We start from the raw sequence: 130,386 nt of genomic DNA, 5'->3' as shown, positions 1-130,386 counted from the left end.
CATCGTCAAGCCACGAACTGCATCATTCGGGATAACTTGCCGTACCGCCGCACCTACTATTCGAGCTGCCGGAAGTGGTTGCTTGTTATACCCAGCACCTCCACCAAATACAAAGGTGTGTTTGCGTAGCAGCACCATTTCTAGGTTGTAGCGGTAGGCTTAAACAGGCCGGTACTATGGCGAAACGGGGAAGCAAGCAATTCTCGCCGTCTTCTCTTTCACAAGCACTATGCCCACTGCCTACTGCCTTCAGTTCATAACAAGTACGGTGTCAGTGCGCCTTGTCCAAATGAACACATCCCACTCGATGACTGCGGACACTCGCTGTCAAAACGCTGGCGTGAGCAAACGCGGCACCAGCAGCGAGCGAAGTGACCTTCGTACTGTCTGTTGCTTAAGCGCTAACACATAGCACGCACAAAACTACGAGCCGTCGACGCACTAGACTCTGACCCCAACGCAGATCGCCCTCAAGATACGGCCGCGCGACCGCGCGCAGCCGTCGCATACGCAATTGCAGCCGGAGTGGAACGCCGCCCCCCCCCGTCCCCTTCCCTTTGCCCGGTGCCTTGCACGCTACAGAACACGGCGCGCTTCCTCTCCGCTCTCCTCCCTTTCGCGCGGGCGAGATTGAGCCACGATCGTCAGCTTCCCTCGCACGCTTTCACTCGCACATACAGCGTAGGACGCGCTGCAGTGTTTCAACAGCGTTAAGGAGCTGGTGTCGCAGAAAAGCCGGTGTCGTCGGCGTCAGCGGCGTTGGCCGTGAGCGATAAATCCCAGGAGGCACTTCATAAATAAAAAAACATCTTGCACGATGGGCTGGTGGGAATCAAACCTGGGTCTCCAGTGTGAGACGGAGACGCTACCACTCAGCCACGATTTTTTTTATTGCCAGTTCTCGACAAGTAACAACACAAATTCCTTAAATGATATACACAACAACCAAAGAAGAAAACAAATGGAATGAATACAGAAACCGATCAAAGAACAGTAATATTTACATTCGTTGCCATCCGCTTCTGTGGCACGACGTTGTCGGATTAAAATTCCTTTAGTGCTGTCAGGGGTATAACCCTCGACAGCCACTCAGGAATAGGCTGTTGCAACTTCTGCGCTTCCACATACCGCTGCATGCATTCACAAAAGTACACACGCGCCGGTCGGGCATCCGGGTCACAATGGTAACCCGCCATTCTTGCGCACCATAAACAGTGGAGGACCGTAAGCATGGTCACGTCGTACGGGAAACTTTCGTCGTCATGTACTGGCAGAAATCTGATTCCGTGGGGATCTATAGATAGCTCCTTTTTTAGAGTCCTTTGCAACACGTCCCAGAAAAAGACCCCTTCCGAACAGTGGATGAAGACATGATCTATGCTTTCCGTTTTTTTACATATAAGGCAGTGGGGTCCCCTTGGCACGTAGAACCTACGTTGTTCAAGAAAGATTTGAACGGGTAGAGTACAGGTATGTAAGTTAAAGAAGAAATATATAGTGGCTGGCTGAACTGGCATCTTCACCCTTTTCAATACGTCTAGTCCTGGGCCTCCACTGTACGGGGCTATGTACATAGGTACCAGCAAAACACTGTCACACAAATCACGATATAACTTTTTCCGTTTTACACTCCACAAATATGCACTTGAAAAACGAACACGCAAAAAGGAAACACTCTGAAATATTTGCCTAAAGAAACCACGAACTGGTCCTGGCATTATTTCGGTGCCTACAACGAATTCGGGAAGTGATCTTGACAGCCTCATTTGGATAACGGTGCGTAGAAATGGGTCGTTTGTATCTCGAAAAAAGAACCTGTTTACTAGTTGACGCAAGAAGAGGTGCGCCAACCCCAGACCACCATCCTTTACGCACCGGAAGAGATTATCTCGGCTACATCGCTCCCAGCTCGATGACCACACGAATACTGCGAACACGCGGTGCAGTTTCTGCACATTAATCCGAGAGCACTGTAGGACCTGCATTACATACCATATCTTTGTCACGAGAAACATGTTGCACGCTGTTGCTTTCGCGAATATTGACAGGTGACCGGCGCTCCATCGGTCGGCTTTTTCTTTTAGTTCTTTTGTCCGCTCCTTCCAGTACTCGCTACTGTCCTTGTAGGCATCAAGGGGTGCGCCAAGGTACTTAATTGGCGTCGTGACACAGGTTACGTTCGAAAAGTGGTCTGGTGTGGACGCCCATGCTCCATGCCAAAACCGCAAACATTTCTGCCAGTTCACGAAGCTATTAGTGGCGTTACCAAACTTTCGGACGATACTCACAGCGTTCAATATACTTTGCGTATCTTTGCAACATACAGCCACGTCGTCAACATATGCCAATAGTTTTTCATCTCTGCTGCTTGGAGGAAAAATCCCTCAATGTATTAATTTTCTATGATGGCCTGACATAGCGTTTCTATGTACACACAAAAAAGGAGTGGGCTGAGTGGACAACCCTGGCGAACGAAGCGCTTCACGTTAATGGGGGCCGCCAACGTCTGCTTAAATATAAGTCTAGTATAGCAGCTCCGGTACGCCATGGTCACCCCCTCAGTGATTATGTGGCCGAAATTAACGTGTTCGAGGATGGTGAGTCATATCTGGTGAGAAACGCAATCAAACGCTTTCTCCAGATCTAGCTGAAGGATCGCTACTGCATCACACATGGCGTCACAACACCCCAGCACACACTTCATCTTATGAATGTTAGTAAAAATCGTTCTTCCGCGAATGCGACACGTTTGGTGTGGGCCGACTACTTGCTTAATAACTGACTGCACCCGCCATGCCAGCACCTTCATCAATATTTTGTAGTCACAATTAGTAAGCGCTATGGGTCCGTAGGAGGAAAGTTGTTTGAGCTTTTCGGTCTCTTGTGTTTTCGGAATTAGCACTGTATGGGACTGGCTAAAGGATGGTGGAAATATTTTCAGTTCGTATGCTTCATTGAAAACTGCGGTTAAGATAGGAGCTAGGAGGCCTTTAAACGATTTGTACCAAGTGGCACAAAGACCGTCCGGACCTGGTGACTTGCCAGGGTTCAGGTCTTCGATGGCCTTCATCACCCCATGTTCTCTAATTGGCCGTTCTAACGTTTCTTTAGCTTCACCCGAGAGCTGTGGCATTCGCTGCATAAATAAATTCTTGATAACGTGCATATTGACAGGCTTGAATGCCAAAAGCTTTTGGTAATGTTCAAAGAAAGCATGCCCTATATTATCGTTATCGGTTAGTACCAACCCTTCATATTCAATGGCCTCAATCTGCTTACGACTGGAGTGATTTTTTTCCAGACCCAGTGCTCTTCTCGTTGGTGTTTCCCCGCATGTTAGTCTTTGCGAACGCGCCTCGATAGCGCTCTTCGTCAAACACTTCGAGCTTTTTCTTAGCAGCGCACATATCGTCTTGATAAGCGCCCGGTTGCATGCATTCAAGCGCCGCCAATTTTTCCAGCACTGTTTTTAAATCCTGTTCTCTGGCCTTCTCTTCCTATCGCAGTACGACACTTCTTTCAATTGCCTTCATTTTTATTGTTTGCTTCAACAACTCCCATTCTTCGCCAAATTTCATAAAACTGTCTTTTCCAAAAGAATTAATAGCAGTCACTACCTTTCCGTTAAAAGTTTCATCCCGTAGCAGCTCAATATTCATTTTCCATAGTTCCCAGACGAATTTCTTTCGTTCTCTTTTGCGGCGCACCCTGAATTTTACCAGGCAGTGGTCAGAAAAGGATACGGCAGTAACTACATAGCACTGGCATTTTTCTAATAAATCATATGATAGATAAATACGGTCCAATCGTGCGCGACTTGTGCCCTGGAAATGAGTGTACCTCACGTCTCGGTCAGCCCGTAAACAATCAGCGATATCTTCTAATTCGAATTCATGTATAGTCTGCGCCAGGATATCGCTGCTTTTGTCATAAACTACGCGTTGCGTAGACCTATCCTTGGCGTTCAATACGCAGTTAAAATCCCCTACACAGGCTATCATTTTGTACACACGGAAATGATGCTTTAAACTCAAAAAGAAATTTGCCCTCTCTTGCACAGTATTAGGCTCATAAATGCTAAACACGCGCCATGGGACATTGCAATAGCTGAAGTCACAAAAAACAAGTCGGCCAGAAGTGCACGAGAAGTAACCCTCTATGACAAGACCAGGGAGCTTCCTCACAAACAACACACACCCCGCCGAAGTCCCTAAGGCGTGGCTCACTACCGTATAGTAGTTATACGTGAACCTTTGCACCATGCTCCCGGTCTCCTCCTCGCCGTCTACCTTGGTTTCTTGCACTGCTAAAACGTCGAAGTCGTGGTCCACTAGCAGTCTATACACCTGACTGTTTCCTTTTGGCAGCCAGACCTCGAACGTTTATCGTGCCGAGGCTAAGCGGCGGGTTGGTAGCCATTATTAATGAAAACCGGAGGGGAGAAGGCACGGAGCATGGTGCTCACCTTAACGTCTAGTTGGCCGCTAGACGCCTCCGTGGTCATCCGGTGGCCGTCACCCGAGATCGTCTTTGGTCGGCTTCGGGGTAAGCCTACGGTCAGCCTCCAGGTTCGGCTTAGGCTTGAGGGTGGAGCGCCTTCCGGGTAGCGTCTTAGCGGGCGGTGCCTCGGAGTCACCGCCGGCCTTTCCGTCGACTTTCTCCTCCTGCTGCAGGGACCTCTTGACTGGTGCCGAGACGCATTCGACGCGGGAGCCAGTTGGGGTCGCGTTGACTTCCTCTGCCTGAGTAGCATCCGTAGCTGGATGGCGGCTCATTTTCTTGCGCAGGGCCGTCCTCACGCTCTCTAGTGTAGCCGCTGGCTCCTTGGGGGGAGGTACTACATTGTTCCGCCCTCCTTCGGTCAGCGTGGTCGTCCCGCTCGTTTCGGCCGCCACGTTGCTGTTTCCAGCTCCCTTGGCCGCTTCCTCCGCCTCGGTCACGTCCATCATATGTTCTGAGCTTGACGGCTCGCTCTGCGCCGAGCCCGCGGCTACTGCGTAAGAACGTACACAGTCCGCGTCGTTGTGTCCGAAAAGCCTGCACCGGGAAAAACGGGGAACCTTACATTCTCGTCGAACGTGGCCAGAGCCCCGGCAGCGCAAGCACTGCATGGGGCGACCTGGGGCTACCACCAGCGCAAGCTCGCCGCAGACGCGGATCTGGTGGGGCAGGTCGTCAACTTTCATCCCAGTCTTGAGCTGCAGCAGCACTGCTCGGGTGGTAGAGCCCTTTTCGGAAACGCCATCCACTCGCCAGCGCTCCCGGGTCACTTCAGTGACTTTGCTTTGCAAAGGAGGCCAGCGCGGTCTTCACGTCTTCGTCATCTACCCCATGCAGAAGTCAGTGGATACGAAGCTTCCCCTGTTGTTCCTTGGGGTCGATCACCGGGCAACAACGCCCCTTCACCTGCAGCTCCTTCAGTGCCGCCAGCTTTTGGGCAGCCTCTGCTGTCTTCATCGTCACCGCCCATACATGGTTGATTTGGTATGCTCCAAGGGCGACGATGCCAGAGAGCATACTATCAGCCTGAAGCGCGTCTCGAAAATCCTCTACAAGAAACGGGCGAACACGAGCGTCGCCGTGCAAAAAAACTGCGTTTAAAACAATACGTCCTGTAGGTAGCCGAGGCAAAATTATCTGGTAATCCTTATCTTCTTCCGTTGAAAGCCTGTCGCCGCGGCTAACAGCCGCATATGCCGCTACATTGGAGCCCATGATTCCGCGATCCGTTGAGCTCGGGAGCCGGAAGCAGAAAATGACTCAGCCACGAGTTCGATCGTTCAAAGCGGGACAAAATCGCCTCTAATGAATGCGGTGTTGCCTTAGAAACGTGCCGTAGAAAGTTATACTGCGGTGTGTATCGGTAATTATGACCATGTAAATTACAGAAGTCGCAGTTTCACGAGTAGCGAAGTACATTTCCGCTGCATTTCTTCTGCGCTCTTCGCACACGCAGAGCCATCTTGCGGCAAACACAGAAGACCCCCTCCTCGCAATGTGCGGCGCTGCCCCGACACGTGGCGCGCCACTCGCCCCATGATCGCGTCCGCCTTCATGGCGCGTCGCGGCCCGGCTGTTTGGCTCGCGTAGATCGTTTGAGTAGGCGGTGCGAACGGAGTGCGATAACGCTATCGCGTTCCACACTTGAAGGCGAAGCTTAAGCGTCCTCCAACTTTTGCTCTTGGACTTAATACGTAACATTACGGTGACGGTGACAGCGGAAATGCGCCTGAATTGTCGATACAATTCCTATCGCGATAAAAAAGAACGACAAAGTTCGCCTTCGCGCATTTCGTTCGCCGCCAGCGTTTCCACGGAAACATTGCAGTTACATAAGCTGCAGTTGCCGGGAAGCTTGAGAAGCAGTCAGGAATCTTTGAGCACTATCGCGTTCCACTCTTAAAGGCGAAGCTTAAGCCTCCTCCGAGATTTTTTTATTTGAAGGTCCGCTGAGAGCGCGCTTCATCTAGTATGAAATAACAGAGCTTTTGTTTTGTGTGAGTTTAAAAAAAATGTTTGCTTCCCTCCGAGCTTCAAGATTTTCTGTTTCGCAGTAATAACAGTAATGAAAGAACCAAAACTACAGTCGTTAAAGAGGACGCTTGCGTCGTCCGCGTATGATATATATTTGGGTCTTTTACAGGTGCTAGCAGCAGCAACAGCAGAAGCAGCGGCGTCGGCAGCAGCATCACTGGGAGGAGGAATAAACGTTTACTTTTGAAACAATATACCGGGGTAAGTCCGGGTTCTACTCTAGGCGGGAGGTCTCCTCATTCCAGGAACCCTCTGGCCTTCGCTGCCTCCTTGGCCATGGCCAAGGAATTGTTGGGAAATCCAACGCTTTCTTTCAAAATTGACGCGCACTCAAGTATGCTGTTTTGTTTACGTATCCCCTGCTTGGGCAGCTGGGATTGTCCTTTGGGCCCCGCCACCACACGCTTCAGAGGACGATGCTCGGGCGCCCCCAATGAGAAGTTATATACTGGTTCAATCCGCCCGTCCGCACCGCCCGCGTTCTCCTGCGTGCAGACCGGGGCGGACGCCCATAAACAGCCATGAAGAGCTGCTGCCCATTTGCAACGCTGATTTTCATTTCGCATTCTTTCTTTATCTATCACGCGCAGCCATGAGTGGCGATGCCAGCGATAACAGCGACGCGGCAGCGTCGGACTCCGAGGCACGTTCGAAACAATTACGAAGTTAGAAAATAAAATAAGATGTGTCGTTAGGAAATGCGGCCCACGAACACATGCCGTTCGGGCAGAAAGTTTTATGTTACGCGCAGCGGCTTCTGAAAAAGTATGGTGCTCTATTTTCGGAAAAGAAATGTAGCTATTCCTAAAGTGGTACGTATGCAATATTTGCAGTATGGCAGTAATGCGCGCTCTCTCAACCGCTGTAGCATGCTATGTGCGCTCCAGCGTTGTTAGCTGTTTCTCATTGGGCTGAAGATAAGCGTTTTCATGTTTTAATTATGTATGGAGTCCTTAATGCAGCAAGTTTCTTGTTTCTTAGCATTTATAACAGTGTCTCCTTGACCTTAGATCAGAAAAATAAGCATTACACGAAGGAACGTAGCATCTCCATTCTAAAGCTTTGAAGGCTCCAGTATTGCTTACGCGAAGGAACGTAGTGTCTACATTCAATAGCTTTGACGCCTCCAGTATTGCTTACCTTTTGCCTGTCATTCAACGTACTGCAGAAATCTCTACTAGTATTTCCTCAAAATACACTCTACAGTCAAAGGACATCATGCATATTCAAGGGCAAATTTCCAATTATCACAAGACGATTACAAGGCTTTCAAAACAGTAGGTAAACACCCCGAACACAGTCCAAGTACTTATTTAACTGAGATGCCAATATCTTGCAGCCGTTTAATCAGGGACGCACTGGCTGACACATTCTAGATCTGGATGTTGGTGCGTGCCCAGTTATTGTTGTAGCCATTTTATTTTGGCACGGAACGAACCGCGTAATGTTGCTACCTTAATTCACCCTCCTTCGCAGAAGTACAAGAAGAAGCTTCATATTCACTACTTCTAAAACAATCCACTGTGAGCAAATTAATTGCTGGTGTGCCTGTGTAGTAATTTTCTCATTTTCTGGATAATTCCAACTCGTCGTGTGTGTGTTATTTTGCTTGTGTAAATTTATTGCCACCACGCCATTAATTTCTGACTATTCTTCATTACTAATTGCAATTCACAGTTTCTTCCCATTTTCATGAGTCTGGCACTTTTCTCACAATCTTGCTGCAATAAATTGTTGTCTGCTATTTCCATGTTTTTGGCTGTGCAGGAATTCATTTATAGTAAAGGGACATGGCACATTTATTTACGATACTCATTTTGGTGTGAATTACTAGAAGTACAATATCACCAACGAGAAAGTTCTACTTGCTCAACAGTCGGCATGATTGTATAGGAGGTATACACTGAGCTCGACCCGCGAGGCGGCGACAGTGTCGCTGGGGAAGCCGCGCCATGTTGACGGTCGGGGAGCATTAAAAAAAAATGACAGTGGTCTTACTCACGTGAACATCTGATCCCTATCTTTTGGCCCTCCGTTCCCCTTGTTTTCTTACCCAGTCGCTGATATATAAGCAGGACGTTTCAGTGTCTCGTGCGCAGTGCTGTTCTACGTCTACGAACAGGTCTATGTACAATGTTTACGTATCCGGACAGACTACGCTCCGGCGTGGCCGTGCGTCAACTGAGCTTCGGTGTCGCGGTGAACTGTGCTATGTTCGGATGCAGCAGTCACACAAGAAAGAAACTCGGTGATAGAAATATGTTGTCCAGATTAGGTTCCTCTCGACACGTGGTTATTTCTCTTCTTAACTGCAACCTTACGTAAAAGAGCACAGCAGCTATGTGCAAGCACGCCTCTGCCAGGCCTGCCTTGCAGGCGCAGTGCGCCGCCAGCACTTCGCCGTTTTATTTTGCGAGAAGCCATGGTGGTGAGTGGCTTTTCATCGAATGATTGTGATTGACAAACCTGGGAGGACAAAAAAAAAAGACTGATTTGGCAAGATCAGAATAATGACGTAACATAATAATTACGAAGGCTGTGTAAAATTAGTGTGTAGTTCTCGGGGGGGGGGGGGGGTGTCTTCTTTTTTTCTCATTGAAGCAAGTTTAACGCTATCCTTTGACGACGGAAGTGGACAATGCGGAGTAAATTCCGTAATGAAGGCGATCATGTTACGTGAGCACTTTGACGCGTGGCTGCTGCACCCAGCCGCTCACCAGATCATTGTTGCTTTCCATCGACTTGAAGGCTTTCGATTGCTCGCGGGTCGCGGAGCTCGTTGCATTCGCAGTGTAATCCTTGATGTCTGCGACGTCCACGCGAGGCAGTAGTCCGACATCGCGTCGAAGCTGATGATCTTTGAGTTCGAGCTGGTCGACACAGTCGCACGAGCGCACTTCGTTTTCATAACGCGATTTTTCTGGTTCACTCAACCCACGCACGTACGTGCTTAGGCCCATCGTTGACCTAAGACGTACTACTCGATAGCCGAGTCAGAAAGGCACATTGAAAAGGTCGTTTGGCGGTTCGTGCGTATCGGTGGGCCACTTGGCGACGCAGGCCTGCTCGCGTAGGCAGCGCGAACTTGCGACCGCAGTTATGGCGGCCTCCGCGGGTGCCGCTAGCGCTCCTAGCGGATGACGTCATGTGCATACCCCCTATTGTTGCGCTAAGTTATAGCTTGAAACATCGCAAATATGAACTTAAATGAAACTAACATGGCGTGAAACGCCTTTTTTCACTCGTCTTCGCAACATATGAACAGCGGCACAAGCACATCCATGAAATTACTCGATTTTTGCAACATTATTGGTAACAAAAGAAAGAAACAAAACAAATTATGGCCTCCGAGACTCGGCGGCGTGCGGCGGCAATCTTGGAGGCTGGTGCGTTTCGCCAATTCCGCTAGGTGCGCGAAGAGCCAAAGTGTAAGCAACTCCATGAGTGACTACTTAAGAGGAAAAAGCGAAATCAGGAAAGAAACAATTTATGATAACTCAAAGGGAAGCTCATTACTTTTCCAAGCGAGATCGGGATGCCTTAGAACACGCACCTATAAAGCGAGGTATAAGGACGAAGATGCGGTAAAGCTAGGAAAACGATGGAGCATGTTTTATTAGAATGTGAAGACATCTGCCCAGTGGTCGATTTAGGCACCACTGGCCTCCTTGAAGCCCTTGGGTTCAGCGAGAGCAGTGGAAAACTAAACATGTCCGCAATAGAGATTAGTAAGAGGCGATTGGAAGATTGGTGGAAGAAAAGTAGGGAAACGACAAAAAACGGAGACGCATAAAAGCAAAGTTCGCAATAGGGGATAAGAAAATTTGTTTGTGGGAGTCCATCAGTCAGTCAGTCAAGAACTTTATTGAGGTCCTGAGGGGGTTTAAGCCGTTGGAGATCGCACGCGGGGAGCTCCTTGGGCCGAAACGGTAGGCGACGCCCAAGTCGGGACGGGAACGTGGTGACGCTCCGCCAGTTCTTGGGCCCTCTGGACGGCCTTGAGTTGGAGTGTGAGGTCCGGGCTTTTGAGGGCTCCTTCCCATTCGGGCTCACTGGAGAGAGGGCCCTCTGGTAACGCGGTACATTGCCAAAGCATGTGCGAGAGTGAGCAATAGAGTTCTGGGCACTCTGGGCAATTTGCCGGGATTTCTGAATTGTAGTGGCTTAATAGGCCTCGTGACGGATACGAGTCCATAGGGTTTTTTTTTCTTCTTTAACCTAGGTATATACATTAGGCAGTATAATAGCAAGAGCTTGGTGGCGTAACCGACCGCCCCGTTCCGAAGGGGACGCTAATAACATAAATCCATCCATCCATAAGTCAAGATTCAAGAGCTCGGTGGCACAACCCAACGCTCCGTTCCAAAGGGAACGCTCATAACATTCATCCCTGTATCCAAGTGAAATGAAGCTGTGCAGGGTGATGCGGGCTGGACAAGTTTTGTAGTGAGGGAAGCACCCAGTAAAATTGATAATGAAGAATCACTGAGGAATATGGAAGAAAGTAAATGGGCTGGTAGAGTGTTGAGGTATTTATACAAAAAAAAAAACACTGATTCACAGTGTAGTAAAAGGACTAGGAAGCTTACCAGCAAGTATGCGGCCTGTAGGGTGAGCAACACAGCCACAAAGAGCGTCAAGCGGAAAGTCAGAGAGGCTGAAATAATCTCATGGGTGGAGGCAATGGAAAAGAAAGCTGCCATGAGTAACTACTTGAGAGGAAAAAATGAAATTGGGAAAGAAAGAATGTATGATAAGTCAAAGGGAAGCTCATTACATTTCAAAGCGAAATCAGGATGATTCAGTACACGCACCTATAAAGCGAGATATAAGAAGGAAAAGAAGCATGTGCTTGCTGCGGTAAAGTTGGGAAACTACGCAGCATGTTTTGTTAGAATGTGAAGACGTCTGCCCGGCGGCCGATTTAGGCACCACTGGCCTCCTGGAAACCCTTGGGTTCAGCAAGAGCAGTGAAAAAGTAAACATGTGCGCAATAGGGATTAGTAAGAGGCAGTTGGAAGATTGGTGGAAGAAAAGTGGGGAAACGACAAAAAACGGAGACGTATAAAAGCAAAGTTCGCAATAGGGGATCAGAAAATTTGGTTGTGGGAATTCGTAGTCTTTTTTTGTCTTATTTAACCTAGGTAGGACATTAAGCAGTATAATAGCACGAGCTTGGTGGCGCAACCCACCACCCCGTTCCAAAGAGGACGCTCATAACATCCATCCATCCAAGTCAGTGGAAAAACTTTCACAGTAGCGCAAAAGCAAAGGTGCGCGCTATGCCGGCAACAGTGGGTAGCGGCGGCCATTACCCTTCCAGACCGCCTACGCGCCGCCAACGTGCGTTGAGTAAGACGCCGATTTCCCCTGTGAATTTCGCGTTCCGTTCGGCGAAAGTGGAACATTTTTGTGTTTCTTCAAGTGGACATCACAAGAAACCATAGAGTTTCTAAGTAAATACCCTAGAGGGAAATGTGGCGCTAGTGTCTACGGGGGTTCTCATGAGCGTTGCCTCAACCTACATGGGAATGATGGGAAGTACAGGCTTGCCTTCCGTCTTTAGACTAGTGGGGTTTGCTTGTGGCGCAGTAAGCAAAGCTATACTCAAGTATTATCGCGTAAAATCTAATTTTATTTCTGCAGTATGTTATGTAATGTACAACACGCTACATAAACTTTGTATGACTTTGAGATGGAAGCATGGTTTACTATGGTTTGTCAGCAGGACACTCCAGGGTATGCATACTTGTGCGATTCTGTTCCCAATCTAACGCCTAAGAATAATTATTTATTCATTTTTGCAACAGCAAAACAACCGTGCATGTACTTATATAAAAATACTCATTAAGTATTTCTGGAAATAAAAATGTTATATTGTGACAAAGCGTTGCGCGCTTGAGCGGAATGCGACAAGTGTCGTCTGCTACGACGCCTGCTCGCTGCAAACGCGAGACTTTTCTCGCAGACGACAGGCACTTGCGAACTCTCTCACTCTTTCGAAAGGCTGCGTCGGCTGTCGCGATTGCTGAATGTCTTCAAGTACTTTTAAGCAAATCTGATGCAGTGCTAGCTAGGACGCTAGTGGCCTCCTACGAGTATTTCGTCATCATATCTTACATTGACGTACCGCTTCCGAAGCGTTATGGCGTAGCTTTGCACTTACCCATTTTGCGACACTAACTACAGCCAGGAAGCAGCAACCTTTCCTACCACAAGTAAGGTTGTGTTCTCAAAGTCCTAAAACACGCATTTCAATGAGCACATAAACGACCAATGCATAATGAAGCTCTCAATAAAATTTGATTGTTAAGCCATTAGAAGAACAACTGTATATGTCTTGTATCAGTAGTGCCTTCTTTGTCGTATTCTGAAGTTTCATAAAGCACGTAACGCTACAGTGCCAACCTAACACACTTAACAAACCAATGTCCAAACGCTGAAAACATGTTCTTTCAACGTTTACGATGACGTCGCTTTCTCGTCAGGGCTTCGACACCACACCGCGACACAGGCATCGTCCCAGTCACTGGCCCAGCGCGCTATCGCCACTCCGAGCAACATAACAAAGGCAGAGAGCTTTGCGTTGCACTGTCCCATTGCAGGTTATAGCAATTGCACTTGGAGCGAAACAAAAACTGCCAAAAACATACTTGTAGACTAGTTCGCCAGTCAATAGAATGCCAATACGAAGCCGGTACTTCCCATCATTCCCATGGTGGTTGAACGATCGCAGCGCCAGATTTGCCTCTAGGTATAATAATATGAAACTCTATGCAAGAAACACCGGGATATCGATGGCAATGGGGATACTGTGTGAAAGGCGACGGAACTGCATAAAATGTGCGACGATGGTTTCAACGCTCGGGAACTCTCCGCGTCGCTTGGTGGACGTAGTCCTGTGTCATGTTCTGTGTGCGGAGCTGCAAACATACTTGCATGCGCTCGATAAATTCGCTTGAAACATCGTTTTTGCCAACTGGACCTTGACAGCCGATGGAATGTGTAGCTGGTGTTTAGGTTGCCTTCATACTGCTCCTTCGCGTCCTTCAAAGTACACTAGCAAGCAAATATATGTTTACATTGCTTACTGTTTGATCTGTATAATCGGAGCGAAGTGCCCGCGGTAAATTTTATGTGGATTTCTAAAGCTGCGCGTCACGCATGGGGGATAAAAAAAATTGGAGGACGCTTAAGCTTCGCCTTCAAGAGTGGAACGCGACAGCGTTATCGCACCCCGTTCGCACCGCGCGCTCATTCGCTCGGCATGATCTTGAGTCACACAAAGACATAGTTTTCATATACAACTCTTCTAAGTCTACAGCACAACTTTGGGGCATCCTCGCACCGATCCCCGCATGACCCCAATGCGCTCAAACGAGACGAAGGGGAGAAGCGGGCGAGTGGCGCGCCACCTGTCGAAGCAGCGCCGTACATTGCGAGGAGGGGGTCTTCTGTGTTTGCCGCAAGATGGCTCTGCGTGTGCGCCAAGCGCAGAAGAAATGTAGCCGAAACGTACTTCGCTACTCGTTTAACTGCGACTTCTGTAATTTACAAGCTCATAATTACTGATATACACCGCAGTATAACTTTCTACGTCACGTTTCTAAAGCGAAAATGCATTCACTAGAGGCGTGTTTGTCCAGCCTTGAACCATTGAACTCAAGGCTGAGCGATAGCGACTGCGTCTCACACTCCGGAGACCATGGTTCGATTCCCCTCCAGCCCATCTTGCATGTTTTTTTTTCGTTTGTGAATTGCCTTTCCGGATTTTTCGCTCACGGCCAGCGCCGCCAACGCTGACGACACTGACTTTTCTGCGACACGAGCTCCTTAACGCTCTCGCGTTAAAACGCGAGTAGCCGCAGCATGTCGACAATTTCGCATGTTGCGACTAGTGACGTATTTGTGAATGCGTGTTGTAACATTGTCATTGATTTGTCAAATAAGCTCTGTGAACGTAATGCTCCTCTTTGTAATATTAATAGCTCTTCATTCACGTGAGACGCAAGCTTGTTTTCCTATACGGGTAGAAAAATTCTGCTTTTTGTAAAGTATTTTTGTACCTTTCATAAGTCGAACTTGTAGTGCACTTCCAGAAATTTTGCTGTGTTCTGGAATTTTGTCGTGTTTGTTGTTGACGTTACCCGTACTTGACATTTTGCGGTTCTTCTCAATGCCCGCCTGTATTTTTCCATTGTACTCTTTTTATTGCAAACCCTTTAACCAAACCAGATCATTAACATGAAAAAGTATATTTCAGAAAGAAGTCACTGAGTCGCTTTGTGTTGTCAGCAAAATTAGCATCTAAATCAAAGCATTAAATCACAAAGTAGGACAGTAACATACAGCACTGAAAAGAGTATTTATTACAACACCAGTTTGCACACAATAGCAGGCATTCGACTGTAAAAACAACAATGTAGCCCGACGGCAGCCTTTATTTTAACATTACTACAGAGTTCATTGTTGGCAAACAAGGGAAATCTCAGCCTAGAGTCAATGGTTCGACAAGGGGACACGGAGGTCTTTGTCAGGTGCTCCTTGGCGCGCACGCAGAGCCATCTTGCGGAAAACACAGAAGAGCCCCTCCTCGCAATGCATGGCGCTGCCCTGACAGGTGGCGCGCCACTCGCCTTCTCCCCTTCGTCTCGTTTGAGCGCATTGGGGCCGTGTGGGGACCGATGCGAGGATGATCCAATACCCTTGCGTTTAATAAGTTTTCTCGCTCTCTCCCCTTCCAACTTCCAGCGTGCGTCACTCGAACACTCGTGTTTAGGCGACGCGGCTCCTCTTTCCGCTCAACGCGCGATACCTAGGTGCAGCGTCCGATGCGGGACGCCTCTGACGTGATCGCTGCGCCGTAGCGCGTCTGATGGGAAAGCGTCCCCTGCGATGTGTGCCGTGCTGCTGGCGAGGAGTAATGCGTCTGCGTGGTGCTCCTGGAACATATAAATAGAAAAATATTGTGCTGTGGACTTAGAAGTGTTGTATATGAAAACTATGTCTTTCTGTGACTCAAGAGTATGCCGAGCGAATGAGTGGGTGGTGCGAACGGGGTGCGATAACGCTATCGCGTTCCACTCTTGAAGGCGAAGCTTAAGCGTCCTTCAATTGTTATTGCCTCATTATCGCTGCCATTGCGCGCGTGCTATACTGCGTGTGAGCCGTTTTGCCGGCTGCGATGCACCGTGGTGACTGCGACGTTCGAGCTCTGTTCATGCTGTTATGAAGTGTGTTCTATACTGAGTGTGAGCCGTTTTGTCGGCTGGGATGCGCCGAGGTAGCCGCGACGCTCGAGCTGTGTTCTTGCTGTTATGAAATGTGTTGGCAAGCTACAAATCGTGATGTATCGATATGTCGCATAGAACTGTGCACGGGCCTCAATTCTGAGCCAGCGCCCGGCCCGGGCATTACACTAACACAGGCGGCCCGGCCCGGCCCGACGCTAAAGAAGCCTGAGTTCGCCCGGCCCGGCCCGGCTCGGCCTTAGGCCGGGTTAAGGCCTGGCTTGGGCCCGGCTCGACCTGCAATAATGTGACGCCGACACAAAAAGAAACAATATCAGGAAAATCACTTTATTTAAATGACCTTATAATGTTGAACTCTTGCAGTCCATATGACAAAATCGTGAATATATACAGATGCAGCACGCGCACACAATTGTTATTCTAAGTTACTGTGCAAAAACAACAAGTTGTCCATTGATGAAGGGTTAAGGAAAGCGCTTCCGGGTGCGCGTCTTCGGAGCTTTGTGAAGCCTCGTCCTGAGAATGCCACAAAACACCCGATCGTCCCCTTTTTTGGGTGCCGACAGCGGCGAGTTGAATAAGTTCACCCGTTTCTAAGGTGCTGCTGAAAGAAAACAGTGACGTTTCTAGCATGGGCAGTGACGACGTGTGCTTCCTGTCGACTTCGGTCAACGACCAGTCTTCAAGCAATACCACTGCCCATTGGAACAGCCCCCTATACGCCGCAGCTTCGCTAATTTGTATGTGTGGCAAAGGCCATCCCGCTTGCGCCGCACACCGACTGATCTTCGCTTCTCAAACACTTCTCTTCTCAGCCTTTTTATTGGGAGGCGCCTGCAAGCGGCGGCTTTTCCACAGCGTCGGTACTTGGTAGAACCGAAACCGCATTACGAGCCTCAGCTAGCTTTCGTTTGCCTTTTGTTAGCGTTTGTACTTTTCTCCCATGCCTGTAGATTCCATTTTTAATCAATAATTAAATTGCACTTCCTGCTGTACCTACCTGCGAGACGACAAGCATACTTTCGCATAAGGTACGCAGTCGAGATCGGGGAGCCCGACCGTTCCGTCCGAGACATAGAAAGCCTGGCCCGGGCCCGGCCCAAGCCCGAGTGACAGAATCTCCAAATGGCCCGAGCCCGGCCCGCGAGCCGGGTCGGGTCCGGCCTTTCGGGCCGGCCCGAGCCCGTGGACAGCTCTAGTGTCGCAGCGTTACTGGGTGTAGGAGTGCTCCTTCTACGCGACGTGCGTATGCTCAGAAGTGAACTGTGCAGAAGCGTTGTCGATCGAGTTTTCATATGTAGTACCCTTATTGACAAGCCCTATCACACGGGTCTTTTCTGCTTCGTGCATGTATCGTTTGTTTCAGAAGCAGTTACTGCACTTTTGAAGGTGGTTCTATTTTGGGGGTGTTTAGGGAACATCATAATAGTTACGTGCGTCAAGACATACAACGCTGTCCTGAAATATGGACTTCCCTGACAGCACTAATATCATGAATGAAAATTTCGGCCAGGCTTGCTTTTTATTATGTGGACATTCGTGTGAATAGAAGAACGAAGTAAATTGCCTTATATTTTGTGATGCAGGCGGCTTACATACTCAAGAATCTTAACTGCTTATTTTCGGCTGGTGAGTGAGCACAGAGTCTGTTCGCGAAGACACCAGTGAAATGGTAGATGAATATGTTATAGGTAAGAACTGGATACTTCATTCTTACTAAGTACAAATTTTACGTTTCCTGACAAAAAGCAATATGAATGTAAAAATGAACTCGTAGGTCGAGTAGTAACAAGTAAGTTTAACAGGTATGGTGATATATGATATTCTGCTAGCAGCCATCAGAACTGTGTGAAAGAAATTTCGCCCAGAGTTCTTCCTCACTGGCTAGCCATGGTCACGTTACTAATGCAGGCAGAATTGGGTAAGCGGAAGTTTGCCGTTACTTTGTTTATCCACCCTATTTGATTATCTGGTTCGTGTAGCCTGTTTTGGCACCAGCCTTCAGTTTAAAGCGAACAATAGCACAGGTACCAGCATTATATGCATGATAAGTGCTTTATTTTCTTTCCTCGTGTTCATTCTGCCAACAGCCATTAGAAAATAATGTGCAATAAACTGACTTGACGCTGCAAAGTATGCCCATTAAATGTTTTTCCGGTGCACTTTCATCTATTTGCAAGCTTGCTGCTACCTATCATTCGTGGGTGTGGGATGTTGGACGCTATAAGTGCCTATCTGACTGATCTTTATTTTGCATACGCCACGGTTCCACTGATTAACTGAACCGTTTTCAGCTGCTCTGCCAGACTATGGAAAGGGGGACCTCGCCTCTTGTCATTTTTAAGCATGTTCATGGCCACAGTGCATTGCCCCTGAGAAGTCAGCTGCTATAACAAAATAAAACGTGCCTATTGGCTACCATGAGTATATCCTGAAGATAAATTTTCATAATAATGTCAGCATTAGTTATGTGACTGAAGCCAGCCAAAGAGGACGAACTGCTGGCAAAATTTTCAAGTGACTCTGCCGGCAGAGTGTCTGCTCCCTATATTATATTATCCGTACTGTTTTGGTCATTGTGCTGCATTTTTCTTTTATCATACGAATTTGCTACCCAGCCAGATAAGATGGTGTCAAGCTATCAATGTTAGGCCCATACACATGGTCATTTCTTTATTTTGTCATATTCTGGAAATGACACTAGCTTAGATTAGCAACATCAGCTTAACCTATGCACGGAGTTGAGTTACTGATTGTGAGAAAAAAATCATTACATAACTAATAGAAATGAAACTGGTACGAAAAAAAATATTTGTCTTTATGTCTTGTATAAGTTGTGCTGTTCATTTGATGCACACAGTGACGCGTAAACACAAATGTACGTTTATTTTGCATTTACGTGCATGTGTGTGAATAAAGCAGCACCACTTCTAATATCAAGGCATGTTGCACCAACTATACTCCATGAAAGATCCTGTATACGGTATTCAGCTGATCTTACTTAAATTTTATCGCATGGTGCAGTTACAACATTTCATACGTTTATGTAAATCAATTTACGGACTGTATGCGTTGCATTTGAGAATGCATATTTTAGACCAATGACCGTACCTGAGACAGCAGCTTTTTATTTAGCTTTACCATCGCTTATTCAAGGGATCTTGTTGATTATGCCATCCAAACAACTAATAAAATTTTGTGTTTAGTATACCAGCAGTGAAATGCTCAATGTTGGAATGTGCAGCTGTTCGCCAGCGTCTCGTGCCCTTAAGAGAATATTGAGCGCTTGTTGACAAACGCGTGCTTTCAGGTCACTGCGGCAAGGGGCCTGACAATCCGTGATAACGTAAAGCGACCGTCCTAGCTTGTTGCCGTGAGCGATGGCAAGCGCGATGGCAACCTTTTCAGCCTTCGTGATGCTCTGACATGCAGTGGAAGGCGGCACTGGCTAGCTCCCTGGAGCGGGCCCAGCGGCGCTGTAGACTGCGGCGTGCTTCCCGCAGGTGAAGTAGGTGGCCGTCTTCGTTGGCGGTCTGGGTGGTACGGGGGATGTTTTAGAGCGCAGCTCTTTGGCGTCCGTTCCTGGGTTTCGCGTCGTCGTCGGCGTCGTCGTCGGCCTCGTAACCAGCTCCGCCCCCCTTTCATCCCCCCAGCGCTAGCAGCGACCGACTGATACCGCTGGATGCCGCTGACGCCGCTAGAGAGTCAAGATAACGTGACTGCATAGAACACCGTCGCCGCCATGCAGAAAGAGTATCAGTCAAAGGCATCAATCAGTCGCTGCTATCTCTTCCCTCCTCCCTTTATCGTGTTGTACGCTTGCTGCGCGCGCTTCTGCCCCCATCGTTTGCAGCTGGGTGTACACGCCGCCCCCCTCCGCTTCCGCTTACTGCTGGTTGCTCTCGACGGCGGCGATGAGCCTCCGCTTCGGCGGCGCGAACTGCAGGGTCTTCTCGGCGGCGGCGATGAGCTTCTGCTTCAGCCTCGCTTACTGCTGGTTGCTCTCGACGGCGGCAATGAGCCTCCGCTTCGGCGGCGCGAACGGCAGGGTCTTCTCGGCGGCGGCGCTTAGCCTCTGCTTCCCCCACGGCTGTGACAACCTCGCGAGGCACTTGTATAGATCTCGTCTTTGAGAATCAAGCATTGGTGTACCAAGTCGAACATATATCAGTCTATTTCTCCGACCACAAAGCTTCCTTCATGACTGTCAAGAACTGTTAGTGGAGTCTTTGTTAAAGGAATACGTGTGAAAAATAAAAAAAAAATTCTGTGATAGCGCATACATGTGTTGCTCGATTTCTTTGCCTCAATCTATCCAAAAGGTGAAACAGCTTATTTGCTGCGCTCAAATTTCGCATTAGGAAGTAACGTAATCGTCGGTAATTTTTTTGTATGCTGATATTGGGCGCGGCGAAACTGTTCGCACCAGTCCGTAAGGTTCGCCTCAGCGTCAAGGGTTTTCTCGCTATCGAGGCCAAATTAATCCCGATCCGTAACTTTTGCTTGCCCGATGGGACGCTACAGGGCAACCTCAGTGAGTTAGTTATGTGCGCAGGATATAGTGCTCACTACTCAAAGCTTCCTTCCATAGATTACTTGCCTTAATCCAAAGCCTTGGATGAAGTTAAGGACCGGGCAGGTATTACGGAAGATAATGTTTCCGATAGGGGTGGTTGTGGTGGGTTGGCGAATCGCTCGAGCCAGTAAGTGTCGACAGCAGCGGCAATTTACTTGCCTTTGTGTACGGCATTCCGGTAGCCACAGCTTGTGTCTTGGGCGCTGAAGTCCACGAGAAGGATCAGATCCTTGCTCTTGACGAGGGTGCAGGCACCTCGGATGAGGGTACGAAAGTCTGTGTGGCGTTGCCGGAAGGGGGAGGGGGGACTGTAGGCGTTCAGTGTTTGCTAGTCTTTTTTTCGCTGCTGGAGCACGAGCTTTACAATGAATCCTCGATATCAGTGTTCGGCATGACGTCATGGGCAGTGACAGTCGGCGCCTTATTGACGAGAACGGTCACTTTGCCCTCAGTCGGGCTGTCATATACGCCTCGTAACTTGGCAGACCCGGCGAGACACCTGGTTCCTGTAGGGCGATGACGTCTGGCGCTTGAAGCTGGGTGTTTATACATTGTTGAAAGAGGCTCCGCTTACGACGGTAGCCTGGGCAGTACCATTGCCAAATTTCTAAGCATTTTTGTTTGGATGCGGTGGTGCTGCCCATGTAAGTTCCGAGAGGTGGGATTAGGGTGAATTGGGTGGCCTTGAGAACTCCGGGGCCGGTAGCTGCCCAAGCGGGGATGATCGGGGTGAGCTGAATGAGGGGGGGTTGTGGGGGGGGGCGTTCGTTTTTTCCGGTGGGAGCCGCCTATTCCGTGCAGCGAGCGTCGAGGTGTGTTTCGACATCCGCGAGAGGTTCGCCCAGTTGTGAGAGTTGGGTAGAGAAGTTCTGCGTAAGTTGGTAATGTTGGTTCTGTCGTTCTTGTGTGAGTTGTTTCGTGAGTTCTCCCAACATGTCGTGTAGTGTGGAATATGTAATGGATGGTTCCTGGGGAAGCGCAGGAGGATTCACGAAGGGAGGCGCCTCGTGTGGGGGATGCAGTTGGCTGATAACGATGCGTAGCTCAGCCATTTCACGGACGTGTTTGGCTTTAAGTTGTGCGAGTTCCTTCTTACGCTGCTGGATTTCATGGGGCAGCGCTTCACATTGAGATGTGGGCGGGGGTCTGAGCGTGGGGCAATGGGGCTAGCTGGAACAGTTGGCCGGCTTACCTTGGCGGCCCTGTCGGACGGCGGGTCCAGCAGAGTCCTGCTGTTGCAGGCCGGTGCATCGGTGCTGGGTAGAGTTGCGCTCGGGTCTGGCGCGGAAGCTGCGTTGCTCTGGGTGGGAGGGTTGAAAGTGGTCCAGGCCGGCTGGTGGAATCGGCGGAAAGGACCGTGACCGGGAGCGGGAACGTCTCTTTGAAAAGTAGTCCTCGGTGCTGAACCACCGGCGGCGCGTGCTCGAAGCCTGGCGTTGAGGGTTGTTGCTACGGACAGAGGTTGGCGTGGAGGATTGAGACGTTGATGGCGCTCCTTGGCGCCTGATAAGTGTCCCTCCTTGCAGAACTTGCACTGAGGAGTGCAGGGATGATTCTCAGGGGGACCGAAGGCGCCACACACCTGTCACTTTAGACGGTACGGTTTGCACGCTACTTACCCCGTAGTAGAGAACGTAGTGGAAAATAAGGAGGCCTTGGAAAGTTTTAACGGCCGTCTTCGAGGTCCCAAGCGTGCAGGCGTTAGGATAGTAGCACCCTGTGTCCTCCGCGAAGGTAAGCTTTGAGTTCATCCGGAGAATTTCCAGGGTCAAGACCATATATAACCCCCGTAGAATGTTCTCAGGGGCCGCCACATACGTGAGGAAGGTGTGATTGCTCCCGCCGAGGGCGAGCGCAGGCATCCGGCGGAGCTCAGCTGTTTCGATGTGCGGAGTGCTTGCGATAATAATGTTCGACCCTGTACGAATCTGCATAATAATGTCGTTGGCGGTGCACTTTTGATGGTAGTTGCAGGCTGCCACTACAGGCCGGAACGCGTGTTTACAAATGGTAGTAGGTACAGCGGGGCGTGGCACTTGCGGAGACGCTGCACGTGTGCGCGCATGCGCGAGTACGAGCGGCTGGGAGAGAGAAAATGTGGGGATTTTTGCTCCTCGAATATATGACTCTGCCTAGGCACCTCGGAGCAGTCTCTTAGCGCGTGTCGTATGCGTTTGTCCCTAGGCGTGCCGGCAGAAGTCGCGGGACGCGGTAGTGCTGAACTTAGCGTCGCAAGTTGGTGGCCGGACGTAATTATATTTATTGAATCGTGTTTCTTTACTAATTGAAACAACGTGTCATTATTTCGCTTTATTGGCGGCGCCTCCAGGATACCAAAGCGGCAATGGAGACACCAAAGCTAGAACCCGGTCTGGTCCGTGGGTTGGGGCTCGCCGAGGCCTGCGCATGCCAGGGGTGCATAAGATCGGCTGTCCGCTGTCGCGGACAACCAATTTTTTATGCGTAGATCCCTTGGCATGCTTCAGCTTCCGCGGCCCCAACCCATGGGCCGCCCTGCTTCCAGCTTTGATCCCCCCACTACCCCTTGGGTTCCTTGGAGATCCTGCAGCGCCTGCTTCATTGTAACTTCAGGTGCTGTCCTGAGGCCTCTGTTTGCCGGTTTCATGTGCCTTCCTGGAGCAGTGCTTTTAAAAATGCAATCTGTCCTCGCGACGAAAAAAGCGACCTGCGACTTATACAACACCAGTCAGAACCTTACCCCTTCAGACACAGCGATCACCAAATGGCTCGTCCGTGCCCACTGCCTCACCACGCGGGCAGCCAGCGGCGGACCGTAAACAAACTCGACCACACTCCGCAATGCCGGCATGTCTAGGGTGCAAACGCATACAACACGCGCTAAGAAACCTCCTCCATAGTGCCTAGACAGAGTCACATATTCAAGGAGCAAAGGCCCGCAGATTTTCACTCTCGAACCCGCTCTTACTCGCGGCTGCGCAGAAACCTCGAGCACTGCGAGAAATGTCACACTTGCTGTACCTACTAGCAATTGTCAAAATGCGTCCGGGACACTTGGTGCTTTGTGAGTGTCATGATGACTACGCCGTTTTGGGGCCCAGAATGATCTTGAAGTCGTTCCGAGGTAGCGGCTAGAGCCAGCGACGCGGCCGGCGCTTCTTTCGGGGGGCAAAGTCGTAGCGTTCGCTGCGGACGCGCCGCGCGCTATCGACGCGGCAGGAGGCGAGTTGTTTACCGCCGCGTGGCCGGCGGAGCCTGGCGGGGACGCAATTCCGGCCGGCTCGGTAGCCTGGCCGTCCAGTTCTCGTGCTCAGTCCTGGCACATTTAAGGCAATAGCGTTAAGAACCCCGTGTGGCAGAAAATCCGGCGCCGTAGTCAGATGGGCGGTGTCAGCTTTGCGAGTCCCGCCTGGACCGTCATTATGACGAAAATTATTCCGAACCATGCAAACCCAACCACGCAGACCCTCCGTGTAGCGCAAGGAAGTTAGTACACTAACTGAATTTCTCAAGCTAAAATACGTCATAACAATCGTAAAGTACGACTTACAAACAGCCTACAGACATGATAGCGTTAGACTGTAATTGTAATATACGAGAAAACATAATTCTGTTATGCGGAAACTCAAAGACAAACCCCTTTTCCAGCGTTTCTGCCATGCATAGACCAGCCATGGCGTCCGAGATTTGCGCGCGCCCGGTTCCTTGCAACGGTTCCAGATGGCGCTCGGCTACGCTGCATCGCAGCCCACGCAAGAGCGCGCGTTTCTACCAGAAAGCTCGCCTTTGTGCATGACGTTCGCCGCCCGCGTTTCCCGGTAAACATGAAGGTTACATAAGCTGCAGTTGCCGGAAAGCGTGAGAAGCAGTCAGGCATCTTTGAATGCTATCCCGTTCCACGCTTAAAGACGAAGCTTAAGCGCCCTCCGAATTAATTTTTGTTTTTGCTTGTGGATGTATACTTCTGAGTTTACATCCAGTACAGTTCTCTGCCAGTCGTAGAAATTTCACCTCTCCTTACAAGCCAGAGCAACTGTCCTTCTTCGACGCGCGAGCGTTGCCGATAGATCAAGCTGAAAACGAAGAAGACGAAGAATGCTGTCGCGCTCCGTTTGCACACGTCCTTTCTTCGCTGTCCAGGGTCCGCAGCCGACAACTCGAGTCTTCTAGTTAGCACAGTGAACTTTAACGGCCAACAACACATCATGGCTGATAGGTCAAGGAAGAGCAGCGCGTCCTCGAAATCCTCGAAATCCTCCAAGTCATCCGCGTCAGCGAAGTCTAGCTCGGGTAAATCCAAGGACAGCGGCGAGGATGTGAAGCAAAAGTCCCGCAAGGTTTCACTCAGCGAAATACTCGCCACCAGGACCAGTGCGGTGAGTAGTAATCATGTTCGAATACGTCGTTCCTTCCGCGGCATAGCGCAGCAGTTCGTACGTCATGCTTAATGGCCTAAAAAGCCAGGTTTGTTCTAAATCTGAGACTGTTATAGGGGCTCTTAACTGGCTTTTTTATATGTCGCACAGTCCCCATCATCGGCCGTAGCACGAGAATCGGCTCCAGACGAGAATCGAACCGAAAAATAGGTTCCTACCGGTCATCATCATCATCGCCAATATACTGTAACTTTTTTAATGCGCTTTTACAGTGAAGCTGTATGTGGCTATAGGTTCTGGAAAAAATTGCGTGCGTCTATCGAGCCGTGTAGATCGAGAGTTTCTCCTCGTACGTGGGCCGATCCCGCAGATACTGGAATACCGGGCCTACCCGCGGTGGAGTTGAAGCAGGCTTGAAGCACTCCGCCAACTTGCAAAAAGTAATATTTTAGGTCGAAATACAACTCGTATCAGTTATTCCCGTGGCGGCGGTCCCGTAAGCGGGCTGCACGCCAGGACTGCGAGGCGGAAATAAATGCGAACCGTCCATGTGGCCCCAATCCCGCAAACTTGGAATGTTTCACCGGAGCAACGGCCAGGTTTCAGAAGGAGTTTGCGGGGAACCAATGTTGTGTGGTCTGTGTTGTGTGTGACAGCTTGTGGTTTTCGAGTGACCTCACAACCATTACTGCACTGCGGGACGTCGATCAACCCACGACCACCTTGGCTATAGTTAAGCAGTGTGTGCCCTCGGACTGCGGCGAGGTGCGTGTATGTCCTACGTGCCGGGATTCGTTAGTAAAAGGTGTCGTGCCGCGTTTTGCCACAAGACATAGGTATGTATACCCCTTCCCCCGGGGCTTCATCTTCCGAGGCTCAACATCGTAGACGAGCGACTATAGTGGAACCTCGTCTTCCATTTATAAGCATACGGCGTTCGACGCACGGCAATAGAAAGTTCGCCATTTCGGGGCCAACATGCACAGCTTCGCTGGTCATCCACGTTCAGAGTGGAATGGCACTGAATTTTTTCTTCTCTAGATCGATGGGGCACTTTTCGGTCTGCCGAAAAAGCTTTCTAATTGCTGTGAGCGCAATCTGCAGATGCGTGTTCTACTGATAAAAGTGTGAACGCCGGCAATTCTTGCTGTGAATGAACAAGAAGCTTACGCCTGAAATCGGCGTCTGTGCTATCGCGCCATAGATTACACGAAGCCAGATATGCTGAACCATGATTCTACAGTGTCTGCGGGACAAACTTGCCTGCGGTCGGGAGGTCGCGTTCAGTGCACTTTTCTTTTGGCGTCCAAAGGTCTACGCCCTGTGGTCTGTGGTGGCACTATGGCGCTGGGTGTATTAATGCGACCGACATCCTTAGCCTGCTCCTCCCACTAGAGATTGTAAATAAAGGCGTCCCTATCAATACGGTTTGTCGCTACATTGCTTAAGATAAATTGACGCTCAATGGCTATGGTGTTAGGCTGCTGAGCACGAGGTCGCGGGATCGAATCCCGGCCACGGCGGCCGCATTTCGATGGGGGCGAAATGCGAAAACACCAGTGTACTTAGATCTAGGTGCACGTTAAAGAACCCCAGGTGGCTGAAATTTCCGGAGTCCCCCACTACGGCGTGCCTCATACTCAGAAAGTGGTTTTGGTACGTAAAACCCCATAATTTGATCTTTAATCCGGGCAGCAGCGCCAAGGTGTACCTACTAAGCAGAAGTTCCTAAACTAGCATAACTTTTGATATAACTATGCCCAAAATGCGGCACAGAATACTTTTGACATTTCAGTTAAATATTGGTCCAGTTGTATAACGAGAGGCGTCTCTGCTTTCATTTATTCGTGAATACGGTGAGCTAAAGCGTCCTTTCATTTCTCGTGCTTCGCAGATTTCAACGCCGACACAGAGGTCTGAGTTACCTACCGTATCCAGGCTTTCAAAACGACCGTCAAAGAGAATCTTCAGCATAGATAAGGTAAGGCTCATTCACGTCCCAACAGGCTAACTGTAGCCAAGGTTTAAATGTATGCCGAGGCGCATTAGGAGCATGCAGCGAGTTGCATATTGTTGACTATTGCACGGAGCAAGTCACACTATTTTTTTGCATTACGCTTGTTTGCACTATTATTCAGCATTTAATAGCCAACTTCGCGCAGGCCAGACCAACCCCCGGAAGGCGAGTGCTAGCTTCGGTTTCAAGAAACGTGCGCTTTCCAAGCGGTTTCCGGACATCTTAACATTTTGTATATCTCTTTTTGTGTATCTTAAATCGGGCGATGCGCGCGAAGTGGTTGTCTTTGTGCGTCCGTCCATCTTACCTCCACTCACCCTTGCCACTCGCCCAGCGATATTACAAATCGAATCGCGCTTGGTGATCTGATTCGGTTGTCGCCCCAAGTATGAAGATGGGAAAGATAAGACACAGAAGCTCGAACTGGCGTGCGACGAACGGAAGACGCAGGGAGTCAGGTCAACCAAGCATTAGACGAAGATGGCTAAATCGCATGTGCTGCGTGGCTCTGTGGTGTTCTAACACCGGGAATTCGAGTTCTGCAAAGTTTTTCAGGTTTCCTGATAACAGATGGTGAGCACTAGTATTTCAATTTATTTTCTGAGCAGGTATTCATTTTGAATGTGTGAACCAGTTCTGTTCAAGCTTGAGCGGACTGACATAGAAACAGTGTCGCTTGAGCCTTTCGTCATGACGGCAGCCCATCTGCTGTCGGTGAGACACTTGTACTGGAGGGCTTGAGTGCGCGTTTGTTGAGCTATGCACTTTGCGCGCTCTTTACTTTGTCGACACATACAGCCGAGGCTAAAGAAAATTAAGACACAGCCGTGATGTTTTATCAAATTTCAAGAGCAATGACGGCAAAAGGATGCACGCACATCATTTTTTGTTGCGTTTTGATGCACCACTACTAAGATATGGTACTGAAGGAGATTTAAGCTCTCTAGTTTATCTCAGCTTCCATGTGTGCAAGTTACTGCGCATCTGTATTATAGACAAGGCGCAATGTTATTTGCATTGCCGGCATCTGTATTTAATAACTCCAGTAATAGAATTATAGACTATTTCATGCTAATTAAGAACGAACTGCTAATCCCTAGTGCAATGAAGAGTGCTATTAGGTTTCTTTTAATACATGGTTGGTTTTTGCGTTGCTTTTGTGTCAAAATAGTGACCTAGGGCGCGATCGGATATATTTTGTACGATACGCGTTCTGTTCAGTTGCTGCAACGTCACATAGTTGTAGTATGCAAAATTTGTGACAGCGGGGCGGAGAGAGCAGCCAGTCAGGAAGCGGTGACCTCCCCGGTAGTTTATTTCCATCGTGTGTCGTCTTCCAAATGAATGAAATCGTTATCTACAAAAATGTATTTTTTCTTCTCAAGCCCAAGTACGTTTTCAAATAGTAGTACGTGTGACTACTGCAATTTATAACTATTAGTTTCTTTGCGTCGTCCCTAGATGGTGTCGCGCACAGCGGGAAGAAAAAAGAAAAAGAAAACGACGGGAAGAGTGGCGCACTTTTCAAGAGGCATAGACAATCCAGTGGCTCGCTGGCACCGATGAAGGGGTCGATTTCTCTGTAAAATCAACGAATTATTTGTTTCCAGAAACAAAAACGACGCCGGAATTCACTTTCTGCCATTTCTTCAAACGCGTTTCGCACCGCCACCCGCTCTCCTCCTTCCTCTAGAAACGCCAGCGCAACAGCCTAAGTTCCCAATGGAAGCGCCATTTTCTCAAATTAAACTATGGATGGGATTCAAACGTGCCATTCCGCAGCCGAAAAAGCCGCCTGCTGGATCCAATCCAATCCACCTGACGCGCCATGCCAAGCCGTATGATCGCTCCAAACTTCCCAGCTCCCGTCGGGTTCGGCGCCTAGCAGACGAAATGCTCGGTGGGAGGATGATTGACAGGAGCGTGTCGTCATTTTGACGTCACCAAAAACGTGGCCGCGCCCCGCGGCTGGCGACGTCAGCGCGGAGTAGGCCAATCGCGCGCGCCGGTAACCGAACGAACGCGCCGAACAACCATCTCCGATTTCACCCTAAGTACTCGCCGTGCTTCTATGTATATATGAATATGACCCAAACTATGACGACAGGCAGATTATATGCGTTTCAAAGCGTTATAGAAATATGCTCCCTCATTCGGCATGTAGTTCAAATTATGAGAGCAGTTACAGGCTACTTCCTGATCATGCGGATGCATGTAGCCAGTTTAAAATTCTGTGGGTCCTTATTTCTCACACTATGAATGAAATACATGTATTGCACTCTAACTTCTTTTTGGGAGCCACAAAACCTGACGCCGTCATAACACACTTGATAGTCAAGTTTCGTGTGACCAGCCCGTGATGGTTAATTTTCGCATTGGTATGGATCTTCTGGAATCTATGTTCGTTCATTATGTAGAAATTTCAGTTGTGAATGACAATTGCTTCTGCAGATTGACACTTTCGCACTGCATTAAGGTCAGTCTTTTTGCAGTACGGAATGTGTCGATAAAACAAAAACGTTCAACGTTTACTTGCGTTGAGTTTTGGCTGACTGAGACATCGGCCAGCTTTAGTTGATCCACTCCGCAAACACGAACAAATTAACGATTGATGGTGCCAGAAAGTTATCTTCTTTATACAACCTTCCCCCACCCCCAAATCGGTGGACTAGTTGAACTGTATACTTGAACTGAACCACAAGTTAGGAATTTCAAAGCGACTACATTTACGAAACGACGAAATGTACCCGCGAATATTGGTAGTTAGCGACGGTTTCCTATATAAATATTTTTCATTGTAGTTGCTTCCCACTGCTGTGTGCCAGCGCTGTGCCAGTGCGTTGAAAAATTAATAGAAGCTTCAAAGGTAAAGGCGGCTGAAGAAATCGCTGTGTAAACCCGGCACACTTCAGCGGGTTCTTATTCGTGATTTGCCCAATGTCGCCGCATCCATGGCGAGCGGACTTACAAGACAGCACGAACGCACACCGCTTGAACGCGAAGTGGGAAAGCAGGGCTTCGCGGTGAACCTCCTCCACCCCGGGGGCGCGCCCTCTCTCTCTACATTCAGACCTCATCAGTGACGTCATGAAGAAATTGTTTTGTTTGTGAATTATTTCCAGTTGAATATCCAGCAACCACCAGTGCTGGAAGCGGCGCTGCCGCCGCATATCGGCATGGGACCGAGTGTCCCAAGGGAAGTGTAGGGAGTTTCCGCACCCTGGCCGAACTTCGAATGAGAAACGTGTAGAGCAGTCTGGGAAACATTTATAGCAGCAGTTTCCTACTTCCGTAATAATTTTTCTGCGTCATGAAGAAAGCGAGAAATAAGAAAAAAATTCACCGACGAATACGATAGCCCCTAATACGAAATTTGGGCGGAGTTGAATATGTGTTTTCATTTCGCAATATAATGGCGGGGGCGGACAATATGTCTCGTGCGGCACGTTTGAAACGGAGCGAACTGCGAAAGCGAGTGCCTCGCTAATCGGGAGATCGCAAGAGGCAGCGCAGACAGGCCTCCGCTCACACAGCGCTTTGATGAACAGACGCCGCGCGCTACTCTGGCACCATCTCGTAGCCACTATCGCCGCAGAGCGTAGTACCTCTTGCACAGTACTACGCTTTCTCACGCTTTCACCATACCCTCCCTCTCTGCTTTCCGCCTCATGGTTCCGCATCACTCTCGATCCTCCGGCACTTTCCTCCTTGCGCTCTCTTTGCTATCGCCGTCTTTCATTCTCGCTCCACTCCACGTTTGCTCTTTCATCTTTCGCTGTGCTCGTTCGCACGGTTTCAAGGGAAAACGCTGACGCTTGCAGCAGGAATGGGTGCCTAAGAGCTGCACTCTAAAGAAAGCACGTGACACGACCTCTTGCGCACCGCGACTGCAGTGCTCTCAAGCGTGCCGCGTATGAAGGAACGGCGCCCTTAGCCCGGTCTACTGCTTGGTCTGCTTATCGTCATCTGCTTAAGCGCATCACTGGCTTAAATCACGATACCGAATCGCTGCCCTGTCCTGCACAATACCAAATCACAATAACAAATCGCTGTACAGCACACCTGGATAATTGCGCCGTTCTTTCATGATCGACCGCATGTTTGAGAGCACTGCAATCGCTGAGAGCAAGCGAACATGTCACGTGATTTCCTTCAAATATCGCGACTTTCTTCACGACGCGGAATAAATTATTACATGACTAGGAAGTTTGCAACTGCTGAATTAGTTACGCTCTCCAACTTTCTCACTGGAAGTTTTGCCCTGACGCTATTATTCGCGATGTTGATTAAGTAATCTTGAATAAATATGCAATGAAGCAAAATACAAAAATAACACTGCGAGCAGGCCTAATTGTAATTGATTCATCGTGAAATTTTGAACTAAACAAACGGGGACAAAAAAGATTGTGCTTTTCCTTCTGTATGTTTCTTTGTCCATGTCTACTTAGCGCAAAATTTCCCAATGATACAAAAAACTAATGCGCCCTGCTCCGTACAATGGTCAACAACATCAATTTGGTGGCGTCCTGGGTAGAGTACTCAGGCATATGTTTAAACCTTTGCTTAACTTACCTGGGACACTGTATATTGACGGCAACGGAATCGTCACGCTATAAAATATTCAGCTGTAGATCCCTGCTCAAGTGCTGCTTTTTTTTCTGCGAGTTGAATTCGACAACCTGACAGCAACGTCAGGGCATATTGATTTTGTAGAGGCTAGCACTGGCGCGATGTGGTCTACAGGTGACGGCCCATGGCCTGCTGATGAATTGATGTGATTCCAGACACTAACGTCTCCTGCCCTTTCTCGTAAATAGCAAAGCTATTTAGTTCGGCGCAGTGCTCTGTACGTCTTAAAGATCTGTGCAGATTTGGGACAAATACATGACCTTGCAGAAAAGTCTACTACGCCGATAACACGATAATGATATAGTATGCATCCAAAAAAATTGTAAAAACTACTTTGTGATTATGAGGTACGCCGTAATGAAGGGCTCCGGAAATTTCGACCACGTGGGGTTCTTTAACATGCACCTAAATCTAAGTACACCGGTGTTTTCGCATTTCGCCCCCATTGAAATGCGGCCGCCGTGGCCGGGATTCGATCCCGTGACCTCATGCTCAGCAGTCCAACACCATAGCCACTGAGCTACCACGGCGGGTAGTATGCATAGAAACGTGAAATGGACATACAAGTGCCGATCCGCAAGCATTGCAACAGCGTGTTATACAGGGTGTTCAAAATTAGTTTTATGGTTTTTAAAAATTATGCACTGGAAGGCAAGCGAAAACCACCTGTGCAAATAAGTTATGTTGCCTGGGGGACACAAAGTGAGATGGTAATTATCGCTGTCAGTAGCCGAATTAACTAAAGTGTAATATTTAACTTTTTGGTGACTGCAGTAAGTGGGTATGTTTGTATTGAAAAGTTAGAGGCAGTCGTGCTTCTACGTTGCTTCACTTGGAAAAATTCTTCTAGCGTGACTGTGCTCCGAGATAACTGACTCCAAATTTTATTCTCGTTCGCATGATTACGCATGCAAGAGAGGATCGGCGCAAAGCTGCTCCCTGATGTGACGCGGCTGTTGTGTGCGGCGTTTAGTCTGACGACGGGCCGGAGGCATTGGAAAATTTGATAACTGTCCCCCTTCCCCTGTCGGACGGCGAAATAAAAAAAAAACGAAGAACGCGGAGCCGATGTCGTAACACACGACCGCGCAGCCTGCAACGATGGCGGCAGCTGCCACGCCGAGGTGACGGCGCGAGCGGAGAAGCCGCAGGGCAGTGCGCGTGCGTGACTAGACGAGCGGGCACGGTCCTTGCCTGGGCTGCGCAAACAAAGTGACTGCTGATTTCCTAGTACTGCAAGTTTTATTGAAATCAAGAGCAACAACTGCGCGGCACACGGCGCTGTCATATCTTGACTTCGCGAGCCGGGAGGGAAAGGGAAACAGTTATCATCTTTGCCTATGCCTCCGCGCTGTTGTCAGATTAAACGCCGCACGCAACAGCCACGCCAAATGAGGGAGGACCTTTGCGCCAGTCCTCACACTCTTGCATGCGTAACAATGCTAACGACAATTAAATTTTGGACTCAGATATCTCGGAGGAAAGACATGCTAGAATAATTCTTCCAAGTGAGACTGTGTAGAAACACGACTGCCTCTAACTTTTGAATACGCACACACACACTTACTGCAGTCAATAAAAAAGTAATTATACAATTTTAGTTAATTCGGCTGCCGACAGCGATAATTATCGTCTCACTTTGTGTCCCCCTGGCCAGATAACTTATTTGCGCAGGTGGTGTTCGCGTGTCACCCAGTGCCTAATTTCAAGAAAACCATAAAGCTTACTTTTAACACCCGGTGTATGAACGCATAGCCAATTGTTGCACTTCTACAGAGAAAAGCGACTCACCCGCTGTGGTGGCTGATTAGTCACGGCCCTCTCTTGCTGAACACAAGGTTACGAGTACAATTCCCGGCAGCTGCAGCCACTTTCTGCCATAGGCGGAGTGGAGAAACACTCATGTGATGTACTTTGCGTATAATGCGGCCCTCACGGTCGTCAAAATCCACCCGGACTCCTTCCATAGACGGCGCTTGCGAAAGCTTATTAAGAGAGAGCTTTGCCTCGGTAGTACCTTTACAAATACTGGAGAGCAGAGAAACTGTGTTACTCGAAACCCTCGGCAATTAATTTTATTAGCTTCGTTGCACTTAGAGGGAAAAAGCAAAATGTGCAGGCTGCAGATTTTTTATTAGAATAATTCATTGTTTATTAAAATAAAAGTTAGAAATCTCAAAAGTAACAAACGATATAGAAGCACTAACTCATCAACTGTATAACTCGGCATCAAAACATATCACAATTCTGAAGATTGCACTTACCACTATATAAATCGGGAAAAATATGGGGTGCCCCAGAAGCCTTTCCCAGATTACAAACATGCAGAAGGCAGAACGTACAACACACAGACACATATTTTTTACTTTCAAGCCCAGTTAACATAAAGTTAACACACACACACACACACACACACACACACACACACACACACACACACGCACACGCACACACACACACACACACACACACGCACACACACACACACACAATTAATAAATTTCGACGTGTGCACCTTTCGTTGTCCGAAGGATATGCAGGCGATATTCCAATTCCACTCACGTGTTTGTCAACACAGGATGCCGTGCACTGATGTCTTCGGATTCTGCAACTCACGTGAGGCTCTGAGGACTGACTTCGTGGAACTTCTAACGAAGGCCTCTCTCACTGTTTAAATTGTCTGTGCACTAGGTCCAGGCCTGATCTCTCGACGAGGAAGATCAGGCCTGGAGATCACAGAAGTTCCGAGCTGTTGCCTTGAACTTCACGTACCACATATTGATGCTTTGAACGTCTGGTTGGTGTCTTTGGTATGCCGTCTGGAATTTTCCATGGACTTTTTTTTTGTGACTGTGTATCGTGATACCAGAGGATACATTGGGCTTTCTCCTGGTTTGAGTACATGTTGTTTGAAAATAGCGTCCGATTCCGCTGTTACATCACTGAGCCCTGTAGCAAACAAAGTAACAGTGAGGTATACATGTACACAGAAAAACTTCAATATGCCACATGCAATTCAAGACGTGTGTCTGTGTGTCATATGTTCTGCCTTCTGCATGTTTGTAATCAGGGAAATACTTCTGGGGCACCCTGTTGTATTACACGCCACTCTGAAACATACCTCTTATTTCTGAGTAGCGCTTTGCGAAAACCTCGTAAGCATTCTAGCAATGTTACGTAAGCTATAAATTATAAACTGCATTTGTCTACTTCAGATGCTCCAAGAGACGTAGTTTACAGAACTGCAATATCTGTTTCTTGATGCAGAGCTAACGAGTTGCTAACTTTCGGCTTCAGTTCTACAAAACGCTGATTCTCGGCGATTTCTGTAAAAGCTATAGCGTAATAATCAAAAGTTCCTTTACTCGCAGTCCGCGGAATTCATGTTTCCTTCCTAAATGCACCAGATTTCATTTGAAGCAGTACAGCGGTTGAGCATTTCTACGTTTCGCATGTATTGGAATAGTAAAATCTGAGTTGGGGCACAAAGCTTCAAAATCTTTAATCCAAGCAAAATCTTTTGCAAGGACTGTTCTTTATTTTTAATATTAGTGACAGAGGGCACCCACGTTCCGTTGCTGGAAAATACAAGATTACATCAGTAACGAATGCTGCGCCAGAAAGCTTCGAGTTTACCTTACTACTTCGAACATGGTCACACCTAGGTGTGACCGTGTTCTCGACAGTTCTAGAGCCGTCGCCTGTTGCTGCAGGAAATGACACGTCATTAATGGTTTCGTCTGGTCAACAAATGCGTTCGCTATTAACTTTTTTACAGCGTAAGCTGTCATGGGTTCATTGCAATAACCATATCGGTTGGCGATGTTGACCGCAGCCACCACCGGTGTCCGTCGCAGCTGACGCTGCGAATTACGAAAGAATGCCCAGTTCCAGCCGTTATCAAAGCCGGGCCCGCTGCGCGGCAGTCAGCTACTCCATCACTGAGCCACACCAACGCTTGCTAGCTTGCAGCGGAAACATGTCCTATAAACGCATCTAGCGCGCGAGGAGACATGCAATGTGACATACGCGCCGCGTTGCGTCGATACGTGCAAACTTTGCAATGTTGTTGCATATTATACCAGATTACACGCCATGTAGCAGTTGCATAGGCTTTGGTACAAGGTAGATAGAGAAGGTTTGAGAAAGAAAAATTATGGAGATGAACAAAAAATTACCTTAATGAAAAACGTGTATGGCACACCTGATTAAATCAAGCAGGCTAGCTACTGTTTGTCACCGCCCCGTTTAAAAGCGGATGCCAATAAATCATCTTCTTTATTATCATCATCATTTTCATTAGCATCGTATCGTGCCGCCTGTCACGCGATGTGAGATGCTCGCCGCGTAGCGTCGATACGTGCACACTTTGTATTGCAGTTGCATATTATTACGCCAGGTGACACGCCATGCAACAGTTGCATAGGTAGCGGTACAAGGTAGATAGAGAATATTTGAGGAAGAAAAAAAAGGTTAAAATTATGTGTACAAATTGAAAATGCTAGAATGAAAAGCATGCATAACATACCTGATTAAATCAAGCAGGCTTGGTGACTCACCATGCCGTTTCAAAGGGAGTGCAAATAAATCAGTGCCACCATCATTAGCATTGTGACGTGCCATTTGTCACGCGATACGACATGCGCGCGGCGTAACGTCGATACGTGGAAACGTTGTATTGCAGTAACGTTGTATCGCACCAGGTGTACCGACATGTAGCAGTTGTATGTAGCAGTTGCATGCTGTATGTAGCTGGACGTGGTTAACTCAAGCAGGCTAGGTAAACTATTTGTCCCCGCCCCGTTTCAAATGTGATGACAATAAATCATAATCAACAACAACAGCATCGTATCGTGCCACGGGTCAAGGGATGTGACATGTGCTCCACGTAGTCTGGGTGCCTGTGTTTACTCTTTGGTACGCGTTATGGCACCTCCTCGCAAGGTACGAACAGCCGCTGAAGAAGCGAATCGCGTAGCACGCGCGCGGCTGCAACCAGGCAAAGTCGGGCGCAGCAGACCGCTGTACAGGGAGCAGCACAAGCAGCAGCTCGCCGTCGACGGCGTGCGGACTGTTCAGATTGTTCTCGTGAAAACGACGCGGAGAGTCTTCGCCCCGAGGACCTTCTAGTGCATGCAGCCTAATATGGAGCTCCTATGAAGCCGCTCCTGCAGCTTAAGATGTGACTGTGCAGCGTGTGTCGCGCAGGCCTGTGACTTTTTTTTTATTAAGCGCAGTACCCTATTTACGTTCGTTACCGAATGTATTGCCTTGACGGATAAGTGCAGCTGCACCGATGTTACTTGAATAGCTGCTATAGCTTTCTTGAAATGTCTCCGAACTATAAAGCTCGCTAAGCACGTTTGAGTAGAGGCACCCATCTAGTGATCTTACATGGCCCTACCGCCGTAAAAAATGCAAACGTGACCGTTATATCATCAGTTCGTTTTGTGAGGGAGGGGAGCGGTATTCTGTGTCCACTTAACAGACTTTCCCATTTCATCTAGCTGAAGTTCTCATTGTCTGGGCTGGGGTACGCGTGCGAGGAGGAGACCGGTGTCCCCAGCCAATCAGAACTTCAGCAGCAGACGAAATGGACATGTTCACTAGGTGGACACCTACAGAATAACCCCCCACCCCCCCCCCCCCCCCCCCCCCCCGTTGCCTACACTGTCGAGAATCAACGCATCCCTTTACACTATGAACCTACTCGGATTTTTCTCGCAGATCGACCAACCTACCACCCCGAAGCCAGCGATAACCGTGACTAAATGCATGGTCATCATCCTGCTCGCTGTCCTCGCGCTGTTGCTGGTGCTTGTCGGCGTGTTCCTGGTGGCCTATCTCTATAGGACCGAGAGTACGCAAAGGAAGGTGGCGATTTGCGCCACCGCCGACTGCGCTGCCTTTGGCCGGGAACTGAGCTTAGCCATCAACAAGGCGGTAGACCCATGTCACGACTTCCACGCCTACGTGTGCGGCAGCTGGGACGACCCCGCTCGTCGGGACTCGACCGAAGCTCGGATGAGGGCTGCAGCCTTAGATGTGGCGCTCGACGAGGTCACAGACGACTCGTCGCAAGTCGGAAAGGCGGCGCAGTTCTTCTATAGCTGTAACAGGGCCGCCGCGGATGTAAAAGAAAACCTGAGACAGTTCGCGGAGTTCCGACGCTCCCTCGGCATGACCTGGCCCGATGGTCGTATACCAAAGGGGCAGCATCCGCTCGACTTAATGATCAACTTGGCGCTGAACTGGCAGATGAACTTCCTCTTCGACATGAATGTTATCGTCGTTCGAGAATCCGCTACGTTGCTTGTCACGCGCGGTCTCCTGGGCGCCGTTTGGGAGCAGGACATGCGCAATCCCAGGACACTTCCCAAATATGAGATTTACTTGAACGATTACTACGAAATACTCGGCGTCAATAGCTCACAAGCTAGAATCGAAACGGCCGATTTAATTCAGATTGAAAAGGAGATTGTGGACGCCAAGCTTCAGTTCCTCTACGACGCCCCTCAACAAGACTGGTTCAATGTAAGCGCCCTCAATGACAAAACACCCGCGGTACGAGCAGGCCTCTGGCTAAATCTTCTGAAAAAGCACGACAAGCAGTTCAGCTGGACCGGTGACGACACAGTGATCGTCGAGGACGTAAGGATCCTCGAGAGCACAAACAAGTTACTGCAGAACTTCACCCACGAAAAGCTGATCATCGGGCTGTCGTGGATATTTATTCAGACCCATCTGTGGGCTGTTAATGGCGTCCCATCCATTAGATTCCGTGGCACGTACTCCGAGCTGAAGACAATGCAGGAACACGGCTGCATGACGTACGTCGAATCCCTGCTGGGTCTATACAGCACATCGAAGATGATGGCCGAGCGCTACGGCGACGTCGCAAGTCGGCTCCATGTCAACAGCTTTATGCACAGAATGAACGAAAACGTCAAGCGGCTCGTGAAAAACCTGACATGGATGGACGAAGAGAGTAAGCGAGCGGCCTTTCTAAAGCTTGACAGAATGGCCCGCGTCTTAATGCCGGCTGACAGCTTCTTCAACAAAGAGGAACGCGCCTCGCTGTACAGCGTATTTCCGGACATGAGCGGCAAGACTTTCATGACGAACCTATTGGCTGCTTCTGAAGTGTATCGCCGACTCCGCAACCACAAACATTTCGTGGATGTGTACAGTGTTCGCATGTTTCCCCGGTTCGGCCGTGAGTTGTACTTGTACATGCCGAACGTGATGACAATGGCGATCGGCGACCTCAATCCGCCGCTGTTTTACCGCAACACAACGCTGGCCATCCAATACGGCGCACTGGGCTCCCTCATCGGTCGCCAGATGGCCAAGCCGTTAGACGACATCGGCATCACGGTGGACGCCGCTGGCGTGCGCGGCCAGTGGCTGAAGCCCGCTGCGGCCGCAGTGCACGCCGGTAAGGCCAACTGCGACGTCCGTCCGACCACGGACGGTACCCGGTGGCGGCCGCTACGCGTGTTTCCCGCCGTGGTCGGCCTGGAGATTGCGTACGCTAGCTTCATCGCGGCGTTAGAGGTCGACTTCCGCGTGCTGGACGACCTCCGGGTCACTCACCTTGAAGAGTTCGAGGACAATAAGGTGTTTTTCCTCGCGTTCTGCTATTCGCAGTGCTCCAAGCGGCCGCAGACCATGGGCGACGCGTGCAACGTTCCTGTCAAGAACTCGCCGAAATTTGCGGAAGCTTTTCGCTGCCCCTCGAATTCACCAATGAATCCGCCTAAGAAGTGCACATTTTTTTTTGAAGAGTGACCAACTTTAGCACATTATTTCGCTGTCGTCATTGCGTGCGCTGGTGGTTCATCGCTTCTTTTGTGAGACAGTGGCCCATAAACGACTACCGTAAGCGCAGTTGTGAATCATCGCAGGCATTACTAAACGCGCACCTTATGTCAAAAAATCTGTCAACATGTCTTTCTCGAGGCAGCACATAGGCGCCGACTACGGGGGAGAGGGCTCCGGGGCTTGAGCCCCCTCCGAAGTTTTCCAGAGAGGAGGGACGGAGGCACGGCCCTACCTGGCAATGCCGAAGCTTACGCCCTCCCCCCTCTCCATAGGTGTCATTACCGGAGTTCTGTTACCCACATCAGCTGAGGTTTGTTTTGAGTTGGCTGTACCATTTCGCTTAAAATGTTATTGTAGCTAAAAGATTAGAACATCATTGTTGGTGCAGACGCGCACGGCTTTTTAAATCATACTTAGTGCATTAGATACACGAGCGGCGGCTACCTCATCCGTAGTTTCTCAGTGTAATTTTTTTTTTATATTTCTACTTGTTTGTCCGTTGCACAGACACACAGGACAAAGTTTATTATATCTTTTGAAAAGGAGGATTGTTGGTGCAGACGCGCACGGCTTTTTAATTCATACTTAGTGCATTAGATACACGAGCGGCGGCTACCTCATCCGTAGTTTCTCAGTGTAAATTTTTTTTATATTTCTACTTGTTTGTCCGTTGCACAGACACACAGGACCAAGTTTATTATATCTTTTGAAAAGGAGGTAAGCAAGAAATATTTCTAGATATGGATAGCCTATGCCTTGGGAATGAATATGTTGCTGCATCTTCACCTCACTTCAAATTGCCTTGCACCCGCCATGGTTGCGCAGTGGCTATGGTGTTGGGCTGCTGAGCACCAGGTCGCGGGATCGAATCCCGGCCACGGCGGCCGCATTTCCATGTGGGCAAAATGAGAGGACACCCGCGTACTTAGATTTAGGTGCACGTTAAAGAACCCCAGGTGGTCAAAATTTCCGGAGTCCTCCACTACGGCGTGCCTCATAATCAGAAAGTGGTTTTGGCACGTAAAACCCCAATTATTATTATTATTATTATTATTATTATTACTATGATTTCTTGTGAATACTCATATAAGGCCGACACTGCAGTGAACAGTTCTTCGATGTCACACGAAGTTCCTTCATATGCAACTGTTATGAAAGGTTATATATATATATATATATATATATATATATATATATATATATATATATATATATATATATATATATATATATATATATATACACCTGTGGTGTGTACGGATAAATTCTTCAGGCTACCTTTCAAACGTAAAGAACTTGAGCAATGCTACGAGGTAAACAGAGCAAGTATTTAAATGCAGCAGTTTAACCCGTTGACCGATCTTCACTTGCAGACCCTGATGAAGACCCGTCCACCAGTCGAAACCACCGGTATGTGTGTCTGTGTGTGTGTATATATATATATATATATATATATATATATATATATATATATATATATATATATATATATATATATATGTTCAAGCACGCACACACAGCTGGTCGGGCCCCAGCCTCCACCGGAAAAATGAAAACTTTCCGCTTATGAGGCAGCATCTTCTGTCAGCTTATTCGTTTTTCTTGTAAAAGCTAAAGGATGCTTGCTTTGAAAGGAACGTTCGTATCGCACCGTATTGGTATCGTCGGGGCCCTATAACGTTGAACTATTCCAATCTGTTTTTATTCCAATCTCTTGGCGTCAAATTTACATAACCACTAACGCAAGCATCGGGCGGTGACGCAGAGCGTTGTTTAAATCGACCGATCAAACGCTCTCCTCGTTTATAGGAAGTAACTTTTGTTTGCTTTCAAAATGGATAGCATTGCCTATCTTCAAAAGTTCTTATCTAATTCGCTGACAGGAGGCAAGGAGCAGGCAGCAGCGGAGAAGTTTTCGGAGTGGCCGAGCTAGCGCACGTAAATTACATAACCGGATGAGGAGGGTGGTGCCAATGTGTGCGATTGGCCGGCTTTCCCTTGCTTAGCTTGCTGTAACTGGCCGAAAATCGCGTCTGAGTGCAACAGAAGGTTAAATATGTCGCTGAAATAATTCCTCAGTGAAGAAGAGCTGGAAGAGCGATGTAGAAAATGGGCCGAAAGTGCCCGACAACGTGGCGTGCAAAAATGTTTATTATACACAAATAAATTCGTGCTACCCGGCACCTCCAAGTAACCAGTGTCCGAGTGATCGGTAGGCAGACATCACCTATTCACTATGAAAAAATAACACCAGCTGTTAGAAAGCGCTCGTCCTTGCGTATCCTTGTTTGTCCCCGTTTGTTTAGCGCAAAGTTCCACGATTGATCATCCATTCCATCTGGAATGAGGCATTCTCCGGCTGTTTTGAAAAAAAAAAACGTTCAGTTTTGTTCGGCATATTAATGTATCGATCGTGATTGCGTACACGTCATTTTGACGTGGTGAGTTCTCGCAGTTTTTTGACGTCGCGTAACATACAAGCACAGTGGGTGCAGCCGGCAATATTTTGACCAATATTGGAGGGATATTGGCAAAAAAAGGTGTAGAATCGTAAATAATTAATTTTCTTTGTTCGGTCTAATCATGCATAATCGGTGTGTACACGTCATATCAGATGGGCAGATCTTGCGGTTCTGTGACATCGCGTGACAGACAGGCGAAGTGGGGTCGGCCCGAAAAACGTTTCACAAATTCTGAAGGGCTGATGAAATACAAACATTTTGGAATAACTTTAAGTTATCGCGCCCTTGGTATTACATCGTTGTTTATTTCACCGAAAAGCCGGGACAGCCGAATATACCATACAGCACAGCGCTTTGTGTTCAACAGTTGGCCGCTCCACTTCTGCGGCGAAACACAACACTTTAAGCCAAGAAAATATCTTTCAGATGACAAGCACTGCGGCAATCGCCGTACGCGATGCTTTCGCGTCCACTCCGCTACCGCACATCCCTTTTTCCACACCTCCGCAGCGACCTGATGACATCAACGCTTGCGCCAACCATTCGGTGCGACACCGTTCCCTCGACCGTTCCGAGGAGTTTTCCAATGATATCGGATGGCAAACAGTTGCTGCCAGGCGCTCCGGAGCCAAATCGGCGCCCGTAGAAGCGAGTTGGTGCCATTCCCACCGGCGCTAACGACAACGTGGCCGCCAAGGATAGTCAAGACCGTGTGTTGCGTACTCCAGGGTAGCGTACCGTACTGCTGCCGAGAAGTAGCGACGCCTGCCTATCGAAGCTCGACCGACATTACTTATTGGGTAGCGTGGCGTTGTCGGCGAGCTGCAGGCATCCGGTAGATCATGGCGACCAAGCAGGGGCGAGACGATTTGCTAGTGCGAAACTTGCACTGTTTATTCAAGGGTAGTTGAAAGAAAATAAGGAAAGCATGAAGTATGAAGTATCAACTAAGAAGTCGATAGCCAGACTGCGTCACAGGAAGTGGTCCAACTGTGTCTATTATGAGCCTGCGAAATGGCTCCGTGATAATGGGAACAAGTTTCATTGGCGCTTTAGCCTTATCTCCGGGCTTGCCTATGCGTTGACATGTGTCGCAGCTTCTTACAAATGCTTCTATTTCTCGAAAGCAGCCGGGCCAGTAAAATTCCTGCAATAAGACGTCCTTTGTTTTACGAATGCCCAGATGCCCTGTCCAAAAGCCCCCGTAAACCAGGTGCAGGAGCTGCTCACGATAGGTATGCGGCACCACGAGTTGGTCGAATTTCACTCCCTTTCGACTGGTGTACTTTCTATAGAGGACGCCTGCTCTCTTTAGGAACTTCACGTTCTGTTTGGCTACACCTTCTTTAGCGTCAGGCCTTAGGTTACGCAGGGTGGAATCTTTTTCCTGCTCAGCAATCAATGTGGCAGGGCTTACATTCAATAACCTTTGCCTGCATTCTGCCTCGCGAGACATTTCAGGCTCTGCTGCTTTCCTGACTTCTTCATTAGCTGGTGTACCTTCCGCATCATCCCCTATAGGGCTGTCCTGTTCGGTACTGGTGGACGAATCCTCCTTCAAACCTGTTTCCTCTACTACTGGACCCTCATACACTACCTTGGCCGCGAGCTCCCGTGCCTTGGAACGAGTTAAAGCTTGCACTATCCCTTCACTAAACCCGATTCCCCTGCGTCGTAGCAAATCCTCAGATTTGTTAGAAAACAAATATGGATACTGAGGCGGGAGATGTGCCGAGACGGCAGCTTCAGTGTCTAGTACTCCAAAAGGTCCTTCGATACGAATCTTGGCCACAGGGAGACAAACACTGGAGGTTTCCACGGCTTGCCTTATCCAAGCACATTCTCCCGTGAACTGGCCTTCCTCAACGTACGACGGGTGCACTACATCCATTGTGGCTGCTGAGTCGCGAAGCACCCTACACGGCTTGCCGTTTACCACGAGGTCTCGAATGTACAGTTCTAGCAATTTCAGGTTTTCCTCGTTACTAGTTAGTGACATCAACACTAACTTGGGATTTTTGCATCCCACGGAGATATGCCCCGTTTGCTGGCAGTTGTAGCAAACTATTGGTTTCTTGGCCTCGAAAGCCCTTTTCTTTTGCCTTTCTGCCCTCTGTTCGGGTGACTCCTCCCTTCCCTTGCTGTTCTCGTCACTACTTTTCACTGAATCTGACCTTTCCTTTGCTTTATACTGACTCGACTTCGACCAACGCTCTGGCTTGTCGGCTCTGTATTTAGTCACCTCCTTCTTAGGAGCTTCGTGCACGGCGGGTTACGTGCTCCTCAGCGAGATCGGCCGCTCTCGAAACAGTGTCTACGCCTGGCCTATCCTGAACCCAATGCTTGATGTTTACTGGCAGCCGGCGGTAGAACTGTTCTAAGGCAACGCACTGCATTGTCTTTTCGGCATTACCGAGTGCACCCTCTTCTCTGAGCCATTCCTTCAGGTTTACCTCCAAAGTGTATGCAAAATCTGAATATGACTCACTTTTGGTCTTCTCGACTTCCCTGAACTTTCGCCTGAATGCTTCAGCTGATAATCTATACTTTTTAAGCAGATTTGCTTTGACTTCATCGAAGTCCTCTGCTTCTTATTCTTTCCCCATGCGGGCGATAATATCTGCTACCTTACGTGGCAGTAACATAAGCAAGCGTTGCGGCCACGTGTTTCTCGCGAATTTTGCCTTCTCACACGTGCGCTCAAACTGTACCAGAAAAAGACCTATGTCCCCTCCTACTGCGTAGGGTGCCATCAAGTCTGCCATTCTGCGCTCGCTTTCACGTGCCTCTGTGCTAGGTGTTTCGCTATTTTGTGCTTTCAAGAGCTCAATCTCTAGGCGCTTCATTTCGAGGTCGCGCTCTTCTTTTGCCTCACGTGCAGCCCGCTCGCGCTCCTCTTTTTCCTCTAGGCGCTTACGCTCTTCTTTTTCCTCTCTCTCTCGAGGCGCTTGCGCTCTTCTTTTTCTTTAATGCTCTCAAGGCATCCCGTCAGTTTCTCGTCGTCTGCCCCGGTCGCTTCGATCGCCTCAATGATCTCCGGCTTTCTCTTTGATTCGGCAATTTGGAGGCCCAACTGTTTGGCCAAGCTCAACAATTCCGGCTTCTTTAGTGCCTTCAAGTTCATGGCTGCCCTTAGTGCTGCTAAACCTTCACTCTATACAACCTTGACGTACTCAAACTTCCGTCAACGGTTTAAAGAAAAATCACTGCTATGTACTTTCCAAAAAATACGTAAAAAGCCAAGTGATATCTCAGTGAAGAAAAGCCGTGCACTCACCATATGCAGTCATGACCCGGACACCTTCTTTCCGAACGTTGTTGCCAGGACGAAGAGGCTACGATCTCGTAGTTGTCGTCCAAGTTGGGGTCTCCAGGATTCCGTATCCCAATTGCTGCCAGCCAGTTTGTTGCGTACTCCAGGGTAGCGTACTGTACTGCTGCCGAGAAGTAGCGACGCCTGCCTATCGAAGCTCGACCGACATTACTTATTGGGTAGCGTGGCGTTGTCGGCGAGCTGCAGGCATCCGGTAAATCGTCTCGCCTCTGCTTGGTCGCCATGATCTACCGGATGCCTGCAGCTCGCCGACAACGCCACGCTACCCAATAAGTAATGTCGGTCGAGCTTCGATAGGCAGGCGTCGCTACTTCTCGGCAGCAGTACGGTACGCTAGCCTGGAGTGCGCAACACGTGGCAGCGCTAAAGCGAAGATTATTCGGAGCGGAAGGATGCCTCCGCTGCCCAAAGAAGACGCGAAGATCATCGTCAGGCCGAGGGGAGGTCTGAACATCACCAAGGTGGGCCCGACAGCTGTGGCCGAGGATATATGGAACGCGGTCGATTTCGACCCGGCAAAGCGGGATTCGGACACGATGTGCCCGAATTTCCAACAAAATATCATGGTCGTCAGCACCTGCAGCCGAGAGAACGCGACCCGCTACGTCAGGGTCGAGTGCATCGCCGTCGGTGGTTAGCAGCACGAGGTGAACGCATACGAAGCGACGCCCCCATCCAAGCGCGAAGGCATATTTTCGAGCCCCTCAGAGTGAACAAAAAAACCTAATTCAAAACGAGGGATACCTGTACCTCCAAGGTATAGCAGGTTTAAGCCAATCTACAGTAACTGAAGCGGGGCATAAAACCCAAAGTGCAGTTTGAGAAAAGGTCAATAAAAAAAAACCGACGTAAGCCGACATAGAAGGAATACATATTAAGACTAGGGATAGGCTTACACGCACCGCTTTTTCCTGCCACTCGGGAGCTGCATGGTGGCTCTTCTCCTTTGTACTTCCTGCTGTCTGGTGCATCTGCCTGCTCTCTATCCGTCGGTCTCTGGACCTGACGCTAGCGCCGGTTCGCCAATGCGCAGCCCTTTTCCCTCCAGGGTGGGCGCGTGCACCCCTCCAACCTCTTCCGTTTTTATTCGACATTCCCATCCTTTCTTTCTCGTGGGTATCACTCTCTCCTTTCGTTCTCTTCTCTTTCTTCCTTTCTTTTCCTTTTGTCCCTCAATTTCTCTATTCACTTCGTTCATGTTGCCTTCCGTCATTGCTGTTATCTCCACTCCTATAATCATCCTAATGCTCTCTTCCCCCTTTTCACACGTCACACATGGCTCACGACACACCTATTAAATTTCTGCAGGCAAATCTGGCGCATTCCCGCCAACCAACATTGTTGTCGTCGGATTTTATTATGCAGCACCAAACTGACTTCATTATTATTTCCGAACCGTATACACGAGGCAACTCTCTGCCGCACCTCCCTCACCCGCACATCCTTTCGCCTCACCAGTTGAGCCGCGCTTGGCTCTTTTAGCACCCAAACATAAATACGATCTATTCCTAGTACATGCCCATTCTCTCTCTGCCATTACCTCCTGTGTCGGCCCTTCTGTCTCTTTTGTCTCATTCTTGCAGTTTACGCTCCCCCACACGAACCACTGGAACCCCTTTTTGATGCCTTACAGTCTCCCTTGTCTCATATCACTCAGCCATTTGTGGTGATGGCTGGAGTCTTTAATGCCAAGCACTTACTGTGGGGTCCAGTGGATCGTGACATCCATGGCGCGCAGCTCGCACAATTTGCCAACGCAAACAATTTAAATGCTTTAAGTGATCCACGCTCGCCGCCTGTTTTCCAATCCCACCTTGCCGAAAGTTGGATCGATGTCTCTTTTGCATCGGTTCCTCTCGCCTCATGCGGCTAGAGCTGGTCGGTAGACGAGTCCGAAACGCTCTCCGACCATAAATACGTTCTGTTTTCGTTTTTTATACATACTAAACCTCGGCAAAAACGCTTAACCACATCGGCTACGTATGATCTCCTGCAGTCACTCACCACTTGCCCTTGGTTCTCAATGATTCAACAGACGACTCTGTTATCACCCGACGCAGTTGATTTGGTTTTAGCAAAATTTTATGCCCTCTTTTGCCAGCTTTACCGTCTCCATTCTCGCTGGATTAAACCGCGCCCTAGGCCGACTAATTCTTGGTGGACTGCCCAGCTCATTGTCGAACGCAAACGCATTCGTGCTCTCCGTCGGCGCTTCCAACGCACTACTGATCCTCTCCTTCGGCAGACGTTTAAGGATCAATATTATGATGCCCATGCCAGTTATAAAATGCATATCGATCGTGCCAAATATGCTGCTTCTAAATCTATCTGCTCAGATTTCCCTTAACACAATATTTTCGGCCTTCCTTTCCACTCTCTTTTGATAAACTCTGTCGCACCAATCAGATCCCCTACCTGCTTTTACCTGATGGTTGTTCTACGTGCAGTGTGTTGGATTCTGCCCGCTTTCTCCTTACCGTACACGTTTCTCATGAGTCCCCCTCAACAGATGATGGTGAGCACATCCGCTTGCGTACTGTTACCAACACGCTTTACTCCTCCAGGACTACCGACTTCCCTTTCACCACTGGCGAGATAGAACATGCCCCCAATTCGAGCAACACCAACGCTACCCCAGGCCTTGATGTGCTTACTCTTCCAATGCTCAAAACACCTTCTTTCCCACCACCCGACCTTTTTCCTCTCTATTTTTAATCAATGTTTATATTTATCTTACTTCCCTGCTCATTGGCGTAAGGGACGTGTTATTGCGAAACCCAACCGCCTTTCTGACTCTCCCTCATCCTACCGGCCTACTGTTGTGCACTCATTATTTGGCAAAATTCTCGAACGTCTCCTAAATTCCCGACTCTACTTCTTTCTTCATTCCAATAACTTACTTCATCAGCATCAATTTGGTTTTACGCATGGGAAGAGTCCGCCCACCGTTTTATACCGCCTTCGGAAAACTTTAGACACCTATAAGAACATGAAACTCCACGCCATTCTCATCTGCTTCGATTTCAAAGGGGCTTTCGACAGTGCCTGGCACCCGGTCGTTCTTCTCCCACAACTGTCCTATCCTGTACTATCTCCTGAAATCATTCTTAGAGAATCGCTTGGTTACTTTCCGGTAACAAGCTGGTGAGGTGTCTGCCACGCCTACATTTGGCAGCCCTCAAGGGTCACCTCTTAGTCCACTGCTGTGGAACATCGTTATGTACGGTTTACTGGGCCTACCCTTTTCCCCGGACATGTCTGCGCAGGCTTGCGCCGATGACACTGTTATCGTGCTCTCTGCAGCCAATCGCCGCGACTTACAATTGAAAGCGTCTCTCACACTCAATCTCATTCCGACCTGGGCAAAGCGCACTAAACTCACTATAAATATTAACGAATCGTATTTCCTTTACTTCCCCAATAGTCACTCCTCTTCCTCTTCACGTACCCGTCTTCCCATTGTTCGTCTTAACGGTATCGCCCTTAAATCTCAGTCCAGTATTAAAATTCTTGGCGCCATCTTTCACAGGCATCTCACATTTAATGCGCACTTAGCCTATCTTCGTACCAAAACGAATCTTCTCGTTTCTCGTCTTCTCCTGCTCTTTAGAATGCACCCTATTCGATGCCCCATGCCACCCTCCGTCTCCTCTATCGTCAGGTTCTGCTCCCTTCCTTAATATGCTTCCCGTGCCTGGCGGCTGACTTTTCCTACTTCGCCATTTAAACTCAAAATTGCATCTATACACCGTACTCTTCTTACCATCACCGGCGCTTTTCGTACGTCGCGTACCTCCAGGTTTTGGCTAATGCCCTATCCCTCCCCATTGAACTGGACCGTTTAAATGCACACTTTTCTTCATTCGTGCTGAAGGTCCTTACCTTCTACAGCCCTGTCACTTACCATCCTTCGCTTATCCAGTACTCTCCGAACCCTTGGGACTGTCAGCCCAGCCTCAAAGAGCATTTTTTTTATCACCGCCTTCACCTCCATGAGGTACCCTCTGTAACCGCTCTCCCGGTATACCACCTGTATAGTGATGGCTCCTATACTTCTCACTCTGCTGGCTCTGCTTTCCTACTTTTTAACCCGTATGGCCACATCACTTAGGTCGGCAGGTATAAACTTATTGATGCCACTTATTCTTATGCCACTGAAACTGTCGCATTATTAGAGGCACTAGCCTAGATCCGAACTCAACCTCGTACTACCTCTCTGCACATTTACTCGGATTGTCTGTCATTACTGCATTGAATACTTTAACAACCACCAATGCCTATATGCGGGACATCAAGCAGCTCCTTCTCTCCATTTCTACTTGGCGTCGAGTGTATCCTTTTCATGTGCCTGCGCATCGGGGAGTCGATGGCAATGAGCTGGCGGACCTCTTTGCTAATTCCGTCGCCTCACATGGTTTATCTAGGTTTCTCCTTGCCACCCCTTCATCCATAAAGTCTAAGGTGCGTGCCACTTCCTTCGCCCAGTGGAATGTTTATTGGACACGAGAAAACAGTGATACAGGACTCTTTCAATGGATTAAGAACGTTACTTGCATACCTCTTTTCCTTCCGCCGAAAAACCGCATCGTTCACCTCATCACCGCTCATGGCCGCTTGCTTTCTTTATTATTCCCGCTTTCATCTTTCGTTTCACAGTAATTGTGCATATGTGGCACCCTTTGATCGGACTTGCAACACTATTTCAACGATTGTCCTCTCACTGCTCGTATTGCTCGTTTCCTTAAGGACAATCACTAGCTTACTGTGACGCCTGCTCTTTATCACTCCCTTCTTACCGACAACGAAAAGGTGCATTCCTCACTCGCCTCTACCGCCTCATCTCTTCGTTCACTTTTCCTGACCCCTCCTAATATGGTCTTTCCTTCAGTCATTCATATTTCTGTCATCTCGTTTTTTTTTAATTTATTCTCTTTTCCCCTTTCCTACTCTTCCCATCTTGCTCCTCGCCTTTCGCTCTATATAGTGTCCTTAGTTATGCCAACTAAGGTGGAGCTCGTGTCCAGGGACACTATGGATGGAATGCCTGACCTCCCTACTCAGCCCCTTTTTTGTTTTCCGTACTTCTCCTGTCTGTATCCTTCGACACCTGTTCATTTTCCACTTAACGGAACTGTTTTGGTACAGATTTCAAGCCTCTTGCAGTTATGTAGTCGTGCTGCAGTCATGCGGACCGAGAGATCTGCTCCTGATGTCCGGCGAATTGTTGGACCAACCTGGGACCTCTGATGGGAACTGGTGTACATCAACCAACATGCGCGATGCAACACGACAGTGCATTTACCGTCGGGGTAGTCGATGGGGAGCCAAGCTGCGAATTGCGAGTCCGTTTTCAAGCCTATAGCAGTCATGCTGACCCGGAGATCTGCTCCTGCTGCCCAGCATACCGATGCTGGGCAGGGACCCCTCTTTTCCTGACCTCTCCTGTCGTCCCGATTTTTCTTCTTTCCCTTTTTCTTTTCTTTTGTTGTCCTTGTTTTTCTCCGTCTATTTCCTCCTTCCTATCTTTCTTTTGCTCTGTGCGATAATAAAGCGCTGGCCACGTGCAAAGGAGTCATCCACGGCATCGCACCGGGTGACGGCCGGACGGAGCTCAACCGCAAGATTGTCAACTTGAAGAACCCGCTGGCCTTGGGTGCCAAACGAATCAAGAGCCCGGGCACCGTGGTTGTGGTCTTCGACGGCTACAAGGTGCCAAACCACGTGTCGTACGGCGGTACGCTCGTCAAGTGCACCTTATATCGGAAGTAAGTGGAGGTGTGCTGCGTCTGTGGCTGCCTCGGACATCGAGCAGACGTCTGTCCCTCTCTGGACGAAGCCATGTGCAGGGGATGCAGCGTCACCAACATGGACGACCAACACAAGTGCGACCCCAAATGCAGGCTGTGCGGTGACGGATACTTCACCGCTACCAAGGATTGCAAGCAGAGGTACCAGGCGCTGTACCTCGTCATACGCAGGCGCGGGGAGCGATCCCGAGCCAAGAAGCAAGTCTCGGGCCTTCGCCATGGGCGAGCGACCGCTCCCAGCCATCGCCGGTCACTCCGAGGCTCGCGGGAGCTCCAGATCCAGGAGCCCCTCATCGGCCTTCCGGGCGCCGTTCCAGGTCCAGGGGAAAATCGAGAGCCACTCCAGGAACCGCTCTGTCTCCAGGGCCCGATCTGGTTCCACCGCCTGCCAGCCGAGGAAGAGAAAGTCGACCCTGTCCTGGGCCGATATGGTTGCTGGCGGCGGCGAAGCAAGACCCTCCCGGGGCCCACGCGACCCGCTTGCAGATCATGCTATGACGCAGAGGTAGCGCGCTTTCAGAAGGAAAACTCGCACTTCAAAGAAATGGTCCGAAACATGGCTAGCGAAATGACGGAGATAAAGAAATTGGTAATCAGTCAAGAGTGCTTAGGACAGGTGCAGGTCACCCTAGGGGACTCGAAGAGAGGCCTAGGCGCGCTGGCCGATCGCATGGAAGCCCTCGAGCGTCTGGTGATGTCAAGCACTACGCCCGCAACTCCGATGCAGGTCGTTGTTCAGAGCGCACCGGGGACTGTAATCAGGGCTACGGGCACATCGGCGCGTCAGAGTGGGGGGCACTTTTTACGTGCACCTGTGCTTACGAGTGGGTGCCAAAGAAAGTTTGTCTAATCATGGATAGTTCCAAAGAGGAGTTCCGAATTTGGCAATGGAACTGCAGGGTACTCCAATAAGAGGGCTCCGTTGCAGCAATACATTAGATCGCTAGCTAACAAACTACAGGTAACTGCATTACAGGAAACCAGCGTTTCTGCCGCATCCCTCCCTGGTTATCAGGCCGTCTTCGTGCAGCCCGGAGGTCGGGGACTATGCACGTTAGTTGACAGGAGGCTTACGCACTTGTCTCGCGACCTGGAGCTGGCAAGTTGCAAGGTCATGGCGGAGGTTCTGCTGTACACGAGACAACGCAACCAGCGGAGAAACAGCGTGTTTATACTCAACATCCAAGTCCGTCGACCTGGCCGGCACCCATCCCCTGGTCGTCGTCGGAGACTTCAACGCCCCGTACGGAGTGTGGATGAGTCTACGACACGAGCAAGGGCCGGAATCTGTGGCAGAAGGCCAACGAAATGGACCTCACGCTTATCACGGACAAGGCGTTCCCCACCCGAATCGGCAACTCGGTGAACCGGGACACCACCCCCGATCAGGCGTTCGTGAAGATCGTCGAGGGAGCCGAGTGAAGTAACACCGCAATGGATTTTGGTAGCGACCATCACGTGCTCGAGACCCGTTTCGACGTCGCCCGAAGTAAATCCAGAGTTCACGGTCACGGACTGGGACCTTTTTCGCAAGCTCCCCGGCAACAAAAGCGCACCCGTCCCCAAAGGCCTGGAAGACTGGTGCGAGCGAATCAAGAGTGACGCCGAGTCGTCCACTAAGAAGCTCGTCAGCGACCTGCAGGTAGACATGATGGACAGCAGGCTAGCCCATCTGATCGAGGCCAAGCAGGCATTGTAAGGGACAAAGGTTCAACCGAAGATTCAGGAAAAAGACCTCCGAGCTCAACAAGGCCATCGAAGATCACTGTCAGACCCTGGGCAAGCAGCAATGAGACAATGTCTGTGACTCGATCGACCGGCAGATGCGTAACGGCAAGTCCTGGGGCATGTTCAAACATCTCCTCAACGAAGGCAGCACCAGATCCAGTCACAGTTCCATGAATTCTATCTTATCTCACGAGTTGGAAACTTTCGTCCTCCGTCGTTTCTTTATTAGGTGCTTTGTTACTTGGGAGAGCTTGCCTACTGGTTGCCTTGGTGCCTTGACTCCAACTTCAATTGCTGCCTCCGAAGCCAGTTTCACTTAAATTGCGCTGCTAATGTTTTAGTGTAGCTGAATACCCTACGCATCCACAAAATTTGTCGAGCCATTTCAGGGACCATTAAACGCACGGAATTTGCCGACGATAACAGGTCTGGCCCACTTTTGCCAGAGTGCCAGGTTTTGCGTGTAATTTGCCTAGAATAGAAGCAGAAAAATAGCCTAAGCCGAGATTCGGAAAAAAAGAGTTGCGAAAGCAATTGGACGAATCTTGAATTGAATCGAAGCACCCTTCTTTACTTGGTCTTAGAGCCGACCTTAAAGTTTCTTTTCCTACCTTCCTTCCTTCCGCCAGAAAGCCGCCATCTTATGTTAGCCTTCAGTCTGACTAGCGATAAAGACTTCATATCTTGGGTACGTTCATAGTTAATATCTAGCTTTTCTAAGTATTTACACTCATTAGCAGCTTGGGAAATGGTTAAACTAGGAATTCGGGAGATATCATTCGAAATTAGCTCTATCAGGTTGTTTTACAAAAGAAGTGCAAAGAAAAAGACTTACCAAAAAGTCTTTATAACCATCATGAGCTGGGACAAGAAACACTTGGTGCAAGTAGAAAGGAAATCACCATTGTTAAAAGCCATCTTCAAACGCATGATGCGCTCCTATTCACTCCCGTAGAACCAGTGCCATGCACTGTGAAGGACCAAAGCAACAGGCAACACTTGATGTGCGTCGACATTCAAATAGATAGTCTCCAAAACGCAACGTCTGTGACGTGTTTCCGGCTCCGCAAATAGTTTCCACCGCATTGAACCAGCAAGCAAACAGCCTAAGATCCACGTTTTCAATCCAGAGAGCACCACCCTATGATGCGTTCACTTGGACACCATTTATTCCAAGCATATCACAGACATATATTCTAATGACGCGCTTGTCACAAACATGGAATATATACAATGCTGTTCAGTTCTTATCACGCGCCAAATTCTAATGTTTTGACAGATTTCGTCTCCTCAGTAAACCCCTTTGCAGAGGGTGATTGTTCTGTTATTAGTGGTCAATTTGCCCAACAAGAAATAGAACTTGCCATTGATCAGTTACCAATTTCCAAAACACCATGTCCTTATGAAATCTGCCGATAATTTTATAAAGCCTTGATGTTTATATTAAACCATGTTTTACCTCAAGTTTTTACTGCTAGTCTTGATAAAGATTGCCTACCACACTCATTTACCAGAAGTCACAGGGTTACAGTCACCGTCACAGTCACAGAAGTCACGACACAGGGTTAAGGACCCTGTGTCGCAGAAAACCCGGTGTCGGCGACGTTGTCCGTGGGCGAAAATTGCCGTATTTTGATATAGTATGTATACGCCACGCCTTGATATACGACATGAGGTGTATGCGGGTTATATTGCCACACCATTCTATAACTAAAGCTGCTCATACTTTGTCTTGCATTCTTGACAAAATTATTCCTCGGAATATTGAGAATGACAGCCCACAAAGAAATGACATGAAACAAAACACCGACAGCGCATGTCATACATTTATTCTTCTCATACTACTTAAAATTGCGAAAGAATAACAGAAGCCTGAAAACGATGTAATATTTTTAGCGTGGCTGTGCACTACTTCGGGGATCGGCCCACGCAAGAGGCCATGTTTCTACGAGAAAGCTCGCCTTCGTGAGTAGTGTTCACCGCCAGCGTTTCCCGTTAAACATTACGGTTACATAAGCTGCAGTTGTCAGGAAGTGTGAAAAGCAGTCGGGGACCTTTGAATGCTATTGCGCTTCACTCTTAAAGGCCAAGCTTAAGCCTGCTCCAAGCTTTTATCTTAAATGCCTCAAAGTGGTGACAAAGAGACATTATGGTCTGCAGTATGCTATAGACCCATTACATTGACGAATGTAGGCTGCAAAATTTATGCAAAAGTCGTATCTAATCGAGTCCGGCATAGAGTTTCTCACTATATTACCTAGAGGGAAATCTGGCGCTGCTGCACTGTGCTATGCATGGGAATGCCGGTATATTGTGACTTTGGATTGGCATCGTTCTCGGAGAGCCAGGAAGGCACCGTTCCGTCTGTCACAATGACTCATTTTCCACTAAAACTGCACGTAAAAAACAGTTTTAGCTTTAGTATTAAACAAAAACATGTTTTGTTTAACTATGAGAGCTTGTTATTGCATGTACAATTATATGATACGTAAAAAGTATCAGCGGGCCACTAAAGTTGGAGGACAGATGACAAGATTTGTGATCGCTTTGAAACAGTTTGTAGTTCGTTCTTGCTTTTCTTCCCTTTGTCATGCACTGTAGGTGAGTAAAGATGCAATTTGCGTGAATGGAAACATTTTATGAAGATTTTACTTTAAGAATGCGTTATTTGTGTAGCCATATCCACGTTTTAGACGAAGCCTCTTACAACACCAGCCAACACAAGCCTCGCAGACACGTATACTGTCATTTCCATGACAGCACGGCGCCCCTTAAGAAACTCCCATAGACGGTGGCACATTTCCCTCTAGGTGCTATAGCGAGAAACTCTATGGAGTCCAGCATGTAATGTCAGTACTTATTGGACCTCACCAGATGTGCGGATTAAAAGGCCGTTCCATACAAACCAACCTACACCTGGACCAGACAGCTCTTCAGTACTGGTCATGCCACTGTGACCACTTTGCACTGCGACAGATCCAATTAGCAAAAGCACTTGATCGATTACCAGCTACGGTGGCTGCATTTCCACGCGGGCGAAATGCAAGGACACCAGTGTACTTAGCATTAGGTGCACATTAAAGAACCCTAGGTGGTCCAAGTTATTCCGGAGTCCCCTACTATGGCGTGCCCCAAAATAAGATTGTGGTTTTCACACGTAAAGCCCCATAATTTATCATCTTTCGAGTGAACCACGCCTTTCTTTTTGAACTTTTAGAATACGTAAATGTTGCCGTGATTGTTTACAAAGGCGTTCACATGTGCTACAGTACTTGTTCTACCCGTATCATTGTTAATGGTAATCTGTCTGAGCCGATGCATACATTCTTTCCTCTGTAAAACAGGGTCGTTCGTTATCGCCACTTCTATATGCCCTTTATTTAGCCATTGTGAATAAAAATTTTCACGTGCACTGACATTCATAGTTTTAGCAATTGAAAAACTTTCATTGAAAAGTGTGTAATTATTGCATTCTACCGGCACCAACAGTGATGTAACGAAAAATGTTAGGCTCAAAGTTAAGAGACAGGTAGAGAGCGGTGTGGATCAGAGAGCAAATGGGGATAGCCGATATTCTAGTTGACATGGCGGGAAAAAATTGGAGCTTGACAGGCTGTGTAATGCATAGGATGGATAAACGGTGGACCATTAGAGTTGCAGAATGGGTGCCAACGGAAGAGAAGTGTAGTCGAGGATGGCAGAAATTTAGGTGGGGTGATGAAATTAGGAAATTTACAGGCCCAAGTTCGAATGAGCTAGCGCAAGACAGAGGTAATTGGCGATTGCTTTGCTGGGAGAGGCCTTTGTCCTGCAGTACACATAAAAATAGGTTGATGATGACGATGTATACTCCGCTGTCCAATTCCTTGTGTTTCACCTTTGTCCTGAATATCTCTGCAGTGTCGAGAAAACAATTATATAGATTTATTGTCAATGATTACCTCTACGCCAGCAGCGGTGGCGTAGAGGTAGAACACCCGCCTCGCGTGCAAGAGGTCCGTGGTTCGAATCCCGGTGCTGGCAATTTTCCACCGGATAAAAAAAAAAAAATCCGCGTGTTGATAAAAATTGCGCAAACAGGCCTGGAGTGTGGCCTGATCCCGGTGACCAGAACCGGTAACGCACTCCCTCACCAGAGCAGGATTGGCCACCCTGGTGCAGTACTTGGCCACAACCTCCTATGAACACAACAATCAAACCCCGGCCCTCAGTCCCCAGCAGCTGCGAAGCAACTGACCACGGCGGTGGTCAGACCTGCGACGCAGCAGAGGGTGCTAAGAATCACTGGCTCCGGACAGGCTGCCATTGGAATATGAACCTGGGAACGTTTAACGCTAGAACGTTATCTAGTGAGATGAGTCTAGCAGTGCTATTGGAGGAATTAGAGGGCAGTAAATGGGATATAATAGGGCTCAGTGAAGTTAGGAGGCCGAAAGAAGCATATACAGTGCTAAATAGCGGGCACGTCCTGTGCTACCGGGGCTTAGCGGAGAGAAGAGAACTAGGAGTCGGATTCCTGGTTAATAAGAATATAGCTGGTAACATACAGGAATTCTATAGCATTAACGAGAGGGTGGCAGGTCTTGTTGTGAAACTTAATAGGAGGTACAAAATGAATATTGTACAGGTCTACGCCCCTACATCCAGTCATCATGACCAGGAAGTCGAAAGCTTCTATGAAGACGTGGAATCGGCAATGGGCAGAGTGAAAACTAAATACAGTATACTGATGGGCGACTTTAATGCCAAGGTAGGCAAGAAGCAGGCTGAAGACAAGGCAGTGGGTGAATATGGCATAGGCACTAGGAATAGCAGGGGAGAGTTATTAGTAGAGTTTGCGGAACAGAATAATATGCGGATAATGAATACCTTCTTCCGCAAGCGGGATAGCCAAAAGTGGACGTGGAGGAGCCCGAACGGCGAGACTAGAAATGAAATAGACTTCATACTCTGCGCTAACCCTGGCATCATACAAGATGTGGACGTGCTCGGCAAGGTGCGCTGCAGTGACCACAGGATGGTAAGAACTCGAATTAGCCTAGACCTGAGGAGGGAACGGAAGAAACTGGTACATAAGAAGCCGATCAATGAGTTAGCTGTAAGAGGGAAAATAGAGGAATTCCAGATCAAGCTACAGAACAGGTATTAAGCTTTAACTCAGGAAAAGGACCTTAGTGTTGAAGCAATAAACGACAATCTTGTGGGCATCATTAAGGAGTGTGCAATGGAAGTTGGTGGTAACTCCGTTAGGCAGGATACCAGAAAACTATCGCAGGAGACGAAAGATCTGATCAAGAAACGCCAATGTATGAAAGCATCTAACCCTACAGCTAGAATAGAACTTGCAGAACTTTCGAAGTTAATCAACAAACGTAAGACAGCCGACATAAGGAAGTATAATATGGATAGAATTGAACATGCTCTCAGGAACGGAGGAAGCCTAAAAACAGTGAAGAAGAAACTAGGAATTGGTAAGAATCAGATGTGTGCGTTAAGAGACAAAGCCGGCAATATCATTACTAATATGGATGAGATAGTTCAAGTGGCCGAGGAGTTCTATAGAGATTTATACAGTACCAGTGGCATCCACGACGATAATGGAAGAGAAAATAGTCTAGAGGAATTCGAAATCCCGAAGGTAACGCCGGAAGAAGTAAAGAAAGCCTTAGGAGATATGCAAAGGGGGAAGGCAGCTGGGGAGGATCAGGTAACAGCAGATTTGTTGAAGGATGGTGGACAGATTGTTCTAGAGGAACTGGCCACCCTGTATACGCAATGCCTCATGACCTCGAGCGTACCGGAATCTTGGAAGAACGCTAACATAATCCTAATCCATAAGAAAGGGGACGCCAAAGACTTGAAAAATTATAGACCGATCAGCTTACTGTCCGTTGCCTGCAAAGTATTTACTAAGGTAATTGCAAATAGAATCAGGAACACCTTAGACTTCTGTCAACCAAAGGACCAGGCAGGATTCCGTAAAGGCTACTCAACAATAGACCATATTCACACTATCAATCAAGTGATAGAGAAATGTGCAGAATATAACCAACCCTTATATATAGCTTTCATTGATTACGAGAAAGCGTTTGATTCAGTCGAAACCTCAGCAGTCATGGAGGCATTACGGAATCGGGGTGTAGATGAGCCATATGTAAAAATACTGGAAGATATCTATAGCGGCTCCACAGCCACCGTAGTCCTCCATAAAGCAAGCAACAAAATCCCAATAAAGAAAGGCGTCAGGCAGGGAGATACGATATCTCCAATGCTATTCACACCGTGTTTACAGGAGGTATTCAGAGACCTGGATTGGGAAGAATTGGGGATAAAAGTTAATGGAGGATACCTTAGTAACTTGCGATTCGCTGATGATATTGCCTTGCTTAGTAACTCAGGGGACCAATTGCAATGCATGCTCACTGACCTGGAGAGGCAAAGCAGAAGAGTGGGTCTAAAAATTAATCTGCAGAAAACTAAAGTAATGCTTAACAGTCTCGGGAGAGAACAGCAATTTACAATAGGCAGCGAGGCACTGGAAGTCGTAAGGGAATACATCTACTTAGGGCAGGTAGTGACGGCGGATCCGGATCATGAGACTGAAATAATCAGAAGAATAAGAATGGGCTGGGGTGCGTTTGGCAGGCATTCCCAAATCATGAACAGCAGGTTGCCACTATCCCTCAAGAGAAAAGTATATAATAGCTGTGTCTTACCAGTACTCATCTACGGGGCAGAAACCTGGAGGCTTACTAAAAGGGTTCTACTCAAATTGAGGACGACACAACGAGCTATGGAAAGAAGAATGATAGGTGTAACGTTAAGGGATAAGAAAAGAACAGATTGGGTGAGGGAACAAACGCGAGTTAATGACATCTTAGTTGAAATCAAGAAAAAGAAATGGGCATGGGCAGGACATGTAATGAGGAGGGAAGATAACAGATGGTCATTACGGGTTACGGACTGGATCCCAAGGGAAGGGAAGCTAGCAGGGGGCGGCAGAAAGTTAGGTGGGCGGATGAGATTAAGAAGTTTGCAGGGACGGCATGGCCACAATTAGTAGATGACCGGGGTTGTTGGAGAAGTATGGGAGAGGCCTTTGCCCTGCAGTGGGCGTAACCAGGCTGCTGCTGCTGATGATGATTTTACCAGCTCTCCTCTACTAGCCGTTTCCCATCCCTATTTCCCACCCCACTCTAGAGGACTGGGAGGCAACCCTGCTCAGTAGTTCTGGTCTAACAGGCTCAAGCGGTGGCTTCGACCAATGACGTCCCGGAGGAGCCTATGAGCTTCACCCTCTCTGTTGAATAAAAGTTTGCATCACCACCACCACCACCCACACACCACTTGAAGCATCCTCTTCATAAGTTGTAGCCAACGGCCAATTTTTCGGACTCCCTAGGGGCTGTGAAAACGTCTGAAGAAATGAGTGCCTGTCTTTCACTACCCTTATGGGCTCAAATTGCCACAGGCATGCCCGCAAAAGCTCTGAAGGCCTGTCAGTACACGTATTAAGCATATCGGTGCTCGTACTGCGACTGGAGACAGCGGGTGCACGCGTGTAAAATACTGTGTCCCGTAACAATTGTCCCTACGCTTGTTAAAGGGCCCCTCACCTGGTCTGGCAATTTTGAGCTGACAAGCGCAGAGCATACAATGCACGGTAACGATCATGTTGCAAAAAATTACATCGCTACACGCCATGGAAAAGTCTGAAATTTCAATCTAAATGCCGTTTTTCTTTCCCCTCGCGGCGACTGCGCTCCAAGCCGGACGGTGATGTATTCGTGTCCTCAGTGCGACGTCGCTCGTGGTGACCCGTGAATTTGAGAACTATTCAAGGCAACATATTATTTGTGTGATCTGTTGCTTGAATTAACAAATAGTTTACATAACAATAAAACGCACAAAACGGAATTTCTGCGTGTTTTTTGTTTTTGCACCGAAGCAAGAGATGTACTTCCGCTTCGTCTGCTTGTTCGCACAGTCATGCCATCATGCAGCTACCGAAACTATGTCATCTTTTACAGTGTTCCAGCGCACGATCATGCTCCAAGATCCGCTTGTTCTGCCTCAGTATTGTTTTGCACTGAATTATACCGTTATACCGTTATACGCTGTGCACGAGGTGTTCTCGTGCACAGCATGCGAAATCATGTGCTGCGCAAAACCAGACAATCACAACAGCTAGCTCACAACGTCAGAAAAAGTGCGTGACGAAAAAAGAAAGAAAGAAAGAACAAAAATGGGGAGGAAAAAAAATGAAGGCGGGGCCCTTGAAGTATGCGTCACGCGATCTTCGTGCTCCGGTATGGGAGAATGCAAGGAAGGAATTTCACTTGCGGAGGCTAGACGGGACAGCCTCACTTGGCAGTGGTGTTCGTCTCCTGAAATCATGGGTTCGCGGCACTGAAATATTTTTATCTCGGCTACACTCTTAAACAAATGTATAACCTTTGGGGTGTTTATCTCCCACACAACAATAATCGTCATGTCTTGCTTGCGTTTCTTTCCTTGAAAACGCTGCGCTCGCTACTTTCCTGTCGAGAAAGTTGTCATGCTGACGACGCGCCCATGCTATTCATGATTTAGAAGTACCGAGCTCGCAGTGTTAAAGAAAGGAAATGCGGACAAGACAGATGACGATTATTGTTGTGTGGCAAGATACAACTCAAGGGGTGCAATTTTGCTTAGGAGTGTATTAGTGAACCGATTTGAAAAATTTTTGCGGCAGAACGCTTCCTAGAGGACATGTAACTTCCAGCATATAACCGAAATTTGCTATGGGGCCTGGCGCAGGGCCCTGCAAGCTTCACAGCGTAACATTCCTTTATTGAGGCGAAGCTGACTATCGGGAACCGGCATTATGCAATGCGCCTTGCTTTCCGAGCTTTGAAGCCAATTCCGAAGATTACAAAGGCGGAGTCGGTGCCATTGCAGACAGCGACAAATTCTTTCAATGAAAAACACTGCACCGAATGGCAAGAATTTTAATAGCGAACGTCGAAGCAGCTAGGCCTCGCGTTGCCACGGTGGTAGCTACAGCTGCCAGCCGATCTGTGTGTGAGAGCGCCGGTTCGAGGCAGCGAGATGATCAAAATGGCAGCGGTGGTGGCTTTGATTAATGACATTTCAGACCTGCGGTAACGGCAATAAGTCACGAAAATCAGATGGTGAAGAGTTCTTGCGTCCTAAATTTCAGATGTTCTTATACATTCGCTCTATTGGGTACGTGGCAGTGCAGCGAAGCTGCCCGAATTATCGGGCATGTCCCAAAAATCTGGCGTCCAGATAATCAGTCGTTGACTGTACACTGGCAACTCCTCCAGCCGATGACACAGCGTCAATGGCGATTCGTTACGATTTCTTGCTGTTACCCGAGCCAGCATTAGCGCGACTTTAGTTCCCTTTCAATAAAATTACACCTAATTTTTTCTGATAGAAGCACAAATTCCCCGAGTTTTTCATGATTATTTCCATACTATTAAAAAAATCCTGAGCATTCCCGCTTTTCCTGGTTAGACACCCTGACTTTGCAAGCCCGAATCTTTCGATCCAAGGCCGGGCCCGAGCATCGTACTTTCAGGCTCGGGCGGGACTTGTGCTGGGAAGAACTGCTTGTGCATTCCTGTAGTGTCAACTGTAATGCATAAAGGTGCCGATGGCTTTCGTTGTGAATGGTTGGACAGCTGGCTCAAGAGGCAACATGAGCACAACTCCAGGTAAGGAGTGAGTAGCAGACGACGGGATTCTAGAGCACCTCCACCACTTTTGTAGCAATGGTTGAGCCAATGCTTTATTCCAAAACCAAGTGTGCACTAGAGATGATGATGTAAGTTGATACGGACGAATGCACACAGATGACAAAGTGAGTGCAGTACATGTAAGCGTATACAAAATAGTAGACAAACTCAAGCAACCTGTCTGGTTTCAATGACCATTGACTATGCTTGCTGATTTCATTGTCACTTTGCTGCAGTTCTGTTTTTAGGCACAAGTCTGCTGCATAAATAGCTCGTTACTTCCAGTTCATGATCCTCACCTGTTATTCTGCTATGCACATTCCCTACCAGCTTGACAGTATGAAAAGAGATGACAATGGGTCAACAGAACCATGGTGCCAAGAAGAGAAAGGATTGACATCGGTTCTTAAGAAAAAAAGAAGAAAAGTTGCTCGAAGAGTACAAATGTGTAAAATGGTACCTGCCCAACAACCCTAGTGCATAAACAGCTGCGCTGTGAAAACTGTCAAAGTGAAGACGAAATAAACTGTTGTCCACTTCTCTTACAAGCCTAGAACTTCAGCGTGAACTTCATTTATACTGTATAATAAAAGACAGCCGGTACAGTGTGGACTGATTTGACAAGGAACAGAGAGTCAGTCATCACTACAGAGCCATGTTGCCTTTATGAATACACGGAGCTAGAAAAGACAAGATACTATGAGACACATATAACAAAAACCCGACTCAATAAGCTTCAATGACTACGGGTTGAATAGAAGCACTGCAGGACCTGCTAGCTCAGCTCTAATGGAATGTTCCTTGACATGTTCGGCCACACTGTACCTTGCAGGAGGCATGGCATACACAAAAAAACATGCCCTGCAGAATGCTCGCACGTGTGTGAGTTTTTAAGTGAGCAACAGTGATGATTATGCAATGTTAAAAATTGTTCGTGCTCTTATCAAAGACAACTATAGCATACTACACATCAATGACATACAAATGCACAAATACAAACACAAAGAAAATATAGACATATATAGCAAAAAGTGGTCTTAATTGTTCCTAGCATCAATGGAATGCAATACACCAAAACATTTTGAAACAGAGAAATTGCAAAAAACTGAAAAAACAGTGTTGGAGGACTTGGCCATAAATGTTGCTTGCTGCAAGCAGCGTTAAAAAAGCTCAAGGCACATGTCATACATGTTTCAAGCGACTAACATTTGCGAGAGTTATTTTCAAGGCTCACGCAACACATGCCAATCAATACATAAAGGAATGGGATTTCTCGCAAGCTGTGTTTCTTTAGGCCACTTTCCATTTGAAAGATGCCATTGTACACCAACCAGTGACATCAAAAGGAGAGAGCTGGGAAGGGTGTAGGAGGGTGACTCTCCTTACGAAGAATTGGGCAGCACTGTCACTGTAGACAGCTGGCCAGGCTGCTCAGTGCCAAAAAGTGACTGCTCATCCACCACATCACCTGACCCAGCTACCAAGCACTTCTGAGGCCTCTGGCACAAACCGAGTCTCTCAAATGCACATGATACTATTAGGCCTGACCACAGGGACAAGGTAATCTGCAAACACAAAAAGGTGTTCCTTTTCTGTCAAAATGCTTGAACTCCCTGCAACATGGGCTTAGAAGACACAGGTGATGTTTGTATTCAACCGTTTTTCAAGAGCAGGGCTTTTGCCATCTACAAAGTAACTCATTGTTACAAACGGCTCATCACGACACATTGACAATGCACAAAGCTGCATAGACATGCTGCCATTATTAAAGCATGACAGAGACGAGATTCTGAACACAGCACGAGAGTCTAGAGGCCTGAGGTGCCTGAGCAGTTGAAAGATATACATTTGTGCAGAAAAAGTTAACTGCACTGAGGAAGGAAAAGGTTCACAGGTGGTTTTGACAAACTTGGTGATGTCATAATGAACAAGCATGTCATACTGCAAATAATTTTAAACTTCCCAGAGCATGCGCTAAACAGAACACGATGCAGAGCTCATTTTGTGCCTAAACAGAAATATATACGAATAGATTCGTCGAACCACAGCGTAAGTATTGGCTCTTATAAAATATGGCATCGTTCCTGTCTTTATTAGTTTACTATTGCAGCATACGTGCTGATCAATGACAGATTTGGAGATTCAACAGTAATAACTGCTGCAAGATAACAAAAAATGTTGAGCTAAACAGGTTGCACGGAGCTGCCAAGTATGAACGTGTGCATTAAAGGCCCCTTGCCAGGCCCTAGTTCAAATTCTGGTTACACGCTGAAAATTGTAAAATGCCTTCTAAGGAGTGTTGCACTGAAATAATTTTTCAAATCAGTTTGTTATAGAAAAAATAGCAGAAATCAACTCTCTTGTTATCATGCCACCAGGAAGCAAGTGTCACTGCCAGTGGTGACACTCTCGCCCTTTCCCTAGACCAGCCTCCGCAAGCGATGCTCCTTCCCTGCCTTCTCCCACAACGTAGCCAAGAGACCAAGTCCACACCTCCGAGTCCCGCCTCCTTTTTTTTGTTATATTTCTTTCTTTCTCTTCTTTTCATGCTGCACGATGTATTTACAGCAGCAGCGTGGCGCCTTCTGCATAGGACGACTACCCAAGTCATGTGTCATGGCGGGCGACTTAGGTGACAACGTATTCTACAAGAGTGCCTTTGTGCATGTTACCTTGACGCTCTGGCTGGTGGTGGAGTTTCCTCAAGAGGGAGGGCGTGTGGTGTTTGGCTTGAAATTTCTGCTATTTTCATGGCTTGTAGTGCTGTAATACTTTGCAGACACGATCGTTAATGAGTAATCTGCACTCCTCTGTCAGAAATGGCCAAACCTGGTGAGGGGCCCTTCAAAGCAAACCATGGGGGAAAAAAGATTCTGGCTGTACAACATAGCCATACAGGCCTTGCCAAAATGGAATGGAAAAGCAAATGGAATGGTGCTTTAAAAAAATGCGCACAGGCTTTGGAGTTAAAGCTTGTCCCAGAAGGCAAAGCATAGAGAAAAACAAAATCAACTCTCAACATATTTCTTCAGTGAGGGGTAGACCTCGCGTTAATTCAGTAGGAAAAAAGAGAAAGGGAGAAGCCACCAATTCACTCTATTCAAAATGTATGGCAGCAGTGATAAAACATTGGGCACAAATCCCATGCCAAAAAGATACATTAGCCACCAAATCTGCTTATGGCAACATTTCCCATGGAAGGCTTGCTTTGTGACAGGTCTGTCAGGTGGAATGCTAAGAAAAATGTCATGCTCTTAAATGGATGGCCTTGGCACATGTATCAAAAACAGCCTATCAGCCACAAATGAGCACCACAGAGACCCAGTGGCCTCAATGCTGCTTAGACCCAAGTCTAGTCCTACAGTGCAGTGCAACCGGTACATTTTCTAGACATCACAAACACAAAAGGGGTGGTTCCTCAACCTTGGGACTTCAATTGGGGAATGCTCATACTGCAGACATACAATATTGTCATTAAGCATGCAAAATCCACATTCAGCAACCATTAAACTGATTGGGTTAATTATCTCAGCCTGTGAACAGAAGCTCTTGAGCTATTGTCACAACAATTCATATATGACTCACATGGCTGTGCACGTCACCCAAATCTGGCGAAAAGCTTAAATATACTGGCAAAATTAGGTCAACTATTATTATTACTACTATTAACTAAATGGAAAAGTAAAGAAGGCTGCTCACACATCACATGTCAAAGCCACTATGCAGCCTGCTGGCAGTTTGAATCTGCCTGTCGACATTCAATACAAAACCTCCTATAAGCTGTCGATGCGAAATGAGGAAAGGTTACACATTCTGCGAGCGCTTTGTCACTGACCTGACCAAGTCAGCCAGACAACTTGAAAATACACAAGGAAGACGTCCTGTACCACTGACACAAGTACAACCAGTCGTATACTGGACTGATGTTACCGTAGCGCCACATTCTGCACGTTTTTGTGAAACCTCAGAGCACCAGCTCCTCTTGTTCCTCATATTCTATTTTTTCTCCCATGGGCGAAACCCTCTCTTCCTCAACGGAGCCGCTGCTTGGCGACACGACATTCCTCGGCATAGGTTGCGGTTCCTCCGTTGGCGAGACTACCTCCCGATTTCCTTCCTCTTCCTCCTCCTCCTCCTCCACCTCTTCATCCTCATCGACTTTGAGACTATCTCCGTTGACTGTTACACTCGTGCAGTGATTGACCAAGACTGTTGTCGTCGCTGCTGGCAGCGGCGCACTTGGGCTGTGGTCTGCCGTGCCATTGGGGACGGAGGAGAGCTTGTCCACAAACTCTGGGTCAAGGGACCGTAGCCGGTCAAGGAAGCTCGCTTTGTCCTCGTCGCTCCAGCCCTGGGAGAATAGCAGACACATCTAAGGCATTTATAAAGGGTTCTAAGACATGAAAGAAAAGCTTGTCAATGCACTACAATGGCATTACTATGTTCAAAGCATCACTGAGGTAAACAAAGTACATTAGCACTCCATTGACACATTCTTTGCTGTTGAGTTTTCCTGGCTACTACGTCTTGTTTATGAGGTCGTGACCAAAAGAAGCCCATTGACTCTTATGTATTACATTCCCATTTGATACATTTCCATTCTGCAATGTGCCCTCATCTTGCATTTTGTTTGAACAGGGCGGTAACATAAATTTAGTGGTGCAAAGGCAAACTCGCTCTCGCACATTTCTAAAAGAGATAAATGATTTAATGCAGTGAAACCTCGTTACTAGGAACTCCACATTAACAAACTTTTCAGAAATCCCCCGCAGACTGCTCATAGTTTCCTAGCAAAAATTTCAGTACTACGAACTGCAGAATACCAAGATTTTCAGAATAATGATTGTTATTCAGCTTCCATGTCATGTTAACAATGCCTCAGCACTACAAACTAATATTCCAAAATCTGGGGATGCTTAGATTTCAGTGCATCTTAAACAGCAGCCAGAACAGGAGGCTAACAGACAAGGCGCAAAAAGAGGACGCCGTGACACATGGGTTTGGGAAAACCAAGATGGCGCTGGAGCAGAAAAAATTTTGGAGGGATGATGCATCATGTTTTGCGAGCGCGTGCGTGCTCTGCCAAGACAAATGTCACCTGTCAATGGAGGCACGTCTCTTTCTTTCTGTGGATGTGCTTCTTTATGCGGCCAGCCATAATAGCTTCGAGCATGGAGAAATGTAACCTCTGTGCTTGTGGGGAGGCCACAAGGTAGCACTTTCCGAATGGTGTCGTTTACATGTGCACGCACTTTGGAATAGTTGAGGCGTCTGCTTCAAGTGAAACAGTTGCGGTGCCCACGGCAAGCAATGTGAAAAACAAACAAACAAAAATAAACAGTATGCTTCATAGGTGACATGGAGGTTCACATAAACACAGGTTGATTTGCAAGATGGTTAATTTTGGGGCTTTCACTATAACGACCTTTCAGAATAATGAACAATTTCCCGCAGTCCCCTGAAGTTCGTCATATCGAGATTGCCACTGTACTTGCAGTTAAGCATGTCAAGCCCTGCCCGTGGCCCCACTTTGATATGATGCAAGTACGTGATTGTCAGTCTACATTACCATGAATCGACACGATTGTGGTTTTTGCCGGTTCCCTAAAGTTAGCTTCACCGCAATACAGCGATGTCAAGCGGTGAAGCATATGCAGATTTATTGTAGTGAAGCATATTAAAAGTGTAAAAGGGGTCACTGTCATTGAACATAGTACGCATGTGTGTCCCTTAAATATGTACGCGCCCAAGCGCTATTCCGTTTACCTCAATACCAGGGCAAGTATGAGGAGAATATAGAGGACTGTAGTCAAAACTGTAAAAAAGTTGCACAGAAACCATCGGGGGATGATTACGTAAGCCAAGTAGCTTAGTACTGCAAATCTGCAGAGATATCAATTGCTTATTCTTTGGAATCCAACGCCACCTAATAATTTTCTTGGTAGGCTTGCAGCAGGAAGCTATCGGTTTAATGAGACAATGATCGCCCACATGCTGGCCACCATAGTTTCTTGGCTTCTGTCATTTGTTCACTCTTCCAGTTTGGTAGTGTGGTGGTGAAATACAGTTCAGTGCTACTTCCTCTAATGTAGTTCCTATGGTTTACGACCCCTATGGGTGCCACATAAACTGCTGTTTTAGGTTTAGCATTTATGGAAACAATAGACAGTCTTAGTTTAGCGTACGCTATAATACAGGGGGTCGTTACTGAGCATGCGCAGAATGCTAAATGACCCAGTGTATAGCGTATGCACGCTATCTCTCAAATTTAGCGTTAGCATCTTTGCGTGGCTTGCGTGGCTTGTGTAGTTTGCGGGAACATGGTGGCGGTCACGGCTGCCTGCTTTGAATCGAATTTGGTGTTGTTTGTGCAACATTCACTTTGTTCATAGCAAATGACTGTGTAAGCGGCTTTCGCTTAGTGTCAGGCCGCTTCGACGAAACAGTATTATGAATAACCTTGTGGGGTTTTTGAGATAGCTTCTCGTTACGAACGAGTCAAAGCCGATCAAAGAAACATTCGAGATGTCAGCTCCACCTGTCGCTACAGTTGGGAGAGCCCCAACGACGGTGTATGGCCTCTGAGATGCGAAGGTGTAGCCGGGCTACTAAAACTGCAATAAACATGCACTGCTTAGCGTACGCTATATTATAACTGTCTAACAACACTCAACAGTGTGCAGGATGCATACTTTCGTTAATTTTCTTTGGTATGACGGCAGTTCTTGCAGCACCTGCGAGCCTAGACTGTGCACAGAGTCGCTGCTGCCTCTACATACTATGACATCGCTTCTGGCACCATCAATGTGCTTACATGCGGTGGCGCTTTTAGAGCTACATACTTCAACCAGGAATGCCGGAGGAATTCAGTAGGAAAGCTATCACCTTAAATGTTACGACCAAAACCAACATGTTGCCGACTAGAGCCTCACCAGTGAAGAGAGAGAGAGAGAGAGAAGGGAAGACGGAAAGGCGGGGAGGTTAACCAGACTGAGTCCAGTTTGCTACCCTACACGTGGGGAGGGGAATGGGGAGTCAAAGAAAGAGAGAGAGAGAACTTAGGTGTAGGATGTCTATAGTCGGGCACTCAAGTCTGTTGCCCTCAGGTAGCGAAAAAGTGCTCGAACTGCTTTCTGGGCTAATGAACTGTGAGGCCAGGCTCCTAAGATCTTCGCTTCCGTAAATGGCCTGTCATCCAGTCTATTTAAGGCACACTGGAGAGTCTCACATTGATTATCGAAGCGAGAACAGTGGCACAGAAGGTGACTGATGGTCTCTTCACACTTGCACTTAGCGCACATTGGTGAATCCGTCATTCCAATACGATAGCTGTAGGAGTTGGTGAATGCTACTCCTAACCACAGCCGACACAGCAGTGTTGCATCACGTCGTGGAAGGTTCGCTGGTAATTTAAGTTTCAGTGATGGGTCGAGGCTGTATAAACGACACTTAAAGAGTTCTGTGGTGTATGCCAGCAACTTACGTGATGGTATGAGCGAGACTGCGAAGCTCTCTTGCAGCGTCAACTCTGGATAAAGGTATAAGGAGTGTAACTAGTGTAACCAGTGTAACTAGATAAAAGTGTAATCAGCTAGCACAAAAGAGCAGGGGCACTATAGCGTAAAACTATTCCAATCTGTTTTTATTCCAATCTCCTGACTTCAAATTTACATCAGGCAGTAACCCGCAACTTTGTTTGAAAACCCCAATCAAATGTGCTCCTTGTTTATAGGAGGACACTTTTTTTTTTTGCCTTCAAAACGATCAGCATTGCCTATATTGAGCAGATTTTCTTATCGCATTGGCTGACAAGATGCGAGAAGCAATCTTTAGTTGAGAGGGTTTCGTTGGGGCCGAGCCACCACAGTGAAAGTAGATAACTGATAAGGGTGGTGCCGGGGTCTGCAATTGATCCGTTTCTTCTAACCTTGCGGTGGCTGGTCCAAAATTGCGGTGGCATGCAACAGAATGGTAAAAATGTCGCCAGAATGAATTCTTGGCAAAGAATGGTTGGCGTCGTATATGTGCCAAAAGGTCTTGATAACTTTACACTGCCACGCAAAATCCTTTATTCTATGCAAATAAATCCACGCTCCCCTGTAGCTCCGAGTACCCAGTGCCAGAGCAATCGGCGGACAGCCATCTTCTATTCCTTTCGGAACGGGGCACTCTCCGGCTATTCAGAAATAAATTCAGCTTTGTTTGTCATGTTAATGTGTCCAATGTGTACATATCACTTTGACACAGTGAGTTCTCACGGTTTTGCGATGTCGCATGACAGGCAGGTGAAGTGGGCCCAGCCCGAAAACATTTGATCAATGGCAGCGTATTATGGCGAAAAACGATGTCGAATCAGTAATAATTATTTTTTCTTTCCTTCAGTCTAATCATGCATAATCAGTGTGCACACATCATGCCAGATAGGGCGTTTTCACGACGTAGTGCGAGATACAGGCGAAGTGGGGGTGGCCCGAAATTTTTTTTTGACCAGTCATGGAGGGCTGATTGCAGAATTGGAATAGAAAACTTTGGAATAGCTTAACGTAATAGTGCCCCAGATAGACGTTCCAAATGAGCCTAAGCATGAAGTGTGCTTCCACGATGTCAGCAAATAGCCCACTGGATAATTAATACAATGCTTGATGATGAAATTACCGTAAAATTAGTATGAAATTATGTCACACAGTCATTCCTACTTAAATGTTTTAAAGAAAGCAATTTCCTTTGATTCTAGGATCACTTCACATGTGGATGCTACAACATACGATAACACAAGTTATGTAGCACGTGGAGAGGCAGTATTTATTGACAGCCAAACAATATCCTTGAACCTCGGTATATGAAATGCGATATACAGTGTGTGCATGGTATTAATGCTTCTTTTAGATCAATGAAAGTCTGAAAAATCCCCAGCAAAATGATTACAGTATAAAGGGAGACGTGGTTATGAAGATTTTTTCTTTTTTTTTTGACCAAGTCTGGTGAAACTGCTCATTTTAAATGAAGAAAGAAAAGAGAAAGGCAAGCGCTAGAGTGCGCTAGAAGTGATGGCTTATGCGGGACACCAGTAAGGAGTCTTGAGATTTCACAGAAGTACCGACCACCACGGGTTCGCGCTTAGCGAGCCACAGGGCCATGTCGGCCATTGCCTTTAGTGCGAGAGCCAGGCCGCAAAGGGAAACTGAGCGACATACGCAAGAACACAGCATTCCCCGAGTTAATGGAAACTGTTTATTGTCTCTGGCGGCACCCAACACTGGACAAACGCCCAGTCCCGGGGCAACGTGACAACTGAAGGGGTCCAGCACCAAAGGCAAAAAGACAGACAGGAACGCCTATAGCACGTTGCCACGTGAGCACAGGCTGAAGCTGGGACACGTTGCTAGGAAAAAGTCCCAGCAGCTATGTTACTTGCTCTTGTGATAACCAATTGGCCAACTCGCGAGAGCTCGGGTAATCTCCTTCGACTTGGGCCTCCGATAAGGGTAGCTAGGTGTGCTATGACCTTTCTTCGGCTTAGCGTCCGGAAGGGATCAACACAAAGTGTGCGCTCCCTGCACGAACAAAGGTACCGTGAGCAAGCTAAAGTCCTAATCACAGAGGTGTAGGCGGAGAAGAGGAAGCATGTATGTAGCTAGTGATGTCCCAGAGGTAAGGCACATGCTCCTGCCGTCAAAGCAGCCGTGTCGCGACGTCAGTGCCCTGTCCCCACCGCAAACCATCGCGAGTGGGAAGGGGATAAAGCATAGGGATGGCAGAACAGGCGAATGCCCGCACAATGGCACTAGTGCATTTCTCGATCCCCACAACATTTAACACTCATTTGAAGTGCCAGAGTCTTATAGCCTATTGCCTCAGGACATCACCCAATGTCGGAAGCTGTTTTTCAATCACGATCCATGCCACTGGTTGTGAGCATGGACCAAAGCATAATGACCCGAGTTATAAAGCTTGGAAGGAGAGCCATGCCTGTCAGAAAAACACCTGCAAGAAGGCCGGTGAAATGGAAATTGAAGCTGCCCTTGTCGTTTTCCAGAGGTCACTGCAATGGCATAACCTGAGGTACACCACCCTACTCTTGGATAGTGACCGTCGCGCTTTCTTTGCGCTGCAGGAGGCCAGAGTGTATGGATACATTTCAGTGTAAAAGGAAGACTGTACAAACCATGTACAGAAACGTATGGGCACAAGCTTGCAAAACCCTGTCACAAAGCATAAGGGACCTGGATTGGAGAGCCTTGGTGGTAAAGGCCAACTGACCACCGACTTAGTCCCAAAGCTGACACTATATTATGGCTGGGCCCCGAAGACTCGCAAGGGTGATGTGCAGGGAATGAAAAGGGCTGTGATGGCCACCTATCACCACACAACATCAAATGACTTGGTATCGGACCACAGCTATTGTCCACCAGGACCGAACTCGTGGTGCCGACAAAATGCAGCGAGGGCTAAGGGCGAGGCAGCCCCTAAGCAGCACTACAATTTGCCTCCTCATGTCTGTGAAGCCCTGCTGCCCATTTATGAGCGCCTGTCTGATGAAAAGCTCCTTGAGCGGTGCCTACGGGGGCAGAACTCGGAACAGCAACGAGTCTCTCCACTCCCTGATGTGGGCACTGGCTCTAAAGGAACAGCATGCTTCACTGTCCACAATGCAAGCCGCAGTAGCTGGGGCAGCGATGAAATTCAACGCTGGCTGCGAGACGACCTCTGCAGCAATATTGAAAGAGCTGCACCTCCTGGAATACCAAGCATAAAACGCATGGTGGAGAAGGACCACCGCTGAGCAGTTGCATCTGCAAAAAAGCGCAACACCATTACGGACATGCGGAATGCTTTCAGAAAACGCCATTTGGGTGGCCGTAGTCAAAGTGACTACAGTTCGGATGGCTTTTAGCCATTTTCACTGCGAAGTAGTGCAGAATTTTTTTTGCACTTTTGATTTAAAGTGAATCTATTTCTTTTTTCTCGTTTTCTCAAAACACCAATTTTTGACTTCTTGCTGATTTGCAGCAACGATATCTCTGCCTTCAAGGTTGGTAGAGGCATAATTTTTGTTGTGCCTCGTAGCTGAGTGTACAAAGCACACAATGGTAGGAACAGATTTTGGAATTTATGCTTTAGAATTTTTCAGTTCTGCTTTAGATCAGACAATAGGGCACCCACAATTGGAACAGTGAAGATTGAATTACCATAATATTACTAATATTTGATATATCAAAACAGTATTCCTCCCATTGTGTTCCTTATGTTTTCTAGTCCCTAGGCATGTGCCAATATCAACTTTTGTAGCGCAGTCTTTTTCTGTATTTTTTCTGCAAATGATGAACAATGAACCTCATTTATCTTCAGAACTAAATGGCCTATTGCAAAAATAATTACATATTTGAAATCAGCACAACAATCTTAGCAAGACCGGAGAGTTTCACTAATATTGATGGAAAAGATGATGAACATTCATTGAAGAGCACTGTCCCCCCTTAAGCATGATTAGACACAGTTCTTTAGTGCTTCTTCCCGGTGAGCTATATCGGCAGGGTGCTCAGACTCAGCCTGGCGCCTGCGGTAAAGAGCTGATGCACACGCACCGGCGGAGCAGCTGTCAAGCCCTCGCTTATTCACGTGGTACATAGCGGCGAGGCTGGAGCGAGTGCAGCTGCGCTGCCTCTCTATAGCGGATCAAGTGACGTGACGTTGCACCTTCACACCGGCGGCTGAAGGTCGAAAGCGCGCCGAGATTGACCTTGGGAGTTGTACCTCGAGGAGTAGAGCTTTTGCCTTAAAGATATTGCATCAGAGTTCATCCCAATGTTTGTTCACAATATCCCTCAAGCTGCAACTTCAAGTATGCTGCATTAATAGTTTGTCATTTCCAATACCGACATTCAAAAGGTAGATACAGTGGAACCCCGTTCATACATTTTTAACCGGACCGAGGAAAAAAAACGTAACAGCCGGGAAAACGCAACAGTGAGGAAAGTTCCGAAAATGAATGAAAACAGTGCAGCTTCAACTATAGACAATTTATTTCCACAGAGTGCGCTTAGACCTTAAAGAAGTCCAGAATGGTGGCTTGCCGTTTCTTTCGCTCGCTAGAAATCGCCGCACGTTTCTCAATAGCCTGGAAGGCCGCATTGCTGTCAGCGTCGCTGTGAGGTGCGACGTACCTGCGGAGGAGGTCCAGAGCCGCGACGGCTTCTCCAAAGCTAGGATTTGGCAACTCCCCGGCATTATGCGGCTCGTGCTCCTTGTCCTCACCGCGCCACGGCAATGGCAACGAACAAAGGAATATCCGCGGGAAATTTTGCCGTCTTTGGCGTAATCATGCTAACGTGCTAACGATTGTTTAGTATTGCTGCGGAGCGTGCGCGTCCGAGCAGCCCGGTTGTGCGCAGCGCGGCGTGGTTTCGTGAGAAATGTAAACAAGAGATGAGAGCTGGCCCGATAGGCGGAGCAACGCCATGAGCAACACCAACTTCCGGCTTCCCTTTAGCTATAGCTTCACCAAGAGTGACGTCAGGGCCTCTCCTGAGTTTCCTTCCTCCGTGAGTCGACCCGTCCAACAAACCATGCGGTGACCGTAATCACAGTGATAGCGAGAGCATTTTTCACGTATGGCCATCAATTGGCGGCCTCTCGAACTGGCGTGCGGCTTCTTGCAGCCAGTTCCATAGCCAAGCCCGGCCAAGCCCGGCCAAGCCCGGTCAAAACTCGTCAAAAACTAAAATGGCGGTTGGAGCGCGTTGCCTACTTTAGCCCAGGCGGGTTCGGGTTTCGACGCATCATGCGGGAACGTTTTCACAGCTACTACGTAACAGCGGGGTTCCTTATACATAGGATCCTATGGAAGCTATGCCGTGACCAGATGAAAACGACGTAGCAGCCGGGAAAACGCAGCAGTGAGGAACGTAACAGCGGGGTTGTACTGTACAGTGCACCATACACTTGATTGTCATCTTTTGGTGCTGAGACAGGGTTGCCTGCGCTCTTTTCAATGCCAGCGGTCCACGATTTCCGCGGCACAGGTTTTGCGCTGCCTCCTTCGAGAGACTGTGCAACCCTGCACAACCAGGCGGGCAGCGTCTGGCACGGTGGGGATGGTTGCGCAATGGTCATGAGCAATTGTCGTAATTACTCCAACTAATCTGTTTTGCCGGTAGCCATTTCATGCTTACATCTACCCTATTTACTTGCATAATGAACACACTTTTTCTCCCAAAAGATGTGCGCAAAGTTGGGGGGTGCATTCATTTTGAGAGGCAAAAATTTTTTTCCATGGACACCTCCAAAGAAGTCAGTTTCGCCAGTAATGCAAACCATCAATTGTGATAGCAAATGTGTGGGCAGCTACACAAAGTAAGGATAGTAGTTCTCTCGGCTATATAATCTTGCAAATATTAGCTTCAACAATAGCTGAGCAGCAAGAATGCAGCATGCACAAAGGTATGAGCCGCCATAGACTCAGCCCCCAACACAGATCACTTTGAAGACAGCAAGCGCTGCGGCAACCCAATGCACAGTTGCTGCCGGCGTAAACCGCCTCCCTCTTCCCACCACCCTCCTCTCCTATCGGCACCATGCGTGCAACGGAAGACTGAGCCGCGATCGTCCGCACCCCTCGAGCATGGTTGTAGAACGCCTGCCAGTCCGCAAGCGGTTAGTGCAGCTGATGCTGCACTAACCGGTTGCGGTACCCTTGCTTGACGCGCTTAACCCTTTAAGGGTCTATGACGTAAATATACGGCGCCGCGAACAAGTCTGAAAATGGTCGATGCTGTATATTTACGGCGCTGTGTGTACGTTTAAAAAGCGTGCCAATTTCCAAACCTTTTCTTTTCTGTCATGTGCTGCCACTATGTGGAAATAAAGTGAATTTTTTTCGCGCGCCTCCCTCGTTTGGTTTTCGTCGCGTGGTTTGTTTTAGAGCTAGTTTGCTCCTGTGCGTCTATATACTAGCACTTCCGCATTGGCGCACGCGTGGGCGAGTGGCGGTTTGGGCTTTGTTCCACGTGGTTTCGGCTTCTTGTGCTTGCAAAACTGATGGCTATCTCGTTACTAATCGCTTAAATGGCGACCGCCTGTCTCTCGCATGTTTAGTGCTCACGGGGGTGTGCATAGGAAGGATGCCGCCGTGCATGTGTTTCCATTGCTTTCCTTTTTTTTGGGTCAGTCGCGAAATGTAATTGCTCCTGGTTGGCGATAAGATGAAGATAAGCAGAAGTTTGTCACACGTTTTGCTTTTTTGACGGACACACAAACACACAGTTTACTTGAGTACGCGCACCTACGCAGTTCTACGACGCTAAGGACATAAATATTAGTGTAAGAGTACGAACATTTGATTCTAGTGAAATATTCTCATGTGCACATTTTCAAAGCCTTGAACTATGTGTATAATGATGCATCAAATTTTTAATTCTTATAAGTTTATTTCCTTTTTTTATTGTTGTTGTTCATGAAGGAAGTGTACATAGATATCAATGCAAAATAGTTTTTTCTAATTTTACGGTCACCCTAGAAAAATTACGGTAAATTTTTTTCGAAAAGTGGAATCTGCAATAAAAACATCGACCATCAAAGGGTTAAGATGCCGAAGATTCGGGTATCTTTTGGTCCCGGGCAATGCTGGCTTTCGTGTCTCCATGCCGCTTTTCCGCTTCATCGATAATTTTCGGCTTATCGCCGAGCGACAGAACTGGCCGCTTTCGGGACGTCGTGCATCGTGTTGCTCCACACAACTCAAAACCTCCGCTGAACGCTGGTGGCTAGGATTACAATGAAGAACACATGCGATAAACCTAGGCCTCTCCACGATATCTTGTTGGCGAACAAATGCAGAACATCAGATACATTCAATGGACCATACAGAGGGCATGTTGTGGTTCAGAGACAACGATAAAGTGCTACCTCAGTGCGATGATAATGGACGTTAGGTGTAAGCAAACTTCCATTCTGTGAAGGTAAAGTTCATGGTTTCATCGTTCTTCTACTGTCAAAAGTTCCAAATTCAAGGCATGTAACATTTTTCGTGCAAGAACACTGGGTGCGCATCACATTTTTACGTTGCTTAGGAGCTGTAATGTCATTCCCACATTAGTTTTCTATTCTGAGCACATAGAATGCGGACGCATTCGATTCAGCGACATGTAAGAATCAGGCAAATGCTGCAAAACGAATCAGTGGCATCTTTTCGTGTTTCTTCGGCCTCTTCTTTAATTCGACCTACCGTATAATTCAACCAATTTTTCTTGATCCCATCAGGGGCTGAACTTACTCCTTAAAGAACTCAATAGTTGCGCGAAAAGTGGTTGTTATATGAGTACTTTGTTATAACGAACTTGCCCTTCAAAACACACAAGAATGAACAAGGCTGAGCTGGCACTGGCAGTTACAATTCGACACTACCTTAGTCCAAAAATTGCATTTTCATTATCTTGATGTTTGTTCCTGCCATTTTGTTCCATCTAGCTGCAAGTGTTTCTTAAAAACATCATCTAAAGAACGAAATGAGGCATCGTAGCTCTCTAAAAATGGCACCCGGCCAGTTCCGATCCCTTGGCATTTCAAACTATCAGCACCGCGGCCATTTTTTTTTCTTCGAGAGCTTTTGATGTATTTTACTATCAGTGGCACACAAGTGAATTCCGCATATAGCTAAGTATTCCGGTTGGCTAGAAGTGAAAACTACCACAGCATCTTGACATTTTGCAAGGGTGTTGCCTTTAGGTCTGCAGCGAGAGAGCTACGAAGCTACATTTACTATGTTGCTTCGGCCAAAAAAGAATGAAATTCGAAAGGTAGAACACCATCGCATACCGTTATCAGCAATGACATGAGTGAAGTCAAGCATGCATTGACGAACTGTTATCGTCCGGTAAAGGCATAGCAACCGCCCAATTTTTGCGACTTTGCATTGCATCGATGGGCCGTGCCATTTTTACGCGACTCGGACCATGCGACTATCGAGAACAACGGTATGATAGCAATGCTTAAGTGGCTCTTGGTCCAAATTGCCCAAATAGGCGTACTGCATGTAGTGCAAAATGGAGAACTGTGCAGAATGCTGCCACCATGGTCTCCTAGATGGCACCGGCACGGCCACCAGAGCTGTCTTGGAGGACACGGCCGTTACATGGCACACAGCTTCGCCCTGAAGCATGTTGGGAAACATGCCTCGAAAGCATGGTTACCCTAGCAAGCGAGTAACTTTCCTTCCGAAATCCACACGTGGTGCTCACTTATCTCACAGCCATTTCTTTGTTGTGGTAGGACTGGAGTGCTGGGCGTGGTGCCGGGCAACCAGTTCAGTTGCACTTTCGTGCTTGGGAACTTCACGTGCACTCTCCTTTTACCCAAAACGGGTTTGAAATGTTCGTTGTAACAGCACGGTGTTTCTGAAAATGCCCACTACATCTGGACACAGTTTGAATAGGCAGGATTGTAAATCGTAACTGCAGTGAAATGTGGTGATTGTAACTAATACTTCATCATATCTAGGATCGTTCCCAGTGGAGTAAGACCGATTAAACAAAGCGTTGACAGGACATCCTCACCTGGAACCACTGGTCGAAGAGGCTCATGCGGCACTGGAAGAGTGAGGGTGGGGCATCGGGGTTCCCCATGGAGAGGTGCGACAGCCCCAGGTCGCCGTCGCCGGCAGGTCCCAGGAGTGTGTACTTATCGGCCAGCACGTGCAGGAAGTCGTCACGCTGCAGGTCGCTGTACTCTCCGAACCAGCTGAGCAGGTAGGCAGACTGCTCGGCAGCGCTGCACGCGGGGCCCTTCTGGCTCAGCATCTTTGCCCACCCGGATCCTGCACAGACGGGTGTGTTCTTGCGGCGACACTGGTTCTGGTCCGACCTTGAGAGGCCCCGACGCACACACACGCCTCACACCTGCCAGTTGGTACTGGCAGCTCTCGGAAAATTCTTTAACCACTAAGTTCACTTCGCAATGTCTCCACATGAGTGCAGCACATTTGCAATGGCATTTCAAGGAATTTTGTGCAATTTGTTGCACAAAGCACTGACACGATGGCAATATTTCCTGCATGTGCGTTTTATGGTTGAAACTGCGGGTCTAGTGAATTAGATTACTTTAGTAGGAATAAAGAACATCGTATTTACTCGCATGCAGGCCGATGTCTTCTTTTTTTAAATCATATGCCAAATTCTAGGTTCTGCTCAGATTCAAGGTTTCTAAAAAATGTGCCACTTTTTAATTTAAATTCATAAATATGGTGCATAATTAGCCATCTAGAAAAATCCGTATCGTAGCCGCCACTAGCGACACCTGTAGCCAACTGAAGTACAGGAGCGACGTCACCATTTTGACGTGTGTTGTATTGGAGCTGGTTCTGTATTTTACAGCATAGGCATGTGGCGTGGTGTTATCGTAATGGTGCAAGCAGACGATGTCACTATAGTGCCACTTTCAAACGAAAAGTTGTGCTAGCCGCAGAGGCATCGTCAAACGTTCAAGCAGGGCGGGCCTTTGGCATCGACGAGGAAAACATTTGTTGTTGGCGAGGGGACCATGCGAGATGATTCTTGCATGTGTTATGATGAGGATGGTATTTACAGTTTGAAGATAGTGCACTATTTGAAGATGAAAGCGATAAGGAAGATACCGACGAGGCTAACAGCGATGATGACTTAGAATGAGCTCGGCATGTTCATTATTCAATAAATGCTGTTTTCATTTAGTGAACACTATTCTCTCTTTTTTGTTAGGCCTACATTCGAGGTAAGTTTTTCTTTCCTGGCTTCAGACTTTTGGGGGTCAGCTTAGAATCGGGGCCGGCCTAGATTCCAAGTAAATACGATATATTCCGCCTTCACATGTTCAGAAAACATCCTCAAGCTACGCTGTTTGCAGTGATAGGAAGAAGGCGTAGGAAAGGAGACCGTATTCGAGTGCAAGATTTACAGTGCAAGTCCTGGCCTCTGTCCAGGAGAGTGCTTCAAACGGTACCATAAAGTGCTCAAGTACCGTTGAGAGAACAGAACCTTATTGCCATCATAGATAGAGAAGGAGCGGAAAGAAAAACTGTATGAGCAGCCTGACTGGCCTTCAACCCAATCCTGGATATGGTAGGTAGCGTGCACACAAAACAGTTCTAGAACCAAAACAGCAATACTACCAAGTACGAGTGTCAAGTCTACATATACATACAAATATAGTATACAGTAAACGAAACAACAAAAAATTTTGAACCATATTATAGTCGGAGGAAAATCAAGAAAAGATTTAGTAACACGAAACAGTTGTATTCAAGCTTAAATTAGAAGCACTGCCCCTAAAATGATCAAATATAGTACACAGTGAGAACATATGTCACTTGAAACGAAGACATATAAAGAATATTATTGAAGCATTTTCGTTCTGTAAATGTAACTAAAGAACTCATATTTATTTAGAGAAATAATGTTTTGGTTGTTTTGTGTTCATTGTCATAATATCTATACAGTTAAACTTCGATATAACGAAATGCACCAATTGGCAATTTGCTTCGTTATATCGCAATTTCGTTCTACTGAAACTCGACCTTTCTTGCAATAAGTACAAGTCGCCAATAAATTTTTCTTACAAGGAAGGGGGCTGCAGAATTTTTCGAAATATCAGGCAATTGAAAAAAAAAAATTTGAATGAGAAAACCATTTTGATAAATGTGGGAACGGTGGCCAGTGATACAGTTTCATGTCACATACACTGATGATATCTTCTTGGCGGTACGAATTAAGCGAAGCCAGCCATGCTTTCGCGTGCACCCTGCCCCCGTGGCTGATAGCATCACCCACACTGGGACGACGCTATCAGAAAAAGCGCCGGCAGCGGGGAGCAAATGCTTTGTCTGCTTCTCGCTCCAACGAGTCACTGAAACTCGAGATTATGCGACCTCCAATACTAAATGTGCGGTAAGACAGCTTACACGTGCCACTCCGTCTTGGCGCCCCCCTCTTTGAATACGCGGCAGATTACCTCTAAAGCAGGGTGCGTGACTGCATATGCACTGAACTGCACTCATATCCATGCACAGCCATGGCCAAGATTGTCACAGAGTGCATGCCCGCGCTCCTCTCAAGATGGCCGCCATTGCCGCAGCAGCAGCAACGCCGCTTGAACGGCGATGGGGAAGAGAGCTTCCCATTGTCCCGAGCTCGCCAGACCGGTTTGGTCACGTGTGTCGCCTGAGCGCGGCGGAGGGACGAGGCGGCTTGGCGAGCGGCAGAGCAGCTTGGAGGACGAAGGAGTGGGGTCGTGCACCGGGGAACAGCTGAAGATGTGGTCGGCAGGCTGAGATCTCCAGGCCGAAGTCTTCGCCGGTCGAGCGACAGACGGTGCAAGTTCGTCAGGATCTTCGGCAGCGAGGTTGCAGCAGCCCGACGCTCTTCAGATCGGGACCTCGGCAAGCACGCCCCAGATAAGCCTCGTGTTCCGGGCCGCTCTCAGAACTTTCCGCCGGACTCTTTCTAATCGCGTTTAATCTTTCCTTTTTTTTATCCATCGCGTGTTGTTTCTTATATGTCCTGGTAGTTTAGTGTTTGCCCTATTTATTGTCGCGCGTATTTTGTATTTGTGTCGCGTATTTTATTGTATTTCGCGAGTGTTAATGATTCCCACGTGGTGGGCTTAGTGTCGCGCGAGTGGCGTCAGGGCGTGTGCTGTGTGACCCGCACGCCTTCCGCGAGCTAGGACCCACTACTGGAAGTTTGCATGTTTGTTTCCCATTATGTCTCGGGCATGATTTTATTGTATTAAATTGAGTGTGGGTGTTGTACGACGTCGCCTCCTGTCTCATGCCTCTGGTTCACGGTCGATCAGGCGTGGACCTTATCGCCGGTCAGCAGACGAACCCTCACTAAACGCACGCGGGGTGGGTTTGTTGTCGCCCCATCCCCTCCTGTTCGGAGAGTGCGAATTACCCCACCATCAATCCTTGACAAAGATGCAAGCCAAGATGCAAGCCAAGATGCAAGCTAACTTACCCCCTACCCCCTCACACGTGCTTGATAGCGTTACCGTGAGCTCGCTCCCCTCTCCCTGTTCCCATGTGTTTGCGAGGAAACAGGCACTCGTGAGGCCACCAACTTTCTTCCCTCGCCCCCACATACTTGCACTAGTACTTTAAGCACACAGTGCGCAGGGTGCGATAGAATCTTATCGCACTTGGACTTTATACAGAACATGATGCGGCTCCACTTCCGCGGTTGCTCTTGTCGTGCTGCGCACAACTTGACAGGTGTGTTTGTAAATAGCCGGTCGTAATTCAATCATTTGACCATCTGTGTTCACATAAGTTTCCATTTATTGTCTTGGCATTTATTTGCGGTGCCAGTGAAATTTCGTTATATTGAGAAAGCCTACAAACACACTTCATTATATTGAGGTTCTAAATACATGGTGTTCTGTGGACAAGATGTTATGAAAAGTTAAATACTTCATTATATCAAGAATTTCGTTATATTCAAGTATGTTATATCGAGGTTTAACTATTTTCTTATCAGTCATATATCAGTAATTATTTAGCAAGGTGGGAATGGAGTATTGAAAGTGTTGTGTAGCGTAGTTGGTGCGGTAAGCGTATATATTTTGATATTCTGGTTTGTGTGTTGCAAGCACCTCAGGAATAAAACTTCTTTTCTGAAATGCAACGAATTTGTTTACCCAAGCGCATTTTCTGCATGGCATCTAAAATACACGAAATGGCTCCCGACTGGAGCCAAATGGCATGGTGACTCTGGTGTTCTGCAAAACTGGCAGCAATAATCCAGGACTGCTCACAGGAGAATGCTTTGAGCCTTTCCATTCGCTGCTCAAGTATCACTGAAAGACTTGCAGATGAAAAGCAACTGCGAAAATAAACAACCTGCGAGTTTTTTTGCGCAGTTTTCTTTCGCAGAGCCCGAAACTATAGAAAGAGTTTCGGACCGGAATGATGGGAAAATGGATGAAAGTTTCAGACCTCAAAGGGTTAAACCTTCTAAAGCCAACTTTGGATGTGTGCTTGTTTCAAGTTCACGGCAAGTCGAGGATGGTGGGCCACCTTGAAAGCAAGCCTGTAGATATGCTTGTGGCGATACTGCATGCTGTCTGCTATGGCTTGCAGACAGTGGAAGCTGTGCCTTCATTCATGCACTCCTTTGTTCACATTTAATTTCACACTGATAGCACATATTATCACTATGGAATTCTTCCGCTGTTATGAATATGTCATCAATCTTGCTGTTATCATAGAGCAGCACACCACTGCCGAGTCATGGTTAAAGGGACACTAAAGGTTACCAGAAACTCAAGTTAAAGTGGTAGAGCAATGTTCTAGAACGTCTAAGGCGTCAATATAATCGCGAACAGAGCTTTAGTAACCGAGAAATTGAGTTAAATGCATGACACGATTTGAGACCCCCCAGCGACATTCCGGTACTAGCCCGATGACGAAAGGACTCCTCATAATTTGTGTTACTAATACTCAACTACTCGTATTAAAAATATCATTTCATTCGATTATAAGACGAGAAAAAATGCTACTTGTCTACGCCTATTCGATTCTAAGAAAAAATAACATTTTGACGTTACCCTTCAGTAATATGGGTGTTCGAAAGGTTTCGTTTTCGCTCGACTCTGCGCGCTCGACTCTGCGCCGCGCACGCTTTGGAGTTTCAGTAGTTTCGTTATCGCGTTGTGCTGTGAGGGTTCTGCTGGCTTGCGAAACTTTCATTTGGAACAAGCAGCGAGAATGCCACGTCCATGTGATGTCGTGGGAAGCCCTCGTTGCTTTCCCGCTCCGGAGAGCCGGTGTCGAGGCCGCCGTCGTAGTACGCAACGACGCCGGCAGTGCGAGCCCTCAGCAGCAGGTCGCGCTCGTCGGTGCTCAAATCGCTGAAGTTGAGCCCACCATCGCGAGCCAATCTGTCGGTGTCAGGGCCCATTGCGACGAGCGTCGAAGTTAGCGTCATAGAATGAAGTACCAGCTTATGGGCGTCTTGCGCTGGAGTTTGAAGTATAGTAGCGGCGCCTGGTGGCGGTGCGGGAAACGACATCTGGGTCGTGCCAGCTTGGGTCGTATTGAGCCCTGGCTGTGGCGAAGCACGTTTCTAGGCCGAGTTTTGCGTCGATTCGCACATTTTTATGCCCTGTTGCGAGTGCGAAAAGGCTCGTTGCTTCTCATAGACCACGCCGACCACGCTGCGAGCTCGCCGCAGCCTATAGTTTAACGAAAACGGACTCTCCGTGTGCCGTGGGACGTAATTCGTTTCTCCTTCCGCTAGCCACCATACTCCCGCTTTGGCTCTGCTGTCGGCTCTGTCTTGGCTCTGTTTCTGGCCGCGCGTTCGCGTTTTGCGCAGAAAAGCCGTAGCGCCGTCTGCGGACGCCGTTCTACTCACCGATGGCGCAACGTCACTATGAGACCATGATGTCAGTACTCCTCGATCGGAGGGCGGGCGATTTGAACTGCGCTAGAGGTACGCGGACGCTTCAGAACGCATTTTCTCTTAAAATAAGTCTCTCCTTGGCACGAAACAAGCGTTTCGAGGTTTCTGTGATGGTATTTCAACAGTCCACGTTGACTTAATAGTAACCTTTAGTGTCCCTTTAAATATAGACAACAAAATGTGGTTGTACCTCTCTTTGTTCAGGGAGACCACGATGGGAATAATTTGGGTGGGGGAGGAGGTCACGGGGCCAGTGCCTGAGCCAGCAGGGGCTCCCGCTGTGCCAGAGAGCCGAGGAAGCGGGCCACAAAGGGGCCGTCACGCTGAGCCAGAATCTGGAGGAAGTTTCGCTGGCCTTCGGGTCCCCACGAAGCAAAGTACAGCTCACACAGGGACAGCTGACAGTGCAGCACCGACGGAGCGTTGCGGCGGGACAGGGACAATGCGTCAAGCTGGCCACACAGCTCACCTGGACAGACGGGACAACCACGCGATGCCTTTGGTTGCCGCCTCTAAACACACACATATCAAATAGAGACTGCAAGCACCCACTAGTACTAGCACACTCGTCAAAAAACACACGCTTTGAAAGATCGCAGAAACCAAAGACCACTGAAATACATGAGCTTCATTGGCTCATTTGCATGACCTCGAAGAATGGAAGCAATAGGACTTTGAAAGCGTATGTCTGACAGGAGTACAAAACCAAACACCACTGTTTCATTATAAGCATATTTATGCCCAGTGAAAATCTAAGTATTTTCCGGTGATCTCCAGTGGCCCCAGTACTGCGTCGGACAACTTCCTATACCTGCAATTTTACTACTTTAATCCTTGGTCCCCCTGGAACTGTTTAGTTTCCCTCGGCAGCCATTCTGCTACACTGTAATAAACCACAGGTCGCCCACTCTACATAACGACAATGCCCGTCCAACTTTGCTCGTTCCTCTAATCTCAACCTCAATATCAGCTACCTATGTCTAAGCTTATATACACATTGCCATGTTCCTGTCTTTTTTAAAGTTACACCAATCATTTTCCATTCTCTCACTCACTCTGCATTCTTTAGCTTTGAACACAAACCGTAAGAGATGCAACAGTGTAGGTTTTTTGCATAAATTGTGGGACGTTCACATCATCACCACCACCATCATCATCATCATCATATTTTTAAGCCTGCTGCAGGATGAAGGCCTCTTCCTGCGATCTTCAATTACCCGTGTCTCGCACTAGCTGATTCTAACTTGCGCCTGCAAATTTCCCAATTTCATCACCCCACCTAGTTTTCTGCCATCCTCGACTGTGCTTCCCTTCCCTTAGCACCCATTCTGTAACTCTAATGGTCCATCTGTTATCTACTCTACGCATTACATTGCCTGCTCAGCTCCATTTGTTTTTCTTAATGTCAACTAGAATATCGGCTATCCAATTCACACCACTCTCTTCCTGGCTCTTAACGTTATGCCTAACATTTTTTGTTCTGTCTCTCTTTGCACGGTTCTTAACTTGTTCTCGAGCTTCTTTGTTAACCTCCATGCTTTTGCCCCATGCGCTAGCACGGGTACAGGAAATGTTCGCACACCTCATGACAAATGCCCAGTTGCACATACCCATTGGCTCATGTTATCTATTCGGACACATACATAGTGGTCTAAATTTTATACACTCACTGACCGATAATCCGAACTCAAGAAGGGCAGCCCAAGAGTCTGAATAATTGGGAGTCCAAAATGTCAGTTTCACCAGAAAATAAGTCACTTTATTCCACAAGTGTCCCAAAACATGTGTGCCACATTGTATTGTAAAAGATCTTTAGCTCTTTTTGGAAAGTGTATAGAACCCGGTCTGCCGATGCTTCCAACTTCAGCACAATTGCAGTGATGCGTACATGGACAAGCACCAGCAATGCATGGTTGCATGGTGATGGCATTGGCAAAGCATACACAACCACTGACACGCATGGCAGTATAAATTATCCCTCACAACCCTCTCATGATAAGCTTCTTCATCTATTTGCTCAGCAGTGCATGCAGCATAGTGCCATTGTAAGCATACTGCGCACTTTTAAATAGGCACTAGCACAAACACACTGCCATTCTCTGCCATCTCTTTAAGCGGGACGGCTTCAAATGCGCATTGTTTGCAGAAACGAAAACAGCCTGCCGTTGCCGGATTGGCTCAACAAGATGCGCACTGCACACGTGCATGGCCAGGAGTGGCATGGGCATGATGAAAGCCGACTGCATATACGCCGCAGTCTACCAGCAAATGCACACGTACAATACAGAAAGCATACCACCACAATGATGGCATGCATTTAGTAGGCGAAGTGCTGCATAAATTGCACAGGGCTATCGGCACCATGTGGCAGCAGGCAGCACATTTTTACAAAGCAGCGGCCGTTTCGCTCTGTAGCAGACTGTTACATCACGTACAGCAGGGAAGGCTGGATGAGTCGTCTGCTGCGCTGCTGTGTTCCCTGCCAGTTTCAAAATGCTGCTCAGCTTCGCACAATCGCACGGTTGTGCAAAAGACAGAATTTTTCACTGCCATGGAAAAAAAGAAAGAAAAAAGAATGTTGCAGTGCATATCTTAACATTTACTGTGCCATCGCATTTATTTATTTTGTTAGTAGCAGCCTGGAGGACTTGACACAAATGCTAGTTAGTACTCAGTGGTTCATGCTACATTTTAGTGCGTAGTTATGCTGCGTTCCCGCCAAGCACATATTAACAAGGTTTCACTGAAACATGTGAATAAACAAATGCTGGACTTGTGGAATCAGCATCGGTAGAATTCGCACCGGGCTTAGCTTGTCCTGCTATTTGGGCTTAGTCAGTGCTGGCTCAACTAGGCTTTGCTAGCTTTTGCTTCAAGGAAGTGTTGGCAACAAGGCTGAGGACCATGACGCGGCAATGCCAGTGACATATAAAAGCCAAAATATCTCTAATTCTGCTCCACTCAAGCAGCTGGAGTCTAAATTATGGAATGGTGCGCTGTAAGATATCCAAAATGTTGGTCATCCTTATACATTAAGTCGATGGGATGAGGGATGTTGCTGCGAAGCAATCTGAATAATCGAGTGTGTCTGATTAATAGGTGTTTGAATTATTAACCAGCGACTGTACTTCGCAAAGTAGCAACAGCCAGTCCCCGAAAAGTGAGGCGGCTTTATGAAGCAGGTACTGGAAGGCTTTTCGGAATCGAAAACAATCATCGAGGCAGAGTCCACCAGGTGTGCACTCACCAGCGGGGTCTTCCCTAGGGGGTGCCAAGTGGGCAAGCAGTGTGGCAGAGAAGGCCTCCCTCTGGGCAGCGTTCCACAGTGAAAACCAGTGCAGAACACAGCTCACCTCCAGACGGCTGGTGCCAGCCAGGCTCATCAAGGGCGGCTCCAGGTGGAACCTACTCCTGCAAGGACGCACGTACCTGGTTTTGACATATATCCCACGCTTAGGTGTAGGTTAATTATGAGACAGCGATTTCCCATGCTGGCTATGTGGCTAAGTAATTTGGCTGACCAGAAGGCTGCAGGTTACAAATTCTAGCCCTGATGTCCAGATTCTAAAGGATTAAATGCAAATAGGCCTGGGAATTTAGTTAAATCTAGTACATCAACTCTTTAGGGATGACTCTTGCCGCCTACAAACAACACACCAGAAAAATTTTTTCCTTGCCGAGCGTCAGTTCTGAATAGTGAATTCCTGGCTAAATGTCTTCGGCCAACACTGAATGACCAGCAGCAAGTGTCCTTTATTGGATAAGAGTATGAACGGAGCAGGAGGAAGAAGTTGAGTGCGCGACTAACTTACCTTTTGAAAGCACAGTCAGAACAGAAACAGTGATGCAAAATCCCCAGTTGCAGTGGTATCTCACAGGTAATGCAGAGGAGATTCAATGTACACCTCTGTTTCACATCGAACGAGAACTGTTTGTGCTAGTTCCATACAAAGCCATGCGTGGCTTGGTGTGAAGCTCACTTTCAGCATTCCGCCTGTTCTTGGCCAGAGGCAACAAACCTATAGTTGTAAACGTTTTTTAAAAATGTTATGATGCTAAAGTGTAAAACGGGTCATTGCACAAAAAAGCTGGAGGCGTATGTAGCAGTGAAACGGCGCCTAACTTCCAATTGGCTGCGACACTAAGACGCGCCCGCGACGCTGCCTCAGGCTTGCTGGCTCGGGCCTCAACGGAGGAGAGCAGGCAAGAGGAAACACCTGCTGCAGCGGTATTGCGCGAGAAAGAGAGCAACGCCACGATGCCATATCACCCTCGCTTTTAGAAGCCTGTGTTATCCACCTTCCTTACCCACACAAGCTCTTTCCTGCGTTCTAACTGTGCCTTGGTAAAGCCAAATCAAAACGTGGCAAGCTTCTCAATGTGCTCGCTTGCCCGCGAGGAATTCAAAACTCAAAGGACCACTTAGTGGCGTTCAATTGGACATGAACGCTTTTCCATTCACAACTCATAAGTGCTTAGGTATCCTCGGATTTCTTTCTTTTCCTTGAGAGTCACAACTCTTAGTGTAGTTTGTACATTTCAATACAACATAAGTATTTACTTAAGGCATGTTTATGACCCATTCTTAATGGTTTAAAGAACAACCACAGCTGGTGAAAGCAAATCCACAACCCTACATTATAACGTCTCTCGCAGGGAAAAGAGCAGCATATTTGGAATGTTAACCCTATCAGTCAATTTAGCAATGGAAGAAGAGAAGCAGCACCACTTACAAATGACCTTTATTACCTTTATTAGATTCTGAGACTCCTTTAGTTTAGGTCAGAAAAGCTTTTTTGTCATGTTGAGATGATTTTCAAAGGTGGTATCAGCAATCAAATTAATGTTAATGGGAATCGAACAAAAGCAAACTTGATGCATTTAAAGACACGATTCCAATGTTCGTGCGCTGAAAGGTTGCTGAGTGGCGGCTGCAAAAGCTGGACCCTGGAGCTGTATTTTCAGTCGCTATCTTTCAGAGATACTTTCACTTTTAAAGTGATGCTTTCTTGTTGAATCCTTCCTGACTTTGCCGATTATTGCTGCTTTGGTCTTGCCAAATAGCTCCCACAGAGAGAGAGAGAGTGAGAGAGAAAAAAAGCAAACTCAGTACCCTTTCACTCTGTGAAGGATTACCAGCAAAGCTGTATTTGTGGGCCCCTTAATGGCGAACTGCACCTCCGCTGCGGGTTGGCCCGGTGTTGCACTATCTTTGGAAGCTGCTCACGTATGGGGAGTGTTAACACTCACACATGGGGAGTGCTTAATGCCTGCTTCACTTCCGCCGTGAGTCAGCCCAGCATTGCACTATCTTCAGGATTTTTTTCTACACGTGGACATGATAGTGAGGAAAGTAGCCCTAAACAGCTTCGCTGTGATGCGAGCCTCAAGCTAGCACCAAACCACAATGTTCCAGCACAATGTTCTAACCATCAGGCCACAATTGCACACATACTTCTACCGTGCCAGTGCCAAGTAGTTTTTTTCAGATGCTTGGCATGTGTTCCACATACGCCTCAGCGCGCATGTCCACCAGAGCATGTTCACACTAAAGAACACGTCTGTGTGCCAGTTTCCATTTGGCTACAGACGCAGCTACAGATAAAGGGGGCTCCTAGGCAGAACCCCCTCAGGGGCACAGGCCCCTCCAAAGTTTTCTGGGAAGGGGGACGGGGGGGGGGGGGAAATTGTCATGACCAAAGTTCTGTCACTCATATCATTTGCAGTTTCTTTTGAGTTGCTAATACTTTTTCACTTAAAGTTTATTGTGACTAAAAGCTTACTGCATCATTCTCGGTGCGGATGTGCACAGCTTTTAATTCATGCTTTCATTTTATATCTGCAAATCCTGATAATAAGAGAACAAGTGCATTAGCAGCACCAGCAGCAGCTACTTCATCCATATTCTTTAACTTCAAAATTTTTTTTATTTCTACTGTGAGCACAGTGCACAAATACAATATATTTAAATATATACACAGGACAAAGTTTATTATATTTTTCAAGAGAAGGAGGTAGCCAACTAATAATTATTTCTAAAGGTATGGATACCCGATGCCGATAGAATTAACATGTTGCTGTATATTCCCTTTGTTTCAAATTGCTTGGCCCACTTTTTGATACTAAAAAAATTTGGCGGCCGCCTAAGTCCAACTTTAAGAGTGGAACACGATAGCATTCTGGTAGTAATGCGGCCTCTTGCGTGGCCCTATCCCAATTGTGCAAAGCCCCGCCTAAAACATTACACCATTTTCAGGTTTCTGTTCTTGTTTCTCACTTTCAATATTTCAGTCGAAGAAGATTTAACAGAAAAGGCTTGCACTGTTGTTTTGTTTCATGACATTTGTTTGTGGGCTGTCATTGTCAAAATTCTGAGGAATAATGTTGTCAAGAATGGAACACAATATATGGGCAACTTTAGTGATAGAATGGTGTTGCAATACAACCCGCATATACTGCAAGTCATATAGCAAGGCATGGCATATACATATACCTAAATATATGAGGGTTGAACCAAAAATAAGGTTCCCATCAATTTTAGAAATAGACAACATTGCTTATTCTCATAGAAATTTACATCATTGGAAAGATGAAACTTTGCTATATTTTTTCTACATAACTGCCATCTTTTTCTACAGATTTTTGTAGACGGTGCTCCAATTTCTGTACCCCAATGTCACAGAGCTCCCCTGCCAACTCACTGAGGAAGCATTTCACCTCTTTTATGACTTCGTTGTTGCTCCGGAAACGTTAGCCACTCAAATGTTCTTTTAACTTGGGGAACAAGTGATAATCACTAGGCGCAAGGTCTGGACTATACGGCGGGTGGGATGTGACAGTCCACCCAAAGTTTGTCAAAAGTTCCTGGGTTTGACAGGAGACGCGAGGTTGGCCGTTGTCGTGAAGCAGCGTCACACTGGCTGCCAGTCGTCCTCGCCGGCAATTCTGGATAGCTCGCCTGAGTTTTCTTAGTGTTGCACAATAACTGTCTGAGTTGATTGTTCTCCCACGTTCCATGAAATCGATTAGCAGTATCCGATTACGATCCCAAAAAACACTGGCAATGACTTTGCCAGCACAAAAAGTTTGTTTGAACTCCTTTGCGATTGGTGACTCTTGGTGATGCCACTGTCTGGATTTTCGTTTCGTTTCGGGAGTGAAATGAAACACCTATGTTTCATCTCCCGTAACAATGGAGTCCAACAATCCTTCCTTATCTTCTTGACACTTCTGAAGAAACTGGCGAGCACAATCAAAATATTTCTCCTTGTGGTCTGATGTCAATAGCCACGGTACCCATCGAGCACAAGACTTGTGATACCCCGATTTTTCAGTCAAAGCTTTTCTACTGTACCGTAAGAACTCCCTGGAATCTGAGCAACAAGTTCACGGATGGTGATCCTCCTGTTTTGAAGCACTTTGTGCTGGACGATCTTGATAACCGTCTCCATAACTGATGGCCTTCCACTCCATTCTTCATCGTGGACTTCCTTCCAACTGGCACTAAACTCCCTGCACCACTTTCGGACGTGTCAAACGGACCCACACTTGTAGCCATACACCTCTGTCGACTGACGATGAACATCCACGGGTGGAGTCCCTTTGGTGTGCAAAAAGTGAATTACAGAATGAATCTCGCACTTGGCGGGATCAACAATGGGAACCTCAATATTGGACGGCTGCTGAGCCAAAAATGAGCGGCGAAGCAAAGCGCGGCTGGTGGGAATAGAGAGTGGGGGAACAGCTGCATGCAGCAGTGTTGCTGGATTTCGCCTCACACCTTCCTGTGTGGCTGGAGCTTTTTGGGAACCTTATTTGTGGATCAACCCTTGTATATGGAAATTTTCGCTCATGGGGACACCGGCACCAGATGCCGACGCCGACACTGGATTTTCTGCGACACGGGGCACACGGCCAGCGGATGTAGTACTCCTCAGGTGCTCAGACAGCCATGAGGAATTACTACAAACTAGGAGAAAACGCACAATTATTCGCACTCCATGGCCCCCTTCAAAGCAAACGCTTGATCAAGTTACCGGACATTCAAGTCTTGCGCTATGCGCATGTGCCGCTGCCTACCCTTCTGAGCCTTGCAAGAACCCTAAGCCAATGCCTAGGCATAGTGCCACCACTGCGCCATCCAGTGGTGTCTTGCGAACATTAGCAGGAGGCTTCTTCACGTTTGAGCAAGGGAACAATCTGAGATATGCGAACGAAGGGAAGCACCATTGTGTCCGTTGTCCTTTTCGTGTGCACAACTTTGGAATAGTGTAGAGAACTTTCTCACTGGTTTTCACGAGGTAGTAGGATCGTGTGCAGGCCCTTTGGATGCGCCTCCCTCTTCTCACCTGTGAAATTAAGCGAGTGCCTGCTCACGCTCACAACGGACGTCCGGGACCTGATAAGCCAGAACTGGTGACTGAAGTCCTCCGTTATTAATGTGTATCTCTTCGAATCTTTGGAGAAGTCTTTAGCAGATGTTCATTGTAACAATAAGCTCCACGAGCAAGAACGCAATGCGAAGTGCGCCGTCATGATACCTTGACTTGTGTTGAACTATAATATCATATGTGCGCTATCACACATGGTTCTTCGTGGCTGCCTTGTGCATTTGGCATAACTGACTGATTCAGAAAATTGTTTGCTCTCACTCTAATGGAGGGGTGTTCCTTCATGAATGTTGTGTGGCAATAAGTCCTGAGAAAAAAAAAAAGAAGAGTGGGGACCTATCGAAGCTCTGATTCGTTCTGTTCCATGGCGCCAGTTTTACAGAGAGAATGCTTCTTTACAGTAAGGCAACATGAGGTATTCGGTTCGCAAAAGTCATCAGGCGCTAATACAAGGTGACGAGGCGGTGAGGGAAGCCTTAGGGAAGTGAGGCAAGCTTCAAGCAAACCATCCGGCTCAGAAAACAATGCAAAAGTTATACAAAGGAACACATATGGGATACATAACAGCATAAGCAAGGCGAGACCTTTTGGGTATGCAAAGACGCTTCGTTGCACTATTTGTAAAACTCCTAGTTTATGCTCCTAGTTTCGGTTCTTCATATGCTTCCAGGCTGTTCCTACTTGCTCTCGTGTCCTTTCGCAGTGTTTAGATATCGCTGTCTTATCATTTATTCGTTAATATAGTTCTTTATTTGTGTGCCCGATAATTAATTACTCTATAATTGTTTATTCTGCTGCCATTAAATAGATGAAACCAATGGCATAAGGCATGCTTTGAAATGTAATTAAACTATTGTGTTATGGAGTTGCATTGCTTTAAGCTAATAATTGTAGTCATAAGTTGTGTTCAGAAGTTATTATATATTGCATAACCTTTATATATGTTATGTTGCATCTTCTCAAGTGACCTTTCGTCAAGAAAAAATTTCTTGATTGCATCTTTGTGTATTAAGGTATGAGGCCACTTTTCAGAAAATATGTTTTGGTATCGAATACAAAGTGGAAATTAGTGATCTATATTAAAGATTGCCTTTTTGTATTCTAATCAGTGTTGAAATACACACAAAAAATTTTATATATGTTTATTGTCAAATATATTACTAATAATGCATCGCACGCCAGCAGTCATAACTCATATATACCTCACCACCAGAAAAATTCCTCTTGCAGTTGTGTACTTAAAGTCACTATCTATGCAATGAACTAAAATAATTACGATATCATCAATCATAGTTTTTTATTTACAATATTACCAAAAACGACGGTTTTCAGCAAGGAATGTTTTTAAAGGAAATGCAACAATAACAAATCTTATTGCTCAATTTTATTGTCTCTAGTTGGTTGCCCAGCCTGATATACCAAGAACAAGTTGAAAGTGTCGTTAAAAAATCAACTCGAGGAAGAAAGTTAGGAATGTTCGCGCAAGCTGAAACGGCAGAAAAGTAAGTTTCGAGAAAAACAACAAAAAAGATTTGATATAGCTACATATGCCATACACCAATATCCAGGAGGGTTAAAATCCACCACATTTGTAGCTCAGGTCCTCCTTAGGTTTGTCTTTACTTTTTTTCGCTTGTGCGTCTGCTCGCATTCTTTCCTTGCGTTTCTTGCGGCATCGGTAGACTGACGGAAGGATCTCTTGATGCGCTGTTGGTCACCTGTCAAGAAAGCTTTCATTGTGTGGCGTCCAGACTCGATCCCAATGTATTTCAAGACATCCAGCGTTCTTCTGTTGCCATTGTTAAAATGGCACACGGCATCATACAAGCCAAACTTCAGCGTTGGCAGGCTGACATAGACATTTTAGGTACCCTTTGCCAGAGCATGCCGTTGAAACATTCATTGGCATTCTGTCTTGCCATGCAAACATTTCTTGAGGAGCTCGTCTTTGTACGCAACCTTTACTCTGTTCAGAACGTCATTTGAAACTCCTCCCTTATGCTTGTAGTTACATTGGCCAGCCGCTTTAGCTCGGATGAAAGCACACCAACTGCTTGCTCATATAGGACACAGCCCATGCCTTGGATTGTTGTCCGTGGAATTGCAGTGGAACAAACTAGCTAGCGTTGCTTGTTTCATTCCTGCAAGATTTCCGACGTTGGCTCTGATGGCAATGCCATAGTAATTTTGAAGGCGGTCAATGAGCCCATCAGTCAATTTTCTTTTGGCACCTAATCCACGCACTGTCTTCTTCAGCTTTCTTAGCCGGCAGTTCCTCTTGCGAGCACTTTTGTTATTAAATGAAAGCAAAAAAAGACAAATGCTTAAAAAAGTTATTATGATTGTAAACGGAAACATTGGGGTGCAAAAAAAGGTAAGACCGCCAAAGGAGCCAAATATTTTTCGATATGTGGAAATCGAAACTGTGTTAGTTTCGGTTTTGCAAAATGCACAGAGGGTTACATATTTGGCTGTATCTTTGGAACGGTTTTAGTTAGGAGCATAATTTTTTCGCAAATCATACAGAAATGAATGTGTAATGTGATAAAATAAAATTCAATAAATTGATTTTTTTTTTCAAGAAAATAAAGTTTTCAATGTGGCCTCATACCTTAAATCTTTCAGAAGGGGTTACACGGCTTTTTCCTTTATGCATATTTGTATGACTTAATACACACAAAACACATCTTCCTAACATGTTTAATGGAATTACTTGCTGTATGGCTCATCCAAGAGACACCAGTCTCTTGGTGGTGCAAGGGGACTCAGGCTGTGATATTGAGCTGTCTCCTACTATGAGGTCTTGGAAGTGCTCATATAAGGCTGTCACTTCAGTAAACAATTCTTCAAGGTCACATGAAGTTTCTTCAAGTACAGTTGTTATGAAGGTTTACACACACACACACACACACACACACACACACACACACACACACACACACACACACACACACACACACACACACACACACCGAATATTTCAGCGAACACTTCCAAAATTTTTAAAGGGTGCCTGTGGCACATACCACAATTCTAGTCCATGAGCTGATCTACTCGAGGCTGACATGCAAAAAAATTTAAATGCATAAGCGACTAATTAGCCAAAAAACACCAAGCTTTTAACTAATTACATTATGGCCCATATTGCAACTTACAAATTCTAGCCATGGAGTTCACAAGGTGGATCCACTTGGAACGAATTCTCCAGATGACACCAGTTTCAAAATATTAATTCCCGGACTTTGCGGAGAAATGCATTCGCATTCCAGTTATTTTTGTGCTTCAAGGCATAAAAGGAGGTTTTGTTAAGAAAGTAACTGGGATTGTCTTCTTTGGACTAATCTTAAAACAAACACACATTTATTTATCTATTTATTTATGTATTTACTTATGGATGGGGTCCGAAAAGCTGGTCGGGCCCCCTCCTACCCGCACCCCCCATCAGAAGAATGAAAACTTTCCATCAATGTCTCCTCGCCATTATTGCCTCAACAAAGGTTAAACATCACCTTCATCCTTGCCCCACAGTGTGCAATCACATGCACGGCTGTTCACATTTCGGCATGAGCAGTGTAATCCATAAACAGAGCATAAGGTTATATGCTTATAAGACAGGCGTACAAATAACATTTACTTTCATAGCATTCATTTAACCACTTCACGAAAGCTTTGCTCCACGCATATTCCAATGTGTGTGTTGGATCTGCATAATTCTTGTGTGGTGCAGCAGGCACAGCCATGCAGTCTATTGATTTAAGCAATTACTGTGCACTGAAAGTGACATTCATAGAAGTGACAAATAGAGAATACGGCAGCAGCACACAATGCAAGGTGTAGCTGACAGTCCGGTGGATGAGATAAACACTTGAGGCATGTACAATGTGTTTTCACTGAGGTTCGTTGTGCTTACATGGGTCTTAGATTTATTAGTCAATACTAAGCTTTCACTGGCATTAGTAGCACTTTCTGCATAAGCAAACTGCAGCTGAAAATGACAAGCAGAATTTAAAAAAAGATATGCTACATGGCAACATGAAGAGAATGTGATCATCAGATCACTTAAGAAGAAAAAAAAACACGCCAAGCTCTCCCCTACATTACTACAACACGACAGCTGTCTTCAATTGGGGACAACCTTTTCTACCAATTTTCAACAGTCGTGATCTGCGAGGTTACTATTCAACAAAACACACTGAGCTGCACTTTTGAGTGCTTCTCTTGTGACCACAGTCTTGAGCTGAAACCTTACTGTGTTGAGGTGTCATGCTTCCAGTATGCTCATTGGGTGCAGTGGAGGAGACCGCTCCCTCACCCGACTTTCACATCACAGAGACACCATGAAAGTTGTTTTGTCTGTTCTTTTATTTGTTACCAGTCACCGAAGAGCCGGATGTGAAGAGCGTGTGAGTCAGGCTTATCAAGCTTTGTTTGCTAGGAGAATGCTTTGCTGCTGTGTGTTTTTATTGCAGCAGCAGACTAGAAAAAGGAATTGCACTATTTTCAATTCCTTAAGGAAATACAGACATCATGCGATCGTTAGCTGTAGTTTCACAATGTTGAAACAAAGGACTTCGTTGCATTGAAACAAGCTGTTCTACATGAGGCAAGAACTGTATATTTGTTAATACCTGTAGGCATAATTTCTCAAAAGGTTTAAGTTTTGTCAGCAGACTTAAATTCATCATAATGCACAAGGCCCAGTAGCACCTAAACCATGTAAATTTTTTTGTGATGCGTGTGCTTACCTTTGTTCATAGTCTTCGTAATTTCCTTTTCTAACTCTTCCATATGAAACATTATTTTTGTTTACTGCCAACCCACACAGAGTGTTTCTTTACCTTCACTTTGTTATTTTTGTGCCACTGTGCAATCTTTTTTTCCCTTGCCGAGATTGTCTCTAACGACTGCTTGATTTCTGTGCAAAAATGAAGATGTTTACACTACATTGTTGGTTGCCCATGTTAAGCAGTGCAGAGAACTTACATGCGTGCTGTTAGTCCCTCACTGTAGACGATGAATTGTGTGCATAGTTAGTGCAAGCAAAATTTCGTATTAGCTCAATCATACTCACACATTTTTGGAGGCTGCATTTATGTCATCACAGTGTTAATTCCTTTCAGAACTTCATGGTGAGAAGTAATAATCTGAGCAGCTTCGTTTCTTAAGAGCAACAAGTTCTTGCAAATGACCTCAGGTGTTATGGTATTCAATAAAAACAATGAACAGACAGCGTCAATTCAGGGCTAGAAAATACGTCGGGTAGAAGAATATAGATACCTTGGTGCACGGATAAACGAAGGCTACAGTAAGTGGAAACACAGGAATAAACAATAGTAGCAGACTGACAGAGAAGTGTGATAGTAATGAAACACAGAGCGCTATGCTGATAAAATAGGTACGATGTACTCCGGGGTATGTGGAAAGGTGTAATGGTTCCAGGACTTACAGGTGGAAATGCAGTTGTTTGCTTGAAATCAAGTGTACAATCAGGACTCGACGGCAACCAAAGGTCAGTGGGACGCCTCGCACTGGGCGCTCACGGGAAGACTACAAATGAAGCTGTGCGGGGTGATACGGGCTGGACAAGCTTTGAAGTGAGAGAAGCTCAGAGCAAAATTGATTATGAAGAACAAATGAGAAATATGGAAGAAAGTAAATGGGCTGGGAGAGTGTACAGGAAAAAAAACATTGATTCCCGGTTCAGGAGAAAAACTAGATATGAGCAACATGGCTACAAAGAGTATCAAGTGGAAAGTCAGAGAGGCTGAGATAATGTCATGGGTGGTGGCAATGGAAAAGAAACTTGCCATGAGTAACTACATAAGAGAAAAAAAATGAAATCAGGGAAGAAACAATTTGTGACTGCTCAAAGGGAAGCTCATTACTTTTTGAAGCGAGATCAGGATGCCTTAGAACACGCACTTAAAAGCAAGATCTAAAGGAGAAGAAGCATGTGCTTGCTGCGGTAAAGCTAGGGAAACTATGGAGCATGTTTCATTAGAATATGAAGACATCTGCCCAGCAGTCAATTAAGGCATCTCTGGCTGCCTTGAAGCCCTTGGGTCCAGCGAGAGCAGGGGGAAAGTAAACATGTCTGCAGTATAGATTAGGAAGCGGTGATAGGAAGATTGGTGGAAGTAGGGAAACAACAAATAACGGAGACGTGCAAAAAGAAAGTTCACAATAGGGGTTCAGAAACTTTGGTTATGGGGAATTCATGGTGGTTTTGTTTCCCTTTTGACATAGGTAGGACATTAGGCAATATAATAACGAGAAGTTGGTGGCGCAATCCAGCGCCCCATTACAAAGGGTATGCTCAAAGCATCCATCTATCCATCCATCCATCAGCGACACTACATTATCAGGCTCTCTGCAATGCCTTAAAGGGAAGCTGAATAGTCTGTCGCATTCAATAAGACGCTCATATACGGATGCGGGAACCTTATAAACCATGTAGGTAAAATTTGGGGCTTTTTTTTTTCAATTAGGAGCGACGTAATCGTCGGTTAAAATTACGCTGTAGCTCCGCCCCCCGTCGAATGCCGCGCGCTGCTGCTGACGCTGACGATGCGAGCGGAGACCGGAAACCGCGGTGTTGTGACGTCAACTCTAGTGTTTTGTTCCTTCGCAGCCTGCGCGACCGTGCCTGAACGTGCTCGTTTCTGCGTGCGTGCCATCGTAATGTGCTTCACTCGACCCTGCATTCCTTTGTTGGTGCGTCTGTGTGTATGTAGAGTGGTAGTCAACGTGCGCAGCATCAACTGAAGTGGTCGGCCGATCATGCCGGCTTTCTGTGCAGCCTACGGTTGCACGAGCACCAGCTGCCGCGACGATGTTGTCTTCCATTGCTTCCCACAAGACAAGAAGCTTTTAACGAAGTGGGAGGCTGCTGTGAAGCGAAAGAATTTCAAGCCCTCAAGAACAACAGTGCTGTGCTCCAACCACTTCCGTGACGACGATTATCACGAGAATTTATCATGACTGGCAAACCCAACGCACGTTTTGTGCGTTGGGTTTGCCAGTCAAGTCGGCTCGTCTAAGGCCCGGCGCAGTGCCGTCAGTGTTCGCGTACACAAGGAGCTCGTCACCGCAACGGAAGGTGCATGTTTATCTCCCGCCCTTGACGCAGGTTTCGTCGCAAAGCGCCGCGAATTTTCTATTTACAAGTGTGTTATAAAACAGCCTGCATGCAGCTACCATAACGCAGTGCAAATGTAGAGTTTGCATGAGCTGGAAAGCCGGCGCACGCCAGGACGCTACGCTCCCCCCTTCTCTCGCGCACAGCGAGAAACCGACCGTCTCACGTAGCCGACGGAATTCGCCGCCTTTACGACTTCGGTTACGAGTAGTGTGCGGATGGCGCACAGATGAAGGTCACTACACATACTGCATGAACCGGGAAGCTTTTCACGCGTTTAAACCGTCTTTGTGGATTGCCGACAGCTTTGGACAGCGCACAAATGCCGACGATCGCATCCCCACTAACGTTCCACGAGGAGGCATGCAGGAACACAACACTACAGTTGTTTGACCAGAAACGAGCTCACTAGATCGGCGAAAGATCGGCGAGATCACTACATCGCTTTGCAAAAAACATGCTCACCAAAGAGCATTTTTAACACGAGGAGATCCCAAGACTTCGCTTTCGTTCGCGTCGAAAGCACTGCTCGCACCAGCATCGTTTGCTTCTTCGAGAGGCCGGCTCTTCGCAATCGGCTCGTACATGTAGGGAGTAACGCCGAACTCCTCAGAAAAACGCAGTCTCTCTAAATTTTCCATTACCTCTTAATTTTCCATTACAGCACCAAACTACCTGGCACCGCACTTCATGTGTAGTGGCAGCGGTCGTCGGTCACTAGAGTTGACGTCACGAGGCGCCCGACCAATCACAGGCGGAAACGAGACGCGCGAGCTGGGCGTGTCCGCTGCTGCACTTTTCGTCGAAATAAAATATATTTGCGCTTTCTTTCGCTCAATTTCGATACGATATTCGAATTCGGAGGGTTGAAAACCATTATGTACACATGTTCACTCATTTTTTCTGGAAAACCTTTCAGCTTCCCTTTAATAAAGCCTTCCGTGTCACTTTGTGCGGACATTCACAAAACACGAACTCGTGTTCCGACTCTTTACGCACTCACACAAAGCTTCGCCGTATATAGATTCCAACTCGTAAGTGCTGCATTTCTTTGTTCCGTTGTGTTTTTGAGTGTGTGCTGGTGCGCTTCAGGATCAGTCCACTACAAACACAAACCACTAGCCCTTCTATTTCCAATGCTGCTTCTACATTCATTCTGTCGTTGCAACGCCGATAGTGACCACGACTACGAAGCGCTGGCACGGAGCGCGCCAAACTCAGTGTGACGCACAGGCGGCGTGTTGACATTTTTCGAAGGTGCATCCGCCCCTGCTTTACATTCTAGCTGCCGTAGCGACATTCGCGGTCTGCAACCCTTTCGGAAGACGACGTCAATCGACTCGCAAGCCAGACTGCTCACGTACGCCCGGCCGCATGCGCGGGTCACTTCTGTCGGCCAGCTACAATGGTTGCGTTTCTAAATCTCCTCGCTAGCCGTCTGTGCACGCGCTAGAAGCGCCGGTAGTATATCGCGCGGGGGTCGGCGACCGCGGCACGCATTTCGGCCAATTTCCGCGTCCTCGCTCCTCCTTTCCCCGTCCCTATCCTCACTCATACCAAATTAGCCGCGCCCAACCAACCGTCTCGTTGCTCTCGAGTCGCCGAAGAAAACATTTCTGCGAGATGACCTCTGGCCCTAATTCATGTAGCCCCATAGAGTACAGCTGGGAAAAGGCAGTCTCCCCCGTCAACCTCCGTTGCAACGCGTTGTCTGCCAGCGGCCGTCTGCTCCACTTTTTTTCTTTTTTCTTCGCACGCGCATGTGACGATTGAGCGCGTTTCCGCGGCGAACACGCGACGAGTCCTTGACAAGACGGGAGCGCGCGTCGAACGACGAGCTGCGAGGAAAAAAGAAAGAAAGAAAGCGCACAGGACAAGGTACAACGGCAGAGCGCAGGTAGCCCGATGGGAACAAAAAAAAAAAAAAAAAGAAAAGAAAGCTATAGCGAAACCTGTGCGCGCTTCGACGACCTCGATCCGTGCCAGCAGTACAGTGTGCGTGTGGGTTAATACGTCGGTCGGCATGTCGCCTCCGCACGCGTGTTCGACGCAAGCAGCAACAGAAGCGGAGGCCGTCGCCGCATGCAGCTATCGTGCGATTCCAGCAGAAAAGCAGGCCGGATTTTCCGAATGCTGCGGACGAAGGAAAAACCGGCGCCGCACGTCAGGCACGGAGCCAGATATCGCTGAAACGATGCACTGTTGTGTTCAGGGTACGGCGCAAGCGTCAAATAGGGGGCGAAATCCGCGCAAAAGAGGCTACGAGCCTCTGACGTGCGCCTAGCCACCAGGCGCACGTAAGAAAGGGTTCACGAGCAGGTGTCAGCCAACTCTAGAGGGTGTTGTGCCAGCGCACTGACACCCGACGACGATACGGCAACTGCGATCATTGATGGAGAAACGAGTCTTTCGCTTCGCTGTTGAGAAGGCGTGGTTCGGTAGTCTGCGAGATCTAATGCGTAGATATCAGATTTCTACTGAACGTGCAAAGCTAAAATATTCATCGTCGGAGTACGCACAAGACTTCGGTCGGCTCAGCTGACGCGAGATCTGCCTTCGGCAACACTGCACGGATTTCGGCCGTCGCGACGCCGGAAGAGCGAAAGGTAGAGCGATACGAACAGGTGGCGCGTGCCTGAGTTTCCGAAAACTGAGCGGTGAATCGGCGATGGCAGAGTGCTTTATGAGCAGCGGGTGTTGCGTGCAGTAGGCAATCGCCCCGAAGCTCCGGGAAATGAACGGCTGCAGGCGGATTTTCGCTGACGCCAAAGCGCAGACAACAGCGGCAGTAGAGTGTTTGCGCACAAAAGTGAAAGAGAGAAAAGGGGGGAAGCGGTTGGCGACGAAGGACATGCTATAAAAGCAAATTTGATATGCAGTTCGGAGAGTCGAGCAGACATACGCAGTTTGCTGTCGTGCGCATCATAAAGTGTGGAATCGCGCCATGGTCGTGGACCGGTAATGCGAACGAATCCAACATGCTCATCAATGCGCTCATCGCGTATATATATACGCGAAGTACTACAATGGCGTTCTAGTTAACAGTTCTGCTTCTCGTTCCCTTGCCCATTGCCAAAATGCTGAACATCACATCTGTCTTTCGCATATTAATCTTCAACTGTACTCTTACACTTTGTCGGTTAAGATCCTCCATCATTTGTTGCAAGTCAGTAGCACTGCTGAACAGGACAACCCAAACAGTTGGTTAACGAGATATTCGCCGTTGACCCTCACTCCTAAAGCTTCGTATTATAGTAGCGTGAGTACGTCTAAAATTATGGCGTTTAACGTGACAAAACTACTTTATGATTATGAGTGTGTGTGTGTGTGGGGGGGGGGGGGGGGCTCCGGATATTTGGACCGCGTGGGGTTCTTTAACGTGCACCTAAACATAAGTACACGGGTGTTTTCGCATTTCGGTCCCACCTAAATGCGGCCACAGTGACCGGGATTCGATCCCGCGACCTCGTGCTTGGCAGCCCAACACCGTTGCCAAGCTTGCGTACGTCTAAGCACGCAGTGAATAGCATTGGAGAGATTGTCTCTCATTGCCTGACCCCTTTCTTGATAGGTATTTTCCACTATTCTTGCGGAGAATTGTGGTAGGTGTGGAATTTTTATAGATATTTGCCAAGGTATTCAAATAGGTTTCCTATACCGCACGACAACGCAGGGCCTCCATGCAGGACTGCTGGTATACCTACTGAATCTACAGCTGGCGCAAGACAGGGATAATTGCAGATCGTTGGGAGAGGCCTCTGTCCTGCAGAGGACATAAATATAGGCGATACCTGCAGCAGTTAAGGTCCACTTTAAGTAGAACGTCGATGAATATTTTAGCAGATTTTAGGGGCTGCTACCTTGAAAATGGTGCAAGTCAGGATTTTCTGCTCAGCTGAGGTGCCTTCACCACTGTACGGCTTCAATTTGCAACGTGCTTTGCCTGTTCCACCTGAATAGGCAAGATTGCGCTATGCGCTCTCTGCGATTAAAAAAAATATAATAAGCTTTATATATACAACATACTAAAAACAAATTTATTCCGGGCGTTTTCGGAGGAGTACCACTAGAATTAGAGCCCTGAAGATATGTTTGTGTCACTACTTATATCTGCCACTTCTTGGTTACAGGTACAAGGTAAATAAACAAGCGCAAGACATGTAAGCCCACCGTGCATTATTTGTCTCTCATCCGGTGATGGGTGAGAATCAACGGGCTAGGCAATTATTATCGGTGATTACTGTGGTTAATATAACATATTTTCCTTGTGAGATGTTCGATCGTATGCCACGGCATCAGTCAACGTCGCTTTAAGTTTGTACGACGAAGACGCGCATTCCCTGTCACACCGGCACTCTCGATCGTGCTCGTGTCAAAGGGGACTGAGCGCTGCTACACGGTCACTTTCAAGCGCGCTTGACCGATGTCATTGACTTTAACGAGGACCGAACTGCCTGCGTGACTGCAGAAATATTGCAAGCAACCATAGGCTCCCGTTCAAACTAGGATTCAACGCCTGTTCTGTCAACTGAGTCTGTTTAGCCCGCGGAAATAGATAAATTAAAGAAATAAAGACACACGAGACAACTGTCTACGACCTAAAAACCAAGAACTGCAAGATGGCTGATATGCAGCAACAGATAGCGAGAATGAAACACGAACACACACTAAGTATACCACACAAACATATACCAGCCTGTGAGCAGTGAATGTACTTCATTTGCCATGCCACTGCGCAAAATATTCGTTCGTCAAAGCAGCCGACGCACATGCAGTTGTCGGCGGTCCCAGATGATGAAGCTTGAACTTTGAAGCCACCAGTTCACGTACCAGTAAGAAATAATAAAATCCAAGGAACACGCATACAGCTCAACCAATTAGGGCACGATACGTATTACGTAACAATTACCTAACCTAATGAGCACACCAGTGAAATAAAATAATAGTACAGCTAATGTGCAGTTCTGATTGCCTTCAGTGAAAGGCAACGAATTCACCGTCACCAAAGGTCCCTCTTGTATCGCGTACCGGTGTGAGCGTCAAGACGCACGGAAGAGAGTGGGTCTGGAGCTGTCAACAAGCTCTCCGACTCGCACAATGGAGCAACAACATCGCCGCACTTCTATTGATAGCGTTAATCATGACGCGAATCTCGCCACCATGACTCCGAGGTCGCACCTCTACGGACGGACCAGATTGCATCGAAATGGATCGACGGATAGCGCGGTCAAACGAGCGCTTTCCTCCGGGCGCTGGAGCGACGTGGCTAACGTCGGGATTGCCGCTGGCGATGGCCGATTGTGTGCCTTTTTTTTTTTTTTTTTCAACGAGGTGACCACGTCTGCGGCCACCAAAAACCGGAGCACCCACGTTTTCACGTAACGTAGACGCCGTGCCGGAAAGTCAGTCAGGTAAACGGCGTGAGCGCTGTCTAGCCGGCAAGCGCACTGAAGCGCAGACGGGCGTGTTTCATCTAGTTTCGCCGGATTTAGCAGTACTGAGAGAATGGCCGAACTGAAGCGACGATTAATGCTGTGCGACTTACAGTCGTAAAGTCTGAAGTGGTGGCGACAAAATAAACATTATTAGGCCTAAAGAAGCGTCGGGCACCAACGCGTGCTGTTCCATGCCGGCACGAATCCTGCCAAGTGAGCAATACAGTAATGATGGTGTGCTTTTTCCAAGCGAGACGCTTTTCACATACAGCACCGGCGTCGCACGCTTACCTTTTTTTTCTTTCAGAGCGCTGATCGGTTGGACGAGGTGCAGGCTATCGGATGGAGACGGAGACCGGGAGCTAAAATTTATCTCGCGATTGTCAGCGCGACGCCACACGCACAACGTACCACATATGTTTACTACACCCGCTACGGCAAAGCGAGAGACAGAGCAATGCCTCCTTTACTGGAGGCCTGCCGCGTCGCTAGTTTTCCCATTGGAGCGGAGGTTCTTGTAGTTCATGGTAGTCGCGGAGAGACGGCGCTCGCTGCCGACCCTAATTCATGTTGCGGAGGAAGTGACGACTACTAGGCTGGCGCGCGCTCGACCAATGGCTTGATGAGAGACCGCGAGTCCTGCCTCCGGGATCGCAAGAGACACCGCTAAAATCTCGGAGGCAGAACGTGATTGGAGTTTGGAGCAGCCGCCCCAACTAGCGCTCGCAGCCGACCCGGATGGAGAAGAGAAGAGAGGACGGAACCAATTTCTCAGCTCACGCGGCAGGCATCTAGTAAAGGGTCAGGGCCTCTTTTACTTTACTCCAATGCCTCGGCATCTATATCCACATGACGGAAGAAAGAACGCATTGAGGTGGTCACTGCCGTTCAGCTTTTCGCCGCTAGAGGCTACCATTGTGGCCAGGTATTTACGCGTTGGTTCTACGGTTAGCGAAACAATAAAAACAACCTATATTTTGTTAACAACTGTTTCTTCCGCTAACCTTTTGCTATCACAACCCTTTGTAAAATGAATCTAGATAGGTAATATGGAAAATGTGAACTTGTGTCTAACAAAAGTGATCGTCTAAATTGACGATCCAATGACCATCGGCTTCGAACAAAAACAGCTCTCGAAGGATATGCTTTTGCGACCTGCAAATGCCGAAATTGATTGTAGAGCTAAAAACCCCTAATAGCTGCAATGTTTCAGACATTATTTATAGCAGACATCTTATAATCCAATAATAGGGGGCGATCAAATCCAAGGTCAAACGATGTATTTTTCAGTGTAACTGACGCATGTAACTGACGCATATCTGGAAGGCTTTGCTTTTTTTGGCTGCATGAATGAAAAGTCAGTGCAGTAGCCGAAAACAGGCAATGGTTTTGAAATCGCATATTCGGGCGAGGGCTGGCATCTTTGTATGCTGATACGAAGCTTTGTAGCTGACTCTTCGTTACACAGGCTTTTAAGGTGGTAGAGCATGCAAAAAAAAAAAAAATTAAATGTGAAACATTTCTTGGCGAACGTTTGCCCCTTCGACAGCATCTATCTATCTATCTATCTATCTATCTATCTATCTATCTATCTATCTATCTATCTATCTATCTATCTATCTATCTATCTATCTATCTATCTATCAGCGGGAGACCAAGTAGGTTATACTAATACTGGCAGTATGAGTACTTGCGAGGAAGTACTATCTCGCAAGGAACAGTCTTAAAACGGTTGCACCCTTTGGGGTGTAAATTTGTCCCACAATAATAATCGTCATCTGCCTTGCTTGCGTTTCCTTTCCTGAGAACTCGGCACTCGCTACTTTCCTGTCGAGAATGCTGCGTGAAACTGATAACGCGGCGCCGTTCGTGACTGGGAAGTACCGGGCTCGCTGCGTTAGAGAAAGGAAACGCGGGCAAGACGGATGACGATTATTGCTGTGGGACAAGATAAACCCCAAAGGGTGTACATTTTTCTAAGAGTGAAGTAGTACACTCTAAGAACAGTTTACACCCTCTGGCGTGCCTCTTCTGCCACACAACAATAATCGTCATCTGCGTTGATGCGTTTCCTTTCTTTATCGCTGCGAGCCCGGAACTTTCCAGTAACGAACGGCACGCGCGTTATCAGCATAGAACAGTTTACACCCTTTGGAGTGCCCCTTCTGATAACACGCGTGCCGTTCGCATGACACGCATGTCATGAATGTCATGACATGCGTGTCATGCAGGCCATGAAACAGCCGCCCACGTCTTGGTGCTTTCGTGGTCGTTTCGTTAACTTGGTAAGGGCACCACAGTGCTTCGCATAACATCGATTCCCACAGTGTGTGGGACGTGCCGGCTTTATTTTTCTTTAAATCAGGAGCCAGGACTCAAATAATATTTTTTTCCTGAATAAGCATGTCGCATTTAGCTTATTGAATTATTTAAAATGCAGAAATTAATAAAATTTGCGGTTTTACGTGCTAAAACCACTTTCTGATTATCAGGCACGCCGTAGTGGAGGACTCCGGAAATTTCGACCACCTGAGGATATTTAACGTGCACCTAAATTTAAGTGCAAGGGTGTTTTCGCATTTCGCCTCCATCGAAATGCGGCCGCCATGGCCGGGATTCGATCCCGCGACCTCGTGCTCACTAGCCCAACGCCACTGAGCAACCACGGCGGGTAAATTGCAGAAAATGGTTCACTTTATTGTTGTTTGGCAGGTAATATTTTCAGAAAATGTGGTAAAAGTGCTAGAAGCGCTAGCAGTGATAAGTAACAAATGAATTGCTGAATTGATTAAAGCTTCCGCATTTATGCAGCTAAATGTGAGAACTCTGCGATGAACTAGAATATAAATGGAGTCTGATAAATGTTAAAGTAATCTTCGGAAAACTAAGTGAAGTGACGAAAATTGCCATTCCTTACCCTATTTATTTGCAAAAGGAGCTGTACATGCAAAAATATTTCATCAATTTCTTTTGCTTTATACAGTTCGTTGCACATATCTCTATGTGAAGAATGGGTGCGCAAAATTTCATATCAATATGTTCATTCAAAAAAGTTATCAAAGTTTCCTTAACATGAGGTGAAGCAAAATCTTGTTTTAAGAAAAACGTAACCAAATCTTCAAGCCATGTGAAAGATGTCAAAACTCCGGTGACTTGCGCGCGACGGAAGACGGCGTGCTTCCTATCCGCTTTCCTCCCTTGCGCGCGCGAGGTTGAGCCGCAATCGTCGGCGCACCCTTGCACGCTTAATTTCGCTCGCACATGCAGCATACGGAGCGTGGTGACAATGTCATCGCCCTTGTACTTTATGCGGAACATCACGGCAACGGCAGAAATGCGCCTGGAGTGTCTATTTAATAGAGACATTTAGCGTGTCCGCCATTCCGGCAAACCGGAGTGGTTTGGGCGGATTACCGGATGGATGGAGGCGTAAACGTGAGCGGCCGGAGTGGTGCAGCCGCCTGATGTTGTAGAGCTCAATGAGAGAAACACAGAGCTAAAATTGCAGTAACCTACTCTATTCTGCTTCGCTGGTGGTGCAAATTGTCGGCAGCAGCGTAATTGTGTTCACAATTACGCCGCTGTCGAAAACTTGCACCCCAGCTAAGAAGAATATAGTAATTGGACCTATGTTTAGGTGGTTGAGCTTTGCACCACCAGCTGGCGCCACCAATCTGGCCGCTCACGTTTACACCCCCGACCATCCGGTATGATCCGCCCAAACCGCCCCGGTTTGCCGGAATAGCGGACGCGCGAAAAGTCTCTAATAGCTATTGCAAGAAAAAGCGTGTCCGATATACAGACAGCGGAAGTTCAGTCTCAGAGGCTATGCAAACCCTAATGCGTACGCTCAACTTTGTCGCAGAGCTGTGAAGTTCGCTGGACGGTATGCGGGCACCACCTATTCACGCCGTTGCGATCGTGTTTTAGGGAAAACCACATTCATGCTAACCGGACCTTCCTTCCATATCCTGGTACTCTCATGGTGTCACACTGCACGCTTGCAGACGTCAGGCGATAGCACACATTTTGTTTGCAGTGTCCCTTTACAACCAGCCGCCACCGACAACAACTGCTCGTGCAGTCATTCTACTAACCCGTTAAAACTAACATGCCGAGGATGACGAGGCCGCCTTTGATGAAGATAGGCCCTCCTATCGAAACGTTGGCCAGCCTTTCTGAGGCACCCTATCCTTGTTTATAATCTTTATACCACAGTGGTCTCTCAAAAGGGAAACTCGCCGTCACAATGACGTCCTATTGGCTGCGATTTTACATTCCATGAACTGTTTCACCCAGAGAACCCAGGGAACCCTGAGAACAGGCGGCTTTAGAAGAGAATATTCAACAGTGGCTCATGTGCACATAATCAGTGACGTAATCTGCAAAGTAAAACCAACCACTATTTGACTTTCATAGATTACGAAAAAGGCATTCGATACAGTAAACACATCAGGAATCGTGGAGGCGTTGCGTAGTAGAATAACAGAGAAAGCTCACACTAATATCTTGGAATACTTCACAAGAAAGGCGTTGCAATACGGATGAAGAAGGAAGCCAGGTAAAGAGACGCGCCCTCTGTGGTGATATTCACTGCATATTTGGAAGACGTATTCATACTGTTGGACTTGGAATGAAGATTTATGTACATAAGACTAAGGCAATGCTTGGAAAGAGAACGATCATTCATGTTTGGTAGCCAACCTACAGAAGCTGTGATAATTAATCTAGGCTAAGTTAGTGACTGGGTGTTCCGATCACGAGAAGGAAATTCCAGAATAAAAATGGGTTGGGGCGCACATGGCCCTCAAACCCAAGTCATGAACGGTATGCGCTATGGGTATTTTTTTGGAAGGAAGGCGATCCATATAATTTGTTCCAACATAGAAATTGGAGGGGAAGCTGGTGACAACGCAATGAGCGATGGAACGAAAAGTAATGGAAGTATTACTGATAGACCTGCAGGAAGTCGGCGTTATGGATTCATTTACGAGTAGGCAAGTGTAAATGCGTATATTCCAACTGAAATGAACACGGAAGAGATGAGCAGTTCATGTAAAGCGTAAAGATAGCCGGTGTTTGATTTTATTAGAGTGACAGTGCTAGAATGGTGACAAGGCGAGAAAGGAGCAATGTATGGACTGCAGAGCAGAGAATGAGGTTGTGTGATGACAACAGAAAATCTGCGGTCTTCGTCCAGCAGTGGATAGAAAATAGGCTGAGGATGACAACACGTTATGTGCCAGCCAGCTCAACAACATAGTCCTCATCTGAAAATACGTTTAGGAGTTTCCTTCGAGGGCCAGAAGTCATAATTCTCGAGCTTTAGTTTCCTGCATGTCTTTGAGATGCACTGGTGGGTGGACATCGGTAGTCAAAGGTGACAGCTCTTTGCGCTTCATCACACAATACATTACCAACAAGCTGCGGTGTTAAGCGAGGCGCGATAGTAGCCCAGCTATAAGGCAACGTATTAATTTCCCAACAAACCCCGCTGTGAACGCATCGCCTAAAGAGCTGAAGGGACTGTGCTCCGAAGCAATTGTCCGGACGGAACGCCGCCTTTGCCGCTGAAGCGATAGAAACAAATATATGGGCACGCTGCGACCTCCGCGCGCATATGTTACCTTCGGAAAGACCCACTTGCCCTTATACCATCGAGTGCCTTGTACCTCCTCCGTCGTATTAATAGGGCGGTGGAACTGTGCTTAAGGAGCTGTGAGCCGGGTGGTCTCGAAACTAGCTGTCCAACGACATACGCGCATTACATGTCCAAACAGTCCTTCTCAGGGGACGGAAGCAGACGCCCACCGTTTAATGTGCTCTTGTCCAGCCTTACAACCAGAACGCTTCCTACTGAACGCCGGCCTCTGATACAGAGCTATCTGTATATTTTGTGATATCTGTACAGAGCTATCTGTACAGAGCTATTTTGTGGTATCTCAACAACATCATCATATATGTCATATGTCATATCATCATATATCATCATCATATATGTCATATATGTCATATGTCATAACATCATATATCAACAGATATCACAAAACAACCGCTAAGCTCTTTATGCCTTATGACAAGACTTCATAGAAATAGACGATACTCTGGCAGTGACAGCAGGAGTGAAAAAAGGAGAAGCTGAAGAAAGGAACCGACCAGTTTCTCAGGAAGAACTGTATATTTACTGACGCAGCACATTAACACATTCTTCGTACAGGCCGTTCACTTAAAATTAGCGTGCCCTGACAACAAAAATGGAATGAAGATGGGATCCAAGGCGAATTCCTGAATGCCATCAGGTCTGGCAGTCGCCTGCAAGACAACTTGTTCATAGTAACCAAGGCAATAGAGGTCTCTTCGGATGAAACAAGTTGACGGCCTACATGAACATATCACAGTGGTATCGCACTGCGGAGAGACTAGCTTATGGCTTGTCTTGGCGAAGCTATAGGCCTTGTGGATGCAACACCCCTAATGCTGAAGCTCTCACGCTGGATCGCAGGCTGTAATACAACCAGGAAACAACGTCTAGGATCCTTTTGATAAGTTAAGAGGCCGGCGACAAGGATGATGCATGCGTGTGCTACTATTGCTACTTAAAGGGACCCTGAAACGATATTAACGATTTTGTACATATGCACGGAGTCGTTAGCGTAGGTCCTTCTGATCATTAAGTGATACATTTAGGCGCTCCGCGTAACGAATGTAAATTATTATAAGGTCTTAAAAATGCACATCGCTACAGATCGCAGCGGTGCCGTGGCCGTTAGTTTTCAGCCGCCCCCTCCCAATTGTCGTATAGTTAGCCAAATTGACGTCATTTAGGCGAGCTATCCCATTGGCTGCGTTATAGATAATATTTCCAAGATTATTGCGAACAAACGTTGTTCGTAGTAGTTGTAATGAAGGTTAATTTGTTTCTATAAAAAGTAACAGAAAGAGAATGCACAATGTCAATTTATCATTACACTCAAGTAAATGCGGCACTGTTCTGATAGAAACAAATCAACCTTAACTCCAGCTATTACGAACAGCATTTGTTCACCATAAAGCTGGAAAAATGACCGATGACGCGACCTGGGTAGCTACTCGGAGAGCTCGCTCAATTGGCGTCAATTGGGCTAACTACGTCAATTGGGAGTGGGCGGGTGAAAACTCATGAGGAGCGCTATGATGGGTAGCGATGTGTGTTTTTAAGATCTTATAATACTCGTGTACAGTGAAGTCGCACTTGAGTGAACTTCAAGGGACACAAGGAAATAGTTCGGTTAAATGAAAGTTCATTAAACTGATTATTCACTAGAATATGGAACAGCATAGGGGACATCAGACATCGAGACAAAAATGCGAAATGCAACTTATGGAGTTGCACATCGCTACCGATCGCAGCGGTGCCGTGGCCGTTAGTTTTCAGCCGCCCCCTCCCAATTGCCGTATAGTTAGCCAAATTGACGTCATTTAGGCGAGCTATCCCATTGGCTGCCCAGGTTTCTTTATAGATAACGGGACCTGGAACAACGACGAAGTGCGCAGCAGCTACCTTCCTGCCTATCTCATTTTGAAAAAAAATCGGCTTTTCATTTGCTCTGGTGCTCTTAAAGCGCAGGAAGTAACAAACATGTCCAGAGAGTCTATGTTTCTGCGCACTTCCGCTGGCAAAGCTTGTTGCCGAGACACGAAATCTCGCAACTTTCCAAGGCATCCTACAGCCTCGGCTAGAGTTACAGTATTTGATTCTGCCTTTGCCATTGGATCCTCCTCGTCACACCCTTCTTCTTTGGGGAGAACAATGTCCATGTCTCATAGTTCAGCACAGGTAACGAGCTCACTGTCACACTGCACGCAGTCTTCAAACGAAGTGCTGCTGTCAATATCCAGCTGGTGACAGACCTCTGTCCACAGCCCGGGGTCGATCACCTCATTGCGCTGTTCCTCTTGCTCGCTTTCAACGCACAGGGGAAAAAGGCAGGATACATGTTTCAGCAATTTCTAATTGTAGCCGGTGTTACTGTTACGCTGCTGTAGGGGCGATTTGAGGAGTGGAGAGCATCGGCTACGCCAGCGCGGCAGAGCGCAAAACTTCGTTGAACTGATTTCAAAAATGAGACCTGGTCTACTGATCAAGTCCGTTCAACTGAAATATTCGCTATTCAGAAATTCGTTTAACTGACAGATTTTTGCATAGGACACACAGGAAAACCGCCGGGGCTTTTCTAAAAAGTTCGTTATTCTGAAGTGCTCATTAGGCCGACGTTCGTACAACTGAGAGTTTCCTGTATTACACGCTTTACGCGGAGCACTTAAATGTGTCACTTTAAGATAGAAAGCACCTACGAGCTACTCATTGCGTTTGTACCGGACCACAAGATACGAGAAATAAAGTACCTCACAGCTGCTTCTAACGACGTGTTGAGGAGAACATGCATTCGTCAAACTGTAAACATTGTCAATGTTTTCTTGGCTAGAAAGCACTTTTGGCTTAAACCTTTTCGAGATTACCGTAGTCTTGAAGAAAGTACTAACTGCTACATGCCTTGCTTCCTCAAAGGCCTTCGAATCTGCGTTTCTTCGACCAACCGAAAGGCCCTGCAGATCCGACAAAGGGAAGCTGACCGCAGCGCGCGCTGCGCGTTCGCGGCTGGACATTCACAGTAACCTATAAATAGAGTCATATGCATATCTACCGAAGAAGCGCGGGGGGCGGGCACTTGTCCCCCACTGTCCGAAGTGGGGGAGGGGCAATTGGCCTACTTTACCTCCCCCCCCCCTTTCAAAAGCGAACGCTGTCGGCTGCCCACTGGAAAATCCAACAAAACAACAGCTCAGCAGAAATTGTCTGTCAATATAGCGGACAAGTAAGCACGCTTTCTTTTTTTTCGCTGCGTATTCACGGCTTAGACAGCGAGGATTGTCTTTCGGGACTAGCTGCCATATGTGTAGCAGATGACGCCCGGTGGGCAGGACTAAACAGTACGGTTCTTCGTGGCACGAGCAACCTGCATTGAAGAAGAGGATAACGCTGGGCAGAGACAAACAAGGGCCGTGCAGTGTAAAACTATGCCAATCTGTTTTTATTCCAATCTCCTGGCCTTGAAATTTACGTAACTGCCGACGCAAGCATCAGGCGGTGACCTGCAGCGCTGCCTGAAAGGCGAAATCAAACGCTCTCCTCGTTTATAGCAGGCCAGTTTTGTTTGCTTTCAAAACGAATAACGTTGCCTACATTGAGCGGTTTTTCTTATCTAATTGGCTGACAAGCGGCGAGGAGCACGCTCAACTGGAGAGGGTTTCGGATGGGCCGAGCCAGCCCACTGAATATAGATAACCAGATGAACAGGGAGGTGCCGGCGTCCGCGATTGGTCCGCTTTCCCTTACTTTGCTTCCAGTGGCTTGTCTAAAGTCGCGGCGTCATGCAAGGGACAGTTAAAAATGCTGTTAAAACGGATCCACAGCAAATTAGAGTTGGTAGAGTGACGTCGCATACGTGCCGAAAGGGCTGCATGATGTTATACGGCCAAGCAAACAGTTTTGTTATACGCTAATAAACACATGCTCTCCAGCAGGTGCGAGTAGCCAGTGCCTGAGCGATCGGCGTATGGCATCTTCTATTCCTTTCGGAACAGGGCAGTCTCCAGCTATTCAGAAAAAAAAAACTCAGTTTTGTTCGGCATATTGATGCATCTGTAACGCGTGCACGTCACTTTGACGAGGTGAGTTTTCGCGGTTTTATGACGTCGCGTGGCAGGCAGGTGAAGTGGGTGCAGCCCGAAAACTTTTGACCAATAGCCGGGGGCTAATGGCGAAAAGGCGTCGAATCAGAAACAAATATTTTTCTTTTGTTCGGTCAAATCATTTATAATCAGTGTGTACGCGTCGTAGCAGATGGGTAGCTAACGCGGTTTTCGTGACGTCGCGTGACAGACAGGTGAAGTGGGGGTGGTCCAAAAAAGTTTTTCAGCAACCGCGGAGCGCTGATTGCAGAATAGGAATAGAAAAGTTTGGAATAGCTCTACGGTATAGCGCCCCAGGTTTCGCTCTCCACCCCTTGCATCTCTACTACGGACATGTTTACTTTCCAGCTGCTCTCGCTGAACCCAAGGGCTTCAAGGAGGCCAGAGGCGCCCAAATTTACCGCTGGGCAGATATCTTCACATTCTCACAAAACATGCTCCATCGTTTCCCTAGCTTTACTGCAGCCAGCACATGCTTCTACTTCCTTCTTATATCTCGCTTTATAAGTTCGTGTTCTAAGCCAACCTTATCTCGCGCTTCGAAAAGTAATGGGCTTCTCTTTTGAGATATCATAAATTCTTTCTTTCCTGATTTCGTTTTTTCCTCTTAAGTAGTTAGTCATGGCAGGTTGCTTTTCCATTGCCGCCACCCATGAGATTTTTTCAGCTTCTCTGACTTTCCGCTTGATGTTCTTTGTTGCCATGTTGCCCACCCTACAGGTCGCATACTTGCTGGTAAGCTCCCTAGTTTTTTTCTTCCACTGTGAAGCAATGTTTTTTTTTGCTGTACAAATATTTGTACATTCTCCCAGCCCATTTATTTCTTACTTGTACCTCATTCCTTCCTAGTAATCGATTTCACCCTGAGCTTCTCTCACTTCAAAGCTTGTCCGGCCAATATCACCCTCCACAGCTTCATTTGTAGTTTTCCCATTAGCGCCCAATGCGAGGCGTCCCACTGACCTTTCGTTCTCATCGAGTCCTGATTGCACGCTTGATTTCAAGCAAACAACTGCATTTCCAAAAGCAAGTACTTGTACCATTATACCTTTCCACATGCCCTGGAGAACCTCGTACCTATTGTATCGCCATAGCGCTCTGGGTCTTATTATGGCCGCATTTCGCTTTCCCTTTGCTGTTATTGTGTTTTCCGGTGTTTCCAGATATCTATCGCCTTCGTTTACCCATATAGGAAGGTATTTATATTCTTTTATCCGAGGTATTTCCTAGCCCTGAATTGACACTGTCTGTTCTCTGTTTTCATTGAATACCAGGAAGCCTGATTTTTTAACAGTAAATTTCAGACCGAAATTCTCGCCTTCCAGTCCACAGATATTAGCCAGCTGTTGCATATCACTTTGCTTGTTAGCTAGCAACTCAATATCGTCCGTATAAAACAAACATGGTCGCTGCTCATCCACTACTGTACCCCATGTTTGTATGAGAGATTAAACCCGATATTACTTCCCTCTAGGGTCCTTTCCATCCTGAATATGCACATCATAAACAGCTGTGGGGATAAAGGGCACCCCTACCTCAGTCACTTGTTGATATCAACTTTCTGCTCGCTCATCATCCATTCCTATTCAACGCAAAGGGTGTTTTTTTGGTAAACTTCTCTGAAAAGCTGTAGACAATCGTCGCCTAAGCCTTCTCTTTCCAGAATATGCCACAAAATGTTGCGGTCTACGTTGTCATACGCTCCTATAATGTCTAAAAAGGCCACATATAATGGTCTCCTTTCTATTCTGGATATATTAATACACTGAGTAAGGACAGACATTATCACCCATACGCCTACCGATTATGAACCCATTTTGAAGTTCTCCCAATATGCCATTATCCTGTGTCCATGCTTGCAGCTTCAATCGCCTGCATTGCTAACATGTATACTACCGATGTAATGGTCAACGGTATATATGAGCGAATGTTATCTTTCGCCTCCTTATATTTACAAATTAAATTCATTCTAATTTGCCGCCAACTGTCTTGTATTCGTCTATCTTTTAAACTTTTTTCTACTGCTTTCAACAGAGCTTCCTTACTGCTTTGATCTAGTTCATTAATCAGCCTAACAGGAATCTCGTCTAGCCCTGTTGCTGTGCGCTTCGAAAATTTCTGTTTGGCTTTCTTCAATTGATATATGTCAGCACGAGCTCCTTTTCCATCTGGTTCTCTTTCATGCTCTTTCTTTTTCTTTAAGTAACACCTTGTCATTGCCTTGGAATGATTCGGCTGTTATTTTCGGATGTAATTTAATACCGCGTCCCTTTCAAGTTTGTTTCCATCTTCGTCTAGGATATGTTGTATTGTTGTTGACTTCCTGCCCAATAAGTTTATGTGTTAGGATGGATAGTTGGGCGTGTTGGTTAAGCATGATCTGAAGTGAAGGCGCTAAAATGACGGAGGACAAAGAAGAAACACACACACGCACAGGGCGTCACTTCCACCAATGTTTAATCAGAACAAAACGCCACTGATTTATACTAGGAGCGCAATCACAGTTTCTCAGGGCAAAGAAGTGCTTTTCCTGAACGCGAATGCGCCCTGAGAAACTGTGGTTGCGCTCCTAGTATAAATCAGTGGCGTTTTGTTCTGATTAAACATCGTTGGAAGTGGCGCCCTGTGCGTGTGTGTGTTTCTTCTTTGTCATCCGTCATTTTAGCGCCTTCACTTCAGATCAAGTTTATGTGGTTCCATAATATCCTAGGTGCGGGCTTCTTTTTCTCCCGTATTTCTTACAACCCACGTTCGCTTTCATCTTTTATCTTTGCTTGCACCAGAATTCGAACCATATATTTTTTCTCCCGGTATATTTGCCATTTTCTGACTATTTCATCCTACGGTAACTGCGCTTTCTTTGCCTGCCTGTGTTATCGGGAGGCCTACTGTCATTTGGCGATCGCTTCTCGTATCTTTTTGTTCCACCAGCTTTTCGGTTTCTTTTTTACTTTCCATCAAGCCTGTTGCTTTTCGTTCCGTATTGCTGTGGTTATCGCACTGAGAAGCTGACCATATTCCCCCTCTTTGCTTGGCCATTTGCCAAGTTCTTCCTCGACTCCTAATGACTATATTTGTTATTTGCTCAGCTTTCAAATTTGGACTGGCGATATTGTGCTCCTTGCTCTCGTTTGCACATACGTATCTCATTTTCGAAAGGATGTGTTTATGGTTACTCCCTATGCTGCTATACCCTTCCTCGTCAATGACCATTTCTCTCAACTTACCATGTATTCCTTCTGTCATCAGGCAGTAATCAACGGTCGATTGCCGATTTCCTTCTTCCCGCATGGTCTGCGATTCATACTTAGGCCCTCTATTCCAAATACCAAGCTTATTTTGCACAAAAAGATCTAGCATTCACTTCCCGTAGCGATGTTCGTTGCGGACGAGAGGAGACCATAGCCATCTGGTGGTGAGGCAACAAACCCAGTGGCGATTACGCGCTCCTCCTTCGCAGAAAACTTCAAGGGCTCGCTTGGCGACAGGTCCACTTGTTGACTGTGCGGCTTCCCATGGCACCTACTTTCGACCTGACCAACCCAAACGCGGTCACCGCCACCTCATGCACACTTCGACAGCAAGTTGTAAGTTCTACGCCCTTTTCACATTGTGATTTCAACGCCGCCTTCACTATAAACGTGCTCGGTAGAGTTGGGCCTAGCGTTAGGTCTAAAGCTAGGCCTAACCTTGGCCGCTCGACGTGACACCGTCGTCATGGGGCCACAATCGCAAGTCTGTGCATCCTTAGAACGCATGGAAATTGACGTTCGGAAAAGCAAGGCTGCGCAAAAAGATGACCCCAGCGTCTCTAGTGTTGACCAGCCGCAAGCTGAACAAGCGAAACTCGCCCCAGACCCGGACGAAGCCGAGACGCAGGCAGCCAGCGCCGGAGCAGCGTTGGCCAGCGACACCATGGACGCACCCGAGACGCAAGTGGAAAATAACAGTGAGACCCCAGACGCAGCCGAGACGCCGGCAGCCAATGCCACCCAATGGAAAACTGTACCAGGCAAGCGACAGGCTATTAAGGAGCGCAAGGCAGAATACTTCAAGTACCTTAAAGAATTACCATACCATGTAGTAGTCATTAGGCCTATGGAGAGGCGCAACGTTTCGTCATTTCCCCGCGCCACACTAGTCACTGCACTGAACAAACTTGGGGGTGACGCACACTTAGCTAGGCTAGCGGTCTACAAACCTGACAGCAGAAGCAACACGATCACGGCTATTGTGAAAGAACAGCAGCATGCTGTGAACATTTCGAGGCAAGTCAAGACGCTATCTAATCCGAAGTGGGGTACTGCCAATGTCACTAGCTACATGGCACCTCCAAAGAACATCGTGCGGTTTGTTATACACCAGATTGAGTCTGGTAGCACCAAGCGGGATCTCATGGAAAACATTTTCTCCCCGCATGGCACAGTTCTTGCAGCGAGAATGTTAGGCAAAACCAGCACAGCTCTCGTCACGTTAGAGGCACCTAGCATTCCGCAAAGGGTCTATTATAACTTCCCGATCAAGACCGACCAATTCAAGAACAGGCCAGTATTATGCCTTTCTTGTCACAAAAGTGGCCCCATGCAAACGTTTTGTCCAAACCAACCAGTGTGTTCCCAGTGTGGAGTCGACCATGACCAAGACACCCAGTGCGGAGTGCCTTTTTGTGTCAGATGTCAACAAGAAGGCCATATGACAACAAGCCCCACGTGTCCGTACAGAGCATCCGAAACGCCTTCGCTTCCATTAGTACGGTCAAGAAGCCCAACGCGACGATATGATGCCACTAGACGTTATAACAAAAGGCCAGTCACCCCAGCAACCCACAGACAGGAATCGAAGTCACCAGCACCACAACAGGAAGCAAGCGGTCAAACCAAGCACCATCCACACAAAACACCGACTAGACACTGCAGTCCGTCAAATCAAGCGAAGCAACCTCGCCAGTCACTATCCACGCTTGACCAAGCTACAGCCAAAGGGCAAGCCGATCTAGAGAAGGCACGATCCTTGATGCTTACGACACAAAGTGCTTTCAACGAGTTACTAGAAGAAAAGAAAAAAAGTCGAAAGTGCAAAAAAGTTTCAGAAGGCATCAGCTAGATTCTGGGCCGACAATCCCTTGACCAGTCCTTCCACTCCTCCAATGCCGGATAACACCTCTGCTCCTCCAAACCCATCCCCACAAAAGTTATGCTCGCCGCCCACATCGCAGTCGGCATCCGAAAAACCGATATGCTTGCGAACGAAAAGATCACGACAGCATTGGCGGATATCGGGAAAGGACTTGACGCCCAAGAGGAGAAGCAAGCCGAACAGACCAGCGTAACTACCCAAGTGGCCACAATCATGACGAAACTGTGTCCACTAGACACGATGAGCAACCAGCATAGCCAAGTTCATGTAGAACAGCAGAGACTACGCCTTGAGCAAGATTGCATTTTACAGCGCCTGGACACCATAGAAAACAACCAGCCACACCCAACGAATCACATCTGCGCCGGAAAGCAAAAGTGGGCCCCATACTAACAGCATAAATATGGCGCCTGTTTCCCCCGAAGATACCCCGGACATCCTACAGTGGAATTGTCGAGGTCTTCCAGCATTCGAGGTTATCCCAGGTCGAGGTTATCCCAGCATTCTTCTGCTGCAGGAGACAAAGGGAACATCTTCGGGTCTTCATCACTACAAAGCTTTGTTTTCTCCCAGCATCACGCATGCTCTTTATAAACAGGAGAAAATACAAGCACAAGCACCAATTTTGTACATAAAGACAAACCGCATGCGCAGCTGGACACCGCCACATTCTGCACACCACATCAAGAAATTGTGGCAGCGAAAATACGTTACGACAACAAGCATATAGTCATCGCTTGCGCATACTACAGACCATCGGCAAAATCACAGGACACAAATTATGACTGGTTATGGCAGCTGAAACACGCCTACCCAAGGGATGCCATTCTGGTAGGTGGGACTTCAATGCGCCGCATGAAACATCGGGCTACCGAAACTCAAGCTCAAAAGGAACAAGACTTAATGCAGCCACGGAAAAGGCAGGGCTTTTATTAGCCGATGATATCGACTATCCCACGCGACGCGGTATGCAACCTGGGCAACGTGACACGATTCCAGACTTGACCTGGCGCTCTGGCAACATAATTAAGGATTGGCGGTGCGGCCATGACACAATGGGTAGTGATCGTTACCCAATTTGGATTGAGCTGAACTCGACTCTTAGAAAACGAAGACGCACTACCCAAACAGTCAATTGGCAAAAGTTCAGAGAGGCGCTCGATGAACATCTAGAGGAACTTCCGGTTGAGGACCTCCTGCGCAGGGCCAGAGAACAAGCCACCACTACCACACTGGTGACAACAGATGTCCCCACACCAGATACTCACCTCCTCAACCTCTGGGAGAGCAGGAATCAGGCAGAGCAAGAATACCTATTATGAAGAAAGGATTATATGAAATTGCTGACTTTGCGCAAAAGAACAGCAGAGGCGAGACGATACGCTAAGCAGCTCACCCGGGAGAGATGGCTATACTTGTGTAGCACTCTGTCACACCGTTCTGGTCCAGGGCGCTTGTGGCGCACCTTCCGAGCTATGAATGGTCAAAAGAAGACTAGGAATAACATAGAGAACATCCTGATCGGCACCGGTTATACCATCGACGAATTAGAGCATGAGGCCGCATACACCTTATTCCCGCAGCCAGTTAATTTGCCACCATCCGATATCTACATCCTTTTGCTGCCTGATAACTCCAACGGCATCAATGCTCCATTCAGCCTGTTTGAGTTGGAGCTAGCCCTTTTGCAAGTGAAGCGGAACAGTGCTTCAGGACAAGACGAGATCTCTTGGAGCATGCTCCGCAACGCAGACACAGCTACTAAGCACAAGATCCTAGCATTGATCAATAAGCATTGGCAAGACGGCTCCCTGGCTAAGCACTGGAAGCATTCCGTTGTCATACCTATACCGAAACCTGGCAAGCAACCGAAGCAACTAGACAATATGCGACCAGTCTCACTTACTCCAACCATTTGTAAGTTAATGGAAAAGATGGTTACCACACGCTTCTCCCACCACCTCGAGGAGTGTGGGTACTTCCACCCCTTCCAGACCGGATTCCGTCCGCAGTTGGGCACACAGGATAGCCCCTATCTTCTGCATACCACCATCAACCGCGAGAGGAAATTTTGCAGAGGACGACCAGACATTCTAGTAGCAGTTGACTTGAAGAAAGCTTTTGATACCATTGGACACCCTGCTATTATCAAAGCAGTCGAAAGCACCCGAGCAGGCACCAGAATTGTAAACTTCGTAAAAGCATTCTTAAAAGACAGGACATATGAATTTCAGCTATATCCCGGTCATTTAGCCAGGCACTTCACCAACTCTGTAGGAGTCCCACAGGAGTCGGTCATCTCCACTACACTCTTTGATGTCGTCATGGTAAAGATCGCGTGGAAGTTAGACGCAGTTGAAAACCTTTGGTTTACAATGTACGCTGATGATATAACCCTGTGGTCGACCTATAGGCTCACTTCAGCTGAAGAAGTAACAATGCTACAAAATGCACTGGACATAATTGATCAGGAGCTGAAACCAACAGGCATGAGACCCTCGCCGGAGAAGACGCAACACATCACGATACATGACAAACATGGAAGGTCCGACATAACCCTTTACTTCGACGGCCACCAAATTCGCCAACCGGAAGAGGGATACCTCAGAATATTGGGAATCCCAATCAACAAGAACGGCACGGCAAGCACATGGCTGCCACGTTTGAAGCAGCGATGGAAACCAATGATGCACCTTATCAGGGAGCTAACCTGCCACAGAGGAGGGGCAGGAACAGAGGTTGCACGACTGCTTACGGTAGCTGTTCTCATCGCCAAGATAAGGCATGGAGCCCCACATTACGACCTGGCGGCTGCAAACTACAAGCAACTTGACAAGCTATGCAACATGGCTATGAGGGCGATCACCGGCCTACCAATACACGCAAAAAAAAGAAAACCTGCACAGATATTCCGGCTTTCCGATGGTGGAAGCATTGGTTAAAACCCTCAAGGATAACCATGGAACGAGGCTGTAGAACACGTGGCATGGTCAGCGACTGCTATCTGCACTGCATGGCACCAACCTGCACCTGCCAGAGCTGGATCGCCTCCTTGCAGCCTGGGCTGAAATAAGGATAACGGAAACCAGACTACTACCTACGAACACCAAAGGTGAAGGCAGGGCACACCGACAACAAAGCGTACCAGACGCGCAACGAAAGCATGAAGGAACAAAAATATATACTGATGCTGTCTTACAATACGATGAAAATTCAGGCAAAATGTATGCCTCTAGAAAAAACGGGCAAACACACGCCATGAGCCACAGCGGCTATGCTTACTGGACAGCCACCGATTTTGAACTACTCGCCATCGAAGAAGCCATTCAACTCTGTGAGGCGCGCACAGAAGACACAGTTCACATCTACACCGACAGTCAAGGGGCCCTCAAGCAACTGAACTCTTGATCCTACACGACTACCATAGCGCACCGCATAAAGCAATCCTGCCGCCACTTGCGAGACAATAGACATGCACGCATTTTCGTACACTGGACACGGGGTCACAACATGAGGGGAGTGGGGAACAGGGCGGCCCATGAAGCTGTAGGCTAGAAAATTAGAGAAGACCGCCATCGCAGCCGTGAAGTGAGCCCGTCCCTGCTGGATAACACCTATAGCTCTCCGTCATCCGTCGTTTTACCCGATCTCCAGATTGTTCGGTTGAAACACGAGAGGAAGGCTCTACTAGGAGAGTCCATTCCTAGCATCCTTCCTCCATTCCCACTCGCCTTCCCAGAACAGCCCAGGTTCTCATCCACAAAGCAAGAGCTAAGGCATCTATTACACCGGATGTTCTGAGCAAGTGGAGAGGAACACAAGTGGAATGCCCCAACAGCCCTGCAATCAACGTCGATCTCAAACATCTGATCTGGTCCACTCCCGCCACAGCCACGCTCAGGGACAAGCACACCCGACCTCTAAAGGTGGCATCGTACGAAGACTGGGTCGCACCGCAAGCAAATGCCACCGGAAGAATGAACTATTTGCTGTCCTTTGCGAAGGAGGCATTCATCCTTCCTTTCACCTGATCCCTTACCCCTATCTTAGGCCACGGGCCATCCCTTCTAATAAAAGTTTCAATTAATCTTCTTCTGCGCTGTCAACGGTCGCGAAAACCCGGGCATGTTCGCATAGAAACCCCTGGCTTTTAAAAACTGCTAATAATAACTCTATATAGGACATTGTCGTCTGCGGGCATTCAAGTATCAATTTCAATCATGCGCTAATCTGGTGCTCACTTGGAAAGGACATTTTCTGTGCTAAGAGGGATTAATAGAGAGGAGCGTGCCGCTATCACTTGCATGAACCCTGTTATGTATTCCTCTATCTTCTACAACTCACTATAATTCGCGCTGTAGGATCGTACTTGTGTTGACGTAGCGTAAATGTAGATATTTCTCCTCAATAGCGTGTCCTTAAGCATCCCGGATGCGCTTTTGTGTAGATAGTGTGTGTTTATGACGTGTCCCTGTTTATAAATAGACTCCATATTCCAGGTAATTGCAAATTAAAAAAAATATATTCCATATTCCAGGTAATTGCAAATTAAAAAAAATATAAAAGTAAACGCTCAGAAACAGGAATTATTGGAAAAAAAAGTGCCCAAAGATATCCACGAATTTCGTAAAAAAATATGCCTTGAAAACGCGGAAGCCTACATATAAGGCAATGCTGCACGAGCGCACGCACACATGATTCGCACGCATGGTTAATCACACGCTAGGCACACTCGAACGCGCCGACTGAGATGAGAGACATGGACGCAGAACTCTCTGCACATGGGTAAGGTAGCTTGAAGAAGACATAAGGTGCGAGATAAAAGCTAGATACTGCGCAAAGGCTTCTTATCTAACGCGATTATATGCAGTGCGGGTAAGCGACTAAAACTGTTCAGAATCGCATGTTAGGGATATTATCACGCGAAATTGATAACAACTAAATTTACATGAACCCGGTGATGTCGGGCCTAGCCGGCCTGGACGGAAATTCGGTCATTGGGCTCTTGTAAACACTAGCACGTAGGGACGAGCAAGCGTCGAGGCGTGTTCTGTCAACCCGCCTGCAAAATGTGGGTGTATCGTGGGCGTCTGTAATGTAAACGCACGCTTGGCATGACGAGTGTAAACGTGGTCGGATCGGCGTCGAGTTCATGCAAACGCCTCGAGTTCATGCAAATGATCTAAGCTAACCGCCCGTTGCTGTTAAACAATAAAGCTTCTGAATTTGGGAAAGGGAGTATTTTAATGCTCCTAATTAAGAAGGAAGCAACGGCGTACGTGAAAATGAGAAAAGGTGTGACACCGATGATCAGGCGAGGTGGGTACACTTTGGACCGTTATAGGAGGTTATAGACCACCGCCCTTGTCAACGTGTTAGTGTCAGGAGCCTCCGTCTGTACGTGCAAAAAAGTGTAAAAAAATTTTTATTCCTACCACGTCGCGATTCAGAACAAGAAAGGTGAAGTAGTTGCCTAGCTAACACGGCCACCAATACAGATAGAATTACGCTGAATGGTCAGGGCCTAGGACAAAACTAAAAACATGACAAAAGCGACGCCGCCTTTACGTTTATGACAACGCTACCAAAGACAAATGAGAATAATGTGCAGCAGGAGTGGTCAGGCATTATAAAAAAGACCTCTGGTTTATTACTTGTTATTCAGCAGAAAAAAAATGAGAGAGTCGGGGCATGTGTAAGTCCCGACTGGGCCAAATCGGAACTTAGGGCATTGATTCAAAAGTCGGGACTGTTCGGGATGGTTGGAAACCCTCGGTTGCTTTCCTTACACAGCGATTGTAAGCTTTATTTTGGGGCGATATTCTCGAGCAATCACTTTGAGGGTGCTGTTCTGGACGCAGTAAAATTATGCCATATTGTCAACGTATCAAATAGCTGAGTTTTGCACTAATCAGAGAGGTCATAGCAGGCCCGTGAGCCAATCAGAACGGACAAGATGGTGATTTCGACACTATAGAGAAATTCGGCAGAATAGGAACTTCGGTGATACTACTGCTTTTGCTAAATTTCCCGCGATATCGGCACTGGACACGCCAACGTGGGCGATCGAAAGCGTTCCTGGTACTGCGAGAAGATAAGGAGCTTGACAACGGGCTAGAAATACTGCCGACCTTATACGCCGATGCCTTCGCGGTGTCGACTCATGCGAAATCTCGCAGAAGTGATCGTATCCCCGGTGTCTCCTGTCGCGACGTCTTGTACTCAGCGAGCCAGCCGACGATAACGACGATCATCCAAATCCCGACGACACACGCCAAATCGCACAGAAGTTGGCCAAGAATGTTTTGCTTTAAGATTACACAACGCAAAGGAGGACCTACATAAGTGCAGTGCGACTGCAGAGAACATGGCAGTGCCAACGGCAATTCTTCAAAATCTTGACTTGTTTATTGTCAATCTTTTTTCCTGCATTGCTATATACCGGGTGGCTCAGTTAACTTGGTCCAAGATTAAAAAAAAAACTCCCAATAGCTCTAGAGAGACTGTACCAACTGCATAGAGCCACAGTCGTGCGTACTTACAACCAGTATTTCTTTTCATCCCGAAGTATTATTTAATAAATTGATTTTATTTAGTGAACTTTTTAATTATTCTCTGAATCGCGAGCATGTCAATTACAAAATTGTAGCGCACCTCAAATAACCTCCGAATCAAGCACAGGTTTCGCGCTCAGCTTTGTCTCGTTGGTTTTCCGAGAAAAAGCAAAAGCGCGCGGAACAACCAAAATAGGAAATAGATACCCGCTCGCGCACCGCTACTGAAGCGTGCCCAAGCTAATAGCCACGGATGCACGGCTTTACTAGCGGAGGCAGCTAGATACAGGGCTTCACGCTATGTGATGGTCCCGGCATGGCGGCATCATGAGAACACGCCGCTGACGCATTGATAAGCATAGCGGAGCCGTAGAAGGGGAGGGAAGGGGGATTTCAGAGCAGGGAAACCGTGACGGCGCACTTGGGACTGTAATTTTTCACACCCATCTTGTTTTGTATAGATAGGCGCGCCCGAGACGTATTTTCATTTTGTTCCTTTTAGCAATAGAAACAAACCTTGCGCAGGCTATGTCCATCTAAAGCGTTTTAGTGGGTATCCATGCCAGCATTTGCTTTGCCGATTACGTAAACCATTCTTTCTTGATGTGTCAGCGCGTAGATAATAACGGCAGATCTCAACGGTACCACGCCAGTGACCTTCTCTTAAAGAAGACAGTCATGTCCTTCACGAGTGATCAGAAGGCTAAAATGATCCTCGCTCTGGAGGCGGCGCACGGCGGCAAAAGGAAGGCAGCCAAGCTATTACGGATGTGGCATGGTGGAGGACGCCCTAGTCCGTCAACAATACTTAGAACGTACAAAGTCCCTTGCGAGACGGGTATATATATATAGCTGCACAAGAAAGCGACACAGGACTGCGACGGTAGTTAAAGAAGCGGAAGCGGATGTTTTGGCATTCTTTGCTGCTAACCCTCACCGTAGTGGGCGCGACGCCAGTGCGGAGGCCGGAACCTCAAGGTCATCAGTGTGGAGGATTTAAAAAAAAAGTCATCCACCTGTACCATATGCATATTCATAAAAAACTTGGAGATTTCGAAAACAAACTTGACATTGCCAATTGAATTTTCGCGGAATGTGAAGAAGTACCGGACTTTCTCAATTGCGTGCTTTGGACAGATGAGGCTAATTTCCACAAACGCGCAAGTTAATTTTTCTAACGCGCACTACTGGACTGATAGGAATCCCCAATGGCTTGCGCAAACACGACATCAATACCAGTGGTCGTTTAATGCCTGGTGCCGTATCTTTGATGGCAGCATCATCGAACCCTTCTTTCTTGACAGCACACCAACGACGCAGCCCTACGTGAACGACATCCTCGAGGGTCCCGTGAACGACGTCTGTTGCAAACTTCCACTTGCGCACCTTCGGAACATCTGGTTTCAACACGATGGTGCTCCTGCGCATAGTAGTAGTCAGTCTCGAGCGTCGCTCAACAACCTTTTTCCTGGACAGTTGATTGGCCGGCACGGACCTGTACTTTGTCCTGCAAGGTCGCCGGACATGACACCGCTTGACTTCTTCTATTGGGGCTACATGAAAGATCGCGTGTATAGCAGCGACACTACCGCACCGGGCACAATAAAGGCAAAAATAAGCAGCGTCTGCCGCGTTGTTGGTGAAAGCTGCAACAACACAAGTGTTGGAAAGAATGAAGTACTGTATTGCTTAGCGGCCAGCAGATACTCCCTATCGGTCCCTGCGTTGGAGACGCCAACTGCGCGCTGATGTGCGTCCTGCAGGAGCTTTAATAAAGTTTATCCAGTTCAGTGTATTTCGTTAGACGGTGACCTGTTTGAGCACGTGCTATATGTGACGGTTGAAAATAACCGCTCAAAACTGGTGCAAAACGGGACTATTTAACGCACCTTCATGATGTCACCCTATCCTTACACAAAAAAGGCTTGCGATAATAATACACATAGGTAAAAGATTGCTTTGTTTGCCTTTTTTCTGGATTTCAAGAGTCAGAAAGGATAAATGACTAAACCAGTTGCAGCTTTGCATGTTTCTTTGTGGGCGGCTGAGACGCCTTACGTGCTTTTGGTTTAATTTTTGTTGAAATAAACTCCTGAGTAGCTCTTATCTGTTCTTCCGACAGCTGCCTTTTCTTGTTTTGTGCTCGTTTGGGTACTGTTTTTTTAACATTGGTTGAATTTCTTTTGTAGCTTTGTTTGAAGATACACGAAGGTTAAAGCTATCCGAGTGCCTCATGATCGAGCACAACATTCTTGCGTCCACACATGCTGATGGTTATCGCACCAGGTTAGTTAGGTCGCGAAACCTCTCGAGCCATTTTAGATGACGAAGCCTTCCTTATACGATGCGGCGATAAATGAATGTAGCCGTGTATCTTTCAAAGGCCGCTTAGAGGCGCCTGAGTAGCGGCGTGCATCTATTTCATATTTCGCGTATATCGCGGGCTATTCTTTCTTGCAAAAAAAAGAAAGAAAAAAAACCAGGCACAGTTCAGCATGAAATAAACGCTTGATTCAAAGGTAAATTAAGGTGCGCTACAACTTGGTATAGACGTGTTTGCGATTCAAGCAATAATTAAAATGGTCCCTAATTAAAAGCAATTATTTCGCGATGAAAAAAATTGTGTAAGTACACACGACTGCACTACTATACAGTTGATACGGTTTCTTTAGAGCTCTCGGGCTTTCTTTTTAAATTTTGGTTCAAGTTAACTGGGACACCCGGTAAAAGCATTCCATGAGAAGACTTTTAAATCTGACATCCAGAAGCTTAGTTTCCTAGTTGTGAAATTGGTTACTTTTGCTTAGTGCGTAGCGTACTTTGTCAAAATGTGTCTGCCAAATTTTTTTATCACAAGATGTTTTCTTAAATTTTAGCTGCATTTATAAACTGTGTGGCGCACTTTACTTAAAAGTTTTTATTTGTACATCGCACTGCGAAACAATACACGTGCAATCTCATATAAATGTTCGTTAATGTATTTTGGGTCCCATCGTCTCTTACGTATTCATATAGACCGACTGACGCGTTCGCTCATGGCTTCTGCTCAAAACACGTTTGTTGGAAGCACTGAGAAGCTGAAGAGCGGGCGCCTTTCTGAGGCAGAATGACTCGGCGTTTCTGCGGTCGGTGACTGCAGTAGATCCAGCGTATAGGAAAGGGTCCGCTGCAGTTCTTGTAGGATTTTTACGTCACTGCCTGAACATAGAAGATCCTCATTAGTGCTGTTTCTCTCTAGCATATCTTAAGGGAGTGAGCCCGATGCCAGGCTCCTGTTCTTGTTCTCCAAACGAGAGCAGGTTCCAGTGGCA

The 130,386-nt window shown here is 47.3% G+C and overlaps 2 protein-coding genes across 4 annotated transcripts; one reads left to right on the top strand and one right to left on the bottom strand.

Moving 5' to 3' along the window:
- The first annotated feature begins 24,395 nt into the window (after positions 1 to 24,395).
- LOC142587429 (neprilysin-1-like) lies at positions 24,396 to 39,335 on the top strand. 2 transcript variants are annotated; one of them, XM_075698442.1, is made up of 3 exons: positions 24,396 to 24,716; positions 26,611 to 26,697; positions 37,090 to 39,335. In XM_075698442.1, exons 1-3 carry the CDS (start codon positions 24,546 to 24,548, stop codon positions 39,151 to 39,153), a joined length of 2,322 nt encoding a protein of 773 aa, XP_075554557.1. In that variant the 5' UTR covers positions 24,396 to 24,545; the 3' UTR covers positions 39,154 to 39,335. The 2 variants fall into 2 exon arrangements, with proteins under 2 accessions (XP_075554557.1, XP_075554558.1); XM_075698443.1 differs by lacking the exons at positions 24,396 to 24,716; positions 26,611 to 26,697 and adding an exon at positions 27,167 to 27,306.
- Positions 39,336 to 62,260: 22,925 nt separating this feature from the next.
- Positions 62,261 to 106,171, bottom strand: LOC142587428 (uncharacterized). Of its 2 annotated transcripts, none has more exons than XM_075698440.1 (4): positions 105,945 to 106,171; positions 87,938 to 88,101; positions 78,811 to 79,070; positions 62,261 to 66,611 (listed from the first exon to the last, which is right to left on the bottom strand). In XM_075698440.1, the coding sequence occupies exons 2-4, from the start codon at positions 88,071 to 88,073 to the stop codon at positions 66,225 to 66,227; spliced, it is 783 nt and encodes a 260-aa protein (XP_075554555.1). In that variant the 5' UTR covers positions 88,074 to 88,101; positions 105,945 to 106,171; the 3' UTR covers positions 62,261 to 66,224. The 2 variants fall into 2 exon arrangements, with proteins under 2 accessions (XP_075554555.1, XP_075554556.1); XM_075698441.1 differs by lacking the exon at positions 105,945 to 106,171 and adding an exon at positions 84,881 to 85,159 and having other exon boundaries at positions 87,938 to 88,072.
- Between the last annotated feature and the right edge of the window lie 24,215 nt (positions 106,172 to 130,386).

This window comes from Dermacentor variabilis, chromosome 7, assembly GCF_050947875.1.
Source record: "Dermacentor variabilis isolate Ectoservices chromosome 7, ASM5094787v1, whole genome shotgun sequence".
NCBI lineage: Eukaryota > Metazoa > Arthropoda > Arachnida > Ixodida > Ixodidae > Dermacentor > Dermacentor variabilis.
Note: the sequence above shows the minus strand (reverse complement) of the source record. Positions and strands in the feature narration are given on the sequence as shown.

Bases quoted from the DNA above. Each gene is read 5' to 3' on its own strand.
- LOC142587428 (XM_075698440.1), bottom strand. From the start codon at position 88,073: ATGAGCCTGGCTGGCACCAGCCGTCTGGAGGTGAGCTGTGTTCTGCAC. The intron at 79,071-87,937 runs GTGAGTGCACAC...CCGTCTGTGCAG, and splicing joins CCCTAGGGAAGACCCCGCTG to GATCCGGGTGGGCAAAGATG. The intron at 66,612-78,810 runs GTGAGGATGTCC...CTATTCTCCCAG, and splicing joins TCTTCGACCAGTGGTTCCAG to GGCTGGAGCGACGAGGACAA.
- LOC142587429 (XM_075698442.1), top strand. From the start codon at position 24,546: ATGGCTGATAGGTCAAGGAAGAGCAGCGCGTCCTCGAAATCCTCGAAA. The intron at 24,717-26,610 runs GTGAGTAGTAAT...CGTGCTTCGCAG, and splicing joins TCGCCACCAGGACCAGTGCG to ATTTCAACGCCGACACAGAG. The intron at 26,698-37,089 runs GTAAGGCTCATT...TTTTTCTCGCAG, and splicing joins GAATCTTCAGCATAGATAAG to ATCGACCAACCTACCACCCC.